Source organism: Lates calcarifer, linkage group LG12, assembly GCF_001640805.2.
Source record: "Lates calcarifer isolate ASB-BC8 linkage group LG12, TLL_Latcal_v3, whole genome shotgun sequence".
NCBI classification, from domain to species: domain Eukaryota; kingdom Metazoa; phylum Chordata; class Actinopteri; family Centropomidae; genus Lates; species Lates calcarifer.
The window spans coordinates 23,584,292-23,699,742 of record NC_066844.1 but is presented as its reverse complement, the minus strand read 5'-3'; the positions used below and the strand labels follow the sequence as shown (position 1 = coordinate 23,699,742).

Sequence of the window (115,451 nt, the reverse complement as noted above, 5' to 3'; positions counted from 1 at the left end):
AATTTAATAGTTATTTTTACATGGTCTCAAGTCTTTCATAATGTTTAATATAATTTACTACTAGATATAACGAGCTTTGGATGGGACTTTTTGATTGTGTTTTGCTGGGTATTTTTTAGTCTGAGTTATATTTTTCCTCAGATACTGTCAGTCTTTACTTGAGGATATGTTTGAGCACTGATATGATGATCTTACAATAATGACACTTTCTCCCTGGCAGAGTAGCAAAGTACACACAGTGGCCTGTGTGGGAGTAGGAGCTAAAAAAAACACCCCTCAGCCACACATCTTCAGTGGAGCAGATGTTTGAGTTAAATAAATCCATGCTGTGCTGTTATGTCACCACTGTTTGCCTATAATGTGGTTGGCTGGCTTCATCATGTAGCCCAGTAGCACGTTTGTAAAATATCCCATAGGCACTGCAGTTTCCAGTATTGGCATGTTGATTTTCTTAAAACCTTTTCTTGATTAGATGATTAATCATTTGGTCTCTACTTTGCCAAACAATTCCCACAACTTTAATAATGACTCAAAGCCCTGGCTAACATCAGTCAGTTTTTTTTTTAATTTCCACAACCCAAACACATTCAGTTCTCACAGGAATGGAAATACAGTATGCAGGGCTGCAGCTAACGACTATTTTAGATTAATCTTAAAATTATTTTTAAGACTAGATATCTAAATCATTTATTCTATGAAATGTCAAACAATTGCAAAAATATTTCCCTGAGGTGCAGGTGACGTCTTCAAATGTCTTGTTTGGTTCAACCAAAAGAAATATAGGCCACAGAAAACCAGCAAATATCTTCTGAAACAACAGCATCGATTAATAGATAATCAAAATAGCTGACAATGATTTTTCTGTCGATCGACTAATTGATTAATCAGCTGTTTCAGCTCTAAATGTATGGTACCCATTTAAACGTGCAGTCCATAGTATTTGGTGTTTGGTTACAAAACAAATGGTCTGTAAAGGGGAAAGACTTGAGTTGAATCGGGGAGGTGCCAGTGGTCCCCAGTCATGTGCCAGAGAGGGCTATAAGGCATCTGCGTGGTGACTTGAGATAACTGAGCACCGCGAACGCGCACGTACGGGCCACTCAAGTTCCCACCCATTGCGTCAGCGCGCTCCCTCGCCCTCTCCGTCAGCGCGCGTGCTCCGTGCGGGATGCTGAATTGTAGGTGATGATGGCGGAAGGGGAGCAGCGCTGAGTTTCATCTGAGTTTTTACCACAGCTGTAGAACCACCTACAACATCGTTTCTCTCCGTCGACACCTATCCCGAGGCGATGGGGAACGAGGCTAGTATGGAAGGGGAGGGACAGGCGGGACAGCCCGGCCCCGCCGTCCCTGCAGCAGGGGCTCCGGCTTCCATTTCAGCACCACCGGACTCCGGACAGCTCATCAAGCCCAGCAATGGAGCGCCAGCCGGAGGAAGTGGGGCTGGACCCGGGCCGGGGATTAACAGGTAGCCGCTATAGCTAGGACGCTTCTCCGTCAAACTGTAGGGAGAAATCAGGGAGACTACACGGCAGCGTGGCGTGTACCGTACATCTGTACGATGTGGAGCGTAGATATAGGCTCAAGCGACTGCGTGGAGATAGACTTGAATGGGTGCTTAATTATTTATTTCAATATCCTTGTCAACACAATTCACCACCCCTTTTGAGACCCATTTTTGCGTTTTGGCAGCACCACCCTATTAGTCAACGCCAGTTTGGGTCGAAGTCAAATTTAATATGCAACGCTTTCGATGTAGAATCAATAATACGTAAATATAGCTTTCAGACGGTTCAACAAGAATTTCTACGCCCGTTTTCACGGTGTCTGTCCTGAGGCATCAGTAGCTAAGTATCATGAATGAAAGAGCGACATTTTTCCCCTCGTAGTGAGGCAGTGCCAAGTGAATATGAACACTTGGAGAACGGCTCTGAGAAATATTAATGTCCCCATAGCTTCAGGTGATAAATAAATTAGAAACGTAAATGATGCAAAGTGCACTGGAGCTCACGTTGGAGAGACCAGTCGGTTCCATTTACAGGTTGATTTCCTGAACATGCTTCGACATTAATGCCAGTAAATACAGACTCATTCTGAGAAGAAGGAAAAAAAATCACCTTCCTCCTGGTGAGGAGACGTCTGTATCCTGATGACAGCGCTGTGTAGGATGACAATGCTACCATCAGATATTGCCGGCGTCATTGCGAGCACAGGACCATAACGCATATGCCATAGCTGTCACTTATCAGATCTCAATTCAAATCAATATGCAGCCAGTGGAAATTGTTTTTCACCGCCGTCAACTGCACAGAAAAGGGCTCTTTCTTCTGCAAGAGTGGTGTTGCATCTCTCCATAAGAGATCCAGACTGAGCCCAGACACATTAACACTGTTATGGTGGACTTATGAAATGAAATATGTGCATTATTTTGGCAGTCATGTATGAAAATATCATTGTTGGCTTGTACTGAAGCAATGTAAGCTGATAAAATACTTGCTTTTTTCAAAAACCAGCCCAGATCATTGGTGCGTAATCACATGTACTGTAGTAGCCTCTAGGTCTGTATTTTTCTGTGTGGGTGTGTGGAAGGGATTACCCTTCCAACAAGATCTGATATTGCCTTAATTACACAGTTCAACAGTTGTAGACCTGAATACAGCACATGCGGGGGCACAGCTGCATCTTGGATTTGCCACACCTGTTTACAGTCTCTTTGTACATGTATTAAAACTGCCATCCAAATAGATTTATAGATCCTTCCAAGTGTTGCATGTTTGGAAATTCAGGCGTTTGTCACATCCATTTTATTGCTTTATTTGTCTCATAACACAAAGCGATTGCAAGGCATAACAGTGAGCTATAGAGATACCAGATACCTTTGATAATGTTTAGTACTGACTGTGTTTATGTTGGGAGAAAGCACTCACTGTTCCTCCTGTATATTCACTGTGGGGCAGGTTTAAAGGCTCATAGCTCCCATGTAACCTCATGATTCTTTTATATCTTGATTTCTCTCTGGTATCCACCCTAAGGTGTCTCATAAAGTGATGGTGAGAGCTGAGAGACTGAGTGTGCTAAGAGACACGTCGAGGGATGGTGAGAGATGGGCAGAGAGTGAGAGAGTATATCATATGGCTTATTAAAATGTTTTTTCTTAAGATCATGGCACATTCAGTCTGGATGTTTTCTTAAAATACTCCAACGCAGAGAACTTGTGAGAGTGTGAGAAACTATGAGAGGGTGGCTGGTGTTGAGACTGTAGATAGGAGACTTTCATCTTAATTAAATTGTGCTGCAGCATTTTATGAATTTTCCTATTAAAGTGAATGTGGGCATAATATGCTATATGTAACCTTATTCAGAAGTGAATTCCATACAGGCCTCTTTTCTCTGTTTTAGATCATATTATATTTTATTCATTGCAGACAAAGAGCTAAATCTGAGTCCATATAGGAGTCCGTGAAGCTAAGGGAGTCACCTTACCCTCCTTCACAGATCACCACAACAGTTGTTCTCTTCTCTAATCATAACAGCTTTGACTAAGTGCACAGTCATCCTGACCTGATGACCATATCTGACAAGCATTCAGAATCGAAAAAAATACTGCCTTGTGCTAAAAACAAGCTCCACATATTTCCTATGTTTACAACAATGTGCTCAGTATGCTGCTGTCATATTGTTGTCTTATTGTTTTCTGTTTAGCACATGATGACCTGGACTTGCTCTGCCATGTAATATCATATGCTAGCAAATGCTAACAGGGGGATACCTTATTCCGTCTGCTCAACACATGCCACTGAAGTTAGGTTTTTTCAAATAATATAAATCATTAAGTAACATGAATCAAATCAGAAAGCCAATACAGATGCAAACAAAACTACAGTCCATCAAAACCCATGAAAATAATGGATACAGTCATTTTTTTAGACACAGTGTACAAACAGTATGTCTTCATAATTAATTTACCTTCAGCAATGAAAGCACTGTGCACTATGTAGGGTACACATACCAAATGGTTATCACAACTCAAACAAATAATGCAAAAGCTGTTCTCATTATTTATGACACTATCACAGCTGCAGGATACAGAAAATGTCTATTTCTGAGACGTTGACAGGGTAGCATTGTTGTCCAGATGTCCAAATGTAGACACCACACTTCAGTTTAAAAGATATCCGGTACTGAAGCTCGTGAAAGCTAATTTAGAGCACTTTTGCTCTTTTGTTCTAAGTTTGTAACGTGCATATACAGCACGACAGCTGGAATTTTGTGCTACATGCTGGAACTCATGCAAGAAATGCTTGTATTGAATGATTATTTGCTATATGTACTGTAGCTGGTGAAGCTGACTAAAGCAGTGCAACATACCTCCTCAGTACCACTCACAATTACACACTGTAGTTTGTCCACGTCAGATATCCTGGGACTGAGCTGTACTGACGCTGAGCTCTGCCCAATCACTATGTGCCGGGACAAACACATTGGTTGGTGTAGGTGGAAGCAGCCACATGCTTGCGCCTCTCATGTATTACCATTACATTTGAGTCACAGAGCTAATCTTCTGATTTTCCAAGAAATATATACCTGGTAATCTTTGAAAACCTCCAAAGGTCATTTAACAACACTTACTGCTGCTCTGAAGATTTTCCAGAATCTTCAAAGACTCTTTTAATCATCTGGATAAAAAAAATGTCTGTTGCATCATAAAAAGATTTTTTTAACCTGTTTCTCAAGTTGCAACTAATCTAGGCAGCCAGAAACAACAGATGTCCTTGCTCTTTCTGTAAAGCACGATCATGATTAATATGTTATTTTGTGTGAAAATAAAACATAATGGAATGAAGCATCAATGTGTACCAACATGACTGATAATAACAGTTTGGTAATGATAAATTCTTTTGGTTCATGTTGTACAAATTGAGCAAGGACATGTCTTTCCCAGTGATGGACTTTGTTTTGATTTGGGAAAAGTTAAAAAAATCTTTTTTGTCTACAGTGAATGGAATATTTTTTCATCCAGATGGTGTGAAGAGTCTTTGAGGATTCAGATCAGTGGCAAGAGCTGTTGAACAGCCTTCTGGGTTTTTCAAAGTTCATGGTTTATATTTTTACACAAATGAAGCATTCGTAGCTCAGTGACTTTATTGGTAAAAAATAATATAAACTGGGGTTTTGGTGCACCCTGCCTCTCATTTGAATGACACTAGAACAATCACAATAAAACAAAACTCAGCTGGAACACACAGTGTGTGTTCTGTTTTTGAGATCACTGTTTAAGGGCCACTTGTTGTGATTTTGATGTAGCCTACTTCATGTGACAAGCCCTTTGTGATGCACTGCAGGTGGGAGATTTAAAGTTTCAGCACTACAGCTGCTGCATTTTCATCTGATCAGAATGATGGGGAAAATATTGTCTCTCCAGTAAGCTCTCTTTTAACCATGTCTCAGCTCCTCATCAGTTATTTTTTGAAGACTTGCCAAGTCTGTCCAAATGATGTGAAATGATGAAACGTCTGCAAATAACAGGAACACGAAGTACTGTGGCATTACAGTACCATCCACCTCTGTCAGAGACACTGTAATAATTAGTGCATTTTGTAGCAGTCTTGATCTGGGAGTTTGTCTCTCGCACATGTCTGGCTAATTGAAAAATTAGTTACATTAGTTAGTTGTGTGAATGTAGCACAGAGTAGGCTGTTTGCTGTTTGCTGCTTAATATCTGAAAGCTAGCAAGAATACATTTGTCATAATTTTTGACAGAAATTACTTGAACATGTGTCACATCCCCTTTGTTCCACTATGACCCTGGTAATGGGAGCTTATAAAAAGCACTTGAACAGAAAACCTCTAGTTTGAACCCGCTTAATGAAAACAACAGTGCTAGTGCTAGCTGTGCAGACATTGCATGGATTTTATGGATTTGCGCCACCTGATGCCTTTAACATGGAGTTGGCCATTGAAAGCAAATTGCGCATTTGAACATGTGCAAGTCTGATGCATCTGCTACCTTTCTGCTTTGACCTTTAAATGTAACTAAATGGACAGCACCAGATAGATTTCACTCAGAAACCTCAGTTACCCAGTTTCATTTCCAGTGGACAGGGGTATAAATCAATGAGAAACATATAGCATCTCCATTATAGGGATACTGATACAGATATACTGTATCCAGCTAAAATTAAGTACATGCCTATCAGATAATTTCCCCTATAGCAAGGGACATCAGTGCAAGGCTTCTTTTGTTTATTTGAAGAATGTACATATTTTATTTGTAAAGTGTTTGTTAATTGTTTACTTGCAATGCTCTTTATTGTTTAGTAAGCCATTTAAAATGATGAGTAGGCACTTTGTAGCAGCCAATGCTTTGATTAATCCACTCAGAATTGGTATTGTCAGTAAACGCGTCGTCTGGGTGCACCACCTCTGGAGGATACTAGAGAAATGGGCACACTTGGCTGCTGCTATTTTACTGAACGTAGCTTTGATTTGATTTTGACAGAATGTTCTCTGTATTCAAATTGAAAATGGATTTAAACAGTAGATTTTGATCAAAAGTCACAGGCTTGCACACATCAGCGGCTCTTATTATATTGGATATTTTTGCAAAAAGGGAAGGAATTTGTTTTGTCTGTGTGTGTTAAATGACCAGATATTTAGTATATCCATCCCTGCTGTGGATACACTCTCCTTACTCTGCCACTGAGAAATGGCTTGTCAGGTGCCACTTGTTCTGGCTGACAGTGCAGATAAAGTCTGTTCAAAACATTATGTCCACTGTATGCTTGTTAGCATACAACTGGAGAATATATACACTATCTTTTAAAGGAATAGTTTGATATACCCTAATTTGCTTTCTAGCTGAGAGTTAACTGAGAGGATCAATCCCACTCTCGTTGCTGTCCAGTAAATATGAAGCTACAGCCAGCTGTCAGTTAGCTTAGCTTAGCGTAAGCACTGGAAACTGGGGAAAACAGCTAGCCTGGCTCTGTCCAAAGGACACAAAATTTGCCTACCAGCACCTCTGAAAATCTGTGCAAAACAGGAAGTTTAAAAGGTGTGTACTCACAAGTGCATGGCCTGGGAGCAGAGGTGTCGGTAGGTGGACTTTGTTATCTTTGTACACAGCCAGATCAGCTGTTTCTAGTCTTTGTGCTAAGCTAAGCTAACCAGCTGGTGCCTGTAACTGTATATTTACTCAATAGACTGGAGATTGGTATCAATCTTCTCAGCAAACACTCTGCAAGAGAGCAAATAAGTACATTTCCCAAAAACTATTCCTTGTAGATTGATGTCCTTCAGTTGCTGTGTTAATTAGTGTGCGCTACGTGTTGACTTTTTCAGCTGTTACACTGGGATACTGTCACTTGTATTATTGAGGCTGTGTAGAGAATCTAACTCCTTCTGCTTCCTTGCGATAGGACGTTTCACATGCAGCTCCAATTACAAAAGATTGGCAGCTTACAAACTCCTTCACTATCCACTTTGTGATAAAGCAAACAACTTGTAGTGCTTTAGACACAAAACCACAAGTTGTTCTCAGTGGACCTCCAATTGCTGATGGATGAGAATATCTAAAGAAATCTTTTGAAAAGGTGTCTTCGTGTTGAAAGTTTTCTTTTGAGTCTCATTAAGCCATGCCCGAGGCATTGCATAAATCACAAGAGACTCTACTTAGTGCCCTTGCTTTTCAAGTGATAATTATTATGTGAAACTATAGCCTATCTCGTGAGGACACTGGATAGATTTAGACTTTAGTTGTCTACCCAGTGTGTCAATGGTCTGTAGCTTTAGCATTGTCCTCAAAGGTCCACTTTAGCCTCAAACAGATTGAGAGCAGTGGCCAATGCACTGTTAGGACTGTGCTGAATCTCAAATGTTAATGGTGCAGCGAAGGTTTGAAAAGTGCAAGTTTTTCCTGTTGGGCTCACTACGGTGAACACAGGATTGCTGCGGAGAGAGGTTAGAGTCATCGCTCAAGTCATCGGCAGTGACTCACAACTGCGAACATGCTCTGTTTTAATTCCTTTACTCCCCCTTTATTTCCACCTTTCTCTCACTGTGGATGCAGGGCTGCTGCTGAGACTGTCTTTGAAGATGACGGGCATGACAAAACAAGGTCTAAGTTGTTATGACAGTGGAAATCCTCCATTCCCATTTAACGATTGGCACTAATGCCCGTGGGCCAGAGTGAGTGAGAAAACCAAAAGTTTACAATACTGTTGTCTGATACACTACCTTTATTCCCCTCTAAACATAACTGAGGCCAGAACACAACAGCTTCAGAGAGTGTAAACAAGCTACAAGGAGCACTTCACAGAAAGTGATAGAGGCAATATAAAATATTCAGCAGCTACCTCTCTGTTGGCCAATGTTTTGAGTAGTCTGATATCACATCATGAACAACAGTAAAATCTTTTAATGGTATGTGGATCCAGAGCATCTCGGAGCTGAAGGGTTCCAAAATATACCACTCAAGAAGAAGTACTGTTGCTTGTTGAAATTAAGTTACTGGTATAAAAACCTACTTAAGAACACATTAAATGCAACTCATTAAAAATATATACTTCAAAAGGTATATGCTACATTTTATATTTAGCGACTGTGCAGTGCTAAAATATTACGAGGTCTACAAACTATGTTGCTTTAATAACAAAGCTCCAAAATTCACTGATGTTCCTGTTCCATTTTCATCATTTCCCTTAATCACTAACTCCATCTTTCCCCTACTTACCTTGTTACTCACCTACTCACCATTCTTCTCCCATCAACCTCCTCAGTCTTGCCCTCAATCACCCCAAAAGCTTGCTGTGATTCCGTTTTGCAGTGAGTGTTACTGCTGATGTAAATGCAGGTTGACAAAAGAAAAATTGAGCTGAAAATAAGAAACCCTTGAAAATATTGCGCAAGTGCCTGCAAAAGCTAATCAGTCTCATTTAGATTAATAAATGTAATATGCTCCATTTGAACTTGAGCGTGAGCTTTTAATTGAATACTCTGACTTGATTATAGAGGGGCTTGCTTCATTGTCCAAAGAATGGAAAGTTTGGGATGATGTCAGTGAAATGTGTGTCGTGATTAAGGAACTGTTGTGGGCCGAGGAAATTTCCACTACGTGTGTTTGTAACTTTGTGCTCGTACGAGACTGAGAAAGAGAGAATAGGGTTCGAGGATTCAAGGGCTTTGTCTGTCAGATACACAGTATGTGCAGTGAAATGTAGCATGGCATATTGTACTAAAAGACTACTGTAGAAAATGATTGGTAAAAAAATACAAGGGATTAAAATTCTAAGATAAGAAATGATATGTAAAAATGTATATATGGCCAAAATGTAGAGAAACTATATAATAAATATGATAAATATACATACAGTATATAAAACTAACTGCAGCTGCTTTAGGACGTTCTAATGTTATTTTATATTGAGCATGAGTGTTCAGTCTTGGAAATGGTCATTTGATCAAATAATCTAAACGCACGATCCATTTACGAGCTTGTCTGGAGTGTTCAACTGCAGCTTCAGACCATTTCCATGACAACAGACTCCATCTGCTGAACAAAGACCATGACGTGACAAGCTGACCTCAAGATTGGATTATTTAGTTAAACTACTTTTATTTTATTTATTTAACGTACAATATATCATAGATGAATTACCTGTACTAGATGGTATCTCTTCAAACTTCTAAACTAGGACCCAGATCTAATGTCCACCTTCTTCTGTGTTCTCTTTACCATCTCTTTTAGATCACTGCCGTCAGACCCAGGACCTAAAGCAGGAGTCCAGAGCGGTCATGGGACAGGGGACAGGTTAGCCTCCCATGACACCCCTCAGCATGCTGCACCGCAAGGAGAGCAGGGCCAGGGTCATGTGGCCAGGAAGAGTCTGCAGGTGGATGTGGGTAGCAGCAGGACCGGGAGGTCCCCTTCTGTGTCCCCGGACCGAGGCAGCGTCCCCACCTCCCCTTACTCCGTGCCTCAGATTGCTCCCATGCCCAGCAGCAAACTGTGCCCCGTCTGCAAAACCACCGACCTGATGGGCACCGGGGATGACAAGCCCAACGTCAACACCTGCACACAGTGCCGCTCCATGGTGTGCAACCAGTGTGGCTTCAACCCCAACCCTCACCTCACAGAGGTAGGAAGTGCTGCCTGACAGATTCACAAGCATAATACCACTGGTGTTTTTTTAATCATCAGATTTTTTTTCCCTCAAATTCTGTACTAGTTTAATCAACAACCGACCTGCTACATAACCTTACAAACATTGGTATGCATCTGAAGTCACCACTGTCACTCCCCCCCTGAGTTACAAACACAGTCTGCATCTGTCATGGTGCATTCACATGGAAAACAAAAACATCTAAAACGCTGCTAAAATGGTGGAGGAAAAAAAAAGCTGTTGTGCAATCGACTGAACAAACAGATTCTGAATGAATTCAGGCATGTGTTTTTGTACATGCTGCCCAAAGGCTAAAAGGAACAGAGGGAATGGGGTGGCTGTGTAACCAAGCACATGGTTTTCTGAATGAAAAATGAAATAAATCTAAATATTTTACACACCTGTCTGCAGACAGCCAGGCTATCCTTAAAAGTCCTTGTGATTTTGATCAGACTGACAATTTCTGGTTTTATTTTTTCTTAGCTTTATGCCTTCAGGCTTTGGTGTAACCTTATTCCCCCAGCGTGGAGAATATATGACTCACATATTTATATTGAGTGTCTGGTACACCGTATAGATTGCTGTTGATTCTGACAGCTACCCATTTGCTTTTCTACCAGCTGTATAACAGCTCTACCCGTGCACAGCATCCATAGGTGTTGGTGAGAGAGTTGCTATCATGAGAAATTGACTTCAGTGTGTACCTTACATCTGCAGTATCTTAAGTACATTAACAGGACTACAGAGGCTGTTACAGTGGATGATTCAGGTGCTACATTTTAGTTTAATTTATCCTGCAGTAATTATTTCACTTTGACATTTGTGATTAATGTCGGTGATGACTAATGTTTTCAAGTTGGCCATGACTGGCTCACAGGCTGAACTGCACCAGCTGAATGGGAGTCAGGATGTGAATTAGTCGCATGCTGGTTGAGAGCTGTGAACTTCTAGTTCTCGCCATTGTTCAGCTTGATTGATGAAGTGTGTAATGATCTGGTGGACTGATGATCTTTCATCCCCAAAGACCTGGTTATCACTCAATTCTTTGCTGAAGTGTCCAGTAATATATTGGTCACTTCCTATTAGCTGTAATGAATCATAGGCCCTTATCGTCAGCAAGCTCACACATTCTTTCATAGCTGATGTTACACAGTAAATGTACATAGTGCTTGAGCAAAGCTATATCCATCCTTTCTGACAGGAACTAGTGAGCATCCAAATCATGCCCAGAGCCTCTCCTCTCCCCAAACAAAGCTTTTTATAACACCACTGAGCGCGGCACAACACATTTCCCCATCATTCACAATCATTCATATGCATCTAAACATTCATCACTGTTAACAGGTAGATGAGGAAGCCTATTGCCTTCATCCTAAAATAAATCACTTGCCTAATTTGAATTAGGCTATGCTTCACTGTTATTGTGAGTCAAGTGTGGCTGTGTCATCTGTCACAAAGTTTCACATCAACTCCAGTGAGTCATGTTGCAAATTGCAGCCAAGATGCAATGTCAGTTAAGCTGGCCTTCAGGCTATCAGGAGTAACTGCCGGCTGAGCAAATACAAGACTATAGGGAGTAAATGTTTAGTTTTTTGAAGTATAAATGTGTGTATGTTATGGGTGTGTGGAAGCTTGGGCACATGCATGCATGAGTGCATATTTGTGTGTACAAGGAGGGCGGCTCTGCAAAAATTGTAAAGAGGAAGCTGTGGGAGATGGAGGGACTAGAAAGAAATGCGTGGACCAAAGTGGAGACAGACAGTAAAGAATAGATCATGGCAGGGAGTGACGGAGAGCATGGCAGTAAAGAGAACAGCGGAGGTGGATGTTATGGGTATTTTTCAGCTCAGCCTTGGTGAGCTTGTCAGATGCTGACAGAGAGAGAGACACGGAGGGAAAACGCTCAGCCTCTGGAGACCTGAAGATTTACCCCCCTAACCTACTTAGCATGGATTGGGCCTTTGCCTCACTGCAGCATATCTAACACAGCCTTATCACCCATCACTGAAATTGATGATGGCCACGTTGTTTGCCGATCAAGGTGACGACTGGAATTACGATTGCAGTGATGGCGTGGACAGACCATGGCAAGGAAGTTGAAGTTCTTCCTGAGCAGGAACAGACATTGTTATATTTGTAGACAAAAGACATGGTATTTCATGGAGACACAAATCCTAGTTATAGTCTGACCTTTTTATAATAAAGTGTAGACAGACTTTCTGGATTTTGTAGGATTTAATATTTGTTTTCATTTGTACATCTGGTGTTTTGACAGAAAAATCACCTGTGGCATTTTGTCGTAAAAGCAGCCCCTCATTTATTGCAGCTCCGGGATTAGTCTCTTGATGACAACACAAGCTCAGTCCAGGTTCACGTCCTGCTTTGTACGAGATGGGTCTCTGTTTACAAATAGTTTTAGAGACACTGATTGATCTGACCCAGATTACAGGGATAATATGTGCAAAATCTGTTATTGAAGAGGATTTCCCCTCAAATTACAGAAAGATGGCAGTGCTGATTAAAGTGTTGATAACCGGGGGCGATTCCATATTTGGATATTTTAAATTATGCTTATTCACTACAAAGTCCCAAATGGTATCTTCTGTTCAGAATCAAAAGTATAAACTAGATCAGTCTCAACGTTTAGCAAGAATCTCTCTTGTCAGTCAAATTTCTCATAAAGACATTCCCCGCTCATGTAGGATTGTTTGAGGAACGATAATAATTGTTGAAATGCAAGTCAGAGCTGTGTTAAACAACCTGGAGATGGGAATGCAATTTAGAGAGATGGTAAACAGTGAGCAACAAATGGGTGTAATATGCCACAGTCTGTTACAGGGCTGTCAGTCAAGCTGAGAAGACGAGCTTTATTTAGAGATGTAGGCTGGGAATTGAGACGCACAAGCAATCGTACGCGTGACCTTGCATGTATGTGTGCGCGTGTGAGCATTTTATGACGTAGGTGACACCAAGATGAAAAAAAACCCCTCTGGGTTTGAAAAAAAAGATAAAGTAAGGAAGGAGGTGTTCGATTAAAAAGATTGCGATGAAAGAGGAAAGGCAGACAGAGTCAGAGGAACGAGACAGTCAAAGACAGACTCGGAGACAGAGAATAAAACAACAGAGAGCAAGAGCTCAGAGAGATAGTGAAAGTACCACAGACACCCTTCCACCCCTCCCAACAGTGTTCTCCCACCATCATACAGGAGAACATCTGCTTTATAATTGGTCCAATTTCTATTTATAGATCCTACCCTCCTTCTGTCTGCAGCGATGGCCCGGTCCTGAGAAGCCACAGCTGAGAGAAAGCGGGGGAGAGAGAGAGAGAGAGAGAGCAACGTGGTAGCAGGAGGAGACAGAACAGGAGAGAAAAGCATCATCATAAATTAACCATAATAGTCAGAGTGTTCATACTAACGCTATGCAACACTGCACTGATTCAGCGCCGCAATAGAAAAACACAAAATATAGCAACAAATAAAAAAATAATTCCGGGGCACTTTTGAAAACAAAAACCTTTTTCTTCATGCAGTCTGGCATGCTCCTCTGTGATGAAGGCATCAGCATCGCCAAAAACACTCTGGAGATGGATTTGAAAAACACTCTTTGAGGAAGTCATGAAATGATGACTTTTTAATGCTTTTGTGCAAAGAGTTCCTTGGAACTGCCTCTTTTTCTTTTCACCAACAATCCCACAAGCTGTGGAACAGTTTTAACAAATGCTCCCACACAAAAGACTCTGAAGAAGCACTCTATATATCTCTTCCTCCTCGTCCAAAATATATCAAGTAGGTGGCCACAGTTGACAGTTGCACTAGACAGATTTAGCAGCTAAACCAAAAACATCGATATCTAGTTTGCCTTCAAAATGTAGTATTTCACAAATTAAATTGCCAACCATGATTAGACAAATTAGTATTTTGTTAGTATAGATACTTTTATCTAAAATGTGTTAATATTTTGTAACTTAAAGCTGCACTAATTAAAAGTGTGATATTAGAAATGGATCACATGACTACATGTAGAGTCAAAGTAGTATTATCACTCCTTTTTGCAGTTCCTCTCAGCTTTATAAAGCATTTCAGCATCTTTCGTGTCATTGTTTTGGATTTATGGCCTGCAACTTGAATGTTTTGGTTGTCCTCCTCCTTTCATCAACCTCGTTTCCAGATGCAGCAGGCAGCTGTTTTCAGCAAAAAGATAACACCCAGTAATAGCATCTGCCCAGCACCAAACAGCAGTCAGACAAAGTTAGTGACTAGCTGGTGAACATGGCAGAGCATTTAGCAATTAGAGAGACAGATATTTCCCTCAGGGGTTAGAAAACCAAAACAGAGCTACAAGAAGAACTTATATTTGTCAGGTGGCCAGCAGCACAAATATTAGTTTACTAACACATTCACCACAAACAACTTTATTAGGTGATAATATGTTAATGTTGTGTTGGCAGCTTCTTTCACTGCCCCCAAGTGTTCAAAGTACAAAAAAAAAAAAAAAATCTGTTATTGCTGCTTTCAGCTTGTCCTTTAAGGGTAAATTTAGAACTTTGAGTGGAGTCCAGAAATAGTTTTCCACCAATGTTTTTTTGTTAAAGAGGCTTTTTAGCTGTGACTAGTAGCTGGTATGAGTCACACCGGTGGCCAGTCAGTCGAATGATGTCTCAGCCCCCTCCCTCCTGCAAAAACTGCATGTGCAGCTGCGGGATATAGAGTTATAGTAAGATACCTCCATGTTTCTCAGGTAGACACAGGGTGTCTAATCCCAAGGGCTGTAATTGATTTTCTCAAACTGCTACAATAACAGCAACCTGGGAGAACAAACTGTCCATGGTGTCATAAGTAAACATTCTCTTACTTTTTCAAAGTGAACTTGAAGGCAACTTTGTAGGTTGTGAGTGTCTCAGGTAAAGTATTGATCTTAGTGTGAACTTTAACTTGTGATCTCTTCTAAAAGTTTTCTGCTTGCCTCAAACTGAGATCTCCTTGACTTCTTCCTGTATTCACATTGTTTTTACAAGTGACCACAGTTAGATTCCAACATTATCCATGGTCTGATTTTTCGTGACTGAAGGACAAATGATAGCGACATGAAAAATAAATAAAACATAAACTAAAATGATGCGGTCATATTAGTGAAGGATAAGTCCATTATACCTCGAGGGAGCCAGAGCCTACTTTCTAATCCTCTCAAATTAATTCAAATATTTAGCATCAGACATCTCTAATCCCCCTCTAACTTTGCATTATGTGGCACAAGAGATTCAATGGCATTCAGATCTGGCAAAGTGGAAGACAATGAGGTTGTTTTATGGATGTCTCACTAATTCTGGCTTAAGCTTCATGTGTTGAAGTTAAATGTGAGAAAAAGATGGCATAGATGTCCGTCCAAAGTGGGTGATCTTTGTAACATTTAAAGCAGAGAATCAGGGTGCGATTATCTTGAGATTTCACCCTCACATTTCACATGTGGAAATACCATTCTAAATCAGACCCTTGAGGGGGAAAGATTTTGAAAAAAAAAAAAAGTTTCTTCAGGGTTGTATAACTGAATATGGCTGTCTATTCATCTGTTATGCACTCTATTCTTTTGCATATTTCTTTCTAAATTATTCTCACCCTGAAATGGATTGGCTATCTCTCTGAGGCTGAGGTGTTTGCCTGTCTAGAAAATGGTGAAGAAAATGAGTGAATTTACGGAAACGTAATCCTTTTGTTTATGAGACCAACTGCTAGTCATCAAAGGTTTTACAGAGAGAGATGAGCTATTTAATTATTTGTAAGGACAAGTGAGCCATAGTTTCACTCTTGGCTTCCCATCAGTGAGAAAGTAGTGGTCATCCTGCCTGTGTGTGTCATTTGGTGAGTTAGCTGAAGCTGTACCACTTCAGAAAAAGATGAATGCTGTTTTCCCTGTGGCACATATATTCAAATTTTATCATTATGATATAAGTAAAACATAAATATGTAGGAGAGTTATATTTATATATATATATATTAGAGAACAGTCTGACTTCTTAGACGACACCTAATTTGGAAATGAAATGTATAAATTATCTGAATCTATATTAAAGATGCTGGTGTTTGGGTGACAGTGCTTCACACAGTGCACCAGGCTGTTTTCACACACTGGGACTTTAAGTGGACAAACAGTATGAACTGGGTCAGGAATCCAGCTGAGACACTACATGCTGAATTTTGCATATACCAAAATATTTTGCAATGAGAACTGCCAGAAACTAAATCTGGGACGCTGGTTTAATTATTACTCCATAACTCACTGCATTTAAAGTCCCCGACTCACTATAGTCATTTGGGATGTGCTCTCCAGCAAGGAATAATAGGAATCATCACCATTTTGTCAGTCTGTGTCAAAATGTAGGTCCACATGAGCATGTTTAGTTCATTTCTCTAACCTAGCTTCTGTACAGTAAGACATTCTCACTCTCTGAAACATGACAACAATATGGTGATTTGACAGTTATTTTCTATGCAGCTCATAACATAACCAAACTGTATGTGGCATACAATATTTGAGTATCAGCACAGTAGCATCACTATTATACTCTAAATTCCTGTGTGATCTAATGGAATGATTTGTTTGTGTTTTCAGATTGAGAATGATCTATTGCAAGTTTCAAAATCTATAGCATTCTCTATACTTTAAAGCCAGATACAGGATATTTCACACTCCATTTTTAGGCTTCCTGCTATTGTTTAAAAATATACCAACAATCAGGGCTGTACTGTCCACAATTTTCTTCGAGAATTTTTTTGTCAAGTCATTGTATATTTGCTGTGTGGCTGATAAGACCACAAAACTTTTCCTATGCAGCAGATCTTGCTAACATTCTTGCTATGACTAAAGCTGCACAATCTAATGCAATCCAGTACTGATAAAATACATTTATCTGAAATAATGCTTTTTTAAAAAAAAGCTTATGTACTAAATTTTTGTTAGTGTGACTGTGTCAGAGAGGCATGTTTATGGTAATTTTTGCGGTGGTGTATATTATCATTACTATGTTGTTGTCTGTTATCCAATAATAGCTACATTTACAGTAATACACTAGTACAACAACAGCACAAAAAATGCATTACAGCTGAGTAGAGTCGACATCTCTGTGACTCAGTCTCAACAAGAAATGAACATTAAAAGCTTCACAAAGGTAGCAGCACTTATTTTGCAGGGATATGGCATTGCAGTACGTTATACTGTTCTGTGGTTCATTATATTGCTTCCATCTCCTGTATCTTCTATCAAGATTTAATGTTATGCACTACCACTCTGCACTACTTTCAGGCATTCTTAGTAACACTGTAGCTCCCTGCTGTGCCTGACACTGCACCAGCACACCTGGTGAGAGACATTCAATGAGCAGCATGAATAGAAATTTAACCATGATTTTCCTCAAACCACTCATAATTTTTACTACTCTTAACTTTGTTTCGATGAATCTCATTCCCTGCTTGGCAACATTAAGGAGTAAAGCAGATGTGTTATATTGAGATTGTACTTGTGCAGCTGTTTGTAGAGCTGACTGTGTTTGAGTTTGGCAGAGGCAGAGAAGGATAAATTGACAGAGAGAGGGAGAGGGACAGAGAGGGAGAGAGAGGGAGAGAGAGAGGCATTGGGAAGAATTTCAATGTCTTTTGGCCCAATTTGCAAGGAATTGATAAACCGTTGCATTCCAAGCATCCTGATCCCCAAACTGCAGTGCTCAGCTGCTGTACATACTGCATGGTGATACCGCATTGTGATCACTGAGACACAGCTCCTTTCTTTATGTCTGCATCCTTGTTTGGCTGAAGTTTGATTCTGTCTCCAAGCGTGTTCCTGGCCCAGCTTTCCTGGGGAATGATGGACTGCATGATGTCTCACACCTGTCAACAAATGCAAACTAGAGAAGAAAAAATGGGACAATTTGTGCACCTGTGTGATGCATGCAGTGTAACATCCTCTAATACGCATGTATGTGTGTGTGTGTGCGTGTTCACTTAAAGGCCTAATTTGTGATTCAAATGTAAATAATAGTTTTGCCAGGGTTAGAATCTGTGCTCAGTTTAATTTATTCTCAGATCTTTTCAGTGATGGTAAGTAACTAAGTAGATTTACTCAAGTACTGTACATTTTGGGGTACTTGAGAGACATTTTGACTTGACTGACTTGACTTGTAGAAAAAACACAGTATTAATAATAACATCAATGATGACTGTTCTATTTAAATGCCAGTAAGTCAATGAGACAGTGAGCCAAGTAAAAGTAACTAAAATCGAAACAAAATCTGATACAATATTTGCCTATAAAGTTGATATTTCACTTTAAAATGCAGTGAAATGGAAGTGTAGCCCCTCAAATTCCATCTCTGATCAAGACACAGACCTTATACTTATTAGCATCACTTCTAACAATGCTTAGCTATGTTTAAAAAAAAATATTGATTCAGTATTTACTTGCAAAAATGCCAAACTATCCAGTTTTAGCTTCTTGTCAATGTACGGAATTGCTGCTTCTCTCTGACTCATGTGATACTAGGCTAAATAATGTTATCCACATTGGTATACAATTCAAAATGTAAATATATGTGTGAGTGTTGCAATGGATGCTTTGCTCTCATTATTTGATCCATATCCAAGTCTCATGGGTCCTTGCTTCTAAAAGGTTCTATTTCTGGCAGCAAGTTGTTCTTCATGAATCCACAGTGATCGAGCATCCTGCTGGTGAACGCTGAGCTCTCGCAGAATGGTGGGATCCGGTCCCAGCTCATGACCTTTGACGTGCATCATACTATTGTACATACACAAACATGCACACACACACGCATACACCAAGCAGTAATTAGATCCATGCACGAAGGAAAGGCCGGATGGGAGCCATCAAATATGTATAGACGAGATGGGGATGGAGATGGAGGAACAGAGTTAGAGGGAGTGATGTGATGTGAGAAATGCAGATAAGAGGGAGAAATGAAGATGAGTGAAGGAGAACAAGATGGAGGGTTGCAACAGAGAACTGATAGAGAAGGAGGGCAGGAGACAGAGAGTGTGCAGTGCGTTTGTTTTTTTGCTGATACAGATCAGATTTCATAAAGATTCACATGATTGCCTCATAACAAGGGGGATGCAGGGAGGAATGAGATGGAGAGATGAGGCGGAGGCAAGCAGAGACACGATGAAATTGATAAATAGCTGCTTGCCCTCCCCGCAGCTGCTTTCTTTGTTTTTCCGGTTAGTTTTTCCCCTAAAGGCCTTAATATGATTATCCTAACTGTAATTTGGAAAGAAAAAAAAAATCAAGGACAATAACAATGATCGAAAGAGGAGTCTCTGATTGGATGAAGAGTCCCGTGTTGGACGGTGTTGTGTTGCGTTGGTGTTTGCTAATTTCACTGTCCACGTTACTCTGATTGTCCCCAGGGTTCACCTCTGCTCCCGGCTTCTCAGTTTCCCCGATTGACAGTGAAAACCATGAACTCATCACTCCTTATACTGAGGACTGGCTGGGGACCAGGCACCAGGCTAAGATGCTGCTGAGCCTGTGACTTATGCTGTCTACATTGACTGACTGAATGACTGACCGACTGAATGACAGACTTAGAAACAGAGTGAGATCCGCTGTAAGGCAGGCGGAGTTGTTACTAAACATCTTAAGACGGTGAACAGTGCAACATTGAATGAAAATATTAGGATACATACATGAGAGTTTGTTATCAGTGCAAAAACAGCAGGCTGAAAAACAGTGTTTCACTCTCGTGTCTGGCTGAAAAGTTCAACCTTCACACCTCAGACCACACCCAGAGCCACTGATGGGTGTGGTTAAGTAGTGTCCTGGAGTACATCAGTGCTAGAAATTTTAATTTTAATTTTCAGGGACGACTGGCTCAGCCTGAAGAAGTCTCTAACGTATATGATCTTCCTGATTGGTCAACAAGAAGCAGTGTGCAATAGTAGACCTATTGGAAACAACTGAGCAGATCAGTGATGTAGGCCAAGATTCAGAGGTCTAGTGCTAGCTACTGTATTTCTGACTTCACTGGGTCTGAATGTTGCACCTGCAGCCACACCTGATGGTGATATGAGGGCATACTGAACACACCAAGCACATTTCTAGGTCACTTCATGGAGCACTTTAACCACTGGAGGCCAGCAAAATTAGCCCGGTGTGAGACCTCTGAATCACTGCCCAAGGCTCAATTTTCTCAGCAGTTCAAATAGCGAATAATTGTGAATGAATAATGAAGTGCAACGGAATGACAATGCCGTCTGATTATCAAGCTACTGCAAAATAAGATGTTATCAGCTAGGATTAAGTTACTGGTTAAGCTGAGTTTCTTCTTTAACTAAAAGTCACAGCACAGCAGTGAGTCAGTGCTTTTGCAGTATGTGGAGCAATACTACACTTTAGGTCCAGTGACTCATACTACTGTAGTTAAACTGTGATGGGTCGGCCAGCCTGCTAGCTTGTCTAAAATGTTTTTGGAACTCTATTTAATAGATAATATATGGAACAATGCTCTAGGCACTCTATGCAATTAAATCTAATAAAGAAGTACAACAATACCAAGTTATTACATGTGCTTAGTGCAGCATACAATCAGCATCACATTTTCTAGATCCAATCATGTTTAGAAGATGTGTTGAAATAGTATTACAGTATTAAATTGTACATCATAGGCAGTGGTTTGAGCTATTCTAATAAACTTAAAACAGGCGGGAGAAGAATAATTCAGAATCATATGATGCACATAAACTGTGTGATTCTATGTAGTAAATCAGAGAGCATGTGTATTTATGTGCGCCTGTGTTGTTTGTGTGTGAATCAATCTCCCATGGCCACAGGCCTGCAGAGCCATTCGATTCCAGTGCAGAAGTAAAGGGATCTTTCTTCATTCTCTGTCCTTGCTTTGGCAGCTCTCAGGGTGCTAAAAACTCACAGCTGAAACTGAACCAGAATCCTTATGAATCCACCTTTTTTAAGCTGAAAGGGAATTTTGACCCAAAGGTATAAAGGAAAAAGCAGATGGCCAGGCTTCCCACCATGCTCTTTGTGCCCCAGACCTCCAACCCAGCCGCAACCCTCACACAACCTTTATCTGACGGCATTTATAATGCATCAAGGCATTATGTAATGACCACGAGTCCAAGACAGCTACAATAGAGAGGCAGCTGTCAAAGCACTAGGATGCCAATTACCACATATGACCATGTGCCATCACTGGGGCCTCTTACTGACTTTCACCTTCTTATGTGCCCATATGGATTAGATAAAGAAGATAGTAGAAGCAAAGACATAAAGGAAATGACATCAGCAGGAGACAAAAGAGGAGAATGGTGGGAGGATTTTAATGAGGAAGGGAACATGTGTAATGAGAGGGAAAGTAAGAGAAAGCAAAAAGGGGAGACAGACAGACACACACACACACACACACACACAGAAGATGCGAGGGAAGATTACAAAACCATGTGCAGCCATGATTTATTGAAGAAGTCCAGAGTTCACCCCGTCTGTCACATTTATTTCCTACGCATTTGTTTGTGGGTAAATGATGTTTACCAGTAAATGCCCATGCAGAGGCACGGGGGATGCTTAAATCCTTCCTCAATGAGATATTTTACATCATTCACGATAATTCTCTCATTCAGTCATTTTTCAAACCCAATTTTTCCTATTCAGATCGGCCTGGAGGCTATCCCAGCATGCATTGGACGAGGGGAAGGGAAGGCAGCCAGTCCGTCACACAAACAGACCAACACACTTATTTTCACATTCACACCCATAGGCAATTTAGAGTTTTTAGTTCATGTTACTTGGATCACTTTGGACAGTGGAAAGAACCCAGGGGGGGTGAAGGGAAAAATCCATAACCATGATACTATAGCTTTTTTTGATTATTTAAATGACTTTGACTAAATACTTCTCCTATATTTTTTGTCACATACAAGAGCCCTGTCAGTTAATCAGTAATCAGTTAAGTTAAAGAAATAGTTTGTCATTCTGGGAAATATGCTTATTTGCTTTGATGACAAGACTGATACCGCTCTTGTGTCTGTACAATAAATATGAAGCTACCAACAGCAGCCAGTTAGCTTAGCTTAATAGCATCTGGATTGAAAACGTGAGGAAATAACTAGCCTGGCTCTGTCCAAAGGTATTAAAGTCCCCGTTAAACTTAGCATGAAAGCACAGTCAAGCTTATATCCAAATATGTTGAAGTATTCCTTTGAATCCTATTTTCTAATTCTCTTTCATAGTGAAGAGTAGATACTGTAGCTTCTGCTCATTGTTTTGTTTTTTTATCTTTTTCTTTCACAGGTGCAGGAGTGGCTATGTCTGAACTGTCAGATGCAGCGGGCACTGGGGATGGACATGACCACACCACGCTCCAAGAGTCAGCAACAGATACACTCTCCTTCTCATGCAGCCAAACCAGAACTCAAACCTGATGCTTCGAGTCAACCTGCACCCCAGACACAGACCCCTCCTCAGACACAGCCTCCAGCACAGGCTCATCCAGCGCCCGGCCCTACCAGACAGACTGGTCCAGCTGGCCCTGGTCAGCAACAAGCTAAGCTCCCTCCGGGGGCAGTCCCTCTCCCCGGCATGGCCAAGGCTCCATCCCAGCCCGACCTATCCCGCAGCTCTCCCGCCCACCAACCCCAGCACCCACGCCAGGACCAGACTCGCAGTGCTGGGAGCTCCCCTTCACGACAGCCCCCGCCTCCAGAGCAGACTTTTGGGAAGTTGTTTGGCTTTGGTGCTTCTCTCCTTAACCAAGCCAGCACTCTCATATCTGAGACTACTCAACCCCAACAACAGCCCCCAAAACCAGCCCCCAAGCCAGGAGGACCTCCTGGTCCTGGACCTGGGGCAGGTAAACCCTCAGGACCTCAGCCTGTGCAACAAGGGCCTCGAACCCCTGCTCAGCAGCAACAACAACAACAACAACAACAACAACAACAACAACAGCAACAACAGCAAGCTCCCCCAGACTCCTCTAAGCCCAAAGCTTGTTGTCCTCTGTGTAAGACAAACCTCAACATAGGCAACACAGCAGAACAACCCAACTACAACACCTGCACACAGTGCCACTCCCAAGTGTGCAACATGTGTGGATTCAACCCCACTCCACACCTAGTCGAGGTAAGACTATGATTTGATCTGTCTGGCTGTCAACTGTGTCTAACAAAGTGTCACCTGGTCTGCGACAGCTTGGAGACCATGGATTTGCCAAATGAAATGACTTATTGATGTGTTTCTGTGAAAAATGCTGTGTCACAGTGCAGTTCAGTGGGCTTTGTTGTTATCCATTTGTGGCTGCCTGGTCTTGGAGTGACTCGCTGGATCTTACAGAGAATTCCCGTGTGCTTGAATCAAGTATTTGGCTTCAGGTGCTGTCAAATGGCCAACGATCTCTTCTGTTTACTCTGTCTCTGAGCTTCTTCATGATCCTATTATTGTTGGTTCAGTTGTTTCTTGGAATTTTTAAAGAAAGGTCAATCATTGTTCATCCTCATCCCCTTTAACACAGAAAGTTTAACAAATTACTTATTTAAAGCAAAGAAGTGTTCAAAAGATTGTTTCTGCACAAGAATGATTGATTTTTGGTTTATAGGCAGCAGGTTCTTTATGCAGCTTGTACACTCAGCTTTATGTAAGCCCGTGAGCTTCTTCTCTTCCCTCCTGCCTTCCTCTCTCTGTGTTTCTCAGCGTGGACCTGCTCTGTTCTGCTCTGTCAGGGCCTTTCATGTAGTTAGCAGATTGAAGTCCAGGCTGTGACTCACCTCATCAGTGTGCACTCTACCCTGGAGCTGCACTGGAATATATGACCAATCTACAGGAAATGGAGCCTAATCAAGTTCAATTTAATGGATAATCTTAGTATTGATTAGTCACATCCAGGGGTCAGCTGAGGGTGTATTCCTCCCTTAAGTGCTCCCTTGTCCTCTGTCATGATGGGAATCTAGTTGGTAAGAACAGGGACTTGCAGTGGCTTCCAGAGCCAGGCAATAACAGAGTTTAATTATGCAAATCAAGTCCAATTGAATGATAGCAGTAATAACAGGCTTTCTGCAGAGCGCTGGCTTTTTATGGGCAAGCCTTGTCTTCCCAGGCATCTGGTTGTCACAGGCACTAGCACAGGCCATTCATAGATCGCTATGGAAACAGAGAGATAATTTGTTTGTCAGGCGTCCCTTTCATGCTTGGCTGCTGAGACGCTGAGAGTCTACAAAAACTTTGAGACTGCTATTGCTCTGTTTTCATGTGAGAGGCTCCGTTATTAGGTGTGTTGTGTTTCTGCTCCATTGGCTACAGTCTGCAACTCAATCCAGCATAAGGTGCATTCTTTCCAAACCCGTGAACAGTTTCTGTTGTCAGTCCATGCAAGCTGGCAGGTGGGTCGTCTCAGAGTGGGTGAGAACCATTTGGACATGGTGTGAGGCTTTGTACTTTGAATCTAGGTTTCTCAGCTTGATTTCCACAGCCTGTTTGGCACATTCATCCTCCTCATCCTCTCCTAATCTCTACAAACTTTTCTGTTTCTCTGCATCTGCTCTTTCTCTGTCATTTCCTGCCTGTTGCAGGCAGAACTGTGATCATCCTCTCCCTATTCACAAGGGCGTGGTGGCAGGACTGTGGGAGCATCGTTTCTTCATATGTACTGCTGCTCTCTCCCTGTGTATTATAGAGCATCTTGATCTGGATGACGGGCTGGAAAGCCCTTTGAGTTTAAACTGTGCTCACGACTGAGTTGAGACTACTGTTGTTCAACTAAATGAAATGTATTGAAAGGATAAGGATGGGAATATTCTACACTTCTGTTATTGTCAACAAATCTTATGAAAACTCCAAAACCAATAATGTGTTAGTCTGTATCTCAGTACTTCCTCAATCTCCTACCCTGTCTGTCTGTCTCAGTCCATTGGTTCTGACTGAAAAAGAAATTTTTAAATGGTTCAGAATTAAGAAGTGTATTTGTTGTGGCTAAAGAGTTTTTGCTCCAGTGAATGTTTACAGCAGCACAGTGTATGTGGGATAAACTACAGTGCTCATGTTCATAGTGATGAAAGATGTCACCCAGTGCAATGGTGCCCTTTAAGGCTCAGTCGTCGTTTTTAAAACATATTTTCATTTTTAAAAATCAGGATCTTTTTAAAAGGAGCAACCACCTGGATCACATGTCACCTCGCATCCAAATGCTGCTGTTTTTTCAGCTGCAAGAGGAAACAGTTCACAGTAAACAAAGTCCTCCTGTGATGTTCACGGCTCAGGAAATGCTTCCACTAATAGAAAGTGACAATGCAAATGTGGAGAAAACACAAACGAGTTGCTGATTAAGTTTCAAAGTAATCAAAGAAATTAGAAAAAACAATAAATAATAAAACTGCAGTTTCTATAAAATGCGCACCCGGGACTGGACATGTTTAGGCTTTTTTACCCTGACCAAAAGATGAAACTGCTTCACCCTCAAAAGCAAAAACAAAATTGATTATGAATACAAAAAAAACTAAAGAATTGATTATGTTTTCTATGCCTCCTGTAATAGACATCCTGTGATGGAATTTTCTGCAACAGTAGCAAGGACTTTTAAAAATGATCTGCAGCTTTTGGAAATCAGAAAGATGTTGGAAATACTCATGAAAATACATTTTCTGTCACCCCATGAGTGACACAATGCATAATTCATTCAGAGCAAATTAGGCTGTATCATGTACAACCAAAAAAAAAACCCAAAACAGTCACCCCCTTTTTAATCTGTGATGAGACGATGAGTGCCAGTGTCTGTGCGAGAACGAGCGGAACAACGGAGGAGGAGAGAAGGGAAAGAGGTGATAGATTGAGAAGGAGGAGGAGGAGGAGAGTGAGAATCAGAGATAATGAGTGAGAGGAAGCCAACAGTTTGTTACGTTGCAGAATATTTCACATCAATTAGTGCTGAAAGTCATGTGTGGCTCTGAGTAAATAAGATGTCCTTGTTTTGGGACTGTTTCCTCCCCCATTATGCTTCTCAAGGAGATTAAAACCAACCCTGTGTCATTGTCGACTCCCCAGGAGTTTTAGTTGTAAATAGAACATAAAATGTTTTCACTGGAGTGTCTGCTGCTCAATCTGATTTACAGTACACTGCACGTCGATCCTCATTCCTGAATCACTGTCTTTGTGTCGGCTAGCACAGGCAGCTCCAGCCTACTGAAGGAGATACAGCTATGCCTTAGCTCCTTCTTGACTGTAAATAAAAGTAGAGTTGTGTTTGACACAATGCATTATGTTTCAGTCCCCAGTAGGCTCACTATAACATTATTTTTCCAATGCTCATTTTCCCATATGAGCATAACATTTCGTTCCCAGGGCTGGCCAGGCTCTCTGATCTGACTCTGTGTGTGTCTATTATTATGATGTAGAAGTGTGCCCACTGTTTATAACGAGACGGAGGCCCTGAGTGGATCATTAGTAAAAGGACTGAATTTCTCACAGAACTGTAGAAAAAGTGTAGAGAAACAGAAAACATAGCTCATTAATAATTCAGTGAGGGAGAACATTATAAATAGTTCATGCTGTGTGGAGCAATGAGGGAGCTGTGTTTGATTCCTCATGTCACATAAGGTCAGTGTGTGTGTGTGCCTGTGAGAGGAGAAACGCATGATGCAGGTGCGTGTTTGCCTCATTGCAGGTGTCTGTTTGTATGAGGCTGTTAGGTATCAGGAGCAGGCTGTATTTGACATGTTAGGAATATTATATGATTTAAATACTGTACTTACAAAACCTCTAGTTACTCTTTCAGGAAATGTATTTGCTCTCTCGTATCAGACATTCTCTTAAGACTGCCTAATGCAAACTTGCACTCCTCTGGCAGCTCATACCAGATTAATTCCCTCATTTACACTTGTCTGTTCAGCCTAAACATGCCTTTTCAGCTACTCAATGAGACTCGCTCTCATCTCCCTGAATATTAAGGTGGATCAGACAAACTTCAGTGTAATATTAGCATATCCTGGTGATGTGTCAGCAAAGTAAAGTTCAGCTGTGGCCTATCTTGGCTCTAGTCCCTGGTCACAAAGGTTGGGTCTGCCAGAAGCAATACAGAGCTGAAACTAAGGCCGGTGTTTAAATAACTTTTTGACATTGACATATTTACCTACAAATGAGTCATTATTTTACAATCTGTCTGCTACTTATCTGCTGATTATGTCGCCTTTTCTGGCATGCAGTCATTGTACTGTGTACTATAAAGCCATACATACTCACAGGACACACATATATACACTCACACACAGGAGCACTCTCACAGTCTCATTCTGTAATATGCTCTGCTGTGACAAAGCAATTACAGTCAGAGACTGTGCAAAGAGAGACCTTTTAACAGTCTGTAACACAGTCTGCAGTGACTTTATATTGGCTCCGTTTTATGTGCTTGGGACACACGATGCAGCAAACTATGCGGATAGCACATGATGAAATTTTGATAATGAGAAATTACAGATAAGGCATTGTGTAGCGCAGAATTTACCCTTTACAAACAATGTTTAATTTTAAAACCTTGCTTCGTGCAAATGGGGCATGATGTTGACTCAGTAAACCAGCAGCTACTGAAAGCCACGTACATGATAAATCCATATCTTAAATTATAGAAATTCTCGACAGAAATTCAGTTAATCTCTGTTTTTCCATTCAGGACTGCAGTACCCTTGAAAACACACTGGGCATACAGTGAACACATGTAAAACATGTAGTATTTGTGAATGTGTCACAGCTCTGCTGCTCTCACACAGAGCCACAGTATAGATGGACATGTCATTCTCATTCTCAAACATGCTGGAAGTGCTTTCTGAAGGTTGGCACCAGCCTGTGTCTCCCTCAGGAGTCCCATCCAAAGCCAGATGGCTGCCGGCATCATGCATCCAAGCCTGCCGTGCTCAGCCTGGCTGCTCCCAAAGTGATGATGGTACACCATCACAGACTCAAAACACCCACCCAGCCTCAATCAGCTGCTTGCCACCTTTGAATACTTCCATATTCCTGTGCACTGCCTGTGCTTATTCAAGTCGGAGCACATATAGCGCTAGTCTGAGGCACAAGAATTCAGATTCACACGCCCACATGCGTCTTACACATGAAGTACATGCCAGCATGCATGTATTTACACCCACTGACTCACAGTGCTTGAGACTAACATTCAGTGAGACTTGCATAATGTTACAAGTATGCAGTCTTTGTCAGTTCACCATTAAAAATGACTGCGTTGGGTTATTCTGTGAATACAGACACAAATGATTTTACTTGAGGTAATACAGGCACTGACAATGACAACATTACACACAAACAACAGCTGATATCAGTATCCATCACTTGTTATGATTTTAGTTATTTCAGCAATCCATACACTGGATTATGCTACTAACTACAATTTTAAAATGCTAATGGCAGCATCTGGTACTTTTTGAAGTCCTGCAAACACCCACATACACATTCACATACACCATGGGCGCCCACAAGCATTATTGTGCCTCACCCTCTCATTTTCTCATTTCAAATGTATTAAATGGGTGAACCATGTGATCCTGACTGGCTGTAAAACTGCCAAAAGCAGGAATAGATTCTTATGAAATGTACCTTACTTTATTTCAGCTTTTTCTCAAATGTTTTTATGTCTCTTACATTACACAGTTTTAGGTGGCGTGCCAGATGCATAAAGTGTTCCCCTTGACTTGGCAGTCTTAAATGTGACACTGTGGTTTGTTCTGTTCTCATGTCTCTCTTGTTTCAGTTGTAGCTAAGATGGACCTACACATGCATCCTCCTCCTCTCTGCACGTTTCACTGCTCTTCTCTCTCTCTCCGTTTGCATTCCTCTTCCTCCTGTCTACACGCCTTAGTTGGAGACTAGCTTGCTTTTGACACATTGATTGAATTGGCAATTACTTCTGGTCGAATCGCTCGTAGTTGACATTGCAACACGGGTACTCAGCCCTCTTGATTCAGTCTGTGCTCTGTTTGATTTAGCGGCAACAGCAGGGCTAGCATTTTAAAAGCCCCTGCACATAATAAGACAGAGGATATATAAGAGGTGATACAGACACAAACAAAAAGAGACAGAGACGGAGAGAGGGGTGTGTTTCTGTGTGTGTGTGTGTGCGTGTGTTGGTGGTGGTGGGGGGCGGGGGGTCTTGTGTAAGGAGCTAATAGTTGAGAGTGTTTCTAATCCGTGTTGAGGGAGTGTAGTGATCCCCTTGAGTGCGGTGCTTAACCCCAACACACCATTGTAAAGATCCACCCACACAAATAAGTGCCATCTGAGGATAGTAAGCCTTGTTGGGTGATTAAACTGAGACAAAGCCATTTTGACTTTGCCTGATAAATATATTAGTGTTGAAGAGACTGTAATAGTGAAATAAAGGTTTTCCACCTAAATCCTGTTTTTCTAATGAGGCGGCACATGTTACATGAGGCGTGTTTAGCCCAAATCCTTGCGCCACGGTATACTCACTGATGAAATTCAGCGTGTGACCGTGCTGCGGTATGACAGGAAGATGATGTGATGTACAGCAATGACTGCTTCCTGTTGAGATTATGTGGCACCCAGCACAGATGGCTCGCTGGTTTGGAGGCTTAAATGCCACTCACTCTCATCTCTGGGACCTTTGTGTTTGGCAGCAGGCTCTGAGCTCAGGCTGAGCTGGAGTTGCAGACACTTTGTCTAAACTCCTGTATATCACAGATCTTCTGAGAGATCCAGAGGCGATGCTCCCAGAACTGCTTTTCCATTCCTGTGTTATTGTTTGTGCTTTTTAAAATGTTGGAAAATTTTGTCACCAGCGCTGTTTGGCCTGGTTCTAAACCTGAATGAGACAGGAAATAAAGGAGGGTGAGAAGAAAATCTACAACAACTAGCACCTTTTGACACAGGGATTGCATTGTATGTGCCTTATTCTGCTAAACCTCTGTGCACCAAGTGTTCATTTTTCACGAGATGTCTTTGAGGTCAACCTCGACCTGTTCCAAGCCCTGCCTGCACCAGCAGCAATATCAGCTCTTTTGATGAATGGCTATCTGAGGAGCACAGTGACCGTATTGAACTTGAATTACCCCTCCAGTCCTTTTCTCTGGTTCTGTCTTCAAATGCCCTTCCTCTCCTACCTTGTGAGTGAATGTGCTTTGAAGCCTACAAGGGACCTCAGCATTGGCTTAATCACCTCTTCAGAACTCATCATCTTCAAGGCCTGGTGGCTATGCTAACGAGTTTTAGCGATGCTCCAGGGGCCCCTGGCAGTGCCGTGTCTATCCTCGCTGTCAGAGCCACAGAGGTGGGCCAGAGCAGTCCTCCCACCCCTGCTACTGGGCCCTCCTGTCTGAACACATCACTTCACCCGCCTCATCGGTGCTCCCGCTCTCTCTACCCCGCAGCACCTCAGGCATGCAACTACTCCCTAATGCTGGCATTAGGAATGAAGGAGGGGGTTAGTTAAGTGTGCACTATGCTTGGAGGCTGCAGATACTAAAAGGCTGGCGACACAAATGTGAGATTATAGGACAGAGACGTGTGGTTGTATGTCATGGGAACTAAAAAAAACAAAGCCAGACAGAGGGAGAGCTATAATGAAAGGGAGCAGGAGATTGAGAGACAAAATGAAAGAGATAAAGCTCACTGATCGCTCAGATATTACATTTAACCCCTTGTTAATCTTCTCAGTGCTGCAGCTGTCGGGCAGTAGTGGAGATGACCAGATCAGTCAGTGAGGGTCCAGGCTGCTGCTCTGAGCAGCGGCCTGACAACAATAACAACAATGGAAAAAGCAGCATGAGGACCATTACACTCAGCCAGAGAGATGGTCCTCCCACTACCTCCATTAGCGAAGTTGCTGGGGCTCCACTGCCAGCGCAGTTTGCTGCGGGGGGCGTGAGACAACAGTTGTGGGAAGGGTAATAGTTCCTAATGGGTTCACTTGGTCACTGTAATTTACCTGCATTCTTAGAAACATTTCACTTCCCAACTAAACACACACAGCTTTTCTGGTTCCAGTATATTTTTGGTCGATTTCTTTTTTTCTTTTTTTGAGGGCTGGACTAGCCTGCATAATGCATCTCAAGATGCAGCAGTGATGTCTGATCAGTCTACTAGATGCAGTTTTAGCTTTGCTGTGTCTCCTGAAAACCAATCACAACTGTGGATGCTTGTGTGCCATCCTTTTCATCCTTCAGCTCTAATGGGTAAAATGACCACAGTACAAAGAATTGAAATGAAATATATTTCATATGGACGTGTCAGCCTCTTAAATGGCTTAAATAGCCCCAACATGAGTCAATGCTGCCCTGTATAATCAGTTAAAAGCCTTTTTTTTTTGTATATAGACAGGTTTCTAGTTTGAGACATCAAGTGTTTTCCAAAGTGGCAGCTAGCTTATCCTCAAATATACTTTCTTTTCAGAATATGTAGACACATGTTAAGTCTTTACTGTTTCTCCTCTTTACAGGCCCAGCTAATCTGTTTTCTCAAACAGTATATTTCTGTTATTTCACTTGAGAGATGTGTTTTTGACTATGCTCTTCTCACTGGTTTGAACGTGATGGCACTTGTAGAGTTATTTCCCTCTGCCCACTGTCAATCATATCAATCAAATCAAACTGATATTTGAGTAGATTTTCTCATAATGTAAATTTACTAATGATGTCTTATATACCAGGTCTATATTCATTTGAAAAGACTTGTTTTTGCCATTTGCCTTAAAGTATATAAGATAAATTCCTGTGTAGATTTCATATGAGCAGCTTCTCTCCCCGTCTGTGTGACCACAGTCATGTAACTGTGACTAGTAGATTATGTCACTCTGTTTTAGGGAATTTATTCCTTGCTTCTTACTAACAAAGTTAAACAAATGTATGTACATCTGCAATGATCAACTTGAAAAATCCATAGTAGTTAGAAGACATACAGTATATTTTTGTTGGACATGTTCCAGTAAAGTTGTCATCTGACCAGATGCTGGTGATAAGTTACAGCTTGAGCAACTTGTCTGAAAGACTAATGTGAGGTACATGAATTGTATTTGCTTGGCTGCTAGCCGTGGATTTGCCTGGCAGGAGTATTAGAAACTCATCTAAAATAAAACAGGGCTGAGGAGACAGCCTGATTAACTTGTCCTGGGGACAGACATATGCGACGAGACACATGACTTGTTTGGGCTCGGCTGCCAACCACAGTGTAAAATAGGTTTGTTTGGCTGCAGCATGATTAACATTTTGGAAAACAAATGCATGTTTGGAGGTTTGACTTTTGTTTTTGCCGCCGCCGTTATTCTGTTTTTGCCTCGGAGGAGTTTTGAAAAAATGCACATCTGACTCTTTAATCTTCCTATATGTCCACGGGAGTGAGAGAATTACCCATGGCTTCACCCATTTTCTGTATGATGCTGCAGATGGACTCTTATTGACTAGTGGATACATCTGACTTAATCTCACTCAGCCACATTGGAAGCCTGTGTCTTACTATCTTGCTGACATTAAGTCTCTGTGCTGATTAGAGTCCGCAAAGGTGGAGAACAGTGAATGTGTCAGGGGATGTGACTGCACAATCAAGGAGGTAGGTAGCTAGTGTAGGACGGAGAAAATAAGACACATCAAAGACTTCTCATTATACTGACTGTGTTAGATAGTTTGACCACATAGAGAGGTGCATTAACTAAAGTAAGCTGAGCTGTGTGCTGCTGCTATGGCTGCTTTTTAGGCAAGATTGCAGAGGGATAAACTATCTTGAATATTCTCAGGGCAAATTAGCAGAGCTGGGCTGAAAGGCTTAACAAAAAAAAAAAAAAAAAGAAGAAGAGGGAAAAAAAACTGAGGAAATAGTAAAATACCATCCTTTGCCTTCAGAACGGCTTCAGTCCTTCTTTGAATGCTGTCTTACAAGTCCTGAAGTGTGTGAAGTGAGATATTGGATTGTTCTTGTCCTCTAGGAAAGATTTCACTTCTTTGAAGGATGAAGGAGGTGGATCCAATGAATCTCCCTTAAAGATTCAGTTATATTTAGCTGTGGTGGAGGCGATGGATTAGAATTATTATATGCTTTGTTTAGTAGTTTAGCACCTTGGCCAGGACACTCTTGAATATTAGTCTCAGTTTGTCGCTTTCATCGTTAAATAAAGGTTAAATAAAAACTGTTTAAAATTGCTACATATAATGCTTCATTCTGTCATATGGAGATGGATCCTAATACCTTTATAGACAGTAACAGGCACCATGCTTTAAAGGCAGCCTATAGTGTATTTTAAATGTAAACCTGTCCAGATGTAGAAAGGGTAAAAAAAATCATTCACCAGTTTGTATCTGTGTCTGACTCACTACAAGAAGGAATGAATTAGGATACATGCTTTCAGAAAAGATTTTGTGGGGCCACTTGGACAGCTTGGTGTTTCCTACAGAGTCTTATTTATGCATTGAGAGCCCCCTGCTGAGGCAGGAGAGTCTCACCAGCCTGGTCAGCCTGTGTGTGTGTGTGTGCAGGGCAAAAAGAGAGCACCTGTTGCCCCCCCCCCCTGTTGAAACAAATAGAAACAGACAAAATAAGTAAATAAAGAGCAGAAAACATGACCTGACCCTGTGCTACACTGTCCCTTCAGAGACAGCAGACAAACACACACTTAATGGCAGATGACATACTGTTGTCCTGCAGCAACACGAGAGACTGTGCGTCCTTCCCAAAAAAAGTTATTTCACATGTAGATTGCCACTGTTTTAGAACATTCCTCTAAAGAAAGCACCTTGGTGATGCGCTTGTTTGTGCACATTAGTAATGTAATAATCAAGTGAGGAGAAGAACAAAAAAATATCATGTACTTGCATTAACTTAGCCACACTAGCCGCATCACTCTGTGGATGGCAACGACAGTCGATTGGGCTTTCAGCCAGCCACAGTCTGACGCTTTATTGCAGACTGAAGTATCTCTTTAACCAGTAGATGTTAGCATGCTAACACTCTAAACTAAGATGGTGAACCATGTTTACCATAAACCATTTATGTTTTTCAGATTTGTTTATTGTGTAGAATAAACACTAACGAAGATCAGAGCCGGACAGTGGCAGCTGGGATGGGATGTGCTGAGGCTTGTTTACTGGGTTTTGTGCAAAACCTTGTACATAAAGTACATTTTGCTTTTCAGCAAATTCAGCTTCTAGTTCACAGTTCTGTATATAAAGATGCTTTCACCACCTCAACAATTATATGAAGTTAGCTACTGTGTTTTGTTCTCCAGAGTGGTAGTAGTTTTAATAGAATTTTATTATTTTAGAATCTGAAAAGTCATTCATACTTTGAATGTGAACTTGCTCAGACTAATTTGATGTTATTCTTATAAAATAATGTCAGTGAATACCTCGAAAATTGGTCTGCCTTAGAGTTGGCCTGATGAACACGCCTCTGTTCTTGAAAACCATTGACCCTGAGGCAGAAGGAGTAGTGTTCATCTAGAACAGCTCAGTGTCGAGATACTGTCTGTTTGGCCCCGCAAAACCATCTAATATCACCTAACCACATTTTGTATATTCATCTTCAGTGCACTGTGTTAGACTGTATATGAGAGACTGTGACTGTAGTTGAGGCCCGCTCGCTCAGTGGATGATCCTTCATTTCCTGTCTAATCCACAGGCCTGAACACGTGTCCCCATTGAAGGAGTCCCAGGGGATTGACCTATATACCTGCTGACTCTTACTGACCTGTCACAGCCGTGGTGTGGCGTGGCACAGCCTGGCACACTGCTGTGACATGTGCTCGCTCACGCTTTGCACTGCGCACTTGGTAGTCTTAAAGCACTGTTCATTCAGACTGTGCATAATGGAAACGGACACCATGGTTTAAAGGGCCCTGACAGGACTTAAATAGAGCAACCTGCCTTGCTGATTTTTGATTCTTCTGAATATTACTGCACTGAAACAGACTTGAATACAGTGAGTATGGTTACCTCTAGTGGATTTTATCTTGACTGAATTTAGACTAGACATGCAGCATGTTTAGATGTTCCCGTGCTCCTTTACTAGTACTGAAAGTGTGTGTGCAATTACATGTCTGGGCACCAAACTGTGTATGACATATTTCCCCACTCACCTTAAACTCACCCCATTCACACCTGCTTGGCAGCACGCCCCTGTGCATGTGGTAGTTAATAATTCACACTGACCCTCTGCTCCCCTGACCTTCACTTGTTACAAATTAATTATGACCACCTCTGTCGTATGCCTCATTAATCTCTGTGAGACGCAGAACTTGAAGGATTATTATGATGATTTCCGCCTGTTACATAGTCATCCTCTTTATTTTGCTTCTTTGTTGTTACTTTGAAGGCAGACGTGGCCGTCACTTCTGCTGTGCATTGTCAAAAATAATTTATATTCAGGTAATGATTGAGGCCATTTTTATGGGAGAGGCGTGAAAGATATTCTTGAATTATTTTTGGGTAACAAATGTAAGAAGGAGAAAAGACAAAGTTTGATATTTAGAAGAAGAAGTTTGAGATAGAGGATTACATATGATGCATGACTGTGCTGCTGCAAATGCTCAATATTGCCATGCATTGCTGTCATGTTTCTAGTTGCTCTCTTCCCCAGCGGAAAGTTTGTGTCTAACATGGCCCCAATTTTACATTCATGATTTGTGATGGCTGTGGCATTAAAACAACCACTTTCATGCCAAAAATGTGTGAAATTATCTTCCTTTCTTTTCTGGTAACGAGCACCTAAAATATTACATCTCAGTGAGGTATGTGACTGCGTTTAATGACAGCTGACATTTCTTGCTCACAGCTTGTGGTCTGGTTCCTGGCAGAGAGGCCGAGCGGGGGGACAGACACTTGCTGTGACTTGACTGACAGAAAGAGGGGGAATACTGAGGTTGTGCAGGTTACACACAGTATGTCTGCTTGCACATATGTTTGTACACCCTGCTGATCTGCATATACATGCAGATGTGTATGTTTGTGTGTGTGTCAGACATGAGGTGAGAGAGGGGGGTGTGACTGCCACCACCAATTTTGCAGGGAATAAGAGCTCAGATGGTATTTAAAAGGTTGGTGTTAAATATGCAGCCTACTCCAAGTGCAATATTTAGCAGCGTGCTTGAATCTGACTTTGTGAGTGCACTGTTTGTTTTTCTCTTGTGCGCGTTCATGTTGTTGTGTGGGTGTGTTTGCTCCCACGGGACTCCATATCTCTTTATGAAATTCTGCACTCTCTGGCTCCCTCCATGGGTAGGAAGTATTAAAGCTTTCCACAGTCCTCCTCCCTCATCAGCACTTTGGCGCTGTGAGACGTGGACAGGGCCTTTCTAAGTACTGGAGAAAATGTTTTGCAATTGCCACCTCTTCTCATGTAGATAAGCTCCCACATTCAAAAGAGATACTCTGCAGAGCTGTGTTTCAGATAGTGGACTAACTAGCCCACTGGGAGTTTATAATGTATACAAAAATAAATCAACTATTCAAAAGACAGAAATGAAGACAAATCAGGTACATGGACAAAGACCAAAACATTTAATACATGCAATACATCTACAATGCTGTGTCTCAAATTTTTGTTATTGTTTTTTACACTGAATGCACCAAGAGGCACTTCTAACATGTTGGAACAAATAAGTGACAGTGCTGTACAGTATGAGACATCACTGCATAATTACTGCATAGTGCATCATATTGGATCTTTAAAGCAGCTATCATCAATATTGATTTTAACGATGGCTCACGTGACAACTTGTATGTGAAATGTGCTCTGCAGTTCCCTTCACCTCTGCAGATCTGTATTTCTTTTCTTTAGCTTTTAGCTTTTTAGCTCATTCTTTTTGTTTGGTTTTGTTTCATTCACATTAGCACTTGTTTTCAAGTGGCAGCAAGCGGCTGTTTTCAGGGGGAAAAAAAGCACTGAATGCTACCAGCCCAGCAAGGACAGAGAGAAAGTTAGTGACTTGCTGGTGAACACAGCTTAAGAGCCCAATATTTTTCTCAGGAGTTATCGGAGAGTGAACCAGCGCTTAAAAAACTCAATGTTGCACTTACATCAGTCAAGTGGCCAGAAACACAACTGTAAACTAATGTTAGTGACAGTGAGAAACTCAGATGCACAGTTTGGATTGTGTGATACTTGATCAATTCAGAAAATAATCACCACATTAACTGATAATGAAAATAATCATTAGTTGTGGCTGTAATGTTTTTATAATCATGATATCTTTTTTGGAGGATTGTATTTGTGGGAATGTGTAAATGGTTGATTAGTATGCAAACTACAGAGAATAAACAATCATGGCAGTTTGAAGTTCTCTGTGGAGGACATTCTGCAGGGGTTTGCAATTTATTTTTTCCTTATCTGTGAAAGTTTGCCTAAAGTCAGTCAGCTACTTTTTGTACTTCATAGTCTTTTTTTTTTTTTTTACAACTTCAAGAACACCTTTTATAGCCTGCAGTTCATCTGCTGCTTTTAAGCACTTGGTCTTCTTGCCCCATTACATTTTAGCAATTTTTGCCTTCATTGGATCATTCCAAATTGAGAGCGATAGTAAACAAGGTGGGATTTTAATTCAGGGTGGTACATTCCTTAATCAAATGAGCCACAGAGAAGCCCCATCTGAGCACTTTTAATTTGTCGTTCACATACCTGCTTTTAGCCTTGGTTGTCATTAGGGGTTTGGAGTCTGGATAATTAATATACTTTCCTTCATGATTCTATTAGTGTGTGTCGTTACATAATTTGGTGAATTTATACCCAACCACGCTTGCACAGACACTTCACAGATGCTCGTCCATATACTTACTCACAAACTGAGGTTGCACACACACACACACACACACACACACACACACACACACAGACCATCATCATACACATACACATACAGCTCATACACATATTGTGTGAATGATCAGGGCTGTAATGTCTAAGCAAGCTCCTCCGCGCGTGGGATCAATCTATGAGAATGGGATCAATCTCTCTGACCTTTTCCTTGTGGTAACCTGCGGTGTTCAATCTCTCATTATTTTGACAGTGAAAGGGCAGCTTTTCCAGCTGTGAGCCGAATGGATGGAGCATCACTTCACTGCCGGTGTATCATGGCAGAGTTGGGCTTACTCACTAACTGCTCTCTCAGCCTCACTCTTGTTACTGTGTCAACTGAAATGCAAAAATTCCCCAAAACAGAATTCACATCTGCAGTTGCATCAGACGCACCAAGTACTTTTTGCTTCAGCTGCACTTCTTTATGATTCAAATCTTGCGGTCACCGTGATGGAGCTTCAGATCATTTTCTGGGTATATGGTGAAATATTTACTGCAGATATTTACTGTGAAAAAAAGACAGTTGTTGGAGGAGCTCCACAATGCACCGCCTCATGAGTTAAGATGTATAGACTTCGATTTTTCCTAGGGAATTATACGGTTGCCTCGTGAGCTGAATGTACTGCTGCTGAAGAAAGAACAGACAAACCTCAATCCAAGAAAACATTTATGGGGTATTATTTGGAAATGTATATGAAGAGTTGTGAAACTGTATCTTAATCTGTGTGTGCTCAGATTTGCGAGCGTCTACAAGAACGTGTAAACATTTGCGCACATATTACATTACACACATTACGTACAGTACATTCACGTTGACACATTTGCAGATTCTGTGCTGCAGTAATACTCTCTGTAAACATTCTCACACATATGCAGAATATGTTTTTCATATGTGTTTTGTTTGCATGTGTTTGTTAACATGCAGTGCATTGAGATGTCAGGGCCACTGGTAGCTCTGGCCCTATTGTAGACTAGTGCAGTGCCTGTTCAAAATTGGTTGGCCTTAGTTAATCCAGATTGCAGGTTTCTAGAAAACATCATCCAAAGGACGTCACAATCGACACTGCACTTCTGTGTGTCCTGAGCAATACACTGTTTGAGTTGGCAGCTCCACTTCAATAGTGTCTGGGTGACCACGTAGAAAGTGCATTTACAGTTGAGTTCCACTGTTAAATCCTGGCATGTGCACGCTGTAAATCGTTCGGGTGCAGCACTGCCCTTGTACTGAGGTTCTGGCTTTTTCCTCTTGTAAAGTAACGTGGGAAAGCAGTGTTTGAAGCTGTCTTGAGAACTGTTCATCCAAAAAACTTCACAGTCGACACTACACTTCCTTGGGTGCTAGCAATACACCCACAAAGTTTGAAGTTGACTGGGTGAGCGGTTGTCGAGAAACTCGTCATACAGACAGAGATTTCTCCATTTATAGATAGAATTCAGTAGAGTTTAGCTTGTCTCAAATCCACTGAGTTTTCTCTCTCTTTCTCTCTCCCTTCCTCATATCAGGTCCCAAACTTCAAGTAAAATACGAAATGTTAAATTCAACATATTGATATTTTGATTCGAGATGCAATTAAAACAACTTATGCTATAACTCAGTTCCACACGTTAAGTCAAAACGTGCTGTCACGCAAGATGCTGAAAACCACTTAGTTTGACTCATTACACGTTGCAGTCAGTAAGAGCTGACACTAAATGCTTCAAATGTAATTGATAGATTACAGTCAGTGTGTAGTCCTGTCAGCTGCAGCTGAGTTACAGTTCAGAGCCAAGGTTAAGTACACTCTCCACCGAGCAGACAAGTGAACCTCCTGCCATTTAATGAGGTTACCAATTCACTAACAAGATGAGCCTACTGCTGCTGGGTGACTGTGCCATACACACATACGGCAAACTCACACACACACACACACACACACACACACACACACACACACACACACACACACAATAAACTGTTTTTCAAAGTTAATTGTTTTTTATTTTATTTCATTCTTTTCCATTACCTGTCTCTTTTTGTAGTTTTAGCTGCAGTTTAATTTCTATGTATTGAGCTGCTGAAGTGTTGTTCTTCAGAGGGCAGTTAAAAAAGTAGTCTAGAGATTGCCACTGTGAATTGGCTGCTCTGTTTTCAGGGTGCATTAAAGGCCTGTCTCAGAAGTGCAGAGGCTTAGTCCTTTATACGGACCTGATTTTCTCCACACAGTGTGGGTAGAGGTGGGAAGCACAGCCCACATTGCTCACTGCTGTACACGCTAAAGCACTCTACATGAATAATTTGCTACTCCCAGCTCCGGTTTGGCCTTGCTCCTCTCTCTCTTTCACCCACGCAGTAGTGTTATGCTGATTCAGGAGCAAAGAGGGGAGTTTGGCAGTGCCAACATGGCAGGAAGAAAGACGCTCCATGGAGCAAAAATGCTCATTAGTATCTAATTTAATTTAGATTCTACTTTTATGAAAATGCTTGAAAGATAAAAGTAAAAGCAGATTGGATGTTAGAAGTGAGTTGAGACTTCAGGGACTGGGATTTGTTTCAGATGGGATGATTATGTGATCTATATGTATGCATGCGTGCACATGGTACGCACATGTAACATAACATAGCATAGCTTCAGTTGTTTTCTGTGTCTTCCATTGTGCTGTAGCTGTCCACAAACACAAATGCTTGCCTCTGACATTTCAACACAACTTTTATTTTTTTATGTGTGAGAGAACCGACACAGATGGCTAGTTCTGAGAGTACTGCACCTGTTTATATATAGCTTCTCAGTAGAGCACTTGAGAGAGATGAAAACAAAGCAAGTCTGTCTGTTTGGCATGCCAATGGCTCCATCCACGCTTCGTGGTCTCAGTTGAGACAACAGATTCCTGTAGGATTTGGGCACGTTAAGAAAGGTTTTTATCTTGAACAGAAAAATAGCATCAGTAAAAATAGCATTTTAAGCATAGATTTCAAATGTAGCTACCATATCTATCTTTACTGTGTTATATTATATTTGGTTCTGGCAGCTTATTGTTTTTAGAAATGTCACTTTGTTAAAGTGAGTGGGTAAAGTTATAACACAGTCCTCACAGCCACTTTTGGTTTTACCGTCCTTGACAGGTTTTTAAACTGGCAAAGTGTTTGCCAGGCTCTTATTTTATCTCCTTTTATGCTGAAAAATGTTGTAGCAGCCCACACTATTCCTAAGGTTGCTGCAGCATTATGCATGGTGATCCGCATATTTTTACAGTATTCGTGATTCAGATGGCATCATTTCTAAAGGAGGGGGTTGTATAATTTATCACTCATGTTGCATAATGGCTCTAATTGAGTTATTATGAGGTTCCATGTTCCAGCACTCAGTGGCACTGCTCTGTGTTGTATGATATTTTATTAGTCACAAGCTACATGAGGTGTAATTTCATTTTGGCTAGCCTCTTATCATTTACATTTACAGACAATATATTCATAAACAACAGAAAGAGGTCGCTGTACAGTGACAAATCCACAGGACTTGAGTCTCAGTATTTCAGTATTTTAGCCAGAACTGTCTGAACATTGTAGCTGCCCATCACCAAACAGCAGACAGACAGCTGGCAGGTGAAGAAACTCAAACAGGTATTTTCTTAAGTTAATGATGAACAAACCACTGATTAGTGGTAAGTCCAGAAACACGACTCCAGTGGGATGATGAAGTTGCTCTCAGTCTGCTGGATGTGTAATTTTGTTACTGTTTGCTCTTATGACAACTATAACAACTTCAGAACTTTTTCCTGTGACAAAGAAATATTTATTTGTGATTCTCTGTTTTGAGGCATGCAGCAGGTAGGCGTTTATCAACTTATATAGTTAGAGGATCACATACAGTAGATGTCATATCTTTTGTGGCCATCATCATCACCGCTGCTTTTCTCCTTCCTTCTTTTCATCATCGCAATCACTATTCCACCACCACCACCTTCTTCTTCCTCCGTTTCCATCCTCCTCCTCATCCTTTTTCTGGTAAATTTTAGCTGTGGCTTTGTCTCCCACCACCCACCTCAGCGTGTGACTAATCATTATTTGTCTATTGTTTTGCCTTCACGAAACAGTTTTACTGGACAAATAGTAGAAAAGCCCTGTGATGCTCTGTATCCATCCTTCACAGTGGTCAGTCAGCTAAACAGTGTGAGTCCAAAGGACGCACAAGGAGCCCTGAGAAGAACAAGTAATCAATCACTCGCTCTCTCTGGGCCTGATCAGTTTCTCTACACAGGTTTAGTATGAAGTGAAAAAGAAGACAGACTGTGTCCTATAATCGCAGGTCTCATCTGGAGATTTATCTGTCAAACGCTGGTCTCCTGGGTCTCTAGATTAAGATCCCTATCATGCTGTAAGGATGTTCCTTGCTAATGAAAAGATTGTCACTCTCTGTCTGTCTCTCTTTGTCTTACTTGCACTTTTGCCTTTCCTCAATAATTTATATCACTCAGGCAGATAACTTCTCTTTAGGATACTCTCCATGTCAGAAATTTGACAGAATTCCAATAACTTTACCAAGTCCTGAATGTTCTTTGATAGTTGCAACATGAGGAAGATGTAAGGAGCATTTGCAAAAAATAAATAATTCCTTTGCAACCTTCTCTGACATTTTGACCGCAGTAAAGATGTCCTCTGATACAGTTGCTGTTTTTTATTTATTAGCCATTCCTGGGCATGTTGTTGAATTCCGTCTTCTCTATTTATACTTTTTTAGTGTGACACCAATAAAAGAAGTGATTTATTGGTCAGATGGTAATCAGGAATAGAAGTGTTTATGAGGTTATTTGTTTTGTTGTACAAGTCTTTGACACAAAAACGCTCCCTCTTCAGGCCGGAGGCACAGATGATTATCATAGAAACAGAGGGCTGCGTTACAAACATGGTGCCGCCACCTCTCTTTTCAGCTTTCCTAACCTGCATCATAACCATTTCTTTTCATTGAGCAGCTTCATCGATCTGCTGCATTGACCTGAAATTGAATCTGCTTACGTTAATATCCTGTGTTTGATGGGTTTTGTTCTAGATTTTAAGCAGTGTCAGAATCTATAACTACCTCCAAACACGCGGCTTAGTGAGGATGATTGTGAAGGACGAATCCTGCTTTTGCGAATAGAAGGTTTGCTGTAGGCTCCATTAAAGGTCTAATGACAGTTGCACCCCTCCTATCTAATACCAGATGTGTTAATTTGTATTCACACGGCACTCTTCCTCTGTGTACCCTGTTCGAGAGTGCTTAATGTTGTCAAATGATTAAGTCTTCTGGAAGAGATGAAAGGCCTTGTTTGGACAGGCTTTCAAATATTCAGTTGTTCAGACTTGCTGTACTGAGTCCTTGGCACTCCATGACCATTTATAAAGCAACAACTTTCTGATTTAATTTCTTTAACTAACAAACACGTTTATATATCTGTACTCATCAATCATCATAAGTGATAATTAAATAATGTGTTGACACAGTGTCAATATTAAAGTGAACACCAGTGTTTAGCATAGCTTGTGTACTTAATCATATTGCTGCCCTTTTTGTTTGCTCATTGTTGGCTTCAGGTGGAAAAAAGCTAACTCTAGGACAACTTTACAAACCGTGTGCTTTTGTCTGATTATTTTATTTAAGCGATTCTGATTGGTGTGCTCTTTGTGCTTGTTTTTCAGAAGAAAGAATGGCTGTGCTTGAACTGCCAGACGCAGAGGGCTCTGTCAGGAAGCTTGGGAGACATTCCTGCTCCTGTTGCACAGCCCGTGGGATCCCCCCGGCCACCTGTAACAGCCAATCAACAACCACCTCAGCAGAAAGGACCCAGTCAACTTTCAGGGCCTAGGCCCGCAGGTCCTCAGCAGAAACCACCGGGTCCCCAAGTAAGTGGCCCCATCTCTCCTGTGAAACAGGCAGGGCCTGCCCCTCAAACCAGGGGACTTAGCCAAGCGTCCCCTCAAACCAAGGGTTCTCCCCAACCTGTTCCTCAACCCAAAGGTTCAACTCAGCCACCTTCCCAAACAAAGGGTCCAACACAACCCACAGCTCAGAGTAAGGGTCCTCAAATTAAAGGTCCTAATCAATCACATGCTCAGAGTAAGGGCCCTGTTCAGTCAGCTAGCCAAATAAAGGGCCCAAGCCAGGTCAAAGGGCCGACTCAGACAAAGGGATCTGCTCAGCCCTCTGCTCAGGCTAAGGGCCCTTCTCATCCTTCTGGTGCCAAGGCTTCATCCACCCCTGGTAAAGCTGCACCCAACCATGCCAAGGCCTCTCCCACCCCTTCAAAAACAGCACCCACTCAGTCTAAACCCACAGGTAACAACCAGGCCCGCAAACAGCCGCAGAGCCAGGAGAAGACTAAAGTCGCATCTAAAGCTCTAAAAGAAGAAGTCAAAGCCTCTCCGAAGAAGGCATTGTCAGAGACTGTCACTTCACCAAAAGACATGAAGATAGCTGAAGATACACAGAAGTCAAGACACCACGAAGTGAGCTACCTGCAACTTCTTCGCCTTCACCTGTTACTCTTTTTAATTATTTTTGCTCCATTTGAATAATTGTAACCATTTCTCATTGTCATCAACAACATCATCACCATTACTGTCTTCATCATCATAACCATTTTAATCATATTTTAATCTGTCTAATTCTTCTCGTGATTATAATTTTTTTAGTTAACATTTTCGTTCTCTATTTTTTCTCTGTTTCTTTTTCATAAATATCAGTTTTACGTTCCACCATCATCATTTTTGTCTTCTTATCCCATTGTTTATTTATTATTTAAAGGTAGTTATTAGTAGTTATCATCAGCTTGTGCTATAATCACTAATTATAGTTGTTACATATAAGTGTTTCATCACAGGCTTTTATTAAAATTATTTCCTATCAGTGTACTTTTTTACATCATCATTAACACATCTTCATCCTTGTCACCCTCATGCTCCTCCTCATCATATTATCATCATCAACATCGTCAGCATTATTCCTCCACTTTGTTTTGTACCGTTTTATTTCATTTGTATCAAATGCAAGCTTTTTGTTTAATGTGACACTTTGTGATGATATTTTAAGCATTCTAAGCATGTTCGTTATTCTTCAACGGTTCGAAGAATGCAATGGAGAATGCGTCAAAGATGGCAAACAAGCATGTAACCAAATGACATTTGTCTGTAGATGTTTGTATCTTCAGCTGTCTGTTATATTCACTCTGTGTGTCAGTGTATTTATCCATCTGGGTGTACATAACATTTAAGGGCAAACTCAACCCAAATCAAATGACTAAAGCTTTAATTAACAACAAAATAAGATTATATTCACAAACAGGCCAAAATAAGACTAATGATCCTATTATTAATATTATATCTTTAAAAAAGTAAAGATGATAATGTAGCCATTTTTTTCAGGATATGAAACCAAAACACACTAACTAAATATTTGGGTTGATTTTAGCCTAAAGTGTTACTATATCTGATATTTTGATTAAGTCTTTGTTGTTTACAATGTAATTATTTTCTAATATTGTAGTGTTAGTGGCTATTTCATCTGTATTAGGTCAAGCACATTAATTTTACTCCCTATTATCTAAAAATGCTCATAAAATGTCACTGCTGATGAGTTTGATGAAATAGTTGGATACAAGGTGTGCACTGAGGCTTGTAATAGACCTTTGCCATGAGTTAATTTAGGAAAAAAATTTGCCTTTTTTTTGCCTCTGACCTCTCTTTTCCTCTTTGTATCTCTCTTTAGGATTTCAACAAATCAAGTACACATAGTTTAAGTGACACTGGATACTCTTCAGATGGGATCTCCAGCTCTCAAGGGGAAATTACAGGCCAGATCCAGGAGGAAGGAATCAAGCTCAGTGAAAGGGGTGCTTCCATCCCCTCAGAAATCACCAAGCTAGAGAGCTCCATGAAGCCTCTGCTAGAGTCAAAGACTGCCTTAGACCAGAAGCTCAGGCCACATTCACTGTCAGTTGGGCAGGACCGGGACTACAGTCCTGATGATGATGCAGCAAGGGATGAATCAGAGGATGACCTCAGTTGTAAGCTTCGCCATGATTACGTGGAGGACAGCAGTGAAAGTGGTCTGTCACCATTGCCAGTAAGACAGAAGAAGTCCCATAAAGACTTAACAGATGAGGAATTCATGAGGAGGCAAATTATGGAGATGAGTGCTGATGAAGAAGAGCTGGAGGAATATGGAAACCAGAAGACTAAAAGGGGACATAAAACCAGTGGGGATGGGAGCAAAGAGCGACGACGACTCTCACACCATTCTAATAGTTTTGAGGATGACACTAAGGTATCAGAGGGTGCATATAAGGCAGATGAAGAGGAAGATGTTGTAATGGCCGGAGGCCTTCGACGCTTTAAGACAATTGAGCTGAATAACACCAACAGCTATAACCGAGACATGGAGCTCAGCACCGAGCATGACCTCCGAGAACCAGAGCTTGAAATGGAGAGTCTGACTGGTTCTCCAGAGGAACGGTCCAAGGGGGAATATTCATCCACTCTGCCTGCCACCACTCCCAGCTACACCTCTGGAACATCTCCCACATCTGTATCGTCCATGGAGGATGATAGTGACAGCAGCCCTAGTCGTAGGGCAAGACTAGAGGAGGCAAAGCAACAAAGAAAGGCTCGACATCGTTCCCATGGGCCACTGCTGCCCACTATAGAAGACTCATCTGAGGAAGATGAGCTTAGAGAGGAGGAAGAACTGCTTAGAGAACAGGAACAGATGAGAGATCTAGAGCAACAGAGGATTCGAAGTACTGCTCGAAAAACAAAAAGGGATAAAGAGGAGCTACGGGCACAGAGACGCAGGGAAAGATCCAAAACTCCCCCCAGTAATCTCTCTCCTATTGAGGATGCATCGCCAACAGAGGAACTGAGGCAGGCTGCAGAGATGGAGGAACTTCACAGATCATCGTGTTCTGAATACTCACCTTCTATGGACTCAGAGGCAGAGGGCTTTGAGATGATTGGTGGCAAGCTTTACAAATCCGGAAATGAATATAACCTTCCAACCTTCACATCACTCTACTCCCCTACAGAAAAGACATCAGCAATGTCACCATCTGATAAGACACTAAAAAGTGCAGAGGAGGTCTATGAGGAGATGATGAAGAAAGCACAGCTCATGCAGAGGCAAGGACAAACAGTTAATCAGCAGAAAGGTGTCTCTCAGCCTGACAGTAAACATCAGCTTGAAGCAGGAACTGTCCTAACCCCTGGCTCAAGCCCAACACAGGTTACTGCACCTATGTCCTTCTCCACTACAGGGAGTGATCCAAGAATCCCAGGAATTCATGCAGCACAGCATCTATCTAAAGAAACACAAAATAGAATGATGACACAGAGTGCCAAAATTGAAGGTGTTGTTGGAGTTGCCACAACCAAACCCCAAGTCAGTCAGACTGCCACAACTCGACAGGCGGGTAGCACGGTGCCTGCCGGCAGCAGAGCAGGCTCTCAGAGGCCAACACAGGCATCACCTGACCCTGGAGCATCTTCTCTAACCTCCAAAGTCTTTTCCCTTTTCAAAGGTCCCAGCCCACCGGTCTCACCCACCACTTCCCCGGCACAAAGTCCAACACATACGCCATCTGTGCGACCCACTGGTGGTAGTGGCAGGCAGCTGCCAACCTTGCCTGGTGGTCCTACATCTGCTACAGCATCCCATGGAGCTCAGGCACCTCAAAGGGCAGTTTCACCACGTCTTGCACGACAGCAGTCCTCTCAAGACTCACCAGTGATGGTAATAACACTAGGTTCTGAAACAACAAGTCCTGCTAAGCCATTGACTGTAAATTCTTCCACTTCCCCTTTGTCATCACCAACACAGGTCAGCTGTAAAACATTGTATAGCTCCCAGCCTCCTTCTACAAGTTCCCCAACATCACCACAAATGCATCCATCTCAACAGTCTCCTAAGCATTCTTCACAGATGGTTCAAAATGTTGAAAAAGTCAATGTTGGTATTAGCACAGTGACCACAACCACACATAGTCGTGGATCTATGGAAAATATATCTCTATGTAAAATCTCAAATATTCCAGGGACTTCAAAGGTTGTGGGTCAGAGCCAAACACATCCAAGCACTAATGTGGTGGATCTGAGAGCCCCAATGAGGCCTGCCCCAATTATAATGACAGACCAAGGGATGGACCTAACATCCCTTGCCTCTGACACCAGAAGATACTCTTTAGGAGCCGAGCAGCCATCTGGTCGACACACAGCAGTGCAACCTCTTATAATGAACCTGAATGCACAAGAGCAACCACACGTATCTGTATCTACACCAACCACAGTTAGTGTCACAGTTGCAGGTTCAACGTTCATGTCCCAACCCAAGCAGCAAGTAGTGTATGGAGATCCTTTGCAAAACCGTGTGGATCTGGGGCAGGGGGTTGGATCAGCTGTTTGTTTAACCCAGAGTAAGCCACAAATTACCGACCCATCTATTCCCAAAATTGATGCCTGCCTGGAGAACCTGGGTCTACAACAGCAACAGTTGCAGTTACAGCAGCAGAAACTCCTGCAGCAGCAACAGCTTCTTGAGCAGCAGCTCCAGCAGCACCAACAGCAATCCTCTTTTGCTCGTTACAATTTAGCAAATCAGGTCCAGCCACTGCTGATGAAAAAAGACCTTGTAGTGAGCCAGACGAGCAGTGCCCAGCCTGTAGCGACTGCTAGTGCCATACCTAGAGTGTCCCCCCTGGCTCCGCCATCAGTGTCTGGGGCTCCTGCTTCTAATGCTCCCCATGAAATCTATGGCGGAGTTGCCTTAGAGCTAAAAAACAAGCCGACAGTAATGAACTTGTCCACAGGTAAACCCCATGTTATGATGGTGCAACTTGATGAGAGCAGTGCATCACAGGGGGGCACAGTGACTCAACTGGTAAAGCGAGAGGAACCTCCTCCCCCTCCTCAGGTCTTGGATCTGACAGGACAGATCAAACCAGAAAACCAGGTGGCTTGTTGTGATGTTGTTTACAAATTGCCCTTTGCTGGTTCCTGTTCAGGGTCATTCACTCAGAAGCCTACAACTGTATCCTCAGATAAAACCCCCACCACTGAAACCTCTCAAGCGGCCCATCCTCCCCACCCACAACACTACAATGTCAGCCAACAACAACACCAGCCTCAAGCTACACAAGGAGCGACAGAGGAGCATAAACCATATCAACCACCCATTGTCCCCTCTGGAAGAATACAGCCCTCAATGTCTGATACTAATCTGCCTTCCATGACTGATGCTGGTCACTATCCAAGTAATGTCCAGGGGGGCCTAGCAGTAGATCTTAGCAGCATGAAGCAGGCTTATGATGGTGGATATCTTGGCATGGGAGCACAGTATGGATCTTACACAGACTTGCGTCACCAAGGAGATTTTGCAGGGCCTTCGTTACCCCTTCGCCGATATGGCTCCATGTCGAATATAAATTCAGATTATGCCTACAGTTCACGTGACCTAACAGGATCACAGGACTCCAATCTGGCTCAGTACAGTGCAACCACTGCCAGGGAGATCAGCCGCATGTGTGCAGCTCTGAACTCAGTGGACCAGTTTGGGAGCCGGTATGGAAATAACCCTGAACTGGTACCATATGGAGCTGGAAGGGGTGGAACTTTAGCTAGACTTAATCTCCAGCAAAGCTTAGCATCAATAAGAGCAAACTTACTGTATGGCCCAGATGGAAGACCGACGGCAAATGGCCAAACACTCACAAACCTAATAAATGCTAGACAAGCAAGTATACGCGCCTTGTACCCTGCTACTATGAGAGGAGGAGATGGCATGATATATTCTACAATTAATACTCCCATAGCCTCTACCTTGCCAATTACCACCCAGCCTGCCCCTGTCCTGCGTCCCATGCCTAGAGGAATTTACAGACCATACCCTACAGGTGTAACAGCTGTACCATTGGCCAGTCTTACCAGGTTGCCTCAAGTGACTCCTAGAATGCCTCTGTCCACACAGGGACCATATTCCTACCCTCCTCCAAACCAGTATCCTACTTCAGCTACACCATCAGGAAGTGTGCCTGCTGCAAGCAGCTCACACCAGGAAACTCCGGTGTACCTTGGAAAGCCTTTAACAACAGTTGCTCCACAAACAGCTGCAACTATTCCACAATCCCAACCTGCCGCACATGTAGGGGCACAAAATGTACCAGCACCTGGTATGCAAACCACAGCAGACCAGCAGCCAGACCGCACTCAATTTACCTCACAGAGTGTTACTTCCCTCTCTCAAGCTCAAGGCCAACCTCCAACTGCCCAGCCAGTGCAGACTCAAATGCCTGCTCAAACCGAACCTTTATCTTTGACTCAGACCCAACCTCAAGTTCAACCCATCAGTCAGCCTCAACCATTGGTTCTGCAACAGGGCCAGCCACAAGCACAGAGTTCCAAACTTTCTCCTCCCATGGATGCACAGAAAGGTAAGGAAGATGAAAGACTGAGTCAGCAACAAGAGCACATGCTGCAGCTAGAGCGAGAGAGGGTTGAGCTGGAAAAATTACGGCAGCTGCGCCTGCAAGAGGAGCTTGAACGAGATCGCATGGAGCTTCAGCGACACCGAGAAAAAGAACAATTACTTGTTCAGCGTGAGATCCAAGAACTGCAGACGATCAAACAGCAAGTCTTGCAGCAACAGCAAGCAGAGCGAGAGACACAGCTCATTATGCAAAGAGAACAACTGGCCCAGCAGAGGATGCAGCTCGAACAAATCCAGTCTCTGCAGCAACAGCTCCAGCAGCAGCTAGAGGAGCAGAAAAGGCAAAAGACAGCAGCGGTGGAGGCAGCAGCTGCTGCTGCAGCAGCAGAGGCAGCGGCTGCATCAGCGGCAGCAGCAGCAGCAGCAACATCTGCCCAGGGTGCTATACAAGGGGTAGTTGTTGGAGGAGGGCCCCCCCAAGGGTTCATTATCTGTGACCAGAGTGGTAGAGTTATTCAACAAGATGGACAGAGTGTGCAATTTTGGCAGGATGGACAAGTGGTCCAGGCTGTGGTGGCTGCTCGACCTATTCATAGCTCTGCCTCTGAAATGTCTTTGAGGAGCAGTGACAAACAGGCTGATTCCAAGATTATGAAAAAGCAGAATTCCATGCCTCGGCTGAGGGATGGCTCAGAAGAAGACTCTGTGAAGAGGATTACAGACAGCTGTGTGCAAACAGACGATGAAGATGGAGAGGAGAGGTTCATGAACAGGCGTAGGAGAACAAGGCGTATAGCGGACTGTAGTGTGCAGACTGATGAGGAGGACCAGGGAGAATGGGACCAGCAGCCAGTAAGGCGTAGACGATCACGTGTATCCAAGCACTCTGAATCTAGTGGTGAGACTAAATCAGAAGGATCATCCAAAGTGGCTTCTGCAAGTATAGCTATTCAGACCACAAATGATTCGTCATGCCAGACAGAGTCCGACCAGCTAGGCAGGGTTTCGCCTGCAATCCACATTACCATGGCTGAAACCTCAAAGGTTGATCTATTACATTATATAGCCGCCCCAGAAAGGACCCACAAAGGAGAGAGTCTGGCCTGCCAGACAGAACCAGAGTCTCATTCTCAGGGAGTGGTCGCCCCTCAGCTGAGTGTCCCTACAACTATTAGTCCATACTCCACAAGTCTGCATATAGTTGGTGCGAACACATCGGATCCAACTTCTCCCAGACTCCAAGGAGTTGCAAAGTTTGAGAGGAGGAAACCAGACCCCCTGGAAATTGGCTATCAGCAGCAACAAAATGAGTCTCCATCTCGCCAGCCCCCCAAATCACCCCAGGTGCTTTACTCCCCTGTATCTCCGCTGTCTCCTCATCGTATGCTAGAGACAACATTTGCCTCCCAGGAGAAACTCAACAAGGCCCATGTGACACCGCAGCAGAAGGCCTTCACTGCTGAATCACCCCAACGCCACCAGACCCTACCGAGACCCATAAAAAGTGTGCAGCGCTCCATGTCAGATCCCAAGCCTCTCAGTCCCACATCAGAGGACCCTGCCAAGAACAGGTTCTCCCCATATCATCAGCAAGCTGTGTCCAACAGTCAGGTAGGAAACTATTGTTTTTTCATTGAGCAGAATTTACCACTTATATAAATGTAAGAAGTATATTACTTCACACTGTACACTGTATACTCCACTGTATTCATTCACGTTGATGTATATTATATTGTAAATAGCTCTAAAAATTAAATATATATATTTTAGGAGAATATATTCAGAAGAAATATCTATTTTTAGAACTGCAGCAACCCCACAAAATCTCCAGTAGTCTCTTCAGTGCACAGTGCATAAATAGAGACTGTAAAAATCCTCAAGTCAGGGATAATGCCTTTGGATCCCCCATGGGGATTTGAGTCTTTTGATCAAATACACACATTTTTACGGTTGATATACAATCTACATAAGTCCACCTTACCATACATATATATTTGCATGGGATAACATGTAGTATGTTTTTGTAGGAACATAATCAAATGCATTAGTTATTTGCAATACATTTGGAGTATAAGGGTTTGCACTGACATTATATATGATGTCTTAAACTTAAACTATATATAATATGAAATAAAGAAGTAGTCAGTTTAATATTCTTAAGTAAAAATTATAAAACAAAATAAATATATGTATATGCAGGGTGTTTTGTGTGGACATAGAGGATCACACAGGATCTGGCATCGACCAAGTGACAGAATGTTCTCATGAGAGCAGCTGGTCATGCCAGAAAAGATTTTCCCATCATCCTTTTCTGCTGTATCTCCTCCCTTATCTTCCCCCTTTCTATTCTTTTAGTCTTCTCTCTCTCTCTCTCTCTCTCTCTCTCTCTCTCTCTCTCTCTCTCTCACTCCCTCTCTTTTTTTCTGTCATGTCTTCTATATCTGGCAAACCCTAAAGAGTTGCCAGGGGGACACACAATGTGGAGCAATCCTGGTGGAGCTTTGCTCTCCTCCTGATTGTTAGCAGCTGGTCAAAGTAAATTAATATTGCTGTGCACTTAGACCAAAATTAGTCTGAGAAGCAAACGTGGAAGTCAGATTTCAGGCATTTTACACATTTATACCTCTAATCTTTAGTATTAGTGTTTCATACACGGTTCTCTTGTGGATACTTAACCACATCACCATGGATCTACACAAAACAACTATTTTGTAAGTAGTAGATTAGCATAGATGTCTTTTTAAGTAGTGTTTTTATTTGTAATGTTTGGCTGTTCTTTTCTGTACCTGCATGCCATTCAAAAGTAAGACAGATACTGTGGGTATTTGAACAGAGGAGCAGAGAGAAAATTAACATATTTCTGAACATGTGTTTTAATGAAATCAAAAGACTCAATTTTTTCATTATACTCTGATGTCTCTTTCTGTCCATTTCATGCTTACTGTATGTCTACATTTACTGAGCTGCTAAAACACAAATGTCTTTGTTCAGCATTTTCTTTAAATTAAAAATTATTATGACAGTCATGGATCCTACTCGGTCAAACACCCTTACTGACACTGGTAGAGACATATTTGATTGATATTTTCATTGCAGTCACAACATTACTTGTTTGTCATGACAAGTAACACACAAATTGCAAGTGGCAGTATTATTATATAATCATGGTGCTTTGTGTTGACTACACTGACTGGCACTTCCAAACATTTTACTTAACATTGTTAATCAGGCATAAAATGAAAACGTCACTTAGTGTCTTTGGCTTCAGTGAAACAACAATTTAATTAATATAATGAAATCAAACTATGTTAATTGAGCTGCTGATGGAGCTAATGCTCCCATAGTACATAGGTCAATTAACATCAAGTAGTCTTACAACATATCAGGCTGCATAGGTCTAGGGATGACTAAAATTGCAGACCCTCTGTGAGTACCCAGTGTACAGTAATGAGTGTAATTTACATAAACACATTCTGTTTATAGCTCAGTGTTTGCTGATGTGTCTCTGCCTTTCCTAGCAGATGGCCTCCCTGCAGCAGCAGCAGAACTCTCTGATGAGGAAAGTAAAGAGGACTCTCCCCAGCCCCCCTCCAGAGGAAACTCCACTCCCCATTGTTACTCCAGCACAAATGTACAGCTCTCCTGGCATGCCCCAGAGGGTTCTGCCTCGACCCGCCCAGGGAGTCACCAAGGCCGGCCTGCTGAGTGAACTGAAAGCGGTGGAGCAAGAGTCGTCGAAGCTCCGTAAGCAGCAGGCCGAACTGGAGGAAGAGGAGAAAGAGATTGATGCCAAGCTGCGTTACTTGGAGCTGGGCATCACCCAACGTAAGGAGACCATGGTGAAGGAGAGGGAGAGGAGAGAGCTGGCTTACTTGAGATGTATGGGTGATGCTCGTGACTACATGTCAGACAGTGAGCTCAATAACCTCAGGATGGCTGCTGCTACAGGAACCTTTGATGCTAATGGTCTGCTGACGAGGCCAAGCACTGCTCCACTGAGTCAGTTTACGAATGATCTCAGTGCAGCTTCTCAGTATCCCTCAACTTCATCTTATATGTCTTATTCATACCCTCAAAGTCAACCATCGGCACAGCAGCCAGGCTCTGCTTACCAACAGATAGGCTTCCAACCTCCACAATACCCTTCATCCTCTGCACCCCAGCCAGGAACTTTCCAGCCCCATCCCCCACCAGGCCCCGGCTACCAGAACCAGGGAACCTATTCCTCCCGCATGTATGCCCAGTCCTCCTACCAGACAGACCTTGGCATGCAGCAGCATGGTCACCAGGGCTTCCATCAGCCTGGTCAGCCCATGCCAGGCCAGAGCCTTCCCTACCCCAGCCACAGCTCTTACCAACCCGGCCTCACCTACCAGCCCCAGGCAGAGATCCTTACAGTCCACCAAAGACCCAGGCAAACTTCTTTGGCTGACCTTGAGCAAAAACTCCCCACCAACTATGAGGTCATCAGCAACCCAGCAGTGTCTGTGGCAACATCAGCTCCAGATGCCAACTTTGGCTCAGTCTACAGCAATGCATATGGACAATACCGCCCCCCTGAGCCTGGCCTGACTCACTCTGTGGACAGCCCCACCACTGCTTATGCTTCAGATGGTCTCTACACCTCTAACCTGGAGCAGAATATTCCTAGGAACTACGTCATGATTGATGACATCAGTGAGTTGACGAAAGACAGCACTAGCCAACCCACTGACGCTTTAGGTCACCCTGTGGGAGGGCGGTATCGCACTGAGAATGGCCCTGCCCGTGGGAGTGCCTATGGCAGGCCTGAGGACGAGCCTGTGGATGCTTATGGCAGACCGACAGGCTCAGCAGGTTACCAGAGCACAGGGGACAGTCGCACCAGCACCACAGTGAGCGGAGGCTCCTCCTATTACTACGACGATTATAAACACACATCACGGAGCAGCTCCAGTAGCCACAAACTCACACCCAAGAATCTCGCCCCTGCAGTAGTCTCCTCTAAACGTAGTAAGCATAGGAAGCAGGGAATGGAGCAGAAGATTTCTAAATTCTCCCCTATTGAGGAGGCACGGGATGTAGAGTCTGACCTTGCCTCTTACACGATGACAACATCAACAGGAGGCAGCTGCACAATCGTGTCCAGATCCAAGAAGCTTCAGGATGATGGCACCTACAGCATGAAGAAGAACGCATATGACCAGCAGAAATATTACGGCACCAGTCGTGAGGGTCTTGAGGAGGAGGACCGCATGTATAGCTCTGGAAGGTCCAGATCCACTGGATATGGTATGGACAAGATTTCTTCCAGAGACGCCACAGGCCACAGGAGTAAATCCTATGAAAGAGATGCCATGGAGCGGTCTCAGAGAAGCAGCCGCAGTGGCAGGCCTCCCATGCGCAGCCAGAATTCAGAAGAGGAGAGTCCGCTCAGTCCTGTTGGGAAGCCTGTAGGCATGGGAAGAACCTCTGGCATATCAGAGGCTCATGATGTGAGGAATCAGTACGGCTCCAGCCATTCGTTGCCAGATGTGCAGGACCATCACAAGAAGGACCTGCCCAGGAGTCATGTCTACAAACCAGATGACCCTTACCTTGTAGATGACATGCACTGTGCTGTTTCTGACAGCGAAGGTAACTGGTGCTGAATCATTTGTACTGCATGAAATTCATTCCACCCACCTTTAAAGTGTGCTGGAAAGAGACTGCATGCCAAGTGTGGAGTGGAGCACCATTACTTAGTTTGTCTTGTCTTTTATTTCTATGGACTGTTTCCTATCTATGAATGAAGCCAAATATGCCTGTTTTATATTTATGTTTTGCATACATCATTTTTCAGTGTGAGGTGATGTCTTCTGTTTTTTAAAGTTTTTTCTTTGTTGTTGGATTCCTCAAAAGCGTGCATGGCTCTGGGATGTGGAGCATGTTTTCCCAGTTATTTTGCATGGCTTCGATCTGCATGCTACTCCTCTCAACATGTAAAACTGTTGACTGATAATATTTGTTTTGGTTCTGAAAAGCCTATCACCTGGGCCAAGAGGAAACTGACTGGTTTGAGAAGCCGCGGGAGGCCCGTTCTGATCGCTCAAGACATCATGGAAGTGGAAGTCACTCATCAACAGGTAGGCGTAGTAAGCACACCTACCATGATTATGACGAACCTCCAGAGGAATACTGTCCTCAGGATGAATACGGCCAACAACGCCACTCCTCCTCCACATCGTCACGGGACCACCGCCACCATGGCAGCAGCTCTGGCAGGCACAGCTCCTCTCGCCACTCCTCAGAGGATCCCAGGTCCTCCAGATCTTCCAGGACACACCCCAAAGACCCATCTAGTCGCTCTGATGGCAGAAGCTCCTCATCTGCACAAAGAAGGAGCGTTCCAGACTCTCGTTCTGCCCAGGGAAGCCCCCGGAACTCGGGAGACTTCTCTCGTGACACAGCCTCTGGTCATCACCATGGCACTGGAGGACGGGGCCAGAGACCCCAAGGAGATCGCACAACCTCCAGGAGGCAGGATCCCTCTGCGGCGGGATCTAAGCCACAGCAACAGCAGCAGCAGCCCCCTCAGGGCCACGCCGGACAGCAGCGGTCAAGTGGTCAGGGTCAGTCTGGGAGACATCCGGGCTCTGAACCGTTTGATGGCACCCAGCAGACCCAACAGCAGAGTGCACAACAACAACAACAGCAGCAGCAGCAGCAGCAGCAGCAACAACAACCACTGCAACACAGCCAGACCCCTCAGAGCAGCCAGCCCACAACAACCACTGCAGGAGCTGGACCAGCACAGCAGCAGCCCAAATCCGGCCAAACCCAACCACAGGGACGCCAGCCAGGAGTAGGGTCTGCAGCTGGGCAGCCAGCTACCACAGCGGTTAGTAGACCAACATTATGTTTTTAAGGATGTGATATTTGAAAAACTTGTGGAGTGTGGTATTTTCTAATGTAATTATAATGACTGATAACAACTCTACCCATTAAATGCCACTGTTGCCGTTTTAAATGTCACAAAAAGAAAGCAATTGTTAAATGCTTTTGGTTTTTTAGAGTGAAAGAACAATCTGACAATCTTAAAAAAGACACTTCTAGTGGATGGTGGGCATTATATAATGTATACTGTAGTACACTGTATGGATAAAAGTGGGGAGAGGAAATCAAGAATTACGCTGAGAAATATGATATTTTTTGATTAAAGAAATGTAATCCTGCTGGGATAACATCTAAAATAAAGTCTAAAATGACATACGGTTGCAAAATTAAACTTTGCCTTGACTCCATCTTCGTCTCTACTAAATTGTCTGCAGGCAAAAATGGATGCGACACCTGCAGCAGCAGCCACAGGAATGAAACCTACAGCAGGAGTCCCAGCATCACCTCAGCCCACCAAAATAGCTACACCTCCTCTAACAGGCATTGGTAAGTCTCAGCTCCACCACGAGCAGAAACCACACAGCGACCACAGGGAAATGATGACACATATGAGGGTTATGTTGTTTCCAGGCTCCAAGGCCGCCCCTGTTGGGATCGGCAGCAAACCCGGAGGTATAGGCAGCGCTGCAGCAGGACAGGCACCTGCTGAGGGGGAAAATGTTCTCACCAAAATCCTGCAAGGAGGGGCAGCAGAGCAGGCGGGAAAACTTGGAGATGGTACAGTCATGAATAAATAAAAGTTTTAAAAAATGTGTCACAGCTTTTCTTTGGGTCTAGCAAATGATAAATCTTTAAAAGTAGAATCCATTAATAAAGCTAAAATTAAGGTACTGGAATTCCTTGAATGAGCATTTCACTGTTTGGTTTTACCTCCTTCTCTTTGTCTCTCACAGCTTTGTCTGGCCTCGGAAAGAAGTTCACTTCATTTTGGTGAACTGATCAGAGGAGGGTAAGTGAACTCAAGTTAAAGAAAGTTACAGTCTTTAGCCACTCAAACTGTTTTAATTTTTAATTTAGAAGGATGGAATGATTTTAAGGTGGGAATGTATGTGTTCATTGATTCTCTTGTTTATTTTGAATCAACTGTGCTTTTTTTCAGGGTATGCAGAGTTTAAATGAGACGGATTGGTAGCTTTGGACTTGAAAAACCTATGAAACTGCATTAAATACATTTCACATAACAGAGGAAATAGAGGAGGAGAGATCTTGAGTGCATCGGTGAGTATCTCATTAACTCGTCTTCATCCCTGGAGAAATGGATACTTTTTTGGGACATGTGTAATTTTAGGAGGGGAGGGCATCGTCTCCATGATAAATATTGTGTCATCTGCTCTGCTAAGCAAGTAAAAACCATGTCAACTATTTAAACATTTCACAATGTGTTTATTCACTTTTGTGTCACTTTGATCATGTAAAACAGAGGCTGGAACTTGTTAAACTACTGATGACCAGTGATACTTTTCGTTTTACCTTGTTAGTTTTATTTTTATTTTAATACACTCTAAGACACCAGGCTGTGAAAACATGGAATGCTGTCTCACTTTGATTAATGCATTAAATGTTTTATCAGCTGGATATTTACATAGATTAGCATAGTCCATGTCTGCATAATGAGAAGACTCAAGTGAAGTGATGACTCATTAAATGCTGTGATTGTATATTCAGACTGATCTGCTGTACCTCTCCCTTACCCCAAATTACTGAACAGAGCTGGAATCAAAGGATGCCTTGTCAGCACTGTATTCCCCAGACGTGGGCACACGATTGAAGTGAATTAAATAACGGTGATCGCTTCGTCAGCATGGTGTTACAAGACATGAGCAGAGGCCTGAGGAGGCCTGAAAGTAAGTGGGTGCCTTGACAGAACTACAGTCCCAGAATGATGATTGTGGAGACGTCCGACTCCTCGGTGGTGAGTAGCAAAAATCCATTCACATGCATCTCTGAGTGTACATGCGTGTGTGTGCTTGTGCTCACGTGTGCTTGAATAACCTTTGTTTTGTTGCTGCTTATTTGTTGTTTGTGTTTTTGTTTGCTTCAGCGTTCTATTTCAGTGTCAGGTCAGGTAATTAAAGTCACAGTCTGCCTGAACTTTGTGCTGGAGAGGTGAGAGGCCAAAGCCAAGAACAGGGGAGGTCAGCACTAGCACGCTTTACCTCCTGACTCCACACACTTGCAGTAATCTGGGCCAAGCACACTGGGCTATAATTAGCCTGAGAGGGCTAACTGTGGCTTGGCTTTAATGTCACACACGCAAAGACACACAGTGACAAGGGAACATGCAGGCGCACAGAGTCATGACTCATGGTAAGCATCACTCATTACATGGAAGAATGGACTAATGAACTAATTCTGCTCAATGGAGCAGAACTACTGAAGTGCAAATAAAACAGATTTCAATGCTTTATTTAGCTGCTGTCAAAACACATGCTGTGACTTGCACAGGATGAAGTTGTGGCTCATTTGAATGAGGGTCTTCCATTCAGCTGTTTCGTTGTCCATGTTGACACTTGGATTAATATCAGTGGGCGAGTCAGTCTTCTCTGCGTCTCTGGCCAGTCCGAGGACTCAGGGGGGGAATGTGCAGATAAACCCCAGTCAATGCCTCTTTGAGCAGCAGGCCAGCCCGCTCAGCCCAGTGGATTACTGCCGATCCCAGCAGGGCTGTGATTGGCTGGAGTATCATGGGAAGTAAGGGGGAGTAGGCTGGCAGAGCTGCTCCATAAACAAAGCAGAAGGCTTCGTCCTGTGTCAGTGTGCTGTGTAACGGCTATGGCAGAACACATAGAATTTCATTTGAAAATACAATTTTTATTTCTTTATTTAATTTGTGTTGGTTTTTTTTAATTAATTCATTCATTTTTTCTGCTTTGGTTTAGTCTGTGTTACAGCTTTATCTGTTGTGTTTGCATCAGGTCTGGTGAATTTCATATCGTGCATTAGCATTTTATTTATATATGCCAACACTGATATCTTTGTTGTCTTCATTACAGGAGGACAACAGCAGTCAATAATGAGGATGCAGTGAAGTGGAGAAGAGGCAAGGGGGAGGGGGATTTGAATCCTGCTTCTCCTCCTCTTTGAGAGAAAGCCTCCTGGGGCCTGTGTGACAGCAAAAGGCCTGCTAACTGAAGCACCTGGATATCATGGGAGAAATTCAGCATGTTCGGCCATGCATGTCCCTTCTTTCAAATGGCTCAATAAAGGAAGCCTCACAGCGCCCTCTACAGGGATTTTAAGGGAACACAACTCATGTCTGATGGAGTGCACTTCTGACAAGGATATTTTGATTCTGCGTTGATGTCCTCAGATTCTATTCACGCAAAACACAGTGGAGAAGAAAGAGGAGGAGATTTTTCATAGGTTTTCCTTGTACCGAAGATACCAATCGTAGCCCACAATGACACCACATACCTGGAGAAGACGAGGTGTATCACGGCAATGACAAACCAACCTGATGACTCCGCTACAATCCTTGAATGCTTGGTTTCTCTGATCTCTACAGTACATTCCAGTATAGGGAATTTGACCCTTTCTTTGAATGTGTTTTTATTTCCCCTCTTTTCGTTTTGATGTCTACAGAATGCATTGTGTAAATGTGGACATGAGAATGCACGCACAAATATTTGAAAAACTGAAGAAAAAAAAAAGAAGCCCATTTTTTTTTCACCACCTATGAGATGCCACTAGTCATTAGCTGTAGGTGTTTAGGGAAGGGATTTACTACCAGTGTGCCCACAAGTGTGAGATTCACACAGATGAGAGGACCAAATGAAAGCGTGGCCACGGCTCTTTATTAGCCATCACAAAGCCATCATTATAGTCAGCCCCAGAGCCTTCTGGGACTTTATCCTTTTTATTGATTTCTCTCATCTTTTAGTTTCTTTTCATTTTTGCCTGATATTCACTGAATGGAAGAGCCTTATTCGGTACATGTTTTTACTTGTATACCTCATATGTTTTAAATCGTCCATATCATCATGCATTTCTTTTTACACAACTGTATACTATTGTATGTACATAAAACAAATCAGAGAATCTAATTATGTAAATTTGTCTTTTGTGTATTTATGGAATCACTTTCCAGTGACTTTCTTTTCTCTTTTTTTTCCTGTTCTGTGTTTTTCTTTGGTAAAACTTTCTATTTTTCACTTTTGATTTGTTTGAATCTGTTTTCTTGCATCAAATAATTTGCTTGTTGATTTTTAAAAGCAATAGCATGCAGAAAATGGTATATAGCACAATGGAATAAATGTTGTTTAAATTAGTGATGGGAAATATCAAACACTTCTGTCGATAAATAGCCGTAATACAATTTGTCAGAGGGTTTACAACCACAGTACCATGTCCAGACGTGCATGTTATGTGCAGATGCATAAGAGCATGCAGACAGGTACAAACACACTCACACAGACACTCTCTCTCTATCTCTTGCAAACACACACACACACACACACACACACACACTGTACACGTTATACACTTTGCATCCTAGTTACACTTCAGAGCCAAGGTTAATTGAGTTCTCCACCAAACATACCTGTTAACCTCCAGCTGATTAATGCGGTTACCAATTCACCACTAAGATGATCTCACTAACTAGCTGGGCCCACTGCCTCTATTTGTGCAAAGACATACACACACACACATACAAACACACACATAAGCATACACACACACACATGCATACAGATATAGGAGAGGATGAAAGCAATTATCAATTTAAATGTTCTATGCAATGACTCATTTTAAACCTGGAAGTGATTCAGCCTAAAACAGTTTATTATCATCATTGTATTCACAAGAAAACAACAAAATTATGAACTAAAATAGTAAAAAAAAAAAAAAAACAAGAAAGGAAAAAAAAGGTCATGAAAATGTTTTTACTTAGCAACTTGTCTGTATGAATTTGAATATTGAATATTGAACTAGAATTGTTTTTATTTTCGTGGCATGTTTTCACCCCTCACACCCCACAACAGGGGACTTGTTGCCAAAGGGTAAACTGTGTAGACTGTCGGTTTTGAATGTCCACCATCATGTTGCTTTGAAGCATGGGTTTGCTTGGCTTTGTCTGGCTGTTTGTAAGCCCTCATTCAGTTTTTTGTGCGTTTTGGCTGACCTGGGCTCCTCAGTGTTTGGCTTGCAGTGACTGTCTGTGCGGCTATAAAACTGTGATACAGATGGTCAGCACTTCTCATTAATACGTGTCAATGTACATATTGGGTGTCAGTATAACCTGTGGGGTGAATGGAATGCTTCTATCAGATATTTCATTGTTGATTAAACCACTCAGCAGCCAAGCCATCGGAAAGGTGCATGATTAGATCTTATATTCTTGGAAGTTGTACCTGAATTTAAAAAAAAAAAGGCAAGGCATGATTTCACCAAGGTTACGAACCTTGACTTTCACAGGCCAACGTAGAGAATATTGACGAGTAAAAATGTTCAGCCAGTCATTCACAAATCAGGGCATGTCATTTTGAAAGCACAAGCCTGACTGGTAGCACTCGCTTCTTGGTGAAACACAGAAACGCAGAGGCTGCGTAACGGCGCCTCCGACTGAATGGTGTGAGATCTGTATCAAAACAAGAGGTGGAAATGCTAGCTGGTCAATATGAGGTGCATGAGACAAAACAGCCTTTAGTGCAGCCGTCTGGTTTGACAGAAAGGCAGACAGACACACATTCTTACTGTAAATACAAATTCATTCTTCTGTACAGCTTTTGAGTTTTGAGTACGGCTGTCATGTGCATCCCCATGCCGTATTTGCTGCCAACTTTTGTGTATAAAAAGAATATTTATTACCACAATAATGAGGATGATGATGAAACTAATGATGATGATTATTATTATTATTGCATAAGCATAGTGTATGTGGCTGACTCGTATTGACTGTTTACAACAGTGGAACAAAAGTCGTATTCAGAAACATATCCAGTCTGTGTAGAGTTTCTATACATATTGTGTATCGTAAAACAAGAGGAAAAAACCTCCATGGCAGTAGAATGCCTTTGTCAGACTATCAGGAGGTCTTTGATTTGATGGATATGATCTGCAAGGTGGAGAGGGTTTACGGGAGGAAGCTGAAAGAAAAAATGAAACAAAAAATCTGGAAAATGTCATTCACTGTTGTAAGTGCAATGGGCAAAACGTCAGTCGTGTATCCATTGTGAAACCTTGTGTTCTATTCAGTGTATTCCTGTAAACAGATAGAGTAAATTTTGGTGCATCATGTCAAGTAATGTGATTAATGAAAATATTGACCCTGCAATTTCCAAACAGAGAAAAGAATAAAAAGAAAAGGAATATATTGTGGTTATTGTCTTGAGTCTGTGTATGTCTCTCTCTCTGTGTGTGTGTGTGTGTGTGTGTCACCTGTTTCCTTGCAGTACTGACAGAGCCACTAGGTAAGTTGTGTAGTAGCTTTGCTGCAGACAGAGGAGAGATCAAGAATAAGACCTCGAAGGCAACGAGACTGTTCAGATAAGACCGGGCTTTACACGCTGAAGCAGTGATGACTTATCCCAGTGTGGGTGGTAGGGAGGCAGGAGCAGAGAGAGGAGAAGTGTTTGCCAATACATAGGGAGAGATAGAGGTGTGAGTGTGTGAGAACGTGTCTGTGTGTCAGGGAAGGATAGTTTTTTTTTTTTTTTTTTTTAAATCTATTCATTTTACACTTTGTCATTTTCTCCAAGCTGTTTGAAAATTCTTACTCTGATAAATACATGTGTCAACACTGTAAGATATTATGAAATGGTAAATCAGCAGCAACTGGACCTGCTGGTAAATCTTGATGTTTATTCAACTGATTGTCAATTTCCTCATCACAACCACTTCCGTGCGTGTGGATGTTTAGTATTTGATTCTGTCTCTTTTTCTTTCTCACACCACTTCCGTCTGTTTTTCTGTCTTCGCCAAAGTGAAACATCATGAATGTCCTTAAAGAGTGCTCCACTGAGATGAAACTGAAACTGTCAGACTCGCGATGGACGGTTAGAAAAAAAGATCAGAATCGACGCATCTGTGATTCCACACATTCCTCTTCTGTGTCCAAACATGGCGCCTACATTATCCACAATGCAACTCGGCCTCACCTCAGTCACAGGTGTGTTATGGTAGTTGCGGCTAACGTAGCCACGAGCTGCTAGCCACAAGCAGAGAAGAGGGAAGGGTTAAAAAAAAAAGGTCTGGTAAGTTCACTTCTTTCTACCTCCACAACCCCAGACCTTTTAAATTTTCAAACCTGTAGTCTTCAGCTCCACCTGACGCTGACAAGCGACATCACGAGACGCTATTTACCCGACTCAAAGCAGCCACAAAAGACTTTTTTCACATTTACAGTAATAGTCCTCCACAAGACCTAAAAATAGACTCCAACATGTTTCCCTTTGAGTTCACCTGTTTATTTATTTCTCCCTTTTTAAAACAGCAGTTTTCTCAACGCACATTCAACCCTCGCACTTCAAGAACGTTTGCCATTATATATGGAGATGACATGTTGTGCTGGATGTCCAGCTCCATTTGAAGCATACTGAGACCTTAGTGTGCTTTTAAAAAGTTTAAATGAAAATTAACATCACTGTATGTAGGATTGTTTGTTTGACATTAATAGTTTCCATCACTTCCCTTTCAACCCATTTAAATATGACCTAAGAAATAATGTGCTTTTTATATATGTATTCCTCATGTCAGTGTGGTGCACATGTTACGTGTCCTTACTTATCAAAATCTCTAGGAGACTTACCACTCTTTTATAAGGGGATCTGTACTCGTGCTGCCACTGCATTGCAGCTCTGGTATTAACTTCCCAGCAGACTGAGCCCACTGCTTGTCATGCTTCTTTATTGTGCTCACATGTGTGGCGCCACAGCACAGTGGAGGACTACTCTAGCGTAACAAAGTTGAATGGGCCATCAGGTTACTGTGAGATCACAACCCGTCCTGCAGCTCCCCTTTCCCACATTGTGAAGCATCAGTAATCACATCTGTGGAACTTGGCTGCCCTCATCTGGTTTCGACTGTGAGAAACAAAACTGAGAGAGCACTCGATCCTGCTGCACTGAATCGTAACCAGCAAGACTTTAACCAGCAATTTTCAAAAGAAGCAAGCAGTCCGATTCATGCAAGATATTTCTTTTTAATAAAGATGATCGAGACATGGGTCCACAAAGGTTAAAACACCACTAAAATGTCTCTATTAACTGATATGAACCATCATTGAGAGTGCTGTGAAGTCTTAAGTGCTCCATCTTTACTCTAACAAAGATTTATTGCTCAGCCCAGCAGCCAACTTTACAGCTTGTGTCCAACCTTTCTTCCTCCAGGTCCATCTAATGGAAAATATTTAACATCATAATGATACATATAAAACTGCTTAGCCCCTTTCCTTATACTTTGTTGGAGGTCACTCACTTTTCATTTTTCTTTTGCCTTTTCGAATGCTTGTGAACAGCAGGTTGATTAATGGCTTGTTGTTATTGTCCTCTGTTGCAGGTCACCTGACCTAGATGTCCTCTTATTAAGGTAAGTCAGTCATCCATTTTCCGAAAGCCATGACGGGAGCCTCTGCCTCTTCCCTCAGGGATAACCTCAGAGAAACAGTCTGTGACTCATCCTCAAGTGATGGGAAGTGTGACACATAGAGGACCTGAGGAAGCAGGGAGTGACCAGAAACAAGGACCACTCATCCTATAAATTAATAATTTGTCATTGTTACAGCGAGAGTGCTCTCACACATGACCAGAACTGAGCTGACTCACTGTGGTGATTTATTTATTTTTTTTTTCCCCTTGACGTAACTGCGACATTTCAAAGAGATGTATTTGAAGTAGAAATGTAGTCAAAAGTGATTAAAGAGGCACTTAGCAAGACTTTGATATGTTTAAACACAACACAGAGAGCGAGCCCGCGACCCCTGTCGGCCCTAAATATGTCGAGATCCATCAGGGCAGCTGAGCAAAATGACAAACGAATGTGGGCCGAGGGAGAACTGGCTGCTCAGGTTTTCCTCTCTCACCTGTCACTCATGGTCTTAATCTGCTTGCTTGTGAGTCCTACAGACTGCATAATCAATACACAACCCTTTAATAATGAAACAATCCTTTTTTCCAGGCCTTTATGCTTTCTAAAGGGTTTGTTTGTGGACTGCTGCTGTCTCACCTCAAAAAAAGATCAATAGCCTGAAATTAATGTCATGTCTCAGATAAAGAAAAATAACCTGGTTCTCTGGGCTTCGGAGGAGACTCTCTGCTTTTGTTCTTCTTTGATTCACTGGCAAAGTGGAAGATTTCAAACAGACTTTAACTTAAATTATTACTTATCATCCTCCTTCTCTGCTCAGTTAAGAACTGGTAGGCTACTGCCCCATATACAGCAGCCTAAAGTCTTGGCAAGGGTCTGATTTTCAATCTATAATTAAATTAATGTACAATTAATTCTTTGGGAGCTTCCACTTATCTGAAGTATAATTTATATTCTTTCAGATCTTGATGCTGACAAATCAGAAGATGGGCATTTCTGGCAGCACTTCAACATTGACAGCGTGGGTGCTTCGGCCTAAAGGAGCATATCGCAGGTCAAACTGTGAGAGGAAAAAGAAAAAAGATGCAAAGCCTCTGCGTTGCCTCTAATGCCCTGAAAGGAACAAGCACATCTACAGTTACCAGCCACCGCTCACGGTCTGCCTGTTACTGGAAATACAATGGAAAAAGGTATTCAACCAACCGGAGCACAAAGAGCTTCTAACTGTGCCTAACTCTCCCTGTTCTGTTCATGTAACCTTGTATGTGTGCATGAGACAGACAGAAAGAGGGAGACAGAGAGAGTCTGTGTGCGTCTATGTGTTTGTGTTCAGGACACAGAAATGCTGATGCCTCTCCTTTGGGCCCTGTCAAGCACACTTAGCGTCAGTGTTTACAATGCAAAATGGGAGAAAGTTCCTGTAATTCCAGGAGGCCTGAAGGCAGGCGAAGGCAGGAGGAAGGCAGGACCCGGGGGGGGCGACATCACTCTGTTTTGGAAAAGCCTATGGGGCTGCATGTTTGAGCACTGTTGAAGGACGCACTCACCTCATGGTGAAATCACAGCATGCAATGTCGTGAATTTAGATTGATGCATGGTGTAACAGAACTGATCCCTGGTTACCCTCAGGCAAATCTTATTTATAATGAAGGCAGTGTGAATTCTGTAGAGGAGTCGCTTCATTGTTTTATAAAAAACTCAACGACGTGTCGCTGCTCGTTGGTTGTGTCAAAGTTCCAACTCCAGACTTGAATCAGTAGTTGGACAGTTTGAGAGATGTGCTTGTTGCCTCCATCGTGTCTTTATGGTAAATACGGAGCTTCTGCCAGCAGTTGTGTCGTCACCGGCAGGTTACCAGGCAACCAGCTGAGACTCCAGGAAGTTACTGTGCCCAGCCAAGAAATAGCCTGGCACAAAAACCCCTGAAGAATCACAATGTGCTGTTTACACACTTTGGTTTTTGTATGGATTAAACAAATGAGTTACAGTGTAATATTTTAATTAGTCAGGTTTAGAGGTGCTGATGGGAGGATTTTGTTACTTTTGAGCAGTCCTTTGTGTAGCTGTTTCATCATTTCCTGTCTTTGTGCTAAGCTAAGCTGACCAGCTGTTGACTTTACCATACCTTCTCATCTAACTTCCAGCAAATACGTGCATTTACCAAAGTGGTGTTAAATTGGAATTTTGATTATGCTTTTTCTGACTCATGTAAACCTGAAATATCACTAGATGCTGCTCACCATGACAGACTGGCTGAGTCTTTCCATGTGCTACGAGCTTTAGTTTCAGCTGCTCCTGCACACTCGACCCTTTTTCGTGCAAGCATTGTTGAAGTGATTCGCCTTCCTTTTCTCAGCCAATAAGAATTAACTGGATCAGATGTGCAAGAGCAGTGATGGAGCAAGAAATCACAGGACAGAAGGCAGATGAGGACAAACAGACATTGTAGCCCGGAGTAGCATCTGTCAGGCGTGAAGAACCGCCTCCTTTGCTGGTACTAACAGCTACACAGCTCCGTCCTTTGGTATAACTGTGAACTTAGCCATCTTTAACTAGCGGTGGAAAGTAACTAAGTACACTTCCTCAAGTACTGTACTTGTATTTTCTGTAATTTCAAGACTACTTCCACTCTGCTACAACTAAGAGGCAATTTTAGTTTTTAATCCACCAGTTATTTATTAATTTAAGATTCAGATTAATGACTCAAAATATAATCAAATAAATTATGTTGCATTATCATATGTTGAAATAATAAGCTAATCAGTGTTATATAAAGTAATTACAGTTATCACTGAAGTGATTCATATATTAAGGGATCAGTCATATACATACTTCTTCCACCACGATCTGTTACCTGCAGTATTACACTGGCGTATCTTGTTGGGAGTGATTCACACAGTGGGAGGAAGGGCTGCCTGAGAGTCCAATTTCAGGGCAAAAATTGCCTCAATCCAAAACTCAGAAACACCTCTGCTTGCTCTTCCCCTACAGGTTTGGCCACTAATCTGAGCCATATAATTTTAAATTAGACCTACCTACCCTGACATGCGCTGTATCTACATCACAGTAATATGTAAACGCCGGTAAACAAGTGATCGGCGGGGTGTTAAGAGCCACTAAGTGACACATATAAGAGCTGGAATAGGAAAAAAAAAAAAGTCAAGCATCCTCAGTTAATGTGAGTGGACACGGTCGGTAATACCCACTCAGCACCAAGATGATGTGAAATTCAGCGCAGGCCGCTCACCGCATCTCATCCGCCCATCCCCTCCTGCCAGCTGCCACTTGCAGTAGTGGTGATGCTGCTCCCTGGTGTGTAGAGGAGGAGAGAGAGCGTGTCCGCTGCCCAATGACAGCGCAGGATGCTGAGAGAGGCTGCTGGGGTGAATGGAGGCGACAAGATGCCGTCCAGAGCGGCGAAGGAGAGGAATTAACATCGATAAAGGTATATCTGTTTCCTTTATTTGACACCCAGTCCATCCGCCTTTCATTACACGAACAGTGGCGCTTAAAATACGCGAAGTGTCCTGTCGTTTTTCAAGCGTTTTGTGAGCGACTTGCCGGAAAAAGCTCAGGCTACGTGCGTTTAAAAAAAAACCTTCTCATTCCGTGCTCGTTGATTGCATAGACACAGCCAGTCAGTGATGACTTGATACCTGAGAATTAGCATTTTAAAGCCGTGTTGAGACGATAGAGCAGCGCCGTATTTCAAAATAAAAGGTTTCGGTCGCTTTCCCCACGGTTGGGTTAGACTAATATTTCATTGGTGTGTTCAGGTGCTCGACGCGCACCACGCCGGAGCCATCGAAAAATGTAGGCCCAATGAGCTGTCAATTGCTCGGTCGTGCCTTCCCGTGCTGCATCGTGTGTAATTCAGCCCCACACGCCAGTCAGCGGACATAAAGACACATATTTGAACTGAAAGCAGACGCGTGTGTGTCCGCTGATTAAGATCGACATCTGCCGAGGATGTTTCACGTGTTTTCCAGAGCCTGTTTCAGAAGCCATTTCTTAACGAGCAGGGTTTTTTTTTTGATCGTTAAACACTGGAATTCTGTGGCCGGGTGAACGAGGCCGTTTGGAGTTACACATTTACATGATCTCATCCTATCAACCAACCATTGAAGTCAATGGGAGGCATGTTGGAGGCGTTGAGGCTCAGTAGTAGAATACATGATGAGGAGGCTGCATGTGTTGCACCGCACTGAACCGGCTGCTCCTTCTTTTCATATGACATTTCTCTATTATCACCAACCCATTGTAAAGGCTATTTTTAGACGGATGTCCTTCCATGTCCACTTCCAGACATGCGCTCTGACCTCAAAGGCACCACCAAAGACCCCTGGTTTTTAACTAGAATCCCAGTCTCACCCTCTCCAGGTTTAATTACAGTAAAGAACAAAATGCCTGCATGCTGGCTTTTTCAAAATGCCATGATTGCCTCGTAGAAATCAGTCTCCCTGATCCCACTGATAAACTCAGCATCGCCTGTGGTGAATCTTTTTTTTTTTTTCCCAGAACATCTGTATCCTCTCTGCTGTTTCCGCACCACTGCTCTGTGCCAGTGATAATTTCTTCAGTGGCCTGTATTGGCAATTTGCTGACAAGTTTTTGGGTCCTGGAAGCCGTAATTGCTTATTAATACCCGAGCAAGTAAGCATGACAACCTGTCAGAAATTAATGACAGCAGCAGCATGGCCAGTGTTATATAATACAGATCTATATAAAACAATACAGTGTGGTATTTCGCTGTGGTTAAATACACAACAGTAACAGTGAATGCACCATGTCTCAGATTTTATTCCGAGTATCCTTTGTAAAGTTAACTGTAGAGTGTGGGAGTGGGATGAAGGGTTACAACTGGCCTTGTCAGCTCGCATCCCTTGTGGTACTCCAGTATTATCACTGTTTCTGCAATAATATGATAGCCCACTCTCTTATTGCACTTTGGTCACATTCAGCATTGTGCTTTGGTGCTGCTCTGTGGATTTGGCCGATGCAGTGGTGAAATCCTTCAGTGCAGATAAGAAATGTTTACTTTGGAACAAGGTTAGAAGGAGAATAAAAATGATTAGAGTAATGTTATTAAATAGGCAGATAAACTGGTGTAGAACATCACTGTGTCTGTCAGGGATTTGTCAGCTCATTTGATATTTGACTTAGATGCCGGCTGTACTAGTGCTGAAACCATCAGTCAAATAATTGATTATTTAAGCGTCAGAAAATTCACTGACAACAATTTGGGAAATTGCCTCATCATTTAAGCCATTTGTCAAACAAAAACACCCAATCACTCCCTGATTTCAGCTCCAAAAATGAGGGAATATTCTGCTTTTTCTCTTGTTTTATATAATTGAAAATGGAATATCTTTGGATTTTGAATACAGATAGATAATGAACTCTTTATTTTATTTGATCGAACCACATGGGATTCAGTATCTCCATCCCCATGCTTCATGACACCAGGCAATCAATCTTTAAAATCTGACCCGTGGGATTAGGGAGTGTAGCCACAGAAAAACAGAAGCACTATACCATACAGTACAAATGCCCTGCAGCATGAAGCAGTTACGTAAATACGTTTTTGTGTTGAGGTTGTCAGAGCCACAGATTCACTGTGTTTTCTTTCAGGCTGTGTTTGCGTGAATGTTGGTCCTCCTCACAATGCAGTGTTCCTCTGTTTGGACTGAATTTCCAGCATATGTGCCTTTGTTGGAAACAGTAGCTGACAGTGAAGATTGGCAGGGAACATGGGGAGCAAGTGGGAGGACACACAACAAACATCCCCAGCTGGAATCAAAGCGGGGATGTCGTGGTCACGTGGCGCTCATCCCAGAACGCTGGCCCCACCAGCATGGTACAGTTGGCATCATTTTTGAAACTCCCCTCCCCACGTCAGATTGCATAGTGTTTCTTATGCAATCTGACGAGAGGAAGGGGCTGACAAGGACGAGTTTTCGAGACAACGCAAGATGACGTGGAGAGGAGGTACAAAGGAGCCAGAGAGTCACCGCCTGGCTCGGTGGTGAATCAGTGGTGACATGGATAAAGTCTGCAAAATGATGACAACATATGCCAAACGCAGACAAACTAAATTAAAGAGGAACACTCATTACAAGCAGATCCTAACAAACACCGACTGAAAGATGCTTCACAGGGCATTTTGCTTTTGCAGTGCGGACTCAAAAATGACCACTGAGTTGAGTCACCGGCACCAACAGCTGTTTTGTTTGGACTGTTTGTACTGCCCATCGCCCATCGCTGTTTTTGCTCCTAAAGCATTCACCAGCCAGACTTCACAGACCTGCTGTAGCAACCTGACCACTGAAGATAAGCGCAGCAGTGTTTGTTGTTGCATGTGTCTGCATATTTAAAATTGTAATTTAATTTGCCGGTGTCTCTCACAGGGACTAAAAACAGTTATTTTACACCATTTACAGGCAACAGGAAGACTTCTTAAGACGTGTTCTGTCCAAGCAGAGTCTGTGTGATTTGGTCTGCCATTTTATATTTGTACAGTCTCATGCCTTATTTCTAGACACCTGTTACTTAATATAACTAACAGAGATGACAGTGTCCTGTGTGACCTCCTCTGCCAGGCTGCAGTGATTTGCCCCGGGGCATGAGTTTCCTTACAGATGACGCCTCAGTGAGTGCAGCTGAGGGTTTCTGTCACACAAAATCTTACTGAATTTCATTCATGATCCGTCATTTCATCTGTCCCTCTGAGTAAAAATAAAAGTGAAAAACTTGGGATTGTTAGAAAGGAAGCGCACACGAGGCCCACAGGCCGCCGTGTCACCTTGACATGACAGCTGAGTCACACGCCGTCTACATTCAGCCCCAGTTTTTATTCCTCACCTTTTTAGAAACTTATGCTACTGTTGTGTCAGTCGACTGAGGTGCTTTATCAGTGTTAGCCCAGACATTGTCACCATGGCAACTGGGCCTGGAGCAAGAGTCACCAGAGGAGAGAAAGTACCATAGTTCACTTTGATTGAAGAGTCCAATTTTTTTTTTTTTTTTTTCCTCACAGATGGTCCAATATTATTCATCTCCAGACAGGCTGTGACTTAAACAGCCTCAGTCAGTGTCTTTGTCTTCAGCGTTTGTTGTTAAACAGCTTTCTCTATTTCACATTAAAGAATATCCTCCGTAGTGTAATAATGATACTGTCATTACCGTCCATCTCAAGCTTTAATAAATCATAGATGGTGATATTTCTTATATTATATTTCTTGTGATATATTGAAGCTTGAGATGGCATGAAATGGCAGAGCCATTATTAGACCATTAAAAATTAAGACTCACATATCCTTTTCTCCTCGTTAGCCAGAAGGATCTGCGCTACTTTAAAAGTTTTTTACAATTTCAATTAGAAGTAGAGCTCGAAGCTCATTTTTTCAGTCTCACAATATGGCATACATGTTATGATCATCACATTTAAATAATCAAGTCTTCTATATAATTTGTGAGGTATTTTTCTGTATGTGTCTGAAAAATAACCTTAGTATTATCAGACCAGCACAAAGGTACGCTCAACCCAAAACTCTGCGCAATCGTGTTGTGAATGGCAAAACGTCAGTGGTTATTAAATCACTGCAAGTCTCTTGTCTATTTTAATTTGTAAGTTTTATATGTTATGAGACGATACAATGCAGCAGAGGATTACTTCACGTCAAATGCCAGGGGCCTGATTATATTAGCTGTCTCTCATAACTGATTTTTATTGCTTTGAGTTACAGATACTGTGTCAGTTGTATCGCTTGGTTCAACACCGCATGTGTCCTCTGTGATGTACTCTGCTGCTTTTTATAATGTAACAGCACACACTTTCCAAAGCCCTCTCCACAGGAAATACAGGAAGAGCTGATCAGCGAGGCAGCCAGAGAGTTAATCTCACACTCACATGAACCTGCTAATTGGGTCTGTGCATCATTACTCGATGTATGATGTTTGTTTTAAAAAAGCTAATAACAAAAGAAATGGCACAGTGCTAGCATTTGAGTGATCAAACGCAGCCTGTATGTTTTTGCAGATTTCTTTAACATCTAAAGCATTTTGTCAGTAGACCATGGATGTTGTTTCCATAAAGCAAATATGTTATAAAATAATCTCTATACTGTATCCAATGTTTTAATTAGTCTGTTATTGAGCTGATATACTGTGTGGTTGTAAAGCTGCTCTGTCTTTCCTGACAGTATCAGCAGCATTAATGGGATTTAGATAAATGTTGGCCAGTGGGAAATCCAGGATGATGCTGGGAAAATTCCTGTGGGCCATTTGAAATAGGAGCCACATAAAATGTGACAGATTGCTGCTGATGTTGACTAATACAGTCTTAAAGCTAACAGAACTATTTATTTTTTCATCTACTGTGTAGCATCTGACAGGCCAGAGCTATTTGTTTTACCAATCGCAGTTTTCTGAGGGGAATGGGCTTTTTTAAAGCGTGTGCATTTTTTCCGGAGCCTTTCATGTGGTACATCCAAACTGTTGTTATTCATCTAACAGGTGCCTCTCTCCTCTTTCCTCAGATCTGACTTTGATGTGCTCCACCTATTAAGGCATGAAATAAGTCACCCATGTGTGGTTCAGAGAGTCAGAGCAGTCTCATTTCAGCGTGCCCCTGTTAAGGACCCTCTGGTGGCTACACCGCCGATTCACAGGACATGTACGGCAGTGCCAGAGCTGTAGGCCATATAGAGAGCAGCCCCGCACGGTCCCCGCGCCTGCCAAGGTCCCCCAGACTGGGCCATCGGAGGGCCAACAGCGGGGGCGGGGGTGGTGCGGGGGGCAAGACGCTCTCCATGGAGAACATCCAGTCCCTCAACGCTGCCTATGCCACTTCAGGGCCCATGTACCTGAGCGACCACGAGGGCGTGGGCTCCACTGCCACCTACCCCAAAGGCACTATGACTCTGGGTCGCGCCACCAGCCGGGCCATGTACGGGGGCCGCGTCACAGCCATGGGCAGCAGTCCCAACATCGCTTCAGTGGGGCTGCCCCATGCTGACCTTCTGTCTTACAGTGACCTGGGCTCCCTCTCCATGCTGCACCCCCACCACCACCAGGGGGTGCCGTCCGCCCTGCTGAGGCAGGCGGTGCGGGGCAGTGGGGGGGAGCTGCTGGAGATGCAGGCCCAGCTCAGGGAGATGCAGAGGGAGAATGAGATGCTGCGCAGGGAGCTTGACCTGAAGGACAGTAAGTTGGGATCTTCCACCAACAGCATCAAGAGCTTCTGGAGTCCTGAGCTGAAGAAGGAGAGGATAATGAGGAAAGAAGAGGCTGCACGCACGTCAATCCTTAAAGAGCAGATGAGAGTCACTCATGAGGAGAACCAGGTGAGGCCGGCTCTGTGAGCTAATCCACTCATTACTGCAGTAAATTTCAGTTGCTGCTAGTCTGTTGTCTTTCTATTTTTTCAAGTATTGTCTCTTTTGATCTGTGTCTCTGCTTTCACCATTTTCTTTTCTGCAATAGACCACTGTCATCCCCAGTCCAAGAATTCAGAGAATTACTGCAGTCAGTCATGTTTTTCAGTACTTGTGGAAACCTTTCTGGAAAGAGTTCTTTGTGTACATAAATATTTAACACACACACTCTCCTCGCCTCGTGGTCCGGTGCAGAATCAATGTCAGAGAGACCACTTGAGCCACAGGAAATACAAAACCCTTTAATCTTGTTTTCTGTAATCTAGTTTTTGAAATCTGTGCTAATATACGGAGCCATGTGCCTTGTTTCAAGCCAGTCAGCATGTACTCCATGGTTTTAATGATACAGACCTGCTCTTAGCTGTTTAATGAGTGAGTGAAACCGCCAACAGGTGAATTGTAGCTTCTGTACAGAGTTTGGCTGTAGCATCACTTAATTTTTCGTTTATTTTCAACGGCTGTTATCAGATTGGCCATAGAGAGTGAGATGTCAGAAGGTTTTTTTGCTTGCCTCATTGTGGGAGTGTAGTCATGGCCTAGTTAAATCAGTTACTGACAAGAGTAGGCACAAGGCCCAGAGACAAATGTCAAGGACACTTAAACACTCAATGTCTGTCTTACCCTCTCTTCATCTCTCCCCTTTTCCACCGTCTTTCCTTTACTCACTCTGACTTTGATTCTTTCCCTCTGTCTACCCCTGTTCATCTGGCCTTCACTATTTTCAAGTACAGTTCAGACTGTTTTTTCTTTCTGACAAAATGTAGCAAAATATCAGTTTGCAGATTTTTAATTCAGTTAAACTGGCCCATGTGATATAAATACATGCATAAAAACTCTCTGTGTCCGGCTAATTTAGGAGACTTTCATGTTTAATCTCAGTTGTGGGATTACATTATCCTCTACAAACTCGGAAACAAATTTCATCATCTTTGGGATATACAGTATATAATAGCGAATAGTTATCTGACTCATAGTGCAGGACAGAATGTTTGGATATAAAGCCCTCGGTTTAGTTTGATATTTCTGCTGCAAGAAAAAGTGCACGACACGCTGAGGTAGATTGTGGAATAGGTCAGCGTATTGCTTGACTGGCTAGATGAAGCCTCTCCAGTATTTTTTCTCTTTCTTTTTCTTTTTGAGACAGGCCGTGGCATGATGCAGCAAATGGCACGACGCCCCAAAGCAACTTAAAGGCTGAATTTGACCAGCTGGTTGCGGTCTTTGTGCCAGTCCGTCTGCGTTTTCTGTCTGTCGAGCTGAGTGATGTTGTCAGACACGGAGCAGCCAGTAGGCCACTCATTACTCAAACCGGCAGACACTGTCACTCCGCCCTTCAAGGTCATAACAGGATACCATTAGTGTGACCCTTAAATGAGACCCTGTCTGCACGCGCTGTCTCCTCGGATTTGTGTATGTGAACGCTCCCTTTCTAAAATGAACAGATCGCAGCTTACCTGATATCACTCGAGTTTAAAAAGGCTGCAGTTTCCCCAGCTCGTCCCTGAAGCAGTGCCATGCTGCTAAAGGGAAGAGATGTCGAGCTCTCTGCCTCACAATTGGATGGTTTTACCTGCCGGCAATCCCTAGGGGGAGGAAGCCGAAGGTACTCTGATTCTTTTATATCTTTATGATTCATGAAAATGTATAGGGACAGCGTTGTAGAAAAGAATGTGCCTGTTAAAGCTAAACCAGCACTGTCTCTGACAGGGCCCGTGCCATCCATCATTTCACTTATTCCTTATGTTCAGTGCGATTAAATGCTCAGAGTGAATCCTTGTGTACGGTATATTTTTAGTCGGGCTTCACACACTGTCGGAGCTGAATGTGTCCGGCAGAATATGAAAGCTGTACACTGTGGGCTTTCATGCCTTTGTACTGGACACAAAGAGAAGACTCTTTTTTTTTATCCTCAGCCTTGTCCGTCAGTGTTCGCTCTGGCTCTGCTCTGAAAGATATTTATATCCCTCCTGGTAGGGTTCATTAATGAAGTATGTCAGCTAATAAAAGGCAGATGTGCCTTGTTACTATAATTGGTCTTTTCTATCTTGATTTCTGGGGCTGTGAGGCGTCCTTACGTAAGTGTGTACTTACAGTGGGATGGTTTGGTCACACCCATCGGGCTGGTTGAGAGGCTGTCTGACGAGCAAATTGCCTCATTAATAATGGAGTAATTTCAGGCCAATCATTACATCTGTCTTGTAGCGCCCTTCACAATTGCATCAGGTGCCTCAGGCCTCTATTAGCCTGAGCAAATGCCATGCATTATTTAGCTTGCGAAAAATAAAATCTGGGAATATTTGCTGCCCCACCCCTCCCTCTTTTTTTTTTATCACAACTTAGGAAAAGAAGAAAACCAGTCTGTGACTCCACAGTGAGTGAAATACCAACAGTAGCCCTCAGAGCTTTAATCAAGACAGTCGATGATCATGTCTAAAGGTAATGATTAGCCCAGGACCGCTTTTTGTGCAGCACATTTTTAATTTACCGTGCAGCAGGCTCTGGCTGTTGTAAAGCAGAACCGCTTTGACTTGAATTCAGCAGAATTTTCTGTCGTGCTGAAGCTGGACAAGAGCTGCTGGAGGCAAGTGTGTGAGCTAGAGCGTACCATATCTGACTGAGTCATGACCACTGCTGCTCAGCCACCCAGTCAGCCTTCATCAACACAATCCCCAAAATGGAGGCTGAGCTTCCCATATCACACTGCTGTGTCTGTGCACAGATATGGTGCCTCAGACGTGACGTGGATTTTTTTTTCCAGTCTTTACTGTAAGCTGCTGATTGTTACATGTCACTGAGCAATGGGAGCGTGAACATGTGAACGCAGTGGGATGGTTGTGTCTCACCAAAGTGTTGGGGGGTTGGGCGTACAGTATTTGGAGCAGGCTGTGAATAAGCATGCTGTGCTTGTGCGCAAATGTGTACCATACAGTCTGCGGTGTGTGCTGAATGTTTGTGGATGGAGATATTTGCATTTTCCATTAGAGATTTCTTTCCTTTGTAGTTATGGCAGCTGCTAATGTGTGGACAGAGGTTTAGTCACCACCACCAGTCTGCGTTGTGTGTGGGAGAGGTATAGTCACAATTATTCATTAGTACATAGGATTCATATATGTGGGGGTGCAGCAGCAGCAGGTGTTCACTCTGCACAATGCACATTAACACAGAATGTTGACATTTAAGTCTGTTCAGTCAGGGGCAAACAAGGTTGCAGCTGTCACATTTACATGATAAGCAAAGCTATTGATGTTTTCAGCAATGTCATGACACAGCGAGCTCATGTGGATACAGGAAGTATCATGTGAAGAGTCAAAGAGCCCGTGGATCCCCCCTCCCTCTCCTCTCCGTTCCATCTGAGCGCATAAGATGGCTGCTGCTTCATCCAGAGGACAGGAAGGTGATGAAATGAGAAGCCTCTCTCTCCTCATTTCATCTCAACAAGATGAGATGAAATGCAGAGAAGCAGGGAGGCATTTACAGGGAGCAAAGCTAGTAAGATTAAGATGGGAGCAGAGGATTGAAGAACAAAGCAAAGGGGATAAGATGAGTTACAGTCCGCTGGTGTCTTATTCTCCAGAACCGCACAGTTTTAGATCAGATCAGAGCAGAGCAGTGGCAACAATGCAGAAATGTCCATCTTAAAGAAGTAAAGGTAAAATCCAATGGTGAAGACGTGTTCTTCTTTAAACCAGGAAAGAAAACTGGACAAGAAGGTGAATTCCCGTCATTTCCACTGCAATTTTACCTCCTCCCTTTAGGAACACATGTAGACACGATATACTGAAACATCACAGAGTAGTGCAGATTACTCCATATAGACAGTATAGACAAAACAAGTTCATCTCTGGATAACGTGCAGTGCAGGAAACATACAGTGAAAGAGCTGGAGCTGTGTTTGAGCTGTGTGTCTTGAGTGATGTTTGCAGTGTTGAACGGTTTATGCAACAACTTGTCAGTGATCATTGTCCGTGTTGTTCCTCTGCTCCCCCCCTGCTCCGAGTGACTCTCCACTGTCTCAGTTTTAGGAAACTGTGACATGCTGACATGTGCTCAAATACGATGAAACATCACTTGGACCACACAGTGTTTACCCCAAACATTATTCTGTATCAACGCCTGCGTGAGAATGGTTTTGTGATTTGAAGGACATTCATTTGCTGCAGATGAAACTGCCTTTGTATTTATTCGGATGGTTTATTGATTACCTGCACTGGTAGATTGACTGTTTGATTTCATGCAGAATCACTGTGAAATTATACAGCTTCACGTCATCATTACCCAGAGGCTGTGAATCACTGAGTATTTTGCATCTGTGTGAAGATTTAATACTTAGTATGAAATCACATATCTGTGATTCATGGTGCATGTGCCAGAGCACAACAGATGTACTGGTGCATATGCAGCCTGTGTTGTCCTCTTATAATAAAAGGCTGATATTCCACCAGCACTGCAGCAAATAAAAATACTGAAGTCAAAAAATGGACAACAGCAAAATGGAGCAGAAAAGCTCCAAAAATCATGTGGATGGTTTTTTGTTTGTAGCAAAATATCTTGACACATGTTAGATGGATTGCTATGACATTTGCATCCCCCTCTGGATGAACTGTTATAACATTGGTGATCTCTTAGCCTTAATGTGGCACCAATATCAGGTAAAAATGTCAGTTTGTCTTAATCACATTCTCATCAGCTTCAGCGGCACTTTGGAGTTCAGTGCTAATTTGCAAACGTTAGCATGCTGACACGCTAAACTAAGATGGTGAACGTGATAAATATATAAATAATATAATATCAACATGTCAGCATGGTGTTCATTCATCATCATTACCATCTTCATTATTACAGTGTTATCAGTAGGACTTAGAGGTTACCATCCTTTTGAGACTTGGTGCTGTAAAAACTGAAATGAAAAATCTGTGTGTGTGTGTGTGTGTGTGTGCGCGCGCATAATATTAGCACTCATGGTGACACTTTGACACTGAGTAAATGAAAGGAGGCCTAAGGATAGAAACAGGTCTTTGGCTTTATCAAACTGAATAATGTTCGACTATTAGAGTCAGCTGTTCTGTTATATGAGGGGAGCTCCTAATATCTGCTCAGGCACCTCATATACTCTTCAGATGAAATACAGCAATATAAATAAAAGATGTTAGAAATGGCCCTCTGCACACTGGGTGAACACTGAAAAGTACTTTAAAGAAAATATCACTCAGTATAATATTACTTAACTCCTGTGTGCCATCCAGATTGAGGTTTCTGCATTCACACCGCTCTCTAACTTTCTTTTTTAGCAGAGCGCAGATGAATAAATGTCACTGTGGGTGTAATTGTATGTTGTCAGCCATCACCACATACAACACAGAGATTAGGAAGGTAGTGAGCAGTAGGCTGCTCTGACTCAGCTCTATGGAGCTGTCCATCTGTCAGATACAAACACCCACTCTTTCTTACACACATACACATATACAGTATGCCACACATACAGCTGCCTGTGCCACCTGGTAAAAGAATGTCAACCTGGAATGAATGTCACCAGCTTTGAGTATCAGTCTGTGGGCAGCTTCAACAGTTTTCATGTCTGACTGCAAAAAACGCTTTTAGCCACATTAGCGGAGTAGCAGTAGGGATATCAGTCGGTTGGTCAGACCGAAATATTTCAACAGCTATTGGATGGATTACTGTAAATGGATTGTCATTCTTTGAAACATTCATGATCCCAAGATGATGAATTATTATGACTTTTCTGAATGGATTGTCACATTTATTCATGGTTCCATGATGATGAACCATAATGACTTTAATGACCTCCTGATTTTCCCTACAGTTCAAACCATGGTGTTGACATTTGTGGCTTTAAGTGAAATGTTTCAACAATTATTGGATGGTTTGCTATGAAATTTGGTGTAGTGTACATTCATGGTCCCCTCAGGTTGAATTGAAACAACTGCAGTGATCCTTTAATTTTTGCTCCAGGTCAAAAGTTTAGTTTTTAGTTTTGATATTCCTGTACAGTGTGTTTACTGCTAAATGGCACATGTTGATCTATGTGTGTTGCTGGATCTGTAATTAACCTGCATGCACGCAAACTTAGCTTTTGGCATTTTCAGGTTTTCGGGGTTGGGAGGAGAGGGTGTCTATTGTAACTCTCAGAAGGATTTTGTGTTTCTGCACAAAAGGATTTTTGACAGCCAGTTACCCCTGGCCGCCCCAGGTGTCAGTTAGAAGGGGAAGCACTGTAGCTCAACGTCTCCCCTTGACTCGTAAAACCTCTGGAAGCCTTATTTTCAGAATGCACAGCGGAAGAGAAGCCTTCTTTTGAGCCCTGGTGACCACAGCTCCAATATCCGCTGAGTCATGACTGACTCACAGGAACTGGTACAGTTACAGGGGGAATACGGGAGGAGTGGCCATATAGTCGCTTTTACCCACAATGCAATTATGCAAATGGAATCATTGGAGTGCCTCCTGCAGTTTAGTTCCAAGACGGCAGGTTATTGATCGGGGCTGAGAGACAGAGTATTGATGAAAAAGGGAGAGGGAGCGGTGTCAGGAGCGAGCAGGGTAGAAGCACACTGATATTTTCAGGGAGTTATTCTCTGCATGGTCATAACTCATGAAAGAAAGCAATCACTTCTCATTTTGATTGGTTAAGCTGACTATGGCAATATCACATGTATTAAATAATGGTTAAGAAAAGGTATTTTATACGCAGTCTGTAGTGGCAAATAAATAATTATTTCATCAAGGATTATTCCACATGTTTGAGGAAAATCCTTGTACTGTCCATGTTCTAGTTTAAGGTCTGGACAGTGCACAGATCCTTTCTTTGTGATTTATGGAAATGTGAGTAGATGATGACATGCACATGCAAATGAAGGAATTACACTCAGTGTGAATCTGAGATGTATTAGGTGGTTTCTGTTGCTGGACCAAATGCCACTGACTCACATGAGGGAGTGTGACAAAAACTGTTGAAGATGGCAGCGGTCCTGCAGTCAGCTGAAAATTCATCAGCTCCCTCTGCTAACACAAACACTGCCCTCTCATGGTCGGAATAGCACATGCTTCACATGCACACAGTATCATGTCTGGTGCACTGAGGAATAACATAGGGATGGAAAACAATTTGGTGTTTGTCCTTTAATTACGTTTCAGGATTACTGTGTCATTTCAGCTGTGTTAGTTTTGTTAATAGATCAGAGCTTCAACTGATTTATATTTTCATTATGGATTCACCTGCCTGTTATTTTTTTTTATTAATTGTTTGGTCTATATATGTCAGAAAATTGTGAAAAAAAGGCCATCACAAATTTACAAAGACATCAGACAGAGCCCAAAGATATTCAGTTTATTATCACATAAGACAAAGAAATATAGCAATTACAAATTATTCACACCTGAGAAGCTGTAACCAGATAATACTGATATTTTTGCTTGAAAAACACCTCAAATGATAAATTAGTTATAGTTTATGTTTAATTTTCTGTTGAATGTCTAATCAATTAATTGACTAATCTTTTCAGCTCCACAATAAATACATTTTAGAACATTACAACAACACTAACACCACATCTCATCTGGTCACCACTACACTACTGCTGATTTTCTTCACTACTATTAATTGTAATGTTACTGTGAGATCAGTTATTATAAAAATCATGTTGATTGATTGGAGCCATTTTAAAGCCATTTCAAACCTTTTATTCATCTCTCTCCAGAAAGGTCATCCGGATAAAGTTGTATTTTGTCTGTAGGTATATCGACTTTTTTTTTTTTCATCGCAGACATTTCGACTTGTCGTAGCAGGAAAAGCACAGGTGAAACACGTTTCGTTCACAAAGGCTCAGTTCCATCAAGAATCCCGGTAAATGAGCCACGCCAGCGAGCCAGCACGCACAATACAAAGACCCTGGAACAAGCTCACCTAAATGGGAAGCCAGTTATTATTAGAATTATTGATTCCACATGTGCTTTTCCTGCTATGATGAGCCAAAATGTCCTCTGTGAAAAAGGCCTATTGTGAATGTGATGTACTGACTGAGGGGCTGGAGACTGATAAACAGGCAGCAGGACAGACTGATGAGGGGCTCTCATTTTAAACTTTGGCTGGTTTGTGTTGATCATCCGTCTCTGTTGCCTCATGCTCTGACGCTCTGTTTTTACCATACATTTGTTTTTTCTGTTCATTCTGCCCATGCTCTGCAGCTGCTGGATGCCAGGAGAACCAAGGTTTGTCCCTATGTTTGCACCACATTTTGTGTGCACAACATAGAGTCACCTTCAGTGTGGCGTGTATTTTCAGACACCTGGCGATCCCTTTGCACCATACAACCTCCTCTCCTATGAATCCTGTAACCTCCAAAATGAAGTGAAATATTTTTCAGAAGTTCAGTCTTCCTCCTTATCCCGTTGAACCCTCGTATGTTTCCCCATAAGCACTGTAAAACTACACAGATTAATTTCTTTAATTACGTACAACCCAAACTTGTCTAGTGCTCCACCCCCCCCATGGTACCACAAACCCTTCAACCCCAGACTGCCTGTAAAGTTTTTTGTTTGATTTTTCAGTTTAAGAAATTGTTTCCACTCCTTCAAATCCTGATTGGGCCATTTTCTGGACATGGATTGATCTGTTTTTCTCTGGAGTTTTCTGCTGGAAGGAAATTTCAACAGGCAAACCAGAGCGAGCCTGAGTCAGTCTTTGACAGAAACTGGCCCTTTGGCTCTAACATTGTTCCCTTAAACACAGAACCAATACCCCTGCACACAGTAAAATATATTGGGCAGGATAGTGTGTGTTTTACTTAATTCTATCCTTGACACACAACAAATTCACAGCCCTGCACATGAACGTTTCCTCTCTGCAGTGTGTAGATACTGTAGGTTCTATTTATGTCTACATCCACCAGTTGTAACAGCTCGTCATTATCTGTTGCATGAGGCACAGTATTTGTATCCAGGAGTGTCAGAAAGCAAAGACCACTGCAGGAAAGCAGTGGGGTGGTCTCCTGCTTTGATTAGCAAGTTAACAAGCCTCATTAATTCTGCTCATGTGTATAAAAACAGAGCAACCTTTCACAGCACACTAATAAATTAATGTGCTTGACAGCTGTGATTTATCTCAGGTCTTAATATATTTTCTCCATTAGTGGTAAAATTGTCTATTATTCCAGAGGACTGAAGTCTGTTTCTTATTCCAGAATAAACAACAACATTTATTCTCACACATTTTCCCCAAAGAAGCCATACTGTATTTTGACAATATCAGTTGTTTACTGTCTATTTACCTCTAAAGATATCCCAAGGTAAGTGATGTACTCCCCATGTTTGACCCACTGTGGCATTTTTCCACAGAACCGTGTGCAACAGCATTTCAGAAGTGTGTGTTACTGTGTGTTACCCTCGTGTGTGGTGTTATCAAGACAAACTTTCTGTGTTTATAACAAAATTTATTTAAATAATTTTTGAGTGTCTGTGTGTGTGTACACGTGCGTGTGTTTGTGTCCATCAGCATCTCCAGATGACCATCCAGGCTCTGCAGGACGAGCTGCGCACACAGCGAGACCTGAACCACCTGCTGCAGCAGGAGAGCGGCAACCGCTCCGGCTCCGAGCACTTCACCACCATCGAGCTGACGGAGGAGAACTTCCGCCGCCTGCAGGCCGAGCACGACCGGCAGGCCAAGGAGCTCTTCTTGCTGAGGAAGACGCTGGAGGAGATGGAGCTGAGGATCGAGACTCAGAAACAGACTCTGGGTGCCAGAGACGAGTCCATTAAGAAGCTGCTGGAGATGCTGCAGAGCAAAGGGCTGCCCTCGGGGCCGGGCAGGGCGTCTGAGGAGGAGGAGCAGGAGAGAGCCAGGCGCATTGCTGAGGCAGAGGCTCAGCTGGGACACCTGGAGGTCATTCTGGACCAAAAGGAGAAGGAGAACATCCACCTTCGAGAGGTATTCTGTGACAGAGTTTGTGCTGATGTAAATATATGGGATGCACTGTCTAAGAGCTAAAACTGACTGTTTTATATTCTGCCACCACTAGAGGGCAGCACTGAATCTCACAAAATCTATATGCTGTCCCTGCTGTTCAAATTGAAGCATATTGATTATGTAATGCATAAACTGAAAACTGCAGAGCACTTTGGTTGAATTGTGTGTGAAGACAAACTTTTAATGCATTTTTTGGTGTGTGTTTTTATGTTTTTAATCTTCAGTCTTTTTTAGCCCTGATGCCTCTGCATTTGTTAGTGCTCACACTAAATTCTGCTGCTGCTGTGCCACATAATGTTGTGTCTTTTCTGTCAGGAACTGCACAGAAGAAATCAGCTGCATCAGGATCCGAGCAAAACCAAGGCCCTGCAGACCATCATAGAGATGAAAGTAAGAACCTGATTCACAATATAAAGCCAGATCATAACCAAACACTGTACTCACCATCTGTAAATGATTTTTCTTTAAGTAATTAACATATAGTTTGTTATCCAGCTGCAATAATTTTCATTTATTATTTTTGATGTACAGTAACTCCTCTAAATATGGTAACTATCTATGACTGTGCACAAACAAACAAATGACAGTTTATCTAAAATCAGATGTTGTATTCATATGAATTAGAGTCACTGACATTCACAGATCTTGTACTGTGTTAACTGCTGCATGTCTAAACTGAGGCCCACACTATGTGTTCTACTGACTCTATTGTTGTTATTGTAATCCTCAGCAGCTGAGTCAATAGTCAACACGCTGTCACATCTCTCTATCGCTCCCTCTCTCACACACAGACATGCAGACTCACACTGTGTATCAGCTCACAGAGCACTTGTGTAAACATAAACAAGAATCAATATTACTGTTCAACAGTTCAGCCATTGTTGCTCGCCGAAGAGGTGCAGCAGCCAGTCGCCGCCGAACTGCGACACGTTGGTTTCATGACGAGCAGCGGCACGTTTAGTCCTAATAATTAACTCTTCAATGTCACAGACCATCTGCAAACATCACAGGCTGCTGGTCTGTCATTTCAGCCCCATTTTGTGCAGGTTCACCACGTGCAGAGCTTCATTTTAAATATTTATTAAAAGTTTCTGAAGACACAAATACATCAGGCTGAATTACAGCAAAATGTAGATCAAGTGAAGCACATAACTTTGAAGCTTCCGGGAAAATTTAAAGGGCATTTAAATATTGGGACAAATATTCATAATAAATTAGGAAGTATTTAAGAAGATGGACTCGGACTGTAAGTTCAGAGCACCATTATCAGATGTGATTGCTTTTAGCTTTCAGCTTTTACACACATTAATATTCCATTCTGTAAGACCAACGCGGCTGTAATACTGTATGCAAATATTTATAATATGATTATATTCTATCCGGAGGGTAATAATGTCTGTTCAGAGCAGCACTTGTTGTAAGGCAGCTGGATCTGGCAGCAGAGAAATCAGGGCCATCCAGCAGCTGAACCCACTGTAGACACCCCCAGCCTCACTGCAGAGGCCTGACATCACTTCCTCAAAATAAATCATGACATCATCGCTGAGCTGACACAGCCCCTCTTCGCTCGGTTGGAATCGGCGCTGTGCAGGCCAGCCCCCCCCTCCTCCCCCCCTGCGCGGTCATGTGACATCTGTGTTCTGGGATCCTGCTGATTTGCATACAGAGCGAGGGAAGACCCGCCTCCTCCTCCTCCTCCTCCTCCTCCTCCTCCTCCTCCTCTCCTCCTCCTGTGCTGTGCAGGAAGACCCTGCATCTCTCTCCCCTCTCCTCTCTGCTGTGTTGATGCTGATGGAAGCACGAATAATCCTACCTCCCTCCTCCCTCCCTCCCTTCCCTCTCTCTCTCCCCCCTACATCCCTCCCGCCCTCTCCTCCTCACTCACCAGAGACAGTGCACAGTATATAGCCTGCTGCTACCATGGAAACAGGTGTGGTTGTTTATGACAGTGAGAGGCCAGTATGCAGGGAGATAGAGAGAAAGAGAGACACACAGAGGCAGGGAAAGAGAGATAAAGAGCAAGATTTACTGACCAGGTCGATGTACCAGTGATTACATGTGGATGGAATAAAATCTCCCTCCTTTGAAGGTACGGTGTCTTGTGTCTATTGCAGCTATGTTAGTTCACCGCCGTTTGTCTCGTAACACGGAGACCGAGGTGAGATGCAGCGGCAGGGCGAAGTGCATGTACATGTACAGTGCTCACGCATTGATGTTAACTCCCCTCAGATCCTTCTCAGGTAGTCCATCATTCCTCATTACGATACATTACCCATGTTCCTCTGCAGTGGGCAAGGACTGACCCTGCTAGTGGCCACAAGTTCATAAGTTCAGAGCCACTAGGAGGGAAGAAGGAGAGACACAAAAAGAGAGAAAGACAGGAAAGAACAAGGTTGCTCTGTGCTCTGCTGGAGAGGGAGATGGACCATGGCTAATCTTAAAGACGTTGTATTATTTATTTAAAAAGCCGTGAAGCTAAAGCTGCACTCGCAGTCGCAGTCCAGAGGCTGGATTCTGCATTGATCTGCAAGCAACTACGGCAAAAGCTACAGCTTGTTACTTTTCTCCCTTTTCCCCTCTGCACGTTTCTCTCTGGTCCTGGCTGATCTCTCATCGTGCTGGATGTGCGCTCAGTATTTCCCAATGGTGATTTATCCTCTGAGCTGCTGCAAGGAGCTGGGTAGAAAGCTTCTGATTTCACCGACAGATGCTGCAGTTGCTCTCAGCTACACCAAAAGAGCTTTTTCCAGTTTCTCTTTATCTCCCTGTATCTCCCTCTTTCACACTCTCTCTGCCTTTTAGTCTCTCTAAACCTTTTTTGTTGTTGCTGTTGCTTTCAGTCTCTCTGTTTGTCCTGGACTCTTGCCTCTAGTTCAGGTTTTATTTGCAGCATGCAACTTGTGGACATGCCAGTCGGGGTTTTGAGGTGTGTCTCCTCTGCGTGTTTGTGTGCAGGACACCAAAATCGCCTCTCTGGAGCGCAACATCCGAGATCTGGAGGATGAGATCCAAATGCTGAAGGCGAACGGCTTACTGAACACAGAGGACAGAGAGGAGGAGATCAAACAGATGGAGGTCTACAAGAACCACTCTAAGTTTATGAAGACCAAGGTAGATACCGTCTTGCCGCTATGCATGTACTAAGTAGTAGAAGCGCAGATCCTGTGGAAAATATGGCTGAAAAACATGGTGGAGTCGCTTTGGAGTACAGACAGACCTGTGCAGAGAGGAGAATACTAGATGAAGCTGATGTGTCACTTAAATTAGCTGCTTTAGCATTTAGTGTCATCAGCAAAGTGTCCTGCTGGCAACAATCTGAGAGATGCTTCACTGCTGGTTTTTTTTTTTTTTTTTTTGCTCAGTGTTAAGAATACCAAAAAAGGCAAAATCAGCCAGTACCTGCTGTGGCATCAGAAAATACTTCACTTTATGTTCTCAATTACGTAAGAAAGCTTATTCTGCTGCCAACAGACAATTGTGATGTTCTGTTCGAAGACTAAAGCGTACGCCTGCTCCCATTGTCAAAGCGATAGATAAGTCCTCATTAAACCGACTTCACCTGCTTTAGTCTTCAGACCTGTCAGTGTTTCCATCAGCCCACGCTCTGTGACGACATGATAACTCGTGTGTTTCGGCTGCTGTGTGTCAGTAGTTAGAGCTGCGCTGTCAAGCCTTCGGCATACGTAACCGCCTGTAAACTGTGATTGTGTTAAGGTGTGTGTGTGTTTGTGTGTGTTGCTCTCCGGGGTTCATGTGTCTCTCCGGAAGCTTTGACTCTTGTGTTTACATACCGCTCCACATATTAGCCGACCAGGCGCAGACCAGCCACAGTTTTGTTATTCTATTTTTAGAGCTCTTTTCATCAATCATGAATAGAGATGATGTATAATATATGATGAATGCAGGGGAGTCAGTCCCAAATGCATTTTTAATGAGAGAAAAGCGTGTTGATGAAAATAGTGCAAAAGCTGCACAGACTAAAAAGAGGTTCCTCTCGCTTTCTCTCTGCCACACACACACACACATGCCGCCATGATGGTGAAACAATACACTGCTAATGTAAACTGGTTCAGCGTGTTGCCTGTTTGTCGTGTCGTGCAGATTGACCAGCTGAAGCAGGAGCTGTCGAAGAAGGAGTCAGAGCTGCTGGCTCTGCAGACAAAACTAGAGACCCTCAACAACCAGAACTCGGACTGCAAACAGCATATCGAGGTGCTCAAAGAGTCTCTCACTGCCAAGGAGCAACGTGCTGCCATCCTGCAAACAGAGGTAATGAAAAACTCTTAACTCGTTTGTGGACATACAGTAAATCAACCCTAACAATACACTGCCTCACAAACATTTTCATCCTCCCAGCCAAACTGAGCAAATAATAGTCTTGCCTAGGGCCTGAGGCTTATTACTGCAAATCATATCAGCACTTTATTTACTTTGGGGACTTCAGACTAACTGAACTATGACTCAGGGCACCGCCAAAGAAACAGTAATGTGGAGTGTACTGTCACAGCACATCTAATAAACATCAAAAACATCAAAAAGCTGCACTAACAAATAAATAATGCAGCAGCATTACGGTTACTGAGATGCACAAACTGAAGATCACCACACTAATAAATCCTCGCTCAGCATCCGTGTCTTTTCTGCAATTGCATGGAGATTAAGTGAAGATGAATAAATACTTGAAAGCACTTCCAGCGAATGCTGTCTTCAAAATAAGCCAGTTTTAGAGTAACAGTTTTAGGTCATTAGCAAATTCGTTGTGTTTGATGACTCCTATAAAGTTTTTTGCTCAATTACAGTTAAATCCACATTATGTGATGCTCTTTTATTTTAAGTGGGATCGCTGTATGGGGTTCCTCTGAGGTGTTTCTTCTGGGTGTTTCATGTTTCAGGTGGATGCTCTACGTCTGCGTCTGGAGGAGAAAGAGTCCTTCTTGAACAAAAAAACCAAGCAGCTGCAGGACCTGACGGAGGAGAAGGGCACGCTCGCCGGAGAAATCAGGGACATGAAGGACATGCTGGAGGTCAAAGAGAGGAAGATCAATGTCCTGCAGAAGAAGGTGAGAACAAGAGAACCTCACAGTTCATCTTATTTATGTGTTAAACTGAACTATGTACTGTAGGTGTTCTCCAGATGTAATCTGACATTCAGGATAACCGACAAGTTTTTCTGTCAGGTTCTTGTGTCCTGAGCTAAACCAGTCGCTCTGTGAAAATACAAAGCAGAGTGGTTACTCTCTCCATTAAGAGTGAGAGAGTCTCTGTTGCTCTCAGGGGGAAAGTGTCCATAGAAAGACAAGCAAGAAGATATTTCTGCCTCACTGGCTCTAGTGTGTGTGTGTGTGTGAGTGTGTGCTATAAATACTCACAGAGTGTTACTCCCTCTCTCACCCTAACCTGCTCACCCATTCCCTTTTGCTTTTTTCCTCCTATCACACCTCCTCTCCCTCATCTACCCACTTTTATCTCTCTCTTTGTCACCTCTCCTCCTTTCTAAATCTTTGTTTTTCTCCAGATGTGCCTGTTTGGTTTTGCTTATCTTTTATGTGTCATGTAATATAGTAAATTACATATATTTTGCTGTCTATAAAGAGTTTTTATACTAGACTTAATTGCTCACCAAAGACAGCTGGATTCTACTTTTTATTCTACCGTGCTTCTCACATTTCTTCTCAAAAGTCTGACACTTTTTGATGTATTTCTTCCTGAAATGGAAAATGCTACTGTGTAAACCCTCAGCACATTTCAAGCTCTGAACATGACGTTGTCTGTGGAGGGTTTTAATCTTCAAAGACTTTTGTAATCGCCAACCATTACGCCAACTTTAAAATACTCCTCTGGTTTTGAGATCACGCTTATTACTTATGTTTGTCTTGCTTTCTTTACTCCCATGTTGCACCACCATTCTGCCGACCCCCTCCTCCTCCTCTTACTCCTCCTTGAGCCAGATTGAGAACCTGCAGGAGCAGCTGCGGGACAAAGACAAACAGCTGGGGAACCTGAAGGACAGGGTCAAGTCTCTGCAGACCGATTCCAGTAACACAGACACTGCCTTGGCCACCCTGGAGGAGGCGCTGTCAGAGAAGGTACAAGACTGCAGCAAACTGAAGACTGAAAAATTATTTGACTAAGTAATTTTTCTTTATTGCAGGTTTCTGTCCCTCTGAGATGAACAATGTCAGGGCCTGTTTTTATCTAACGGTATAACTCAGAATTGGCTGTTCTCTAGTATTTGCATGTGATGTGATTTCCTGCTCCAGTTTGGTTTTCTTTTTAATTACTATATCAGCCAGTATTTTTTTTTCTCTTTCTCTATTTCATCCTTATTTATCAAAATAACATCATAACATGGCATAAAATCCCTAGATGGTCTCCCTAGATTTTTGCATTTTAGTTGAATCTGATCTAATTTATGTCTTCTTCTCATAGATTATTATTATCTAATAAATATTATTATGCTATTTTCATATGTTAATTGCTTCTGAAGATATTCAGTATTTCACAAAATGAAATTAACTTCAAAAATAGTCAAATCAAATGCAGATCCAGGGTAAATCTTTGTCTCTGCTGCTCTTAAAGATCACTCTCAAACTCTGCTTAAAGAAAGAACGTTACTTGATAGATGTGTTTTATTATTATTCATTGTAATTCTTAGTAGTTTAAATATGTCACTTCCCCCTGTTTTTGTGCCTGTGTGTGTGATAGGAGAGGATTATAGAGCGTTTAAAGGACCAAAGAGAGAGAGAAGACAGAGAACGTCTGGAAGAGGTGGAATCCTACAAGAAGGAGAACAAGGATCTGAAGGAGAAGGTCAACAGCCTGCAGATAGAATTAACAGAGAAAGAGGTCAGTGCATGGAGTGAAGAGATTTTCTTCTTTTCTTATGTTCGTGTGTAGGGTTGTGTGCACTTGAATGCATATTGTACACATGTTGTGCCTCTATGTTTCTCCACCCTGCTTTACTGTAAAACATGCACTGTACCTCTTTGTATGTACTGTGCAGCCGGTATCCGTGCTTCTGTCTTTCAGTAGGCCTCTATATGACATTTAAGCTGCTGCCTCTGGCGCTGTCTTGCCTTGTTACACCTGCTGACACTGTGCTGGCCCGCCTAGTTTGAACCTGTGCCGCCTGTCTGTGCTGTTTGTCCATCTGCAGTCCAGTCTCATCGATCTGAAGGAGCATGCTTCATCCCTCGCGTCCTCTGGCCTCAAGAAGGATTCAAAGCTCAAATCACTGGAGATCGCCATCGAGCAGAAAAAAGAGGAGTGTAGTAAGTTGGAGACGCAGTTACAGAAGGTAGGTGTTTGTGGTACAGTCTAGAATCACCCACATAAGCATCATCATACAAGCAGCTTTGGTCTAAAATTTGTAAGACTGTCTGTATTTAGATTTACATCCTTGTCGTTATGTCAGACTTGAAAAAAACCTCTCCAAAATTCATCCAAAGCTAAAATTGCCACAATAGTCCATCACAAAATCATGTTCATACAAATGTACAGGTGCTGGCAGAACAGTCTCAGCATTAGGTTTATGCAGTAGCTGTTTCTGGAGCATTTGATTCTATCACGCAATGAGGAAGACCATATGATATGATTAAAAGCTCGAGAGCAGCTACTGCATGGAGCCTGTAGTGAGATTGTTTTGCCAACTGCTGTATCCAGGGTCAAGAATTAAATTTTAGGACCTAATTTACAGTTATTATATTGTTGCGTATTGTGTTTTTTTTGTAGTTAACACTGTAATTTTTTAAAACTGCCTCAATTTTCTTCTTTTACTGTGGCTGAGCACCTCTGTCCTGACTGAAGACTGTAGAGATGTCCCTGTTTAATTGCGCTGAACTGTAGATAAAAAGCTGCTGTGAAGAAAAGAATTAGCTCACTGTGAGACCAGGGGCCACTTGAATGGAGACTGTTAAGCAGTTCTAGACTTAAATGAATGATTTATTTCTTTTATTTTAATGAGTTTGGTTTCGTATTGGTTGAGTGAGTTTTCCTTGCTCAGAAATGGCCACAACTCAGGCCTTGTGCTGGGTGTTGTTGAGGTGGTGAGGAACACACTGAAAGACTGATAACAAACTCCTCAACAGGACAAATATTCAGGAGACGTAGAAAAAGTAAACACAGTGAAATTACATAATCCCTCATTAAGCTAATTCCTTGTTTGAAACGAGGAGAAGTTTTCCTCATATCACTGATCTGGACTGAACCGGGGACGTGAACCTGTCTTATATAAAACACAGTTAATTAGGATAATGGCTACTGTCCTGCGTTCTCTCCTGTTACAGGCTGCACTGCTTTGTTAGGCCGCTGCAGGGAGCAGACAGTCCATTAAATAATCTCCCCTCCCCTCCGTCTCCTCCTACTTCATAATCCACAGACTATCCCTGTGTCTGTTCCTCTGCATTTGTCATGTCTGTGTTACCCTCAAACCTGTAACAACATGTGCTGTTACTGATGTAATCAATTTGTCAAACATGTATTGTAACATGTCTGATCCTGCTGTTCTCTCCTATGAGCTCAAACTAAATTCTAATGCTTCACTCTCCCGGGTCCCCTCCCTCCTCCTCCTCCTCCTCCTCCTCCTCCTCCTCCTCCTCCTCTCCACTCCTTCCCTCAACCCGTCCGTTTGCAATGTAGCAAGCTGAGCAGCTATTCAGTCACATGAACAATCCTGTAAGTCCCTCTCTTGAGCTCTCTGAGGCACATATTGAAAGCATGAGGACACTGATGACTTCTTTGAGATATGCTAGATGGTGATCGTGCCAGACCCCAGCACAGGTTCTGCTTTTCACCCACTGCCCCCGCCCGGATGCATGTTGACCATTGCACTGTACTGATACAATGAGCTGTATACTGCACTCAGAGTCCTGTGAAACGTACTCATCCTGCAACTGTTTGTGTTTGTGACACGTGGTGAAACTGGTGCTACATACACAATACTTAAAGTTCACTTTATTTGGTTAGTTGGAATTTCAGATATACTGAATATACAGCACAGTATGTGTAATTATTTATATTTTTTTAATTGTTACTGTTGATTAGCTAAGCTTTCATTCACTGGACCTACATCTGGATCAATGTTTGACATTAGGAAATTCCAGAGCTTATGATTTGTAATACAAGCACATGGGAGGTACAGCTTACAATACTAGTTCCTAAGGCCTAAATACAAAGGCCTCAGACAGTGACTGTGACGGAAGTGAAAGGACGTGACCTGGAGTTAGCTTCCGGTTTTGACACCTGCAATCCACCAGTGAAAAACATTTGGCCTTATGGTTGTCGAACTGTGAAAAACATCTTTTCTGAAATATTTATTTTTTGCTGTATTACATTTGAAGATGATGCAAAAATGATTTCGATTTTAGATTCTTTTACAGAATTGAATTCTGTGTATTTTAGGATACCTGTAAATATCCAACTCAAGCTTTGCATTATTTCTCTGGGTGGACTAATATTGATTTTTAAAGGTGATACCAATATTTGATATTTTCTCACGCATATTACAAACTCTAGGATAAACAAAATACTGAAAGCCTCCATAAAGTGGAGTTCCTACAACCCTTTACTGTCAGTACAGAGCCTAATTTGTATGTCCAATAAAGTTTTCTTGTAGGTTTTTTTAATCTACCTCTGCAGTGATTATTGGTTTGAAAATGACTTTATGTAAACTTTACAGTCATATCAGTGAGAATAATCTAAATCCTAACATCTCTCCTCATGCTTAAAATATGAAACTTAGCATTAGCCGACAGGTTGACTTGGTCTCTGTTGCTTCTGTTCCTCCATTGTTTTGACTGACGATTGCAAAGACTGTGCGGCTTCGTTGGGTTTTGCATGATTTTGGTCGACCTTGTTGCATGTTGTCACTGTCAGTGTTGCCACGCTTCTCTTTTGTCTCGGTGTGGTGCAGTTAGCTGAGGGTTATCAGCCGTGGTCAGAGATCGCTGCAGTGTTTTGGTGGATGGCTCTGTATAACTCTTGCACTTCTGCGACCTGTGTTGACATGTGTGGCTGCATATTGTCTCGAGGGTGATGTGTTTCAGTGTGATAATGTAATTGACGGAGAGTTACAAACTGTTGCAATAATGGTGAGATTAGTCCATGTTGACCAAACAGCAGAGCTCTGATTAGTCTGTGACAGATAACTAATGAGACAGAGTCATGAGTTAGCATTTCACTGCCACTGATTTGTTACTATTTTTTGCTTATTAAAATGCAGTCCTGTACACACATACACATACACAGTCCCGTACTTTGCATACTCACCAAGTGTGCAAAGTGACTGGGAGTCTCAAAGGGCTGTTAAATGGAGCTAAATAATAGCTCTGTTAAAGCTAATGAGCCAGCACCAGTAATGATGCCTTTGTCCACAACATTTTACTCTGCTTTATTCATTCAGAAAGGGGGGGGGGGCAGGGGGAGTAGTTAATGTAAGACACTGATGACTACAGTGTGCTGTATGTATCTCTCTTCCATGGCCAGTAAAACATTCTGTGTTGCGTTGCATGTTTGTGTTATAATATTAAGTGACTGTATCTTTTGTGTGTGTGCGTGTCGGTGTGCGAACACAGAAAGCCCACGAGGTGGAGCAGCAGTCGGGCTCCAGGGGGAACCCGGAGTACGTGGACCGGGTGAAGCTGCTGGAGAAGGAGGTGAGCTACTACAAGGACGAGGCCAACAAGGCTCAGGCGGAGGTGGAGAGGCTCCTGGACATCCTGCGAGAGGTGGAGACTGAAAAGAATGACAAGGACAAGAAGATCGCTGAGTTGGAAAGGTAACTATTTCTGACTGTCTAGAGAAGTTAGTTAAAGTATTTCAAGACATTTGATCTTCAGTTTAGCCTCTACTGATGTAAATACTCCCTCAGTCTCATCTACTATCTTAATAGTGACATAGTGTCATAGAAATAGAGAATACTCGTACTCTGTTCATTTCAGTTAATGTATTTGACCGATACTTCAGCATCTTACAAAGAGTGCATTCAAACTCAATAGGAAGAAAAGCAAAATGTCATAAAAAACTGAAGGGTTGCTTCACCAAAATGACCAAAATCCATTTTCTCCCAGGTCTCTACTGTTGTCATGCACATAGCTTTGGTTCTATCTATGAGGGTTTTAAGATATTCTTATTTAAGTGATGTGTGGACCACAAACAAAATTCATCCTATTTGTTAGGTTGTGAGCAGTACATTCACTTTCTTTTTTCCGGGGGTTTCAACAGTCAAAGTTCAAATGTCTCTCAAATGCCCTGTGCCGCGTGCTTTGTATTTTATGTGAGCTTCCGTGTGCTTTTGTATCCACGTACATGTCATTTCTGTGTTTTTTTTTTTATATACAACTGTGACGTCATAATGGTCTGTCAACACTGCACTGGATCCAGTCATGGCTTTTGTATAATACGCTCAGAAATGCCTTGAGATACACCAGGCAGGCTGTTTGTAAAAGTTCTGACACTATGTTAGATGTGAGCACAAAGTGCCCCTCAGTCATCCCCTTAATGGAAGACATCTCAGTTAATGGACCACATAAATAAAGCTGGTGGCCTCCCCATCAGCTCTTGGCTCACCTCTCAGCGCGATACGTGGTGCAGAGTCTCCACGCTGGAAACAGCTTTTGGCTTCGGTCCGGCCGATGCCTCTCTGGAGGAGAGTGTCATTTTGTAGTTCACCTGGAATGGATTTCAAACTGATGAGACGGAGACAAAGATTGGTTGGACTGCATGAGAACCAAACACGAGCGCTGTCCACAAATGACAGCCCCCACCCTCTCCTCCCCTGCCACTTACAGAGTCCCAGTCCCACAACTTATTGTTAAAGACAGTTATATTTTTCCTTCCCAGCCAGTGAGAGGGTCCACTTCGTTTCAGTGTCATGCTAATGTGTTAGAGGTGTTTGATTAATTGAGTGTTCTTGTCCTTTTTTTGCCATCTTTACCCACTTTTTTCTGTCCTGTTCCCTCTTTCTATTTTCCGTTTCATGCCCACCCGTCCCTTTTTTTTTACCCTCTGTCATTGATCACTTTCCACCTTGGTATTGAACTTCCCTTTTTTTCCCTTTCTCAAATCCTCAACCTCTTCTCCATCTTCCTTGCAACTCTCTCTCTGTTGTGCCCCACTCCCCTTCCCACCGACACCAGTCCCCCTCCCTCTGCCCCTCGCCCTACCCCTCGTCCCGGTGGCAGAGCTCCCCCTGACCCGCTCCCTTCTGTGTCCGCTGCTCCCCAGCAGATAGGGGGCATGGTGTGGGATTTCCTGGGAAAGTGAGTGCTCTGCCCTGGCACTTCAGCTCGGCTGCGTGGTTAAAGTCTCCGACTGCGACTGCTGCAACTGCATCTGGTTTCACCCGTGTGCCTGGGTCTGCCTGCTGTCTGAAGGATTCATAGATCTTTGTATCACAGTGACAAGCTCTGTTTTTATTGTCATAACTGTACCTGCGCACATGATACAAAGATCGCTGGATTCATGTTTGCTTTTATTTCTCTAGCATGCGTTTATGGTTAACTCTGTAGGTTTTGGTCAGTCTGTGTGAGCATGTGACTGTGTGTGTGTGAGAGAGAGAGAGAGGGAGAGAGTTTGTGCCGCATGTTTATTTACTTCAAACTGCATGTGACGACCAGCATTAACAGCCATTTTATCTCTGCACTGATGACAGAATGGGGATTTGAGTCAACAAAAAGTCAGTCGTTTGACAACTCACCTTACAAATCAGCAAATTAAAATGCCATACACAGTGTGATTAATTGCACAGATGTGACTCATACTGTATGTGTCTCAATACTAAAAGTCAACGTGATGTACAAACCTTCACGTTAAAGGTTTGTACTTCAGCTGAAGTGCAAAACAACAGGTCATAAAGTTTGAAAATATATGTCTAGGCATATATTCTGTGATAGTCCTGTGGTTCCCTGAGCAGTAAGCATTATTTCACACTGTTTTTCCTGTTGTGGACTGTTTCTGTGATGATGCATGGTAGAAATGATCACACCAAGGACTCAGAACCTGGAACCAAATTTCACAGTTTACACAGGAAGAAAAAAATCACAGCTGTAACTAAAGGCCCCTTTTAAAATTTGCACTTGTATATAAATATTTAATACTAAGAAAGACTGTAAATACTACTCTATGTACTCTATTATTAGCAGTGTGTAGAACTTGGTGTGATTTTCCCAACTACTCGTGCTTCTTTTGTACATTTTAGTTCAACAGTGTATGTGCTATACCTCCCTGTGTCCTTTGTTGAAGTATCTTGCACACTAATACACACGCAGACATGCACACACATACAGCCATTTGTGTCTTTTTGTGGTGTTTGGTGTGGCTGCTTGTTACAGCTCACTGTATGTGAGAAGTTTCTGTTTTTAGAGCTGAGGCCTCCTCCTGCCATGAGCACGCTTCCCCTCGCTCATTCCAGCCACCCATCTGCCTCATCCTACATCACCCTCCTCATCTGTAACTCTCAGTTACCCTCGCACCTTCAGATCATCCCAGTAACATCACTTGACAGCCCTTCTCTTTTCAAGTGGTTTTTCCCTGGCGCCCGCCCTCCTGCTCTCCCTGCCCCAACCTGCCCCACCCCGCCCCACTCCAGCCTGCCCTGCCTAGCTTGCTCTACCAGACACTAAGGGAAATGATCAGCCTAGTGGCCTGCATGAATAGAGGTGCTGTGCTCCAGGTCTACACGCGCTCAGTGAGTGAGGTGCTGTAGTAGGTAGGGTCTGGACTGAACCCTTGTTCCTGAAGTGTGTTGGTTCAGTCGGGTCTCTTCTGTCTGAACAACCCCTGCATCCATAACTGATTCTCTCACTAGCTCACTCCCTTCTCGCCCACTTGGTCAAACCACTGTCGGCTTCCCTTCCTTTTGCTCGGCACTTAAACCTGTCCTCCTCCCCTCTTCTTTTGCCCGGCTGATTTTTGCCTGTCTGACTGCATGTCTGCCATTCCCAGGCTTGGCAGCAGATGCACATGGTTCCATGTTTTCAGAGAAGGTGCATCCTGCATCCGCTGTGTCAGGCTGCAGAGCAGCAGCTGTCACAGGCACCTTTGTCAATCAGTGAACACACTGTGATCTCCTCTGGGTCCTCTGTATTGTTTTCTTCTTGTTGTTTCTTTATGTTCTGGTTCTAATGTCTCTTTCTTAACTTTTTTTTTCCTGTGTGTGCTCTCGTCTCCTGCTTTCAATGTCCCCTCCACTTGTCCCGTCGTCCCCTTCTCTTCTACCCTTTCCTCTCCCCGTCTGCAGTCTAGCTCCCAGGTAAGCAATGCCCCTGCCCCCATCGTGCCCCCCATCTCTTCCTACCCATGCTAACTCTGGTGCCTAAACCTGTGAGTCATCTCAGCAATATCATTTTAACATGAGGCTATCAACTCATTTGTGATGCTCATGTCTTGTTGCTGTCCTGGTGATCTCATGACTGGTACTATTTTAAAATAAGTCTCATTCAGAATGCACCTGACATGATTGTCCACTACACTAATTGTACTTGTTTGTGTTTCGTGTTTTTGTTGTGGTATATGCACCATAACTACAGAATGGGTCTCAGAACGATGATTGACATGAAAATGTTCTTAAACGTTTTGTGGTTTTACAGACAAGGAGGCAAAGACCAGACTAAAAAGGGTCCAAACATCAAACTGGGACCACAAGGGGACAAGAAAGGCTTAGGACAGGACCCTCGTAAGGACAGCTCCATGGATGGTGGCCACCACTTAAAGGTGCAGGTTTTACTCATGAGAAATATTCACTACAGACGATGCAGGGTTTAGTACTAATGTTTGTTGTCCATCAGCTGGAGGAGCTAATGAACACGCTGGAGAGGACGAGGCAGGAGCTGGACGCCACCAAGCAGCGTCTCTCCTCCACACAGCAGTCTCTGCAGGAGAGGGACACCCACCTCACCAACATGAGACAAGAACGCAGGAAACAGCTGGAGGAGATCCTGGAGATGAAGTTAGTGACTTTTGACATTAGCTTTGCAAAGACTGCCCACAGTTTCACTTCTCTTTATGTGTTTGTGGCAAGTCCGTGGATGGATTTTTTTTTTTATTTAAAGGTGAGAGACAGGGCAATTCATTTATACCAAAGGACCAAAAGTCACATCTGCATTTTACCCTACTGCTGAGAGAACAGAATCAATCTTCACATCTAACTCTCTGCACTGAAAGCAGATAAGGGCATTTCCAAAATGTCAGACTTATCATTTAAAATCTCAGAGTGAGAAATGAGCTTGAGAAATGTGGTCTGATTTGTGATGCTAGTTTTATGTCCATCCTTTAGAGGAGAACAAAGCAATCAGGTTTTTGGGTTGTGGCATTGATCATCATCTAGCTCCATTGAAGCTGGATCCTGGCCAAAAGCATCTTTTCTTGCACTTAAACAGCATTTGACATTGATGCAGGTGAATTGAATTGATGGGGTCAAAAAATGAAATGGCTTAACAATATAGTACTCATTTAATGTCCTCTCTCTATATTTGATATAAGTGCCTAATCTTGTTTTTCTTCTTCTTCAGACAACAAGCTCTGCTGGCAGCCATCAGCGAGAAAGATGCTAATATTGCACTGCTGGAACTGTCTGCCTCCAATAAAAAGAAGACCCAAGAGGAGGTGCTGGCCCTCAAGAGGGAACGGGACAAACTGATGCACCAGCTCAAACAACATGTTAGTACTGCGGCACAATGTCAAGGAAATATCTCTCTGCACTGTAACTCGTTGCCAAGGCAACGTTAATCAGTATGAAAAATATAGCTGCACAGGGCAACTAGCCATTTTTCCCATTTCATCTACAGGAGGTTGTACATGCACACGGCCACTGATATGATTTTGCTAGTTCAGTTTTGGCACTTTTCCCAAATGTAGCATTTCATAATTTTGCAGTATGAGTCAAAGCTGATGTTTTTCAGGGGAAGTGAAGTCAAGTCCAGTCAAGTCTAAGACAGGTCACAGGTTTCACTTCACCAGCTGCAAGGCACTTGTACCTTTTCTGGTCATTAACATGGCATTTAAATAGTTTTCTATCAACAAGTCTTTTACATGAGGGTGAGGGTAAATCCATTGATAGAATAAGCCTGTTAATTTAATATTTTTGGTCTTTGAGGAGTCTCACACAGGTCATGTCTGAAATCTTCATTTTTGTGACCTTTTTCTAATAAGTCTTGAGTTATACACTATCAGGTCTGGCAATAACAATCTGGTCTCTTTATGTCACTGTAAACTGCCTTGATAACTTCCCTAAAAATTGTCAGTGTCAGTGCCATTATTAAAGCTGACACATACTGCAGTGATATTTGACCTGATATAAGTCACTCATGTAGCTGCCTTTTTAATTTCTTTACATTTAACATGACATGGAATAAATGTTAACTTTGAAGTTAGTAACACAAAAAGTAACTTCATAAACCATTGCAGGGAAAAAGAGAAAAAGTGGTTATAAGTCAATGCTGACTGATTAAAGGAGCAGTTCATTATTTTTTTACAGGCTAGGATGCCAGGCTAGCTGTTTCCCTGTGTTTTTGGTCTTTATGCTTGGCTAAGCTAATGGGTTTAAGTTAATATTTAGCATACAGGCATACATGAGTGTTTTCCCCAAAGTGTCTCAATTTTACCTTTCAAGCCACAGTGACCTTGACAACAGAGACGAGTCAACAGCTGCTATAGTCTAAAAAACTGAACCTTATGGGAACATTATTGCACTGTTTTGTATTATACTGCAAGGTTTCTCTGTTGTCCATTATGAGTACATAATGTTCTGTTTAACAGCTGCAGATCATCACGCTCTAACCACCTTGCTCTTCCCACAGACACAAAGCCGAATGAAGCTGATAGCCGACAACTATGAAGATGAGCAATATCATCCACACGGTCCTCACCACCCGCAGCCTCAGCCCCCACATGCTCAGCCTCAACCTCAGCCCCAGTACCCCCACCCTCCCCACGCCCAGCAGACTCCATACCCACACGCCCCGCATCCGCAACATCCTCAGCATCCTCAGCATCCACAGCATCCTCAGCATCCTCAGCACCCACAGCACCCACAGGGCCCCCCGCAGCACCCGCACGCCCAGCAGCCACAACCACAGTACCCCCACCCACAGCACCCACAGCACCCCCAGCAACATCCTCAGCATCCCCAACCACCTCCCCAGCACCAACAGCACCCACGTCCCCCGCAGCCCCAACACCCTCACCAACAGCACCCCCAGCACCCGCCACAGCACCCACATGGACACCCCCCTCCGCAGCACCCTCATCCTCAGCACCCGCACGGTCCTCCCCAACAAGGGCCGCACCCTCAGCATCCGCACCCGCAGCATCCGCAGCATCCGCAGCACCCGCAGCACCCGCAGCACCCACACCACGGCCAGCATCCACGTCACCCGTCGCCCCATCATCGTGGAGGGCCGGCCCGAGGACCCCCACATGCTGGTCACCGCCCCTCCCCAGATCAGGTTAGATTTCTTCCCATGTCATTCCTGTTATCATTTTTAAAAACCAATAACTTCAACACAATAAACACGCAGAGCTAGCAACTGAAGTATTGTCAAATCAGCCATTGTGTAGTGGCACAGTGTTGCCTGTGGTTCACATAGAACAACAATGATACAAACTGAGGAGCAGTAGTTTCCTAATATTGTTAAACCATAGCAGTGCTTTTAACAGTTTTTCCCTGCAGCTGAGGAATCCTGAGTGTAACAGCTGGCTTCACCTAACATAGAAAACCACGTGGGTCTCATTGTACAGTATCATTTTAGTTATTTTGGTGGGTACTGGTTCAGTTGTTTCAAACCCCCACAGAGGTCTCAGACTACATTTAGGACTATGACAAATGTCAACTCTGACCATTCATGTCACTAATTGTAGCCATAACGTCACTGCTTTCATCAGGTTCAGGTTTCCTGATATGGTGGTTTTGTTTTCTCTTTCTTTTTGCTTATTTCTTTACTTTCAAAACAAATTATAAAAAGGCAGCCAATATAAAGGTCACCTTGTTTTCTATGTGGTAAAACATTAACAAAAATGTACAGTAAATGGAAATGAGCAAATCATTCAGCATCAATGGCCCATCCCCTATGTGATGATGTAAATCCACCCAATTCAAAGTGTAGCTGTTTGCCAAAAGTAGCACTGAAACTACTTAGTGCTGTACTTTATTTTGCACATTAATACCTTCTCCTCTTCTCTTACTTTTACTTTTGAACAAGCTTATTTCTATCTTGCTGCTGTGCTGGTGATGTCTTTTGATCAGCAGTTACACCAGTTTCTCTCTGCTTTTCTCCCTCCATGCATTTCACTCCTGTTGGACTATTAACACCTCCAACAACAGGATGATGAGGAGGGCATTTGGGCATAATCCTTGCTGTGACAACCAAAGCTCTAATGTTGTTTTGAGGGGTGAGATATAAGACTTTTCCACTTCATGATTCTGAGTCCCTTGCCTGCCTGCAATTTCTACTGAGTTTTGTAACAAACTAAAGAGCTACATGACATCTGGATTTCTTTATCTTTTGCATTCAGATGATTCAGTCACTACTGGAGGAGCACAGCCACGCCATGATGTTGAAACACTACCCAACCAAATATTTATTATCCCCACTCAATCAACACTCAGCAATGGGACTTTTGTTTATTTTCCGGGGAAGAGGAGGGTGCACTCAGGTGTGCAGGTCGTGTGAGGAGACTGACAGCTGGGCAGGTAATTTCACTCCTTTTTACTCATAAATGTTGTTTAAAGATACATTTCCAAACTGAAGCTTAAACCATGTTCTTCTTCATTTTCTACTTAAGATGACGTGGGACCTCTTCTTTGTGTGAACAGGAGCAGATGTCAGCCACTTCCTCCACACAAGACCGCAGATGCGGGACTGAATTGGACAGAAAGAGGCAGATGTTGAAGTGCTCTGTGTCCGATTGTTATTTGGACAGGTGTGTGATCAACACGGCAGCCCAGCATCAGAGGTCTCACAGAGGTCACCTCACCTGTCTGTCACCTGCTCTGAATGGTCGACCTCTTCAGGCTGACAACGTCCCTCTTGATCCTCCTGGCAGAGAACTCATGACTGTCTGCCAGCCCAGTATTTTCTTTCCCTTCATCCTTCGATTGGTTCAAGATCATGGTTGTCTTGCTGCCTGTTTAACCTGCCTGACTGATTCCTCTGGCTCTGGTTGGCTCTCCTGCCTAACTCTGTCATGGTTTTTTCTCAATCCTCACTGCCCTGCTGATCCCCACCTGGTGAAATCTGACCCCCACCTGGTGACATCTGACCCCTCTACCTGGCTAGCGTGACCCCCAGTGTGCAGAGTCTCTTCTGTTGTTTTAATCATCTGTTTGTGGCACACAGTAACCTCTTTTATACCTTAATACATGCGCCACCAACCATCTATTTCTAAGTAACCTCATGTTCAGCATCTCTAAAAGTGACATTAGTGTCCCTTCACTTGCTATTTCCCCCAAACCTGAGAATAGCATGTTCCACACATACAACAGATTTGAGTGGTTTTAGGTTTTTTATTGTCATTACTTGTTGGCAAAAGGAAGAGCTTTGAGCTGACTGATAGTACGCCTTGAGCCTTGCCTGCAGCATTGAGAGGTTTCCTTGGCTGCATGAGCAGGGCCCTCCAGTTCTTGGGCTTGTTTTTAGCCTTAAGGCTGTGGTTGCCATTGATGTTTCTCTTCATGTTACCTCATTTTAATTAGAAGTAGTCAAAAAAAGAAAAAAAGAATCAATCTATGCAGATGTCAACGTAGAGTGAATGCATTTTTATTTCCCCATCCAAACTCAAATTTATCAATCAAAGTGTAATTAACCGTCCAATCAGAGTGGCCATGAGAGTGGTCAGAAAATATTCATCAGAGTATTTTGAGTTTCTGAGACTATGCACCTATGCACCTCCTCCATGTTGCAGGATTTTTTACTAATGGTGCTTCTGCTGGTGCTCAAACTAAATGGTGTCACAAGACCTGGTCAAGAGCATCTTTTAGTCCTTTTACAGTAGAGGGACTTGATCCCACCAATGGGCTTCACAAATAGCTGTAAAAGACTTTGTACATATGATTTGACAATGGGGGCTTTGTGAACAACAATCACTTCAAGACCCACACAGAGGAGATTTCCCTCTATGAATACTGCTAATATAAATACCATTATAGACCACAAAGTGGAGGCAATGTCCAATAGATGTTTTCCCTGCAGGTCTGTTTATACCATTGACACCCCAGTCTCTGACCTACAGTATGCTCCTGCTCCCCTCTCCCTTGTACTCTTCCACCAGTAGTTTGTGTGACCTCCCCAAACATAGTGACTCGTTTTCTCCTTCTCAACAAGGTGGCCTGTGCCTCGTAAAAACTGTACACATATATGATAGATATGCATATATTATACATATAGAGAGAAATCTATAGAGTGTGTCTATACGTGGTCAGAAAATTGTTTCAAACTGACGAGATACTATATGTTTTTTCTTCATGGTTATTTTTCTAACTGGCTGGAGGTCAGAGAGATGTCTTATTTAAGAGTGTTGAGTGGTGTGATTTTTCTTCTGAATTGTACATTGTGAGAAAACCCCCTCAGCAGCGAGTAACATTCCCTGTCTGAAAATACAGGACAGCCCACAAAGAAAAAAAAGAAAACATAAGAGCTTTAGAGCAGTTTATGGGAAACAGAGAAGTGTATCCAAATCTATCTAGAAGTCTAGAAAAGATGACATTACTACATTCCTTTATAAATGTGAAAACAACTCAGTTGAAGACCACCTGGCCTGTGGTAACAACTAAGAACAAAGAAAAAAAAACATTGAATTTTGCAGCTCACATAAGTAGCAATGAGATTACGTCTGCTGCACTCAGCGGTCAGACACTTGCACTTGTGAGTGAGGACTATCACTAAATAACATCCAAGTGGAGGTTTGAGTGACTCTGTCCGGATGCATTTCTTTCGCGTGTTTGTCGTCGTCGTCGTCTTGTAAACAGAAGTGGTGACACATGTGACTGTGACAGCTGATTAAGTAGAAAAAACAACGCACATTGTTACAGTATAGTGGAAAATTGAATTAGACTGTTACTATCCCCACTTCCTCTCCCTCCCCTCATGGTGCCCGTGTGTCTCCCTTATATGGCCAAGTGTTGATCACTGTATATAATTGTCTCTCCATCTCTCCCCATCTTCCACGATCCGAGGTGATCCGCGCATCATTTTTGTGTCTGCTTCCCCCATGAACCTCTGCAGCTCCCGTCACTGACCAAGAATCAACAGATTGTGTGAAACTTTGGTGTTTGTGTTTACAAATGTTAAAAGAAAGGTCCTGATTTGGATTAAAAAAAAAAACAAAACAAAAGAAGAAGAAGGGACGACAATGCAAACAGACAGAGGAGCGAAAATCCTCTCACTTCACCATCAGGGGGGTGGAGTTCGAATCCTCCATTTTCAGGTCCTTATCTACTGAATACTTGAAGTAGGGGGTTCTCCTACCATGAAATAGCGTATATGATTTACATGGTAGACAACATGGAACATTTCAACTGTGCCCATGCATGCTGATTTTTACATAATGTGCCAACTGAAAGTGATGATGTAAGGATAATCTCCTGTTCTCTATGCAGAGCGATTTCTCAACTGTTGTGTCAAAAAAGGTTTAGGAGAGACGAGGCTTAGAGGCTGGGGCTGGTTTCCTGGGCTTAGACTAAAGACTAATCCTGGTTGTGAAAGACTGACAAAGCACTCAGTGTGAGGTGGAGTCAAGAAGTCAAGTCTGCATCTGTGCCTAGAAGCAGCCAAGTAGAGAGGCTTGAGTTGAAAGGCCTGTAGATTCACCAGTAATTTTCAAAAGGCCTTCAAAATAAAAGTATGAAAAGCCTAACATACATTTTCACTTTACTGTTGTATACAGGTTGTTTTTCTTTTATTGTATGTCGCTAAAAACTTTGGATTAAACAAATCACTGTGACCAATGCCAGAAACATTTTTGTTTGACAGAACAAATATTGTGTTTACTTTTTTATTATTCATTTTTGTATTTAAGTTAGCTTTATTTATTGAATATGCCAGTTTGAGACTGTACTATTTGTATAAGTAAATGTTTTGAGCTGTACAGTAAAGACCTAGGAACAAGTTAAATGTGAGTGTCCAGCATGCTGAATGATCACTTGTGTGAACGTGAGCTAATCTCCCATGAAGCATCATTCCTCATACATTAATTGCATCTGCATCGTGCATTGTGACGGTGTGATGTTGTGTTTGAGAGTGATGTGTGTCTCACTTACTGTGTCCCCTTAGTAGACAGCCTGTGCAGTTTTGTGAGAGTGCAGCATGTTTTTTTGGGGTTGCCGGTATAAATGTATTCAGAAAAGAGAGAGATGGATTTGTGTGTGGGTGTGTGTGTGCGTGTGCACAACTGCATTTATTGTTTTCTGGGTGTGTCTGTGTGTCAGTATGTGTGCATCTGTGTGTGTTATGAACGCACAAGAGAAAAATCTATTTGGAAAAAAAAACTTTATCAGAGGAAGTCCCTAGAGAAAAAAAAAATAGGTGCGATTGAGTAAAAGTTTTGAATGAAGCATGGATACTCTGTAATGTTTTCTGTTTTTTAAACCTAGGAGGCTGTCCTCAGTGCCCCAGTTTGCTATTGTATGTGCTGTATCAGAATATTACTATTGAGTGTTGGCCAGCTTGTTTATATCCATCAAATAAAGGTGACTTTCTTTCTGTCTCTGTTTGTGAATTTCTACTTGAAAAATTAGTTCCGGATCAGGCTCTGGGAAAATGTCCCCTCAAATCAAAAATTTGGAATTTAAGAAAACATTTTTTTTTTTTTTTAATGTGTTTAAAGTTAATTTAGTTAATCGTAGTAGTCCCACGACAGAGATACAAGTTAGGTATTTCATTCCTGTATCCCTCCACGCGCCCTCTGTGGACTATATTATATAAACTGCTCCTCCTCAGCTCCGCCCTCTTGTCCAAATATGGTTACTTCCCGTAAAAAAAAACAAGATGGCAGCGGCCAACGTTTGAACCATTGCATCGGTTTATCAGTACTCTGAGGAAAACTTAATTACCGAAGCCTGGATACTAAAATAAGCTAAGGAGCTGATTTTTTGTCGAATACGGCTGAAGCTGGACGCTGAATGCACGTGCAGCTCGAAGGTAAGGCTATGGAGCGAACTATCTAGCAGCTAGCGTTAGCATTTGCGTTAGTGGCGAGTGGCGAGCGTTAGCTTTAGCCTTCTCTTTCAGTGATATCTTTTGCCCTCATTTCCATTTCAGTCGTTTGTATCGCGTGGGTAAGAGTGTGTTTGTGTTTCCGTGACTGAGGCGTCCCTAGCATGAGTTGTGGACCCCCAACGTAGACCGGTGAAAACACAATGAGCTCCTGAAAGTCTGTTTAAATCCCTGTTGTATTTGTTTACAGTCACTTTACCATCATTTTGCATCTCTTTGCAACTTTATGCTCCATCCTGGTCATTTTAACTCCCCGGTCTATCATGTGTCATTGTTTTGTGTCTGTTTGTGGTCATTTTGTATTATATTGCGTCTGTGCCCTGGCTGCTTTACACCTGTATATCAGCGTTAGTATTAGCGGCGCCTTTTTGGCGTTTTTATTTGCCTGCGTTAAAAGTGTGTTTGTGTCTCTGTAACTATAGCGTCCCTAACATGAGTTGTTGGGCACCTTACGGAGGTACGGTAACTGTTCTGTAGTCTGTCTGATTATCATGTCTGCGATCATTTTGAGTCTACCTGTGGTGTTAATGCATCAATTTGCGTCTTTACTTGGCTATTTTATATCTATTTATGGTCAGCTTCTTTGTCTCTTTATGGTCTTTCTTAATGCGGCTCTGTAGTTCTGTGTTCATTCCTGATCATTTTATATTTCTCTGAGGTAATTTTTTGTATCATTGTGGCAGTTAAGCATCTCAATGTGATTGTTATGCGTCTCATTTTTTTGTCTGTCTTTGTGGCAGTAATCTGTCCATGGCTATCTATTGACCCACAGTTGTATAAATTAGTGATGAGAAATTAATTTGTGGTGTCTTAATACTTGATAGAGCTCAGTTATATGTTCAATTCAAGCTTGAAAACAAAATTTTAACCCTGTGCTCCTCCACAAGTTTGAGCCTCAAACATTTTAGTTGCTTTGTTGTTGGCCTTAGGGATGTGATACTTTTTCTTGTCATATGTGACAGTAAACAGCCCATTTTCTGAAACACTCCTCTATTGTTTGGAGAATGATCTCGCTCAACTATAATGATCTATTAGGGGTGTGACAATACACTCGGCTCACAAGACAAGATGAAACACAATATTACTATTTCTGAGAAAGCTTCAATGATGAAATATTTGACTGGACAGATAGTATTTTTATGACTGAAAGTCACAAACTGCAAAACAATGCAGGTACAGTTTGAAATGTCCATGTATGAGTTTCTGACTTCTAACTGAAGCTGTGTGTGATCCTCTTAACTGAACTTTCCACAAATAGATAATAAAAAAGCATGATATTTTCTTCAAGCATGATACAGAGTTACGAGATGGTTACAGCTACACAGCCTGGACTAAGATATGGTCTTGGAACTGAGAGTAACCTCCCCTACAAGTTGATGGCCTCGGGAAAACATGGATGCTCACAGGAAAGCCTTACAGTTGCTTTTTCAGAGTACATGTTAAAAACAAAGCTGCACTCCACCCAAAGACCACCACAGTTGTTGACATTAGCTTTTAAAGCAAATGCTTAAGAACGTTCTTAAACAACACCACTTAATGACAACGCTCTACATGGGTTATGCTAGTTGCAGTTGGATACTGTCTCATGAAACAGCTTTTCACCTGACAGGAAAATACAGTCACATTCTAATATCACAAGATCTTGTGGCAGGAGATCTTGTCCCACCCCTAATGATTAGTCATTTGTTTGTTTGGACTTGATGCTTGCACAATGGTGTTTGGTGTTAAAGGCCTGAAAACTACATATTGACTCATAAGTCAAAATTATGCTTTGTTTTTTTACATTGCTTTTCTCTTTTAGGTCACTCAAGTTTTATTTATAATTTTGTCAAGGCTTTAGTGTTTCGTTTTCACTGTTGTGTTATCCTACAATGTGTGGGTTTTAGTGGTAAAAAGTTTCCTTTATTATTTTGTATTTGTTAGTCAATCATTGTTTCAAGTGCTGTACTTGTGTTTTCCAGTTGTACTTGTTCAGCTGCTGCAGCTTAGACAGAGACACCAACATCACCTTACAGACCAACAGGTATGTATCCTAAATATTAACTCAGTCTGAAAAATATGTGCTGGTAAGCAGAGTTATTAACGTCAGCAATTGGTTTAGTTTTTTTCGTTTAGTGACACTGGGTAAATCCGAGCTCAAACCTCTGTATTTAATGAATTTAGTACTGAATATAATAAGAACTGATTAATCGTGTCTATTAAATTAGAAAATAATGCTAACTGTAATTGCTCAGAGCTCAAGGTGACTTTTTCAATTTGGTTCAATCAACAGGACTGACTATTTATCACATGAAAAAGAAAACTATTAAATTCTCACCTCTCAAGCCTTTGTCTGTTCTGGTTCAGCTGTAACATTGAATATTCATCTGTGTTTTCATGGTTAAACTGTTGATGAGGAATAGGTAGTAGTGTATTGATCATTTTCCTTTGTATGTTACTCTTTAATTTCCTCCAGGTGTCACCACTTCGTCCACAACATCGCCCACGATCGCAGAGACTTCGTCCATGATCGGAGAGACATTGTTGAGGATGAGGGAGACATTGTCCACGATCAGAGACATCGCCCGTGATTGCAGAGACCTTGTCAAAGATGAGAGAGACGTTGTCCTTGATCAGAGACATTGTCTCCTGCTTCGTAGAGACCTTGCGATAGAATCGGCGGAGACGGGGGTCACCGATTTGACGGCATTGCCCGCGATCAGGGACATTGTCGATGGTCACAGAGACACCGTCTATGATCTCAGAGACATTCGTCCACGATCACAAAGACATTGTCCATGATCACAGAGACTTTGTCCATAATCTCAGAGACATTGTCCGCGATCACAGAGACGTAGTCCACGATCACAGAGTCTTTGTACAATGAAGAAGTTCTTTGAGACCAGGACAGAGTCCTTCAGGTAATTCACAAACAGCTTTACATCAACTGTCCAACACAGAGCACTGACATTATGTTCAGTGTTCAATATATCAGAAAAGTGTAATAATAGAAGTAATCTGCAGCATATCTTATAAAGTTAAATGAAAACTTAAACAAACAGCTACCTAAAGTTTTCTGTAGTAAATAAAGTTTTCCAAAATTTCAATATAAATAAAATGTTATTTTATCTTTCACTTATCTTTGTTTTAAGTTCAAGCAAAAACAAAAAGTGCAGGGAGTTCCCAGGGTCAGCAGTATCTCTTAGCTCGGAGCTTCTCTACCCGGCAAAACTTATTCTCCTCTCCGCTGTGTGTGTGAGCACTGTGCATGCACAGCTTTCACTGCTGATTGGCTGTTACCCGTGCTGTGGCTCTGTGTATAGCCAATCAGATGGTGCTGTGGGTGGGACAAGGCTGGAGACAGACTAGTGACAGCAGACAGAGAGGCACGGCTGCCTCAGAGCCAAAATAACCCAGTTTTAAATTGATCTCTTATCGGCCGTCGGATAAAAAACAGGCAGATGCCGATATGTGTCAAAATGCCGAATATCGGCACCGATAATTGGCCTGGCCGATAATCAGTCTATCCCTACTTGGAAATAATGATTCTCTCTGTCACCGTCTGTGGTGGAAGAAATACTCAGACTTTTTACTGAAGTATAATGAACAACACAAGTTAAAATCCTGCATTCAAAATATTACTGAACTGTTAGTGTTTATTATTGTCATGCAGTTCATAGTAACATACACGACTGCTTCAGTGATTAGTTGATGGACACAAAATTAATAATCATTTCACTTTTTCCCAAATATTTGTTGTTGTTGGTTCTTCAGGAGGTGATGACAGCCAACTGTTGATATTCTGAAACAGCCGTCTAATGTTTGTTAAATCTTCTGGTTTGGCTGTAATGTTGAATTTTTTTTGTGTTTTCATGGTTAAACTGTTGATGAAGAATAGGTAGTAGTGTATTGATCATTTTCCTTTGTATGTTTCTCTTTGATTTCCTCCAGGTGTCACCACTTCGTCCACAACATTGCCCACGATCGCAGAGACTTCGTCCATGATCGGAGAGACATTGTTGAGGATGAGGGAGACATCGTCCACGATCAGAGACATTGCCCGTGATCGCAGAGACCTTGTCAAAGATGAGAGAGACGTTGTCCTTGATCAGAGACATTGTCCCCTGCTTCGTAGAGACCTTGCGATAGAATCGGCGGAGACTGGGGTCACCGATTTGACGGCATTGCCCGCGATCAGGGACATTGTCGATGGTCACAGAGACACCGTCTATGATCTCAGAGACATCGTCCACGATCACAAAGACATTGTCCATGATCACAGAGACTTTGTCCATAATCTCAGAGACATTGTCCGCGATCACAGAGACGTAGTCCACGATCACAGAGTCTTTGTACAATGAAGAAGTTCTTTGAGACCAGGACAGAGTCCTTCAGGTAATTCACAAACAGCTTTACATCAACTGTCCAACACAGAGCACTGACATTATGTTCAGTGTTCAATATATCAGAAAAGTGTAATAATAGAAGTAATCTGCAGCATGTCTTATAAAGTTAAATGAAAACTTAAACAGCTACCTAAAGTTTTCTATAGTAAATAAAGTTTTCCAAAATTTCAATATAAATAAAATGTTATTTTATCTTTCACTTATCTTTGTTTTAAGTTCAAGCTAAAACAAAAAGTGCAGGGAGTTCCCAGGGTCAGCAGCATCTCTTAGCTCGGAGCTTCTCTACCCGGCAAAACTTATTCTCTGTGCATGCACAGTGATCACACACTCCGCTGTGTGTGTGATCACTGTGCATGCACAACTTTCACTGCTGATTGGCTGTTACCCGTGCTGTGGCTCTGTGTATAACCAATCAGATAGTGCTGTGGGTGGGACAAAGCTGGAGACAGACTAGTGACAGCAGACAGAGAGGCACGGCTGCCTCAGAGCCAAAATAACCCAGTTTTAAATTGATCTCTTATCGGCCGTCGGATAAAAAACAGGTAGATGCCGATATGTGTCAAAATGCCGAATATCGGCACCAATAATCGGCCTGGCCGATAATCAGTCTATCCCTACTTGGAAATAATGATTCTCTCTGTCACCGTCTGTGGTGGAAGAAATACTCAGACTTTTTACTGTTGTTGGTTCTTCAGGAGGTGATGACAGCCAACTGTTGATATTCTGAAACAGCTGTCTAATGTTTGTTAAATCTTCTGGTTTGGCTGTAATGTTGAATTTTTTTTGTGTTTTCATGGTTAAACTGTTGATGAAGAATAGGTAGTAGTGTATTGATCATTTTCCTTTGTATGTTTCTCTTTGATTTCCTCCAGGTGTCACCACTTCGTCCACAACATTGCCCACGATCGCAGAGACTTCGTCCATGATCGGAGAGACATTGTTGAGGATGAGGGAGACATCGTCCACGATCAGAGACATTGCCCGTGATCGCAGAGACCTTGTCAAAGATGAGAGAGACGTTGTCCTTGATCAGAGACATTGTCCCCTGCTTCGTAGAGACCTTGCGATAGAATCGGCGGAGACGGGGGTCACCGATTTGACGGCATTGCCCGCGATCAGGGACATTGTCGATGGTCACAGAGACACCATCTATGATCTCAGAGACATCGTCCACGATCACAAAAACATTGTCCATGATCAAGAGACTTTGTCCATAATCTCAGAGACATTGTCCGCGATCACAGAGACGTAGTCCACGATCACAGAGTCTTTGTACAATGAAGAAGTTCTTTGAGACCAGGACAGAGGCCTTCAGGTAATTCACAAACAGCTTTACATCAACTGTCCAACACAGAGCACTGACATTGTTTATGTTCAGTATATCAGAAAAGTGTAATAATAGACGTAATCTGCAATATTAAAATAATGTATAGTAAGACATCAGACATTGAAATTTGAAATAATGATTCTGTATGCGACCGTCTGTGGTGAAAGAAATACTCAGACTTTTTACTGAAGTATAATAAACAACACAAGTTACAATCTTGCATTCAAAAATGTACTAAACAGTATTGTATCGTGTCAAAAATGGTCAGAAAATGTCATAGTATAGAAAGGCGTCAAAAACCATGAACAAATGTCAATATATATTAAGGCATCAAAAAATGTCATAGTAAGGTGTGAAAAATGTTCCAAAAATGTAACATGGAAATGCATAAAAAGTTCAAAAATAAGTTTTCAAATAATTGTTGGTTGTTAATACCACTGTAAATGTGGTTGCTATTAAATGAAAATGGCACAAAACTAAGACATTTTAAATATCTTTTAATAAGAAAAAATGTGAAATAATGATTCAGTATGTGATCGTCTGTGGTGAAAGAAATACTCAGACTTTTTACTGAAGTATAATAAACAACACAAGTTACAATCCTGCATTCAAAAATGTACTTAAATGATAGTGTTTATTATTATTGAGCAGTTTACAGTAACATACATGATTACTTCAGTAATTAGTTGATAGTAGTGTATTGATCATTTTCCTTTGTATTTTTTTCTTTGATTTCCTCCAGGTGTCACCACTTCATCCACCATATAGTCCACTATCGCAGACTGTCTTCATACAGTGAAGTTCTTTTAGATCAGGACAGAAGTCTCCAGGTAATTCACGAACACTTTAACATCAACTGTCCAACACAGAGCCACTGACCTTCAATTGTTTATGTTCAGCATTCAGTAAATTAGAAAAGGGTAATAATAAAAGTAACTTGGAATATAAAAATAATCTTTAAGTAAACTGTATTAATAGAAGTAATGTAAAAGTAATTAGCAATGTCAGAAGTAAGATGTAATAGATAAATAAATCTGTTACTATGTGTAGTTTGGAACAGTAAAAGTTATCTGTAAATTTAGAATTAAAACATATTATGTATTATGTAATGATAAAAGTAATGTAATATTAGCGGTAACAGTAAAATTAATCTCTGATATAAAAGCAATACAGAAGAAAGAGTAATCCAAAATGGAAGTAAAAATGTCTCTTATACTAAGACATAAAAGACACCAAAGTATATTAAACATCAAAACAATCAAGAACTGTCACTGTATGCCTATGTCATACTATAG

The 115,451-nt window shown here is 42.4% G+C and overlaps 2 protein-coding genes and 3 long non-coding RNA genes across 7 annotated transcripts; all 5 read left to right on the top strand.

The window, feature by feature from the left end:
- Positions 1-1,088: 1,088 nt before the first annotated feature.
- On the top strand, positions 1,089-63,612 carry bsnb (bassoon (presynaptic cytomatrix protein) b). 3 transcript variants are annotated; one of them, XM_051074561.1, is made up of 13 exons: positions 1,089-1,468; positions 9,746-10,136; positions 22,470-23,297; positions 43,615-43,818; positions 45,680-51,997; positions 53,908-56,002; positions 56,389-57,245; positions 57,676-57,787; positions 57,872-58,018; positions 58,195-58,250; positions 58,401-58,519; positions 59,010-59,213; positions 60,295-63,612. In XM_051074561.1, exons 1-10 carry the CDS (start codon positions 1,290-1,292, stop codon positions 58,233-58,235), a joined length of 11,172 nt encoding a protein of 3,723 aa, XP_050930518.1. In that variant the 5' UTR covers positions 1,089-1,289; the 3' UTR covers positions 58,236-58,250; positions 58,401-58,519; positions 59,010-59,213; positions 60,295-63,612. The 3 variants fall into 3 exon arrangements, with proteins under 3 accessions (XP_050930518.1, XP_018541312.1, XP_018541311.1); XM_018685796.2 differs by having other exon boundaries at positions 43,615-44,421; XM_018685795.2 differs by having other exon boundaries at positions 43,615-44,421; positions 53,905-56,002.
- A 793-nt stretch (positions 63,613-64,405) lies between these two features.
- LOC108889341 (uncharacterized) lies at positions 64,406-68,046 on the top strand. Its single transcript, XR_001961966.2, has 3 exons — positions 64,406-64,494; positions 65,798-65,827; positions 66,787-68,046. It is a non-coding gene; the product is annotated as an uncharacterized LOC108889341 (long non-coding RNA).
- A 1,084-nt stretch (positions 68,047-69,130) lies between these two features.
- LOC108889376 (ERC protein 2-like) lies at positions 69,131-103,837 on the top strand. The gene is given in 17 exon segments (XM_018685802.2): positions 69,131-69,269; positions 74,362-75,168; positions 84,767-85,201; positions 85,556-85,630; positions 88,196-88,351; positions 89,342-89,509; positions 90,133-90,300; positions 91,189-91,326; positions 91,946-92,086; positions 92,397-92,537; positions 95,812-96,014; positions 99,826-99,958; positions 99,961-100,184; positions 100,747-100,894; positions 102,034-102,681; positions 103,557-103,624; positions 103,748-103,837. Coding segments are annotated over 15 exon segments (3,477 nt in total). The 5' UTR covers positions 69,131-69,269; positions 74,362-74,496; the 3' UTR covers positions 103,584-103,624; positions 103,748-103,837.
- A 4,373-nt stretch (positions 103,838-108,210) lies between these two features.
- Positions 108,211-111,156, top strand: LOC127143128 (uncharacterized). Its single transcript, XR_007814331.1, has 3 exons — positions 108,211-108,369; positions 110,406-110,467; positions 110,900-111,156. It is a non-coding gene; the product is annotated as an uncharacterized LOC127143128 (long non-coding RNA).
- Positions 111,157-111,202: 46 nt separating this feature from the next.
- Positions 111,203-114,137, top strand: LOC127143116 (uncharacterized). Its single transcript, XR_007814319.1, has 3 exons — positions 111,203-111,344; positions 112,375-112,818; positions 113,702-114,137. It is a non-coding gene; the product is annotated as an uncharacterized LOC127143116 (long non-coding RNA).
- The last annotated feature ends 1,314 nt before the right edge of the window (positions 114,138-115,451 follow it).

Bases quoted from the DNA above. Each gene is read 5' to 3' on its own strand.
- bsnb (XM_018685795.2), top strand. From the start codon at position 1,290: ATGGGGAACGAGGCTAGTATGGAAGGGGAGGGACAGGCGGGACAGCCC. The intron at 51,998-53,904 runs GTAGGAAACTAT...TGCCTTTCCTAG, and splicing joins AAGCTGTGTCCAACAGTCAG to CAGATGGCCTCCCTGCAGCA. The intron at 57,788-57,871 runs GTAAGTCTCAGC...TGTTGTTTCCAG, and splicing joins ACCTCCTCTAACAGGCATTG to GCTCCAAGGCCGCCCCTGTT.